At 45.8% G+C, this 144,179-nt stretch overlaps 1 protein-coding gene and 1 long non-coding RNA gene across 6 annotated transcripts; both read left to right on the forward strand.

Moving 5' to 3' along the window:
- Positions 1–36,632: 36,632 nt before the first annotated feature.
- LOC136572916 (centromere-associated protein E-like) lies at positions 36,633–115,254 on the forward strand. 5 transcript variants are annotated; one of them, XM_066573939.1, is made up of 50 exons: positions 36,633–36,816; positions 39,638–39,723; positions 42,369–42,458; positions 42,553–42,671; positions 43,778–43,897; positions 44,969–45,050; positions 46,311–46,378; positions 46,466–46,540; positions 46,666–46,805; positions 53,068–53,197; positions 55,198–55,317; positions 55,442–55,597; positions 55,711–55,870; positions 55,975–56,131; positions 57,922–58,393; positions 61,047–61,106; positions 61,546–61,713; positions 63,865–63,939; positions 65,572–65,691; positions 65,771–65,905; positions 67,443–67,620; positions 70,632–70,786; positions 71,650–71,937; positions 72,528–72,710; positions 72,805–72,909; positions 78,355–78,501; positions 79,066–79,371; positions 79,824–80,087; positions 80,800–81,087; positions 81,890–82,390; positions 83,197–83,697; positions 86,553–86,735; positions 86,833–86,937; positions 87,035–87,286; positions 87,813–87,917; positions 88,028–88,300; positions 89,447–89,761; positions 91,187–91,351; positions 91,539–91,703; positions 91,814–92,029; positions 100,123–100,347; positions 100,431–100,640; positions 102,950–103,150; positions 105,152–105,355; positions 107,401–107,513; positions 108,608–108,705; positions 108,793–108,949; positions 110,004–110,509; positions 111,282–111,326; positions 114,803–115,253. In XM_066573939.1, exons 1-50 carry the CDS (start codon positions 36,761–36,763, stop codon positions 114,904–114,906), a joined length of 9,147 nt encoding a protein of 3,048 aa, XP_066430036.1. In that variant the 5' UTR covers positions 36,633–36,760; the 3' UTR covers positions 114,907–115,253. The 5 variants fall into 5 exon arrangements, with proteins under 5 accessions (XP_066430036.1, XP_066430032.1, XP_066430033.1 ...); XM_066573935.1 differs by having other exon boundaries at positions 36,713–36,816; positions 79,066–79,353; XM_066573936.1 differs by lacking the exon at positions 111,282–111,326 and having other exon boundaries at positions 36,713–36,816.
- Positions 115,255–124,035: 8,781 nt separating this feature from the next.
- Positions 124,036–126,895, forward strand: LOC136572927 (uncharacterized). Its single transcript, XR_010785828.1, has 3 exons — positions 124,036–124,117; positions 125,930–126,006; positions 126,814–126,895. It is a non-coding gene; the product is annotated as an uncharacterized lncRNA (long non-coding RNA).
- Positions 126,896–144,179: the final 17,284 nt, after the last annotated feature.

A 144,179-nucleotide genomic window follows, 5' to 3' on the forward strand; every position in this document is an offset into this window, starting at 1 on the left:
TCATGTTCATTGAATATACGCAGTGCTGCCTTTTGGTGGGAAAAAACTGAAAACAAATCTATTTGTCCAGCCTCTGTCCGTCCTAACGCCTGTGGACACGTGTGAGCTGCGTGAAATACATTGCTAAATCATACGCACCCAGCTACGCTTTACTGCTGGCTTCGCCATTTGCTTTCCTTAATTGGGAAAAAAAATACCTGCTCTGCCAGAGTTATAATAACTCTGCTACCCTCACGTTCTGTGACACATTAGCAGGGACACAGCACAGTTATTAAACTGAGATTATTCATTCACTAGAGGCAGTGGGGCCTTTCGTTTTCCAAAAAGGGCAAAAATTATATTTGGCCTGCAGTCTTGCGCCAATTTATTTCCTGCCTGTGAAATCAAATCACTGGTAATACAGCATGCTGAGGGGTAGGGGTAGGCCTAGAGGACGTGGACGCGGCCGAGGACGCGGAGGGCCAAGTCAGGATGTGGGCACAGGCCGAGCTCCGGATCCCGGTGTGTCGCAGCCGACTGCTGCGCGATTAGGAGAGAGGCACGTTTCTGGCGTCCCCACATTCATCGCCCAATTAATGGGTCCACGCGGGAGACGGTTATTAGAAAATGAGCAGTGTGAGCAGGTCCTGTCCTGGATGGCAGAAAGTGCTTCGAGCAACCTATCGTCAACACGCAGTTCTGCGCCGTCCACTGCTGCAAATCCGAATCCTCTGTCTGCTGCTCCTCCTTCCTCCCAGCCTCCTCACTCCACTACAATGACACCTGCTCAGGAGCGGGAACACTCCCAGGAACTGTTCTCGGGCCCCTGCTCAGATTGGGCAGCAGCGGTTCCTCTCCCACCAGAGGAGTTTATAGTCACTGATGCCCAACCATTCGAAAGTTCCCGGGGTCCGGGGGATGAGGCTGGGGACTTCCGCCAACTGTCTCAACAACTTTCTGTGGGTGAGGAGGACGATGACGATCAGACACAGTTGTCTTGCAGTGAGGTAGTAGTAAGGGCAGTAAGTCCGAGGGAGCAGCGCACAGAGGATTCGGAGGAAGAGCAGCAGGACGATGAGGTGACTGACCCCACCTGGTGTGCAACGCTTACTCAGGAGGACAGGTCTTCAGAGGGGGAGTCAAGGGCATCAGCAGGGCAGGTTGCAAGAGGCAGTGCGGTGGCCAGGGGTAGAGGCAGGGCCAGACCGAATAATCCACCAAGTGTTTCCCAAAGCGCCCCCTCGCGCCATGCCACCCTGCAGAGGCCGAGGTGCTCTAAGGTCTGGCAGTTTTTCACAGAGACGCCTGACGACCGACGAACTGTGGTGTGCAACCTTTGTCGCGCAAAGCTCAGCCGGGGAGCCAACACCAACAGCCTCACCACCACCACCATGCGCAGGCATATGATGGCCAAGCACCCCACAAGGTGGGACGAAGGCCGTTCACCGCCTCCGGTTTGCACCCCTGCCTCTCCCCCTGTGCCCCAACCTGCCACTGAGATGCAACCCCCCTCTCAGGACACAGGCACGACCGTCTCATGGCCTGCACCCACACCCTCACCTCCGCTGTCCTCGGCCCCATCCTCCAATGTCTCGCACCGCACAGTCCAGCCGTCGCTAGCGCAACTGTTGGAGCGCAAGCGCAAGTACGCCGCCACGCACCCGCACGCTCAAACGTTAACCGTCCGCATAGCAAAATTCATCAGCCTTGAGATGCTGCCGTATAGGGTTGTGGAAACGGAGTCCTTCAAAAGTATCATGGAGGCGGCGGCCCCGCGCTACTCAGTTCCCAGTCGCCACTACTTTTCCCGATGTGCCGTCCCAGCCCTGCACGACCACGTCTCCCGCAACATTGTACGCGCCCTCACCAACGCGGTTACTGCCACGGTCCACTTAACTATGGACACGTGGACAAGCACAGGCGGGCAGGGCCACTACATCTCCCTGACGGCACATTGGGTGAATTTAGTGGAGGCTGGGACCGAGTCAGAGCCTGGGACCGCTCACGTCCTACCCACCCCCAGAATTGCGGGCCCCAGCTCGGTGCTGGTATCTGCGGAGGTGTATGCTTCCTCCACTAAAGCACCCTCCTCCTCCTCCTCCTCCTCCTCCTCTGTCTCGCAATCAAGATGTGTTAGCAGCAGCATGTCGCCAGCAGTCGGTGTCGCGCGGTGTGGCAGCACAGCGGTGGGCAAGCGTCAGCAGGCCGTGCTGAAACTACTCAGCTTAGGCGATAAGAGGCACACGGCCCACGAACTGCTGCAGGGTCTGACACAGCAGACCGACCGCTGGCTTGCGCCGCTGAGCCTCCAACCGGGCATGGTCGTGTGTGACAACGGCCGTAACCTGGTGGCGGCTCTGCAGCTCGGCAGCCTCACGCACGTGCCATGCCTGGCCCACGTCTTTAATTTGGTGGTTCAGCGCTTTCTGAAAAGCTACCCACGCTTGTCAGACCTGCTCGTAAAGGCGCGCCGGCTCTGCGCACATTTCCGCAAGTCCCACACGGACGCTGCCACCCTGCGCACCCTGCAACATCACTTTAAGCTGCCAGTGCACCGACTGCTGTGCGACGTGCCCACACGGTGGAACTCTACGCTCCACATGTTGGCCAGGCTCTATGAACAACGGAGAGCTATAGTCGAATACCAACTCCAACATGGGCGGCGCAGTGGGAGTCAGCCTCCTCAATTCCTTTCAGAAGAGTGGGCCTGGTTGGCAGACATCTGCCATGTCCTTGGTAATTTTGAGGAGTCTACCCAGGTGGTGAGCGGCGATGCTACAATCATTAGCGTCACCATTCCTCTGCTATGCATCTTGAGAAATTCCCTGCAAACCATAAAGGCAGCTGCTTTGCGCTCGGAAACGGGGGCGGGGGAAGACAGTATGCCGCTGGATAGTCAGGGCACCCTCCTGTCTATTTCTCAGCGCGTACAGGAGGAGGAGGAGGAGCATGAGGAGGAGGGGGAAGAGACAGCTTGGGCCGCTGCTGACGGTACACCGGCTGATTGCCTGTCATCCTTTCAGCGTGTATGGCCTGAGGAGGAGGAGGAGGAGGAGGATCCTGAAAGTGATCTTCCTAGTGAGGACAGCCATGTGTTGCGTACAGGTACCCTGGCACACATGGCTGACTTCATGTTAGGATGCCTTTCTCGTGACCCTCGCGTTGCACGCATTCTGGCCACGACGGATTACTGGGTGTACACACTGCTCGATCCACGGTATAAGGAGAACCTGCCCACTCTGATTCCCGAAGAGGAAAGGGGTTCGAGAGTGTTGCTATACCACAGGACCCTTGCGGACAAGCTGATGGTAAAATTCCCAGCCGACAGCGCTAGTGGCAGAAGGCGCAGTACCGAGGGCAAGGTAGCAGGGGATGTGCGTAGATCGAGCAGCATGTACATCCCAGGCAGTGCAACAGTCTTTAAGGGCCTGGCCAGCTTTATGGCTCCCCACCAAGACTGTGTCACCGCTCCCCAGTCACGGCTGAGTCGGCGGGAGCACTGTAAAAGGATGGTGAGGGAGTACGTAGCGGATCGCACGACCATCCTTGGTGACGCCTCTGCCCCCTACAACTACTGGGTGTCGAAGCTGGACACGTGGCCTGAACTCGCGCTGTATGCCCTGGAGGTGCTTGCTTGTCCTGCGGCTAGCGTCTTGTCGGAAAGGGTGTTTAGTGCGGCTGGGGGAATCATCACAGATAAGCGTAGCCGCTTGTCAACCGACAGTGCCGACAGGCTAACACTCATCAAGATGAACAAAGGCTGGATTTCCCCAGACTTCTGTTCTCCACCAGCGGACAGCAGCGATACGTAAGCAATACGTAGGCTGCACCCGCGGATGGAAGCTACGTTCTCTCTCACCATCCAAAACGGGGACATTTCTGCTTCATCAATCTGTGTCTAATATTCCTCCTCCTCCTCCTCCTGCTCCTCCTCCTGAAACCTCACGTAATCACGCTGAACGGGCAATTTTTCTTAGGGCCACAAGGCTCAGTCAAATAATTTTTCAGAACAATTTTTAAAAGTTTCAATGCGCTTAAAAGCATTGGAACTTTAACTTGAACCAATTTTTCGTTACACTGGGCTGCCTCCAGGCCTAGTTACCACTTAAGCCACATTAACCAAAGCGATTAATGTGTTTCACCTGCCCTCTTGGCTGGCCATGGCCAATTTTTGGGATGTACATTAGTACTGTTGATACAGCAATTTTTGTGGGTCCTCGCCTACAGTGTAATCAAATTAATTTTTAGCCCACCTGCATTACAGCTGACGTAACCTCAGCTGTGTTGGGCAATGCAATGGGATATTTTTATGTACCGCCGGTGGGTTCCAGGGAGCCACCCATGCTGTAGGTGCACACGGAGTTTTTAATACATCTGTACACTTCTAAAGAACCCCAGTCTGACTGGGGCATGCAGTGTGGGCCGAAGCCCACCTGTATTACGCACAACATTACTACCTCAGCTGTGTTGGGCAATGCAATGGGATATTTCTATGTACCGCCGGTGGCTTCCTGGCACCCACCCAGGCAGTGGGTCCACAGGGAGTTTAACCTACATGTGTCCACTTGTAAAGAACCCCAGTCTGACTGGGGCATGCAGTGTGGGCCGAAGCCCACCTGCATTAAGCACGACATTACTACCTCAGCTGTGTTGGGCAATGCAATGGGATATTTTTGTGTACCGCCGGTGGGTTCCAGGGAGCCACCCATGCTGTAGGTGCACACGGAGTTTTTAATACATCTGTACACTTCTAAAGAACCCCAGTCTGACTGGGGCATGCAGTGTGGGCCGAAGCCCACCTGTATTACGCACAACATTACTACCTCAGCTGTGTTGGGCAATGCAATGGGATATTTCTATGTACCGCCGGTGGCTTCCTGGCACCCACCCAGGCAGTGGGTCCACAGGGAATTATAAATGCATCTGTTTCCACTTATAAAGAAACCCAGTCTGACTGGGGCATGCAGTGTGGGCCGAAACCCACCTGCATTAACCCTTTCCAGTCCACTGTGTGACCTGTGAAGACATTAGGGTTTAAGGCTGTACAGCTCCGTTGTTGGTAGACGTCCGTCGGGGTTCTCTTACTGTATATTGCCAGCCTCTCTGCTGTCGGAGCCTATCCTACGTGTCAGCTCATGCAGTACTGGCTTTAGCCAGCATATAGCGCCGTTGTATAACGGCAGAAAAAGAGTAAGCCCCCTAGGAAAACCATATACAAATTGGATTGGAAAGGGTTAAGCACAACATTACTACCTCAGCTGTGTTGGGCAATGCAATGGGATATTTCTATGTACCGCCGGTGGCTTCCTGGCACCCACCCATGCTGTAGGTGCACACGGAGTTTTTACTACATCTGTACACTTATAAAGAACCCCAGTCAGACTGGGGCATGCAGTGTGGGCCGAAGCCCACCTGCATTAAGCACGACATTACTACCTCAGCTGTGTTGGGCAATGCAATGGGATATTTCTGTGTACCACCGGTGGGTTCCAGGGAGCCACCCATGCTGTGGGTCAACAGGGACTTCACAATAGGGAGTTGTACCTGCCTGTGTCTATGAATTAAAAAGCCCGGTCTGACTGGGGCATGCAGACACCTTGACAGAATGAATAGTGTGTGGCACATAGGTTCCCCATTGCTATGCCCACGTGTGCAGCTCCTGATGGCGGTGGCACAGGATTCTATTTCTCATTGCTTCTGTACAGCATTGTGGGCTATCGCTCCGCCACTTTTAAAGAGGGTCGCTGCCTAGCCGTGCCAACCTCTGCAGTGTGTGCCTGCGGTCCCTCGTCATGGCAGACGCAATTCTAAATAGACATGAGCGTGGTGTGGCATGAGGGCAGCTGAAGGCTGCCCTGGGACACTTTGGTGTGCGCTGTGGGGGGGAGGGGGGACGGTTGGTCAGCATGTAACCCAGGAGAAGTGTCAGTGGAGTGTCATGCAGGCAGTGATTGTGCTTTGTTGGAGGTAGTGTGGTGCTTAGCAAAGGTATGCCATGCTAATGAGGGCTTTTCAGAAGTAAAAGTTGTTGGGAGGGGGGGGGGGGCCCACTCTTGCCGCTATTGTGGCTTAATAGTGGGACCTGTGAACTTGAGATGCAGCCCAACATGTAGCCCCTCGCCTGCCCTATCCGTCACTGTGTCATTCCCATCACTTTCTTGAATTGCCCAGATTTTCACACATGAAAACCTTAGCGAGCATCGGCGAAATACAAAAATGTTCTGGTCGCCCATTGACTTCAATGGGGTTCGTTGTTCGAAATGAACCCTCGAGCATCACGGGAAGTTCGTTCCGAATAACGAACACCCGAACATTTTGGTGTTCGCTCATCTCTAGACAGAACCTATCAAACCACACCATGGCTTAATAAGCAATCTGCATTGGCAGTCTTGGGGGCTTTCTGAAAGCCCCCAGCTATCCATGGCAACTGAACCCCAAGGTCTCATCACGGAGATGGGGGGGGGGTTTGAGACGCACAAACTTCGATCACGGCATTAAAATGCTGCTGTCAGAGCTGACATCAGCATTTTAAGGGTTAACAGCCATGATCAGCGGAGTACTGATCACAGCTGTTGCAGTCGGGTGTCAGCTGTAAGAAACAGGCAGCACCCACATTGCATGGAGTAGGATCGACTCCTGGTCCCCCTCATACAAACCCCGAACCTCCATGACATAACTGTACATCATGATGAGTTAAGGGGTTAAAAACTATTTGAAGAATTAATTTAGACAACATTCACTACAGGCATATTACACACAGCATAAACTACACATAAACTATACAATGGCATGCCAAAAGTCATGAGACAGGAACTAATTTCCTGTAGAACCCCCTCTAGCTCAGCGAAGTGCAGCGACTTGACATTGCATCGATCCCACAAGTGGACAGACGATGTCTGGAGGGATGTTGAGCCATGTCAACTGGATAGCCACCCACAGCTCGGTGGGATTTGTAGGTGCAGGATCTCAGGTGCAAATGAACGTCCTCTCCATCACATTCCATAAATGTTCAATCTGGCTCATGTGAGGTGAATGTGCAGGCCACACCATTTGTAGGACTTCCCCAGAATGCTCCGTGAACCAATGATATGTTTAGGCAGACCCGTGGACCCAGCCCAAGCCATGAGAACACACCCTACACCAGCATGAAATCACCACCAGCCTGTAGAGTGTATTGTTGACAACTGAGGTCCATGACTTCATGCGGTCAGCACCACACATGAACCCTGCCATCAGCCTGAAAACATTGGTACCGTGACTTAACCCTTTCAAATCCAATTTCCCTTACAGACACACACTCCCCAGTTCTTATTTATTTCTGGGGAAAGAGCAGATTGTGGATTTCTTGGAATTACTCTACAGAAACTCACAAAAATGAACTGTCGTGATGATTTTATTAGCAATTTTTTTAAATTAACCCTTTCCAATCCATTGTTGGCTTTCTTACAACATTAAGATTTCTCTGCATAGTTCTAATGTTGGAGCGCTGTTACTAGAGATGAGCTAGCACCAAAATGCTCGGGTGCTCGTTACTCGGGACGAAATTATCGCGATGCTCGAGGGTTCGTTTCGAGTAACGAACCCCATTGAAGTCAATGGGCGACCCGAGCATTTTTGTATTTCGCCGATGCTCGCTAAGGTTTCCTTGTGTGAAAATCTGGGCAATTCAAGAAAGTGATGGGAACGACACAGCAACGGATAGGGCAGGCGAGGGGCTACATGTTGGGCTGCATCTCAAGTTCACAGGTCCCACTATTAAGCCACAATAGCGGCAAGAGTGGGCCCCCCCCCCTCCCAAAAACTTTTATTTCTGAAAAGGCCTCATTAGCATGGCATACCTTTGCTAAGCACCACACTACCTCCAACAAAGCACAATCACTGCCTGCATGACACTCCACTGCCACTTCTCCTGGGTTACATGCTGCCCAACCGCCCCCCCTCCCCCCCACAGCGCACACCAAAGTGTCCCTGCGCAGCCTTCAGCTGCCCTCATGCCACACCACACTCATGTCTATTTAGAAGTGCGTCTGCCATGAGGAGGAACCGCAGGCACACACTGCAGAGGGTTGGCACGGCTAGGCAGCGACCCTCTTTAAAAGGGGCGGGGCGATAGCCCACAATGCTGTACAGAAGCAATGAGAAATCCAATCCTGTGCCACCTCCATCTGGAGCTGCACACGTGGGCATAGCAATGGGGAACCTATGTGCCACACACTATTCATTCTGTCAAGGTGTCTCTGCATGCCCCAGTCAGACCGGGCTTTTTAATTCATAGACACAGGCATGTCCAACTCCCTATTGTGAAGTCCCTGTCGACCGACAGCATGGGTGGCTCCCTGGAACCCACCGGCGATACACAAAAATATCCCATTGCATTGCCCAACACAGCTGAGGTAGTAATGTCGTGCTTAATGCAGGTGGGCTTCGGCCCACACTGCATGCCCCAGTCAGACTGTGGTTCTTTACAAGTGGAAACAGATGCATTTATAATTCCCTGTGGACCCACAGCATGGGTGGCTCCCTGGAACCCACCGGCGGTACATAGAAATATCCCATTGCATTGCCCAACACAGCTGAGGTAGTAATGTCATGCTTAATGCAGGTGGGCTCCGGCCAACACTGCATGCCCCAGTCAGACTGGTAATATGTACCTTAACAGTAACCGCGTTGGTGGTAATGTGGTGGTGACTGCGGACCTAGTAGCGCGGTTTTATTTTGTTGGTTTTCGGAATGTGGCCAGGATTAAGTGGGCCGTGGCGGGGGATGTTTTGGAGGCACTACGTGTCCTCTCCACGTGTCCGTGGTTATATGCACCTTAACAGTAACAGCGTTGGTGGGAAATGGCCTCGCCGCCATCATGTCTTTGGGAAGCCTCTGTTTCCACACCCCAGAGACATACCATTAGCAGCGGTATAGGCAGAGCCCAGAATTAGTAACATTTCAGCCGTAGCATTAGCGACAGGCCCCACTAACATATCACTAGCAGCATTATAGGGGGAGCACAGTCTTAGTTCCATTTAAGTCATTGTAGCAGCCTACACAGGCCCACAGGAACAATTCCGAAGCAGCAGTATAGGAGGAGCATAGTCTTAGTTCCATTTAAGTCATTGTAGCAGCCTACACAGGCCCCAGGAACAATTCCGAAGCAGCAGTATAGGAGGAGCATAGTCTTAGTTCCATTTCAGTAGCTGCAGTATAGCCAAGGCCCAAGTTACATTTATGTAGCTAAAGTGTAGGCCAACCCCGCACACACTTCTGTACCATGAGTGCAGGCGAAGAACATACAAATTGCTATGATTACACTGTAGGTGAGGGCCCCAAAACATTGGTGTACCAACAGTACTAATGTACCTCAGTAAAAATTGGCCATGCCCAACCAAGATGGCAGGTGAAACCCATTAATCGCTTTGGTTAATGTGGCTTAAGTGGTAACTAGGCCTGGAGGCAGCCCAGTTTAACTAAAAATTGGTTCAAGTTAAAGTTTCAACGCTTTTAAGAGCATTGAAACATATAAAAATTGTTTAGACAAATTAGATGAGTGAGCCTTGTGGCCCTAAGAAAAATTGCCCGTTCAGCGTGATTACGTGAGGTTTCAGGAGGAGGAGCAGGAGGAGGAGGAATATTAGACACATATTGATGAAGCAGAAATGTCCCCGTTTTGGATGGTGAGAGAGAACGTAGCTTCCATCCGCGGGTGCAGCCTACGTATTGGTTACGTATCGCTGCTGTCCTCTGGTGGAGAAGAGAAGTCTGGGGAAATCCAGGCTTTGTTCATCTTGATGAGTGTTAGCCTGTCGGCACTGTCGGTTGACAGGCGGGTACGCTTATCTGTGATGATTCCCCCAGCCGCACTAAACACCCTTTCCAACAAGACGCTAGCCGCAGGACAAGCAAGCACCTCCAGGGCATACAGCGCTAGTTCAGGCCACGTGTCCAGCTTCGACACCCAGTAGTTGTAGGTGGCAGAGGCGTCACGGAGGACGGTCGTGCGATCGGCTACGTACTCCCTCACCATCCTTTTACAGTGCTCCCGCCGACTCAGCCTTGACTGGGGAGCGGTGACACAGTCTTGCTGGGGAGCCATAAAGCTGTCCAGGCCCTTAAAGACTGTTTCACTGCCTGGGCTGTACATGCTGCTCGATCTCCGCACCTCCCCTGCTACCTGGCCCTCGGAACTGCGCCTTCTGCCACTAGCGCTGTCGGATGGGAATTTTACCATCAGCTTGTCCGCCAGGGTCCTGTGGTATAGCAACACTCTCGAACCCCTTTCCTCTTCGGGAATGAGAGTGGGAAGGTTCTCCTTATAGCGTGGGTCGAGCAGTGTGTACACCCAGTAATCCGTAGTGGCCAGAATGCGTGTAACGCGAGGGTCACGAGAAAGGCATCCTAACATGAAGTCAGCCATGTGTGCCAGGGTACCTGTACGCAACACATGGCTGTCCGCACTAGGAAGATCACTTTCAGGATCCTCCTCCTCCTCCTCCTCCTCAGGCCATAAACGCTGAAATGATGACAGGCAAGCAGCATGGGTACCGTCAGCAGTGGGCCAAGCTGTCTCTTCCCCCTCCTCCTCATCCTCCTCATGCTCCTCCTCCTCCTCCTGAACGCGCTGAGATATAGACAGGAGGGTGCTCTGACTATCCAGCGACATACTGTCTTCCCCCGGCTCTGTTTCCGAGCGCAAAGCAGCTGCCTTTATGGTTTGCAGGGAACTTCTCAAGATGCATAGCAGAGGAATGGTGACGCTAATGATTGCAGCATCGCCGCTCACCACCTGGGTAGACTGCTCAAAGTTTCGAAGGACCTGGCAGATGTCTGCCAACCAGGCCCACTCTTCTGAAAATTATTGAGGAGGCTGACTCCCACTGCGCCGCCCATGTTGGAGTTGGTATTCCACTATAGCTCTACGCTGCTCATAGAGCCTAGCCAACATGTGGAGCGTAGAGTTCCACCGTGTGGGCACGTCGCACAGCAGTCGGTGCACTGGCAGATTAAACCGATGTTGCAGGGTGCGCAGGGTGGCAGCGTCCGTGTGGGACTTGCGGAAATGTGCGCAGAGCCGGCGCACCTTTACGAGCAGGTCTGACAAGCATGGGTAGCTTTTCAGAAAGCGCTGAACCACCAAATTAAAGACGTGGGCCAGGCATGGCACGTGCGTGAGGCTGCCGAGCTGCAGAGCCGCCACCAGGTTACAGCCGTTGTCACACACGACCATGCCCGGTTGGAGGCTCAGCGGCGCAAGCCAACGGTCGGTCTGCTCTGTCAGACCCTGCAGCAGTTCGTGGGCCGTGTGCCTCCTATCTCCTAAGCTGAGTAGTTTCAGCACGGCCTGCTGACGCTTGCCCACCGCTGTGCTGCCACGCCGCGCGACACCGACTGCTGGCGACGTCCTGCTGCTGCTGACACATCTAGATTGCGAGACAAAGGTTGAGGAGGAGGAGCAGGAGGAGGGTGCTTTAGTGGAGGAAGCATACACCGCCGAACATACCACCACCGAGCTGGGGCCCGCAATTCTGGGGGTGGGTAGGACGTGAGCGGTCCCAGGCTCTGACTCTGTCCCAGCCTCCACTAAATTCACCCAATGTGCCGTCAGGGAGATGTAGTGGCCCTGCCCGCGTGTGCTTGTCCACGTGTCCGTAGTTAAGTGGACCTTGCCACTAACCGCATTGGTGAGGGCGCGTACAATGTTGCGGGAGACGTGGTCGTGCTGGGCTGGGACGGCACATCGGGAAAAGTAGTGGCGACTGGGAACTGAGTAGCGCGGGGCCGCCGCCGCCATCATAGCTTTGAAAGCCTCCGTTTCCACAACCATATACGGCAGCATCTCAAGGCTGATAAATTTGGCTATGTTGACGGTTAACGATTGAGCGTGCGGGTGCGTGGCAGCGTACTTGCGCTTGCGCTCCAACACTTGCGCTAGCGACGGCTGGACTGTGCGGTGCGAGACATTGCTGGATGGGGCCGAGGACAGCGGAGGTGAGGGTGTGGGTGCAGGCCAGGAGACGGTAGTGCCTGTGTCCTGAGAGGGGGGTTGGATCTCAGTGGCAGGTTGGGGCACAGGGGGAGAGGCAGCGGTGCAAACCGGAGGCAGTGAACGGCCTTCGTCCCACCTTGTGGGGTGCTTGGCCATCATATGTCTGCGCATGCTGGTGGTGGTGAGGCTGTTCGTGGTGGCTCCCCGGCTGATCTTGGCGCGACAAAGGTTGCACACCACTGTTCGTCGGTCGTCAGGCGTCTCTGTGAAAAACTGCCAGACCTTAGAGCACCTCGGCCTCTGCAGGGTGGCATGGCGCGAGGGTGCGCTTTGGGAAACAGTTGGTGGATTATTCGGTCTGGCCCTGCCTCTACCCCTGGACACCGCACTGCCTCTTGCAACCTGCCCTGCTGCTGCCCTTGCCTCCCCCTCTGAAGACCTGTCCTGAGTAGGCGTTGCACACCAGGTGGGGTCAGTCACCTCATCGTCCTGCTGCTCTTCCTCCGAATCCTCTGTGCGCTCCTCCCTCGCACTTACTGCCCTTACTACTACCTCACTGCAAGACAACTGTGTCTCATCGTGATCGTCCTCCTCACCCACTGAAAGGTCTTGAGACAGTTGCCGGAAGTCCCCAGCCTCATCCCCCGGACCCCGGGAACTTTCCAATGGTTGGGCATCAGTGACGATAAACTCCTCTGGTGGGAGAGGAACCACTGCTGCCCAATCTGAGCAGGGGCCCGAGAACAGTTCCTGGGAGTGTTCCCGCTCCTGAGCATGTGTCATTGTAGTAGAGTGAGGAGGCTGAGAGGAAGGAGGAGCAGCAGACAGAGAATTCGGATTTGCAGCACTGGACGGCGCAGAACTCTGGGTGGATGATAGCTTGCTCGAAGCACTTTCTGACATCCACGACAGGACCTGCTCACACTGCTCATTTTCTAATAAAGGTCTCCCGCGTGGACCCATTAATTGGGCAATGAATGTGGGGACGCCAGAAACGTGCCTCTCTCCTAATCGCGCAGCAGTCGGCTGCGACACACCTGGATCAGGAGCTCGGCCTGTGCCCACACCCTCACTTGGGCCTACGCGTCCTCGACCGCGTCCACGTCCTCTAGGCCTACCCCTACCCCTCAGCATGCTGTATTACCAGTGATTTCCAAGCCAGGAAAGAAATTGGCGCAAGCCTGCAGCCAAAATAGAATTTTTTCCCTTGTTTTTCAAAAGGACAAGCCACACTGCGTGTATTCAATGAATACAACTAAGTGTAATAACTGTGTTGTGGCCCTGCAAATGTGTCAGAGAACTGCAGTGATGCAAAGTTATTCGCTCCAGCAGATCAGGGATTTCCCATGCAGGAAAAAAATTGGCGCAAGCCTGCAGTAAAACGTAGCTGGCTGCGTCTGATTTTTTTAAACGTTCTGCACGCAGCACACACGTACCCAGAGCCCTGAGGACTGTCAGAGGCAGGCGAAATAGAATTTTTTCCCTTGTTTTTCAAAGGAAAAGCCACACTGCGTGTATTCAATGAATACTATTAAGTTTAATAACTGTGTTGTGGCCCTGCAAATGTGTCAGAGAACTGCAGTGATGCAAAGTTATTCGCTCCAGCAGATCAGGGATTTCCCATGCAGGAAAAAAATTGGCGCAAGCCTGCAGTAAAACGTAGCTGGCTGCGTCTGATTTTCTTTAACGTTCTGCACGCAGCACACACGTACCCAGAGCCCTGAGGACTGTCAGAGGCAGGCGAAATAGAATTTTTTCCCTTGTTTTTCAAAGGACAAGCCACACTGCGTGTATTCAATGAATACTACTAAGTTTAATAACTGTGTTGTGGCCCTGCAAATGTGTCAGAGAACTGCAGTGATGCAAAGTTATTCGCTCCAGCAGATCAGGGATTTCCCATGCAGGAAAAAAATTGGCGCAAGCCTGCAGTAAAACGTAGCTGGCTGCGTCTGATTTTTTTTAACGTTCTGCACGCAGCACACACGTACCCAGAGCCCTGAGGACTGTCAGAGGCAGGCGAAATAGAATTTTTTCCCTTGTTTTTCAAAGGAAAAGCCACACTGCGTCTATTCAATGAATAATGTATGTCTTCTGGCCCTGCCTACACAATTCTATCCCTGTAGTATTAATGCCGGGTGCAATGGTCTGCACAGCCGGTTTTGAGAAAAAAAAAAAAAAATGCAACACTGCTAACAGCAGCCTGGACAGTACTGCACACGGATAGATGTGGCCCTAGAAAGGACCGTTGGTGTTCTTGAAGCCTACACTCACTGCTAACACTCTCCCTGCCTAACCACCACTTCTGTCCCTATTGCAGGGCGCAATGCTCTGCAGATCCAATTTTGAAAAAAAAAATAATAATACAGTGCTAACACAGTACTGCACACTATTAGATGTGGCCCTGAGAAGGACCGTTGGGGTTCTTGAAGCCTACACTAACTCCTAACGCTCTCCCTACAGCAGCACCAGCACGATACCACTGTCCCTCAGCTAACTCACAAGGCATCTGAGCCGAGCCGCGGGAGGGGCCGATTTTTATACTCGGGTGACATCTGATCGCCCCAGCCACTCACAGCAGGGGGGTGGTATAGGGCTTGAACGTCACAGGGGGAAGTTGTAATGCCTTCCCTGTCTTTCAATTGGCCAGAAAAGCGCGCTAACGTCTCAGAGAGGAAACTTAAAGTAACCGGAACACCGTTTGATTTTTGTACGTTCTCCACGCAGCACACACGTACACGGAGACCTTAGGACTGACACAGGCAGGCCAAATATAATTTTTTCTCAAATTTGCAAAGGGAGGGCCCCACTGCGGATATTCAATGAACAATAACTGTGTTGTGGCCCTGCCTACACAATTCTGTCCCTGTAGTATCAATGGAGGGTGCAATGCTCTGCACAGACGATTTTTTGAAAAAAAAAAATATGCAACACTGCTAACAGCAGCCAGCACAGTACTGCACACGGTTAAATTTGGCCCTAGAAAGGACCGTTGAGGTTCTTGAAGGCTACACTCACTCCTAACACTCTCCCTGCCTAAGCACCACTTCTGTCCCTAATACCGGGTGCAATGCTCTGCACTGCCGATTTTGAGAAAGAAAAAAAATTTTTTTCCACTGCTAACAGCAGCCTGCACACACGTAGATGTGGCCCTAAGAAGGACCGTTGGGGTTCTTGAAGCCTACACTCGCTACAAACACTCTCCCTACAGCAACTCCAATAGAACAGCACTTTCCCTCACTAACTCACACGGCATCTGAGCCGAGCCGCGGAAGGGGCCGACTTTTATACTCGGGTGACATCTGATCGCCCCAGCCACTCACTGCAGGGGGGTGGTATAGGGCTTGAACGTCACAGGGGGAAGTAGTAATGCCTTCCCTGTCTTTCAATTGGCCAGAAAAGCGCGCTAACGTCTCAGAGAGGAAACTGAAAGTAACCAGAACACCGCGTGGTACTCGTTACGAGTAATGAGCATCCCGAACACCCTAATATTCGCACGAATATCAAGCTCGGACGAGTACGTTCGCTCATCTCTAGCTGTTACGTATACTGTAAAATACATATACAGAACAGCTTCCGACATTGGAACGCTGTCCTGCATACTGTAATGTATATTTGCAGAACAAACTCTACTATCAGAGCTCTGTCCTGCATACTGTTAGAAGCATGTGTCTGCCCTCATCCGGCATCAGAGCTTTGTAGGGAAATCTTAATGTCAGATGCGGGCCAACACTGGATTGGAAAGTGTTAACCGACCATGCAATATTGCCAGTCCTTTAGGGTCCAGTTAGTAACCTTACAAGCCCAGGTGAGACGCTGTGTCCAGTGTCATGACAGTAACAGAAGCACTCTGGTGGGTCTTCTGCTCCAGTATCCAATGACAGTAAAAGAACACAGCATGATGAGCCTCCTGAATTGAATATGGGTGTAATTTCTGCCAAAAGCAATTGTCTGTTCACATGGACAAACCAAGCCAGACATTGCAATCATGGTTGCAATCATTAAGCACCTGTGGGCAACCATTCTGCTGCCCATACTGCCTGGTAATGTCTTCTATGATGTATTCTCGGTACACACGTTACACTGTGAACCAAAGAATATTAAATACCCGCACAACTTCGGAAAAGCAATGTCCTACCCGTCTGGCATTCATTATTATACTTCATTCGAACTCCAATAATTCATGTCACCTTGCCATGAGCACGCTGGCCGGTGTTCAACTTCACAACTTATATGGGTGTGGGCATTCCCAAGCCGTCAGCTGAGGGAACAACAATTCATAACTAATTTATATACTGCTATTCCATGACATTTCCCATGTACGTGTTTACAAACACTGCATGCTACACACAGCATGCCCTGCAGACACACTACTTATGCACGCACACCACAATCCTCTGCAGTACTTTGGTGCAGGACCTTGACCATGTGATTGTGATGTCACTAACTGTGCTGCACCTCTCCTAGTCAGATAAAAAAGGTAGGGACTGGCAAGATATTGTACAGCAGCACAGAAAAGAAGACCGTTAACCTGGCCATCACTATCCCTGACAGTCTGCCCTCTGCAGCTAGCTAACATGCTGAGTGCTAACATAGTAATGCCCTTATCATGGAAGATTGATATGCCCCATACATTTGACCCCGTTTAATAAAAAAAAAAAAGTTTTGGCACAGTGTTAGCCAGTAGAGCAAAATGTGATTGTTCTCAGTAATAAAAACCAAAATGATCAAAAATGATGTTATAGCAAGCTTTCCAATCTACTTAGGATCCTTGCTCAGGCCAAAAGCTCGCTATAACATCATGTAGTTTTGTTATTCAGCGGCAGTGATGTGTGTGTGCAATGTCAGGAGACCCGGCTGTCAGAAGTCCCGGGGGGAGGGGGGTGCTGTTAGTGTACTTGTGTGTGGGCACTGTAAAGGGGGACTCTGTGGGGGAGGTCACGGGGGGGGCACTGTATAGGGACGCTGTGGATGGGGGGCATGTGGAGGGGGGCTACTTTGGAGTGCAGTGGGGGGGACTCTGGGGGGGGTGGCATGTGTAGGGGGGGTACTGCGGAGGGCACTGTGGGGGGGAATACTGGGGGGGGCACTGTTGAGGGGGGACTGTGGAGAATGCTGTGGTTGGGGGGAATGAGGGGGGCTACTTTGGAGGGCACTGTAGGGGTGACACTGGGGGGCATGTGTAGGGGGTACTGTAGAGGGCACTGTTTGTGGCACTGTGGGGGATCATTAGGGGGGCACTGTGGAAGAGTGCACTGTAGGGGGGGGGGTCATTGTGAGGGGGGGTCGCTGTGGGAGGGGCACTATGAGGGCATGTGAGTGTGGGGAAATGTTTTGTTTTACTTTAGCAGGGTGGGGGGCAGTAGGTAGCTTTGCAGTGGGGGGCTGCAGGAGAGTTCTCTCTGGGCTCTCCCCTGCCCCTCTCCATTCACTATGCACAGTAATGCTGTTTACAGTCATGGCAGGATTTTATCCTGACATGAGTGTATACTGCAGTCTCCCCTGGCCACACCCCCTCTGATTATAGTATGCAGCAGGGGGCGGGGCGAGACTGTAGAGCAGTTCAGTAGAGGTGGGCGTGTCATGGGCGGGGCTAGGACGTGAGCTGAGGGAAATCCTGCCTTTTCATGTCTCTTACTACCATCGGGAGCGCGCACACAGAAGAGGGAGAGCGCAGAGAGGCGCCATCTTTGAAAGCTGCAGTGAAGATCAGAATCTAAGGTAAGAAACTGACATTGCAGCTGATCTGCTGGCCGGTTTGAGCCCCTGTATGCTGTCTGTTACTATCCTTACTGAAAGGAAAGCAGCAGCATTATAAAAATTTTTACCCTGTGTGGCCGGACAACCCCTTTAAGTTTCTCTTGCTGAGAACAACTACATGTTACCCCGTTAGGGCTTTTTCCCACGAGCGTATATCGGCCGGCATTTTCACGCTACCATCTGGGGCATAGAAGCTCGTGAATGGGTGCACAATTCTAACGTTTGTGTGCGCGTTCACACGGCATGGGCCCCGGCTCATATGCACCGAGGTCACCATGCTGTCGCCCCTTTCCTACCCTCCCCATCAAAGGCTCACCTCTGCTCTCCTCCCTGCTCGTTCTTTGCAATGGGATGGGCCGGGGGCAGAGCTAAGCGTCGGCCCATCCAGCCTCCTCCCAATAATGACTATGGACAAGGGGCAGGGATAGGGCAGGAGCCTAGCTCTGCCCACATTCCGCCCCTTGTCCTCAGCCAGTAATGGGGGAAGGCCGGACGGGGCAGCGCTTAGCACTGCCCCTGTCTTGCCCCCCCTCCCACTGCAAAGAGCCAGCAGGGAGGAGAGCAGAGGTGAGCCTGCATGGGGGAAGAAGAGCAGACGGAGGGAGTTTAGCAGCCACTGGCCTAAGGCCGGCTTCACACGAGCGTGACGGGCTCCGCCGCGGAATATTCCGCAGTGAAGCCCGTCACGGCGCCCCCCAGAGACCCCATACTTACCAGCGGAAGATAGCGTGAAGACGCTTCCCCGCCCACCGCCGTCGCGTCATGTGACACGCCCACCGCGTCACATGACGCGGCCGGCCGTGTCACGTGACGCGCTGGCCGCGTCATATGACGCGGCGGCGGTAGGCGGGAAAGCGTTTTCACGCTATCTTCCGCTGTGTTATAGCAGGAGATAGCGTGAACGGACGGCTTCCATTGACTGCAATGGAAGCCGTCAGCGTGTACACCCGCGGCAAATAGAGCATGCCGCGGGTGAGGGCGGGTGATTTCACGGTGCGAAATTCTGCGGTGGAATTCCGCACCGTGAGCATTGTGCTATTAGGTTCAATAGAACCTAATAGCAGGGGGCAACGCAGCGGATTTTTGTCGCGAATTTACGCGGCGTAAATCCGTTCGTGGGAAGGAGGACTAAGGGTAACCAAGACATTTACTGATGTGCCTTCTCAGCACTATAGCTCTCAACAAGCTCAATTCAGTCCTTCCTGGCTGCAAATACTCTTGAGACAGTATATACCAAAGGGTGTTAAAAAACTGGTTAAAAGGCGCAATCTGTGGACATATACAAGCCTACTAGTAGAATTATTGCTTAACTTCTCTATTGATCTTAAAACCAGCACATATACATGTGTTGAGGCTATAAGAGTCTCTTCCTCAGTATTTGCTAGGGGCACATTAGACATGAAACAATTTGGTGGAAAGTAACAGATGTTTTGTAGGTAGTAGGTAAGATATAGACGAATAAGGACAGGATTCAATTAATACCTGGTGCACAACAACTTTCAAAATCAAATAACCGAAGAATAAATAAAAATGAAATCGAACATATTCTTCTGTTGCATATGTATAATTTTTGCGGCGCGGCGGTGGGTTAATTGAATCAAGTCAAGCAGGGGATGTTTAAATGGTTTTGCATATATATATAATTTCGTATTAACTGATTAAAAAAAAAATTATTATATGTGCATTTTAAAAAATTAAAATACTGTATATACTCAAGTATAAGCCTAGTTTTTCAGCACATTTTTTTGTGCTGAAAAAGCCCCCCTCGGCTTATACTCGAGTCAGGGAAGGTTTAAAAAAAAAAAAAAAAACCTCCATACTCACCTCTCAGACGGCGCCTGTGTCTCTGGCGGCGGTGTGGCAGGCTGCTTGAATCCTCTCCGCTGTCATCCCCCACCATCCTCTTTGCTCGGCTGCGTCATCCCCAGCCGTCAGCGCTGTGTAAGCAAGAGCTGTGACTGGATCGAGCGTCAGCCAATCACAGCTGGTGATCGATTATTTACAGCCAATCAAGCTGCTATAGAATTTCCCCCGCTCACATCTCCCTGCTCGGCTTTCAAATCCCCCGCTGTCAGTGCTGTGTAAGTAAGCTCTGTGATTGGATCGAGCGCCAGCTGTGATTGGCTGGCGCTCAATCCAATCACGGCGCTTACTTACACAGCACTGACAGAGCCAAGCAGAGAGGACAGGGGGGGGATAACAGCGTGGAGAATTCAAGCAGCATGTCGCACAGACACAGACACCGGCTGGGAGGTGAGTATGGAGGTTTTTATTTTACCTAGTATATACTCGAGTATAGCTCGGCTTATACTTGAGTTAATAAGTTTTTCCTGTTTTTTGTGGTTAACTCTTATTGTCTCGGCTTATACTTGGGTCAGCTAATACTCGAATATATACGGTAATAATACACTGATCTTGCACAGGAGGGGAGACGGTGGAGAATGGATGGGGTACTTATTGTGCCTGTCATCTTTTCTACCACAGGGGTTGGACCACATACACTACATAAAAGTCTACAAACTTTATATCTACATAAAAAAGTATTCATGTTGCTGCAGAAAGCAGCCGTACTAAATCCATGTCACCTCATCAGGAAGTTCCTAGACCCGGACACACACACAAACACACAGGTTTACATTTTTGCTTTGCTCTAGTCGCTCTGCCTTGACCGGTGTCCGGCTTAGCACTTAATACCGAATTAAACATTTAACACACTATAATAATGAAGAAAGGTACGGAGTATGTGTGTACATATCTGATAACTTTTCTATTACCCTTCCAGATGTAAGGGGTATTAATTAAAAAATAGCAACAAGGCTGATCACATAATATGTTTCTAAAACCCCTCAATATTCAGCATAAAATAATATTTATGAATAAATAGATAAATTGCTATATATTAAAAAATTATCTTTAGCAGCTAATGCTAAGCCATATATTTTCAAAACCACTAGGTAAGAATATTAAATCCATCCCTGCTTCACTTCATTCAATTAACCCACAGCCGCTCTGCAAAAACTATACATATGCAACCGAAGAATATGTTTGATTTCATTTTTATCTATGTATTGTTCGGTTATTTGATTTTGAATGTTATTATGCACCAGGTATTAATTAAATACTGTTCTATTTTTCTATTCTGAACCTATTCCTCTATATCTTACCTACTACCGTACCTACAACACATCTGTTACTTTCCACCATATTGTTTTATGTCTAGTGTATCCCCAGCAAATACTGAGGAAGAGACTTTTTTAGCCCCAAAACGTGTAGATGTGCTGGTTTTAAAATAATTAGTAATTGTTAGGAAATCATAGTACCAGTGTTTCTGGTGGCGCCACACAGCTCTGCTACATGCACATCACACACACAGCACTGCTACATATATTGTTCATCCCATACAATGGGGATCAGAAGCACCACAGCACTGGCAGCAGCGGCGGCCGCATTGAAAGCAATGGGATAGCATCGCGATTCTTTGCCACAGCTGTGACAGGTGATTCCTTCATTCCCGTGGGGAGTCCCCTCATCAATGAACACTGTGACAGCACTGTCAGTGTTCAGAGATGAGGGGACTGTGCGCAGGGATGAAGGAATCACCTGTCACAGCTGTGGCAGAGGATCGCAATCTTCTCCCTATGTTTTCAACAACAAAGTGAAATCCTTGGATGTGACAGCATCCAGGGGTTTCAAATCCAAGGAATCCCCTGCTGCAGCTGTCACAGCCGCAGCAGGGGATAGCGATGGCACCACACTTTGTGTGACTTTTGCAATCATGTGACCGTACACCAAGTGCGAATTTAAAAAGGCATCTCCTGCTTTGGTCGCGCAATTTTTATACATGCGTTTTGCAAAACATGCAGGAAAAAATGCTCGTCTGGCCGAGCCCTTAATGTATTTCTATTTTTTCATGTCATTAAAGGAATTTTCCAAGTTATTGATTTTATATAGTTTTGGACTTCTGTGCCCAACACTATATAAAACCAATGTACTCACCATGACACCGGACTACTACTTTGGCGCTCCGCTGCTGCAGCATCTGACAGGTGCGTTCCCCAGTTAGCAGGCCTGGTGACTTTCCGTAAACCTGTTATAAGTGGGCTTCTAATGTAGAAGTCCTGAGGCAGACTTACAGGATGTCACTGGTGACGTCCCTCCCGGCTTCCTATTGGCAACAGTCCTCATGTGGATAAATAACCCGAATGACCATTCCAGTCCAAGTAAATAGAGACTAGAGCAGCCAGCGGTGGCGAGGGAGCAGCGCGCAGCGAGAGGTGAAAGTTAGGGTTTGCGTTTTACAGGTAATGTGTCCCCCCAACTACCACCAATGTCAAACCCCTTTAACTAGCTAAGCTTAGCTTTGTGATAAAATAACATAAAGACAGTAGAAACAATTTGCATCATAACAAATGTTTACTACAATAAAAATGTTTGGAATGCACACAAACGCCCTTCATTTAAAGGGGTTGTCCCGCGATAGCAAGTGGGCTTATACACTTCTGTATGGCCATATTAATGCACTTTGTAATATACATTGTGCATTAAATATGAGCCATACAAAAGTTATTCACTTACCTGCTCCGTTGCTGGCGTCCCCGTCGCCATGGTGCCGTCTAATTTCAGTGTCTAATCGCCCGATTAGACGCGCTTGCGCAGAAGGGTCTGCCTTCGGCTCGGTCCGGCACGAGCTGCGTTCTGGCTCCGCCCCCTTCTACGCGTCATCGCGTAGCTCCGCCCTGTCACGTGTGCCGATTCCAGCCAATCAGGAGGTTAGACGCTGAAATTAGACGGCACCATGGCGACGGGGACGCCAGCAACGGAGCAGGTAAGTGAATAACTTCTGTATGGCTCATATTTAATGCACGATGTATATTACAAAGTGCATTAATATGGCCATACAGAAGTGTATAACCCCACTTGCTATCGCGGGACAACCCCCTTTAAGTCAGCAATAGGATTGTAAAATCACAGACCACTACTACCGTGTTTCCCCAAAAATAAGACACTGTCTTATATTAATTTTTGCCTCAAAAGAGGCACTGTGTCTTATTTTCGGGGGTGTCTCATAATACTTACATAGCAGCCGGCGTTCGCGGCTCTCGCATTGGTTTCCGACTTCCGTGTCCTCCTGCATGCTGACAGAGCAGTTCTTCCTGATAGCAGGGCTTGATTACCCCGCCTCCAGCAAGCTAATGCTCTGACTGGTTAATCGAGCACCACGTCAGCCAATGAGAGCCGGCGCTCGATTAACCAATCACAGCCATTCAATGATGTCATTCAATGAATGGCTGCGATTGATTATTCGAGCGCCGGCTTTCATTGGCTAACGCAGACTTGATTAACCAATCAGAGCATTAGCTTGCTGGAGGTGGGGTATTTAAACCCTGCTATCAGGAAGAATTGCTCTGTTGGCTTGCGGGAGGACACGGAAGCCTGCAGCAGCGCCGCAGCCCAGACGAAGGGAAGCAAACCCTGGCTGCTAGGAGAGTATTATTGTTTTTTTTTTTACATGTAGTGTAGTTAGGGCTTATTTTCGGGGGAAGGCTTATGTTTTAAGCTCCCACCCCACCCTCCCCCCGAAAATCACAGTAGGGCCTATTATTAGGGAAACAAGCCATGATAGACTGTCGGAATTGCAAGCCACATTTAATGGAGATGCTTGCGATCATGCAATTTTCCTCAATATAGCATAAAATTCTGATTGTGAGGGAGCTGAAAACATTTCCTTGTATAATCCAGAGTTATGTCTTATAGACGTTCATGTCTCACAAAGTATCCTCTAAAATGGTATTTTATATGCTGGCCATTCTCTGGTAATGCTCCACTGCCAGAGGATATAATCACAGTAGTTACAGCAGTGAACAGAGACGGTCTGGCTTATTCTGTTCTGGGATTCTGTGTCCTGAACGTCCTTCAGAAAACATTGAGGAACACAGAACTTTCTTCATCATATATAATATGTACACCATATTGATCGGAGTTCCTAAACTTCTTAAAAACCTCTAAACGTATTAGCTGAATATATCATAACAATCTATGCAGCAATAATTGTTACTTAGGCCTCTATCACACGGGTGACTGATATCGCTGATACAAAAATCGCATCGATATCGCAGCTTTGTTCCTGTGATTTTGTAGGGTCAGCGATGTTTTTCTGGAGAATAATCTTGCATCGCATGCAATAAAATTGGGAAATTTTTTTATTGCGAAAGTCAATAGGAGTTTCTAATATTAAAATCGCATCCCATGAAAATTGCAAGTTTTGTGCGATGCGATAAACAAGGAGGCTCCAAAGGGAAACATAAAAGGTTGGGGTCCTCTGCCCTAAGCTATAAAGAAAAACAGGATGCTTTATGTGGTTAATAGAGATGAGCGAACGTACTCGTTAAGGGCGATTTCGCAATAGAGCATCGCTATTTTCGAGTACCTGACTACTCGGGTGGAAAGATTCGGGGGGCGGCGGGGGTGAGCGAGCAGGGGGTTGCAGAGGGGAGTGGGGGGGAGAGAGAGAAAGAGCTCCTCCCTGTTCCCCACTGCTACCCCCCGCTCCACCACACCGCCCCCCTGCCCCCCCCGAATCTTTTCACCCAAATGGCCAGGTACTCGAAAATAGCGATGCTCAATTGCGAAATCGCCCTTAATGAGTATGTTTGCTCATCTCTAGTGGTTAACCCTTTCCAATCCAGTGTCAGACCTCGTCCTACATTGAGATTCCCCTGCAAGGCGAGGTCCAACATATGTTTCTAACACTACGCAAATAATGAAAAGTAAAATGTTCATATTTGCTGTATTGTGTTGTTAATGGGGAACACAATAACGCTGTTATAGTAGCACTAGAGGGGCAAATACAGGATTTTGGAAGTGAACCTCAATAGCCTCAATCGTCTTCTTTCCCCTACTTTTATCTACCAAGCTGTGAAGTCTAAGATGAGAGGACAGGGATGCACAGCGCCAAAGTTTGCCGTACTCAGTTTTCTCAGGCTCTCTCTCTGCTGCAGTTCGCATTGGCGTGCTCGTCTTCTCTTCAGGCTTCAATGACTGCCCGCACCTCTGCTGTGGCATGCTTCTCATAGACAGAAAATCTAGAGGAATGCTTTTTTCTTTCAATGGATCAGTGGTATCATACACACTATAAGGGTGCATTCAGACGACCGTATATTGGCAGGGTTTTCACACCCAGCCGATATACGGTGTCCCTCTCTGCAGGGGGAGGAGGCTGCAAGAGCCGGGAGCAGTGCTCTGAGCTCCCACCCCCTCTCTGCCTCTTCTCCACCCCCCTGCACTATTTTCAATGAGGAGAGGCGGGGCGGGGCTAATTCCTGGAACTTAGCCCCGCCTCCTTTCATTGCAAATAGTGCAGAGAGCGGAGAGGGGGCGGGAGCTCAGTTCCTGCTCCTGGCTCTTCCAGCCTCCTGCCCCTGCAGAGAGAGACGCCGCATATCGGCTGGCGTGAATACATGACCGATATACGGTCGTCTAAATGCACCCTGAGCCTCAGAAGCATTAAACATAGGATGGGGGCAGCAGAGGCAAAATACCCCAGAACAGACCCCAAAATATATTCAGAGCTCAGTGCACACTCCTAATTAACCCCTTTAGGATGCAGCCTTTTTTTTTTTCTTTCAACTTTTCCTCCCCACTTTTGAAAAATCATAACTCTTTTATTTATCCATTAACATAGCGGTCTAAGGGCTCCTTCACACTGGCGAGAAGATCATGCGGTTTTCTGGCGATGCGAGAGCAAGTGAAAACGCATGACTATGAAGCCAATAATTTTCAATGGCTTCATTCTCATTTGCGAAGTTTTCACTCCTGCGATGCAGTGTGGAAGAAAAAAAAAAAACACAACATCTATCTTTTTGTGATATCGCCATTGTTTTCAATGGGACCAGTAGCAGCGCCAACCCCATTAAAAACAGTAGAAGAACATTGCAATCTCCTGCCGCAGCTGTGATGGATGCAGTAGGGGATTTCTATCCTTGCAATCTAAAAAGTAATAAATTGAATTTTATTAATCAACCAGTCTAAGGGCTTATTCCCATGTCCGTATATGGGCGAGGTTTTCACGTCCGGCCAATATACGGTGTCCCTTTCTGCGGGGGAAGGAGGTGGGCCGGGCCAGGAACAGTGCACTGATCTCCTGTCCCCTTGCCACTATTTGCAATGGGAGGAGGCAGGATGGGGCGGGACATAGCTCTGCCCCGTCCCTCCCATTGCAAACAGTGGCGAGGGGTGGGAGCTCAGTGCACTGCTCCCGGCCCGCCTCCTCCCCCTGCAAAAAGGGACACTGTATATCGGCCGGGCGTGAAAACCTGGCCAATATATGGACGTGTGAATTAACCCCAATTGCACTATTTTTTTGTGGATTTTAGGCTGTCCATGAATTGTTGAAAAATGACTTGTTAAATTTAGTTTGCCAGTCAGCACAATTACTGCCATTACTAACATTTTTTCCTGTTATACTGCTGTAAAAAAAATGCTTTAAATGAAAATCTTTTAACCCCCAAAACTTATTTTTGCACTGATGGAGCTGTGTCAGGGTGTTGTTTTGGGGAGCGAGCTATAGCTTCTATTGGTACCATTTTAGGGCAAGTACGACTTTTGATATCTTTTTTTGTTAAGTGTGTTATATTTGAAATTGGGTAACAAAATATATGAGGAAATCCATGGCAGGATGGAAACCGTCCCGCGATCTCAGTGCGGTCTTGAATCGACTGACATGTCAAATGAACCTCGATATTGTGGATTGTAACGTGATACAAAATTTTAACAGATTTAAATACATTTAAATAAAAACTTACTTGATTGTCTATAGTAAAGTTATGGGCTATAAATTGTGTATTGTACAGCCCATGCACGGGGTAACATTTGCAATATGTCATTTACATGTTCTCTTTTTTTTTTTTTTAATTCAATAAAATATTTGTTGAAGAAAATGTAAACAATATTCCTGCAACACTAATGAGTACCAGATTTTTCTTCACTGTAAGGCTGGATTCACACGAACGTATATCGGCTCGGTTTTCACGCTGAGCCGATATACGTCGTACTCATCTGCAGGAGGGGGGGGGGGTGGAAGAGCCAGGAGCAGGAACTGAGCTCCCGCCCCCTCTCCGCCCCTCTGCACTATTTGCAATGAAAGGAGGCGGGGATGGGGGTGGGGCTAAGTTCCATTGCAAATAGTGCAGAGGGGCAGAGAGGAGGCAGAGAGGGGCGGGAGCTCAGAGCACTGCTCCTGGCTCTTCCAGCCTCCACCCTGCAGAGAGAGAGGACTTATATCGGCTCGCGTGAAAAGCAAGCCAATATACGTTCGTGTGAATCCAGCATTAGCCCGTTAGGGCATACAACAAGTACCTGTGCATATCTCTATGCACAGCCTGACTATGTTGGCATGCAGAAGTATGCCAGCAGAGAGTTAGTTAAAAGAATATATGCTTAACATTCTGATATGCTACCCAAAAAATGCTTGTATAAAAAGAAATGCATAAAACTTTTTTTAATTAAAAAAAAAAAACACTTTGGTGTGACCTGATGGCAGAGTGAAAGGAGGAAGTCAACTTCAGGAGACAGTCTCAAACAGGTGAATGACCTTATGAATGAGGCGGAGGAGAGAGTCAGCACTGTGGAAGACCAAATGCATGCAGTTAAGCATGACCTCAAGAAAGCAATCGGCGTTTCCCTCCTTATAAATAAATTGGATGATCTTGAAAACACTCTGACTGATGGGGCACCTGAACAAGCCAAAAAACGTAATCTGGTGGAATTATTTGAACTCTTGTTGCAAACCAAATTTGAGATAGCAACATTATCTCCAGGAAGTTGCCGCAGGGTGCAATTCCACTCTCCACCACCGGGAGCCCCTCCAAGACCAGTGCTGATTAGAATTCCCTATTTGAAAGAAAGTTGTACCATTCTAAGAAAAGTAAGGGATCTTGTTGATATTCCTATTGAAGTGCCTGGTTCAACTAACTTCTGAAAATAAGATACATTTAAAGGGGTTGTCCCGCGAAAGCAAGTGGGGTTATACACTTCTGTATGGCCATATTAATGCACTTTGTAATATACATCGTGCATTAATTATGAGCCATACAGAAGTTATTCACTTACCTGTTCCGTTGCTAGCGTCTTCGTCTCCATGGTGCCGTCTAATTTCAGCGTCTAATCGCCCGATTAGACGCGCTTGCGCAGTCCGGTCTTCTCCCTGGTGAATGGGGCCGCTCGTGCCGGAGAGCTGGTCCTCGTAGCTCTGCCCCGTCACGTGTGCTGATTCCAGCCAATCAGGAGGCTGGAATCGGCAATGGACCGCACAGAGCCCACGGTGCACCATGGGAGAAGACCCGCGGTGCATCGTGGGTGAAGATCTCGGCGGCCATCTTGCTAAGGTAAGGAAGAAGTCGCCGCAGCGCGGGGATTCGGGTAAGTACTAAACGTTTGTTTTTTTTAACACATGCATTGGGTTTGTCTCGCGCCGAACGGGGGGCCTATTGAAAAAAAAAAAAAAAAAAACGTTTCAGCACGGGACAACCCCTTTAATTTTCATCACCTGTGGTTCAAAATGCAGGATTAGTCCTCTGAATTAAAAGTTTATGGGGCTGAGAAATCCAGGGAGCTACAGAAATGTTTAAGAACATACAGTATAGTTTTATTCGCTCCAGGGTACAAATGTAAAAATGGCTTTTCCTCCTCACTAGGAGGGATGTTCTGTGCTATTCTTGTTTTCCGGTTTGTTGGGGAATTGGTTAGAGTCAGTACATTTTATACATTACTAAAGGTATGATGACCAAAGGCTGTATTCTCGCAGGCAATTTTCACGCACATGTTCCGAGATGGACAGAACTCTCATGGAGAAAAACCCCATTCATTTCTATAGGTTAATTCACACATGTAATTTTTTTAACTCAGACCCATAGTACGAATTTGAAAAATTGCAGCAATCCTATTTTTATGTAATTTTTGTTCAAGAATCACCATTATTTTCTATGAGAGGATTAAAGGAGATGTCCCGCGCCGAAACGGGTTTTTTTTTTTTTAAACCCCCCCCCCCGTTCGGCGCGAGACAACCCCGATGCAGGGGTTAAAAAACCCACCCGCACAGCGCTTACCTGAATCCCGGCGGTCCGGCGTCTTCATACTCACCTGCTGAAGATGGCCGCCGGGATCCTCTGTCTTCGTGGACCGCAGCTCTTCTGTGCGGTCCACTGCCGATTCCAGCCTCCTGATTGGCTGGAATCGGCACGTGACGGGGCGGAGCTACACGGAGCCGCTCTCTGGCACGAGCGGCTCCATAGAAGACTACAGAAGACCCGGACTGCGCAAGCGCGGCTAATTTGGCCATCGGAGGGCGAAAATTAGTCGGCACCATGGAGACGAGGACGCTAGCAACGGAGCAGGTAAGTATAAAACTTTTTATAACTTCTGTATGGCTCATAATTAATGCACAATGTATATTACAAAGTGCATTATTATGGCCATACAGAAGTGTATAACCCCACTTGCTGCCTCGGGACATCTCCTTTAAAGAAAAAAAACAGATCACACTCACAGGCCATGCAACTGCGACCCGTTTTTAATGCATGTTACTATGGGGGAAACATGAAAAAGGGTACAAAAGCCTCAAAAGAAGGATTACATTTTATTGAATAGAATCATATTAAAATATCACATAACAGAAGAGATGACTTCCCAAACAAAAAGAAATAATGCATCAAAAAAGGAAGGCATATAGTAGGTCATGTTAGTAGAGAAATGTCTATACAGGAGATATCCAATACTATCACAGTCATGTTACCACTGATAACTATAATAAAACAAACATATTGAACACTACATATGTAGCCCTTTGGGGAAGCTTTAGCAAAACGCACGTCGGAACGCAGATTATAAGGTTGGCACTATTGCCAAGTCCGTTGCTAATTGTGAAATGTGGCAAAATCTGTACTAAGCATGTCTGATAATTTCCTTCCCCCCTCCTCTTGCTAAACTGTTACATCATAAACACCCCCCATGAGAATGACCGATCAGCACACCAAATGTTATAATGTATCTGAATGTCCCACCTTCCTTTGTTTGAATACTATATAAACCTTTTCCCACCAAAAGTAAAGGCAGATGTCCTGTAGTATACACTGTATAATGCGTGTCTTTCATTGGCTTCTTTGAGCTCATATTTTCCTGTTTAACCCCTTGAGGACATGGCCTATTTTGGCATTGAGGACGCAACGATTTTGGGGGGACTTTTACCTCCACTTTTCAAAAGCCATAACTTTTTAATTTTTCCGTCGCTATGGCTGTATGAGGGCGTGGCAAACTGTAGTCTTTATAGGTGACGTTTTTGAATACATAAACTATATTGTAAAATGTTCATTTTTTTAATGATAGCAGGGAGAAAAAGCACATCAATTCTGCATTGCTTTTTTTTTTTTACAATATCAATCATGCAGCATAAATGACAATTAATTTTCCATGGACGGAGTTCTGTTAGGGCTTGTTTTTTGCGTGACGAGCTGTAGTTTTTATGGGTACCATTTTGGGATACATATGGCTTTTATGTTCACTTTTATTGTGTTTTTTGGGAGGCAAAATGAAAAAAATAAGCATTTTGCCTTAGTTTTTTTAAATACTTTTTGCCATGCAGGATAAAAAGTGTGTTCAATTTGTTGTAGGAGTCGTTACGGATACGACGATACCAAATATGTGTGATTTTTTTTAAAACTATTAAGGGGAAAAGCACAAAAAAGGGGTTTTAAACATTTTTTTCTACGCTATTTTTACGCTTTTCATATCCCTGTTGGGGATTTATACCATAGCTGCTTTGATCGCTATGATAAAGCATTGCAAGACTTCTGTCCTGCAATGCCTTATTGCTTGTATTAGCGATCACAGGCAATGGCAAAGCAGGATGCCTGTAGCTGGCGTCCTATTGCCATGGCAACCCATCGGCCCTCCGCGATTTCATCGTGAGAGCCCAATGACATCACAGAGGGAGTGCGCTTCCTCTGTGAACACTTTACATGCCGCAATCTACATGGATCGCAGCGTGTAAGGGGTTAACAGAGGGGGTCGCTGTCCCGATGCACCCCTGCTGTTGCAGCAGGAGGCTATCTATCGGTGACAGCCGGCTCCCGCTGCCAGATAGCACAGGATGTCTTCTGATCTCGCACTATCCCCAGGGTATAAGTGTATATCCTGTTGCGTTAAGTACACCGCAGCAAGTACATTTACGTCCTGTGGCGTTAAGGGGTTAAAACAATTTGGTTACCTGAGGCAGATCATAAAAGTGTTTTCACTCACAAGTGACATGGAGCATGCTGGTATAACCTGGGTATCTTCTGTTTATAATTATATATGTATAGCTGCATTAAGCTATACATCCTGTATGTAGTAATATGGACCATGCTGGTGTGAACTGGTATATCACTATACACAGGATGCATAGGTTATACCAGCTGTACATATATTATATTCAGGAGATACCCAGGTTAGGAATCCCTGCGGCTCAGTCTCTGGACAAAACCGAACAGACCCCATGGACTATAATGGGGTCCGTCGGCTTTCCATCCATATTTTGGAGGAAAAAAAGGCGCTGCATTCAATACTTTTTCTTCCAGTATTTTTAGCCACATCTGTAATGGACCCTCCAAACTTACACCAGCATTGTCAATATCACTGCATACAGAAGATTTATATGCATCTCCCTGTATATAATTATATGGACCATACTGGTATAACATGGGTATCTCCTGGATATAATGATATATGTACAGATGGTGTAAGTTATACATCTCCTGTATATAGTGATATGGAATATACTGGTATAACTTGGGTATCTCCTGTATATAATGATATATGTACAGTTGGTATAATTTATACATCTCCTGTATATAGTGATATGGACCATGTATCTCCTGTATATGATTGCACACTTTCCACAAAATTAAAAATTGCATCAAAACCCTGCATGCGGTTAAAAAAAACAAAACAAAAAACATGTATGTATTGTTTAAATCTACACGCGGTTTTTAATAGTGTATGCAATTTCATAAATATGCAACAAAAAACATGACCACAGCCCAATGCCGGATTCACATGGCTGTAAGCGTAAAATGCTGTATTAGTCATGTAGCGTTTTACAACTGTGGAGCTGCTGGTGACCCGGCCTATCGCAGTGTATGAGAGCAAAATTGTACTGCACATGACAGCGTATTGCACATACGCTTCACCTGTTTTGTTTTTTTGGGGGTGGGGGTGTGTGATATTTCCTGCACCATCGCTTCGCAATGGCGCATATATACGCCTCACATATGCAATGTAATTGGATAGGGGCGGCGTTGATTACATACCCATAGAGAACAATGGGCTCTCTCACGCGTAACATGCTGCCAAGCAGGACACGCTGCGTTATTTTCTTGTTCTCGCGCATTACACAATTCTTACTTGCAAATGTGAGTGGGACTGCGTATGGCAATGTATATGATTGCCTGTAAATTACTAATAGATCATAGACTGAACATGAGTCAACAATGTGATGCAGCAGCCAAAAAGGCAAACAGAATTCTGGGACATATTAAAGGGGTTGTCCCGCGCCGAAACGTTTTTTTTTTTTTCAATGGCCCCCCCGTTCGGCGCGAGACAAACCCGATGCAGGGATTTAAAAAAAAAAACAGATAGTACTTACCCGAATCCCCGCGGTCCGGCGTCTTCATACTTACCTTGTGAAGATGGCTGCCGGGATCTTCACCCTCGGTGGACCGCAGGGCTTCTGTGCGGTCCATTGCCGATTCCAGCCTCCTGATTGGCTGGAATCGGCACACGTGACGGGGCGGAGCTACGAGGAGCCGCTCTCCGGCACGAGCGGCCCCATTCAACAAAGGAGAAGACCGGACTGCGCAAGCGCGTCTAATTGGGCGATTAGACGCTGAAGATTAGACGGCACCATGGAGACGAGGACGCTAGCAACGGAACAGGTAAGTGAATAACTTCTGTATGGCTCATAATTAATGCACAATGTATATTACAAAGTGCATTAATATGGCCATACAGAAGTGCTTACCCCCACTTTGTTTCACGGGACAACCCCTTTAAGAGAAGCATATAGTCTAAATCATGTGAGGTAATTATCCCCCTCTACTCTTCCTTAGTCAGACCTCATCTGGAATACTGTGTCCAGTTCTGGGCACCCCACTTTAAAAAAGACATAGACAAACTGGAGCAAGTTTAGAGAAGAGTTACCAAGATGGTGAGAGGTCTGCAAATCATGTCCTATGAAGAACAGCTAAAGGATCTGGGAATGTTTAGCTTACAAATATCTGAAGGGCTGTCACACTGCAGAGGGATCAGCCCTATTCTCATTTGCACAAGGAAAGACTAGAAACAATGGGATGAAACTGAAAGGGAGGAGACACAGATTAGATATTAGAAAACACTTTCTGACAGTGAGGGTGATCAATGAGTGGTACAGGTTACCACAGGAGGTGGCGAGTTCTCCTTCAATGGAAGTGTTCAAACAAAGTCTGGACAGGTATCTGTGTGGAATGATTTAGTAAATCCTGCATTAAGCAGGGGGTTGGACCAGATGACCCTGGAGGTCCCCTACAACTCTACATTTCTATGATTTTACCACATATCACACGCACGTATAGCACATATGTAATACGTGGTAACTGCCGCATCCCAGAGGCCACCTAGACACAAGGCCCACACTGAGGAGCTCACGGGGTAAAGTTGGCACTTGTCAAGGTTGCTCTACCAGACTCCTCCTCAGAGGGCTGCACGCAACCTCGGCCAAGACACCGCTGGGCCTCTTCCAGCAACGCTGAGACAGCGATTACCTGTATACGTGTGGTGGACTGTAGATTTGTCACACGTGACGCCACCGCTCCTTCTCACTGTAGCTTGTACCCGGCGGTTAAATGAAGAGAGTCCACACAGACAGTTGAAACTTGATAATTGAGTCACTGGGAACGGGCAATGACCAATGAACTTTACTGGAAGCTTGTCAGAGTACAACATTACACATGCCAGTGCAGGAAAGACAGAGAATGTAAGGTCAGGGAGGAGACAGGATGAAACCGGACCTACAGTCCATGTTATCTGTATGGTACCGCTCCTGGAAGGGGGTAGGAACACTCCACAGTCACTCACTTAGTATTTGCAAGCAGCACTGCACAGCGGACTCCTCACTTCAGTCGCTCCTCAGAGGTGGTTCCTGGCATGGAAGGCCTCAGGATACCTCTCCTCTTCCTCCATCGCTTCACCACATGAGGGTTGAAGGTACCCCCATGTGGCAGGCCGGTACTCTACTCCACAATCAACCGTAGAAGATGATCAAAGACCCTTTCCCGCTCTCAGACACTCACATTTAGGCCGCCTGCAGACGAGCGGGTCGGATCCGGCGGCGAGAATTCTCGCCGCGGGACCCGACCCGAGCGCCTGCAGAGACGAGCGCGTACTCACCCGCGCCCGGCGGCCCCCGGCTCTTTCATGTGCCGGCTGCTGGGCAGCCGGCGCATGCGCAGACCGGAGCCGGCGGCTGCGTGAGTGACGTTTCTATGCGAGGCTCTGCGAGCCCCACACAAAAATAGGACATGCCGCGGTTTGTTTGCCGCGCGAGATTTCGCGCGGCCAAACCGCGGCCGTCTGCATAAGAGTGCGTATTGTAATGCACTCCTATGCAGGCTTTGAGCGGCGGAAATCCCGCGGGAAATCCCGCCGTGGGATTTCCACCCATGTGCAGGGCGGCCTTAGGGTCTAACATACCACATGACAGGACATAAATTGATACTTTTCCAAACATGTCCATGCCACTTTCAGACATTAACCTCTCACTTGCTGCAGCTGTGCAATACACATAACAAGAGACTAGACAGTTTGCACAGTGCATCAACACAAAAGACATGACATGTATGACAATTATGGAGGGGCCAGAAATATAGACTTCGGGCCACTACAGTAACCATACGCTCATGTTAGCCCGTCTTAAGGGGCTACAAACAAATTTTTACGCAAAAGGTTGAAAGGGGAAGAGGGGGGGGGGGGGTCCTGAGCTGAACTTTTGCACCTGGGCTCCTAAACTTTTAGTTTTGCCCTTAATTACAATACCAAAGTTTTACTATAGCTTTTGTTTTTGTTGTCATATTGTGAGAATCATCACTTCTTTTTCTGTAGACTGTTGGGAGAACACAAGCCCCCGCACGTGCTCCCATGCACCCCCACATGGTTAACTAGCATTCTACCATTAACTCCATTACACTTCTACAATATCCAATGTGCCTCTCGAATCCCTCTCCCCCAGCTCCCCATTTGTCTCCTGCTCCCCACCCTAGACACGCGCCGCCACACAGTGCTAACAAGCATTTCACCATTCAGTGCACCTCCACATAACATCTTAATAGCTGCACCAACACACCGTACGCCCCCTGTGGACTCCATAGGCATCCCACAGCCTCCATTTGCAGTTATGGCGCTCCTGCGACGGGTCCCGAGACGTCCGAGATGTACTTTTTAGACTTACCGGCTCCCCATTCCGGCACCTGTGGAGGTCGGTGCAGTTGGACTCATCTCTGCAGCCTGTGTGCACACTCCACTGTGTGCGAGAGCACAACCTGCCGAGATGGGTGCTGCGTTGTCCCTGCGACTTCCAAGGAATGAGGGGCAATAAAAATGACATCTCTGGACTCCTCGAAACCTGCCCTACAAGCACCATAACTTAACTTATGGTGCTCATAAGTGTTGACACGATCACTATGTGCTGCCCCCCCATAAGCATCTCATTCACCCACGTACATTTAATTCACACGTCACTATTTGCCTCCTGTGGCCCCCACGAGCATCACACAGCCCTACGTGTATTTAAAGGGGGATTCTGGGCTTTTACAACCAATGACCTATTCTCTCGGTAGTTCATCAGTAGTTGATTGGTGGAGATCCAATGCTTGGGATCCCCTGCGATCATCCGGCCTGTGCAGCGGAGCCGGATGTGGGTATCAGGGGTTAAGGGGGTATGTGTACAAGCCCATTACAATAAGCGCGAGCACCAGAGGGCTAGTCCTGACAAGCAGGAAGTGTAAGGCCACTCTCACACAGCCTGCTTCTTACCGTGATTAGTGCGTGTTTCAGGCGCCGTGCTGGACACAGTGCAACACCTTTCTAACGACACGATTTTTGAGCGCTGCTTATTTTCAGGCGTTTTAGCGCTTTTTAACGCACCTCAGCACAATGCATGGGTGCGTTACAAAACGCTGTCAGACACAGTAGAATGCGTTCAAAACTATGTGCAAAAAGCACTGTAAACCGCTGCGATTCCGAATGCGGTGTTTTGGCAACGCAGTGTGAGAGTGGCCCAATAGGGGTGCAGTGCGATGAGAGTGATGCTGGCTAGTACACTTACCCCCCTGACCCCTAGACGTCCGGCCCCGCTGCACTGATAGGGGGATGATCAGCTGATCAATGGGTATCCTGAGTGGCAGACCCCTGACAATCTACCAAAGGATAGGTCATCGGCTGTACATGCCTGGAATCCCCCCTGTAGTATCACACAGCTCCCCCTTCACCTCCAGATACTCATCATATGCCCCATAACCCCTACGATATGCATCTGCTGGAAAGCCCAGCGCTGCTAGTCATGTGACTGCAGAAAAGTCACCTGACCTTCTGACGTCAGCAGGTCCTTACGGAATATATGATGGAGCCGTTACTGCTTTTCAATATGGTCGTAACGTTGACCGCTTCGTCCTCCTCACACACTACTTCCGTTGCCCTCCTTCCCCTCTTGATCCCTCTGCAACAGCAGCTTATAATAGGATCTTTCTCTTCTTTCCCTTCCATAGAACGGAATTCGTATTAAGCTCCTCCCCTCTAGTCCGGCCATGTGACCTCAAGACCACGTGACGGTTACGTCGTCAGATCTTTCTTCAAAAATCAGGAGCCAATCCATCCTCGCCTCTACGTGACGTCACTAGGAGGTTGACCAATCTGCGTGTTGGACGAGGGAAATTCAAATTTGTAGCTGAAGCCGGTGGACAGAGAAGCAGGCGGAGGAGAGTCGGCAGGGACATGGCGGAGGGAGACGCCGTCAAAGTGTGTGTGCGGGTCCGCCCGCTCATCCACAGGTAATGTCTCCGGCACAGAGACGTGTGTAATATACTGCGAGGCTCCAACGGTGATTGCGGCTCCCACTACAGGGCCCCCAGTAGTAATGGTACAGCAGGGCACTAGAGCCTCTATGCCCGCCCGTATCACATCTTGTATCCAAGCTAGAGGTGGTACAACAGGGTACTAGAGCCTCCATACCTGCCTGTATCACATCTTGTATCCAAGCTAGAGGCGGTACAACAAGGTACTGGAGCCTCCATGCCCACCTGTATCACATCTTGTATCCAAGCTAGAGGTGGTACAACAGGGTACTGGAGCCTCCATGCCCACCTGTATCACATCTTGTATCCAAGCTAGAGGTGGTACAACAGGGTACTGGAGCCTCCATGCCCACCCGTATCACATCTTGTATCCAAGCTAGAGGTGGTACAACAGGGTACTGGAGCCTCCATGCCCACCTGTATCACATCTTGTATCCAAGCTAGAGGTGGTACAACAGGGTACTGGAGCCTCCATGCCCACCTGTATCACATCTTGTATACAAGCTAGAGGTGGTACAACAGGGTACTGGAGCCTCCATGCCCGCCCGTATCACATCTTGTATCCAAGCTAGAGGTGGTACAACAGGGTACTAGAGCATCCATGCCCGCCCGTATCACATCTTGTATCCCAAGCTAGAGGTGGTACAACAGGGTACTGGAGCCTCCATGCCCGCCCGTATCACATCTTGTATCCAAGCTAGAGGTGGTACAACAGGGTACTAGAGCATCCATGCCCGCCCGTATCACATCTTGTATCCCAAGCTAGAGGTGGTACAACAGGGTACTGGAGCCTCCATGCCCGCCCGTATCACATCTTGTATCCAAGCTAGAGGTGGTACAACAGGGTACTAGAGCATCCATGCCCGCCCGTATCACATCTTGTATCCCAAGCTAGAGGTGGTACAACAGGGTACTAGAGCCTCCATGCCAGCCTGTATCACATCTTGTATCCAGGATAAAGGCAGCCCAACAGGGTTTGCTGGGACGTAAGCTTACATTATGGGGTGCGAGGGAAGTGAAGTCCTCTTACTCTGGCGGGTCACCAGGCACAAGTGTCCCTACGAATGCCCGTTCACCTGAACACCGGGCTGTGGAATAGGAGGACTGGTCAGCCGACTAACCAACGCTCATTCGTTGGCTGATTTTGTCATTTGGGTGAGTATGAAGATTCTGGCTGCTCGGCTGTGTATCCCCCTATGTAAATGAACGGGATGATGACAGCTGGATGGGGTCTAATAGTGGGTGGTCCTCCGATCAGTGCCAGTGCTGGCCGACATGCCTGTCAGTCAGTGGTCTTCAGCACAGACAGGTTATAATCTAGGTGGTCACGGCGTATGCATGGGACTTGGGTGACTGGTGTGGGAGATCTCCTCCACCTCAGGGATGGGGTGGCTGGATGTGGCAGGGACTTCTGAATGCTTTTACTTCACCCACTGATTGAGGCTTATTTGGCTGCTGGTGAATATTTGTCGCTGCGTCTTTTATGTTTAATAGAAAAAAATCTAGAGAGAATTTTGAATAATTAACCCTTTCCAATCCACTGTCTGACGTCTGAAGACATTCTGATTGAAGGCTGTACAGCTCCGATGTCGAAAGACGTCCGGCAGGGTATTCTTACTGTAGATTACTGGCCCCTCTGTTGTCAGCTGTCTCTCCAGCATGTCCAATACCGCAGTACTGGCTCTATCCAGCAGATGGCGTCATTCTGTAATGGCAAAAAGAGAAAGCCTAGGAAACTCTGAATCCAAAATTGGATTGTAAAGGGTTAACATTTTAAACTACATTTTCTGTTTTTAAGACAGTTGTATCACAAAAAGTCAATAAGTAACATTTTACCCTGTGTGTACTTTGTTAGTAGTTCTTGTTGTTGTTTTTTTGTTTGTTTCCTTTAAAGACGTTTGAAAACTAATAAGTTGAGCAGCAGTTCTACAAATCTTGAAGAAAACTTCCATAATTCACTTTAATAGGAACCAGCTTTGTCGTGGCTTTCAAAGGAACCTGTACCTCCCAAGGGCACCATAAACTAAGCTATGCTGCCGTTGGGGGAGCTGACTGAGTCCGGTGATGGACTGTTTAATCTTAAAGGGGTTGTCCCGCGCCTAAACAGTTTTTTTTTTTGCATAGGCCCCCCGTTCAGCGCAGGACAAACCCAAGGGATGTGTTGAAATTAAAAAAAAAAAATTTTTTTACTTACCCGAATCCCCTCTCTGCAACTTCTTCCTTCTTTTCCTCCAAGATGGCCACCGGGATCTTCACCCACGATGCACCGTGGGTCTTCTTCCATGGTGCATCGTGGGCTCTGTGCGGTCCATTGCCGATTCCAGCCTCCTGATTGGCTGGAATCGGCACACGTGATGGGGTGGAGCTACGCGATGACGCGTAGAAGGGGGCGGAGCCAGAACACCGCTCGTGCCCGTACCGACCAGAAGGGAGAAGACCCTTCTGCGCAAGCGTGTCCAATCGGGCGATTAGACGCTGAAATTAGCCGGCACCATGGAGACGGGGACGCCAGCGCAGGGAAGGTGAGTGAATAACTTCTGTATGGCACATATTTAATGCACGATGTACATTACAAAGTGCATTAATATGGCCATACAGAAGTGCTGAACCCCACTTGCTTTCGCGGGACAACCCCTTTAACCCCCTGACTCCTGCGCGGTCACCTGCTGAAGATTGCACGGCAGCCGGAAAGCTGACTTTTTTTTTTCTGCTGTCCACAAGCGCTCTCATAGACTTGAAAAATAGTATTTAAGAAGTAAAATCTGTCTTCACTAACGCCGACTCCTCTAACCTGCAGGGAACAAGGAGAACAAGTAAATGTCTTGTGGCAGGCCAACAATAACGTTATATCTCAAGTTGACGGCTCAAGATCTTTCACTTTCGGTAAGCATTCATAACTCCTTACATCTGGTTACTTGGTGCTTCCGAGGCGGCTGTACGCGTGCAGATAGATCGCAGCGGGTGAACGCGGTCGGCCCTCCGACTCAGTTTGTGCCACTGTTGGAGCAAAGCGGGTCAAATCTTTAATATTGAGTCGCTGCAACAAGATGTCAGCTACATGGTTATGTATTGGGGACTCTTTATTCTTCTTGAGCTGACCGTATAAGGCATGGATGGGCCGTGTTCTACCATAGTCTTGGTAACCGGATGGCACCTTGTAATCTCATCGCTGGGGGTTCAGGACCCCCGAACAACAATGTGTGCATTTAGATGCTGCCATCAGAATTGACGGTTGTATTTAGAGCTTTAACAGCCGTGGCGACATCAGCGCTGATCGCAGGTGTTGTGGACGGTGTCCATTGCTATCAGCCAGCACCTGCCTTCTGTGGAGTCTGATTTGGCTTATGATCCCACGCCACATAAACCCCACACAACCAGGATGTAACTGGGGGTCCGATGGTGTTATGGGTTAATAATCACTGTGTACGACCCACATAAGTGATGCTGTCAGATGAGAAGCGAAGCTCTATAATATGTTTATAACACACTAGGTCATGTATCCGTGCAGCTGTTATACGATACTAGGGGATATAACTGTGTGTAATATGTTATTAAGGGATATATCTGTGTTATATGATACTAGGGGATAAATCTGTGCTTTATGATACTAGGGGGTATATCAGTGCGTTGTTTTATGATACTAGGGGGTATATCAGTGCGTTGTTTTATGATACTAGGGGGTATATCTCGGTGCGTTGTTTTATGATACTAGGGGATATATCTCGGCGCGTTGTTTTATGATACTAGGGGGTATATCTCGGCGCGTTGTTTTATGATACTAGGGGGTATATCTCGGCGCGTTGTTTTATGATACTAGGGGGTATATCTCGGCGCGTTGTTTTATGATACTAGGGGGTATATCTCGGCGCGTTTTTATGATACTAGGGGGTATATCTCGGCGCGTTGTTTTATGATACTAGGGGGTATATCTCGGCGCGTTGTTTTATGATACTAGGGGGTATATCTCGGCGCGTTGTTTTATGATACTAGGGGGTATATCTCGGCGCGTTGTTTTATGATACTAGGGGGTATATCTCGGCGCGTTGTTTTATGATACTAGGGGGTATATCTCGGCGCGTTGTTTTATGATACTAGGGGGTATATCTCGGCGCGTTGTTTTATGATACTAGGGGGTATATCTCGGCGCGTTGTTTTATGATACTAGGGGGTATATCTCGGCGCGTTGTTTTATGATACTAGGGGGTATATCTCGGCGCGTTGTTTTATGATACTAGGGGGTATATCTCGGCGCGTTGTTTTATGATACTAGGGGGTATATCTCGGCGCGTTGTTTTATGATACTAGGGGGTATATCTCGGCGCGTTGTTTTATGATACTAGGGGGTATATCTCGGCGCGTTGTTTTATGATACTAGGGGGTATATCTCGGCGCGTTGTTTTATGATACTAGGGGGTATATCTCGGCGCGTTGTTTTATGATACTAGGGGGTATATCTCGGCGCGTTGTTTTATGATACTAGGGGGTATATCTCGGCGCGTTGTTTTATGATACTAGGGGGTATATCTCGGCGCGTTGTTTTATGATACTAGGGGGTATATCTCGGCGCGGCTGTTGGGTGATACTAGGGGGTATATCTCGGCGCGGCTGTTGAGTGATACTAGGGGGTATATCTCGGCGCGGCTGTTGGGTGATACTAGGGGGTATATCTCGGCGCGGCTGTTGGGTGATACTAGGGGTATATCTCGGCACGGCTGTTGGGTGATACCAGGGGTTAGATCTGTGCAATTTTGTGATTAGCAGTCCTGGAATCTACAAAGTGGGCTACAAAAATGAGCCCAGCACCGCACTGTTAGGAAAGATGTCCAAAAGAGAATCTGTGTTGCCCATAGCAACCAATCACAGCACAGCCTTCATGGTACCTCAGCTGTGTAAGAAATGAAAGCTGCGCTGTGATTGGTTGCTATTGGTAATAAAATTACCAAAAGTCTGAGGGTTTTTTTTTTTTTTTTTTTTTTTTTTATTCTGCCAGTATTCATTGCCTGGTGCTGGAGAACGCTCATGCAAAATTTTACTCAAATCGGACCAGAACTAAGGATTTGTGTACAACACAGGTTTCACGTTTTCCATATAAGATTAAGGACTGGTTTTGGACGGGCCCACTTTATACCCTAATGACCGTCTCATTCCAGGAGCCAGAACTTTTAAACATGTTTCTGTTGACATGGCGTATGGGGGCTCGTTGTTGTTTTTCCCTGGATGAGTTGTATCTCTTAATGGCATCATTTTGGGGCGCATTTAATGTATTGTAATGGAGGCTCAGTACAGCGGTTTTAGCTGGCGATCTAAACGCTCTAGAAACCGCCTGTGAGAGCGGCCTTAGGGGTACTGCCGCTGGCTAGGCAGGAAAATGACACAATGGCCCCTACGTACAGCTGCCGGAGCAGCGGGAATCGGCAGTAGGTGAGTTACAGGCTGTTTTGTGCGGTTTTTCTACATGGCCAGCTGGTTTAAAACTTGTATTAACTTTTTAAAGTTTCTTCCTTTTTATTTGTACCTGTCTTTTATAGATCGTGTCTTTCCGTTGCATGAAACAACGGCTGAAGTTTACCGAGATGCAGCCGTTCCCATCATTCGTTCTGTTCTCCAGGGGTACAACGGTGAGGGTCTTGGGAATTCGCCAGCAATGAGTTAACTTTCAGTAACTTTCAGTATGTTGGAACTTTGTGTTTGAGGCTTTATTTTCACCATTAGGCACAATCTTTGCATACGGGCAGACGTCATCTGGGAAAACCTTCACTATGATGGGTACGAAAGACAACCCGGGAATCATTTCTCTAGCAATTCAGGAGGTGTTCAGAATCATTCAGGAGGTAGGTTTATGTACCTGCTATGTTATACACTCTGGCCAATACAGGGGCATCCAAAGAGCAGTCACATCTATTACCTCCATATTCCCCACGTCCCTCTTCCCACACGGACTTCAAATCCCATGCTGGATATTGATTCAAACTAATAGCTTGCTTGAAGGTTTTGGAATCTATTGAGTTCACCGTGAGAATATACCCTCAGGCTGCATGCACTTTGTGGTGTGTTTAAAGTTGTACCCGAGAGGCTTGGGTGCAGCTCTCATTAGACACCGCACGGATAAAAGCCCACGTGCTGTTCGATGATCGTAGAGGCAACTCATTGATGTACATTGGCATGTCCTATTTCACGTCCATAGTACAGACAGGAATAGGACCTGCCATGAGGGTTTTTAAAAGAAAACAAAAATCCACCTATGTCATTGGGGACATGGCTGAGGACCATGTGTACAGCTACTGCTACTAGAGGTGGACACTAAGCAAAAGTGTTGGCTCCTCCTACCAGCTATACTTCTCCTGCAAACACCGAGCTAATTGATTTTTAGGTTGGTGTCTGTGGGAGGCGGATCTCTTCCTTCGTCGGTTTTTAACTGGCGCTTTTTTTCTGGATTGGCAATGCAGGTCTGGCAAGAGACCCTCTCAAAACCAGAAAAAGTCCAACACTTGTTACAATAAAGAGGAGTTGTGACGATTCTATAAAAGTATGACAGTTCCCATCAGCACAGTAAGATGCCATTGCATTTCAAAGCGACTAAAGTGTTCTTAATCACAAGCCATAAATAAAGGCACCCTCTCAGGCTATCATGTCTGCCCAGGACTGGGGAGGGGCTTCTCTTCCTCCCCTCCAATCAGGGCCTTGAGCACCTTATCGCTGCGGTCCTCCACCTTACCTCCCTGTTCCTTTTCGTTCCTGTGCTCGCCCTATGCCGTGCCCACCTCCAGTTGAGGTGTATGTCCTGGTAGGCATATAATTGGTTGTGTGCTGTCTGGATTGGAGGGCTCCAAGGTCTCCTGCACAAATATGCTAGTGTGCAGAGGGCCTTAGAGAGCGCAGAGTGTAGCGCATTGATGACTTTATGTATGTAACATTATATAATCTTTACTTTCTTAAGGACCCTACTAGAGAGTTCTTGTTGCGTGTCTCTTATATGGAAATTTACAATGAAACGGTCACAGATCTTCTGTGTGATGACCGACGAAGGAAACCTTTGGACGTAAGAGAAGATATTAATGTAAGTGGAAACTTAAAATCTTTTGCCTACCCTTCTAGAAGCTAAACTTTTGGATGTATTTAACTCCTTAGGGACATGGCCTATTTTGACTGTTTTTTGGCGGGGGATTTTCATCTCCGCTTTTCAAAAGCCATTATTTTTTTATTTTTCTGTCGATATGGCCGTATATAAGGGCTTGTTTTTTTGCATGGCAAACTATAGTTTTTATTGGTAGCATTTTTGGGTGCATATAATGTATTATAAAAAGTGCGAGAAAACATTAATTATGCCATTATGTTTTTTATTTCTACTTTTCTCTACAGCCGCAATCGCACAGCATAAATGACACTACATTTTTTTTTTCTGCGGGTCAGTACGATTGCGATACTAAAAATATAATTTCTTTTAGGTTTCTCCACTTTTGCCCAATAAAACTTTTTTTTTGGAAACTATAATTATTATTACATCGTTCCATTCAAAGTTGCATGCCTTTTTCTTTTTTTTTTCCTCTTTTGGGTCACGAGCTGTAAGAATTTCACCTTTTTTTGCATAGTTTGTTGTGCAGGATTTTCTTAGATTTGGAAAAAAAATTCATACAAATATGGGAAAATTAGCAAAAGTTTTTTTTCTAAACGTGTTTTTTACACTTTTTTTTTTCTTGTTTCTTACACTCTGTCTCTGTAGGGGAATTGATGCTTAACCACTATGATCGTTCTAGTAAGGCATTGCAGGACTTCTGTACTGTAATGCCTTATCGCTTGTAATAGCAATCATGGGCAATGGGAAAGCAGGACGCCAGTATCTCACGCCCTGTTACCATGACAGCCCATATGTGTTCCACGATTACATCGCAGAGGTTCGATGACAACACAGTGGGAGTGCCCTCCCTATGTGAATCCTTTACATACCGTGATCTACATAGTCATTGTCCTTGTGTACCCCTGCTGTTGTAGCGGGAGGCCAGCTATCTGTAACTCCTGATCCCGCACCATCCATAGGCTTACGTCCTGTTGCGTTAAGGGGTTAAAACCAGTCTACTTAGTGTTGTGTCCATAAAATTGCTAAAACCTTTTTTTTTTGTTTTCTTTGCAGCGTAATGTATACGTCGCCGACTTGACTGACGAACTCGTCATGACTCCAGAGCATGTTATGCAATGGATCAAAAGAGGCGAGAGTAAGTCTTTCATTGCTTGTTAGTATTGCGGTGCATGGCACCATGGGTATAGAGCCTTCCACAATGAGGCTGACACTGGGTAGAGAAGCGGTTTGCCCCTTGTATGCAGGTTTATATCCCCCCTACAGGACCAGGCTAGTTGGCTTTTATCTCTTACTTGGTGCATCTTAACCAAACACTGAACGTCATGTTGTACGTGGGCTTTTAAAGGGAGTTTGTCATCTACTTTTAGCCCTATAAGCTAAGTTTATGGACTTAAAGTTGGTCAGCCGTGGGGTCCGGGGATGTAAGTTTTAGACCTTACTCCCTGGCTGTGAGTGCTGAATGTATTACATTGCTAAGTAGTCCGCCCATCTTTAAAGGGGTTGTCCCGCAGCAGCAAGTGGGTCTATACACTTCTGTATGGCCATAATAATGCACTTTGTAATGTACATTGTGCATTAATTATGAGCCATACAGAAGTTATCAAAAGTTTTATACTTACCTGCTCCGTTGCTGGCGTCCTCGTCTCCATGGTGCCGACTAATTTTCGGCCTCCGATGGCCAAATTAGCCGCGCTTGCGCAGTCCGGGTCTTCTGCTGTCTTCAATGGGGCCGCTTGTGCAGAATGCCGGCTCCGTGTAGCTCCGCCCCGTCACGTGCCGATTCCAGCCAATCAGGAGGCTGGAATCGGCAATGGACCGCACAGAAGCCCTGCGGTCCACAGAGAGACAGGATCCCGGCGGCCATCTTCAGCAGGTGAGTATGAAGACGCCGGGATTCGGGTAAGTACTACCCGGTGTGTTTTTTTAACCCCTGCATCGGGGTTGTCTCGCGCCGAACGGGGGGGGGGGGGGGGGGGGGGTTAAAAAAAAAAAAAAAAAAAAACCGTTTCGGCGCGGGACAACCCCTTTAAGTTAAAGCGCACTGCTCAATGCATTCAGCGGTGGCTTTCAGTGCTCACACCGGGGAAGATAAAACTTTACATCCCCAGACTCAACGGGTCAGTTACTTCAGGCCCATAAACTAAACTTATAGGGCTAATACTAGGGAACACTCCCTTTTTAAATGACCATTGCATATTAAGAACTGGGAACACCAGTGATACCCTCATAAACACACGGGGATACAAATCACATGGTCCTGTCTGTGGGCAGTAGAACACTGCAGACTTTGAATTTACCATGAAGAGTAGTAGAATATTCTATGTTAACCATATTCATCACTTTCCAAGCAGTTCGGTAGGTTTCAAAATATTCACTGTTCCCTTCTATGTTGCAGAAAACCGGCATTACGGAGAGACAAAAATGAATGATCGCAGCAGCCGCTCTCATGCTATATTCAGAATGGTAAGTGATTTTGTATTTTTATTTTTTTTTTGGTGGGGGCGGGGTCGTTCTTTTTTTAGTGTGTCTTAACAACATTTGTCTGAGTAGATTATTGAAAGCCGTGAGAGGATTGAATCAGGAAATGCAGAGAACTGTGATGGAGCCGTTATGGTATCTCATCTGGTAAGTAATATCCCCATTTTTAAACCTAATATGATAAGGATGTTTCTGGAAAGTCTAAAATCTAATCTGTTTTTAGACACATTTAAAATGTTTTATTTCGTTTTTCTTGCCTCTCCCCTCTTCAGAATCTTGTTGATTTGGCTGGCAGTGAAAGAGCAAGCCAGACCGCCGCAGAGGGTGTGAGACTTAAAGAAGGATGTAATATCAACCGCAGTTTGTTTGTCCTTGGCCAAGTTATTAAAAAACTTAGTGATGGCCAAGTTGGGTAAGTGTGTATTAGCTTAAAATATTTTCTTTTTCGTTGTTTATTTTGAGTTCTTTAACCCCTTAAAACTGCAGGCTGTACAGTTGCATCCTGCAGGTTCGGTATGGAGGGGAATCGTGGGTTGTTCCCGCTCCATACAACATGTGTGCCTGCTGTTTCTTACAGCCGACACCCACCAGCAACAGCTCCGATAAGCCGCACTGCTCATCGGAGCTGTTAAGCTTCTAAATGCTGCCGTCAATTCTGAGAGCGGCATTTAAATGCTATGATCAACGTTGGGGAAGGATGGGGGGGGATTCTCACACTGCCCCCTGCAATAAGATCGCAGGTTTCTGTGCAGTTGCCATGGCAACTGGGGACCTTCTAAAAGGCAGATTGCCTATCAAGCCATGCCCCCCCCCTCCCAACTGTCGACGTATACGCCGGGAATACGGTGTTCAAAAAAAAAAAAAATACGCCCCTCCCGCGGTGCTGCTGCAGGCTGTCGCTCCCTCCTCCGCGCCGCCACAGCATTGCTTTCGGGATGCGGGGCTTGAATGAAAGCCAGCGCTGCGTTAGCCAATCAGTCATTCAATGATGTCACTAAAAATCCTGTTATGGCTGTCAGAAGATAGCGGAAGAAAGTTTAAAAAAAACTAAATTTCTCGTCTGTTACCGTTGGGGGACACAGCAAAGACCTTGGGTATAGCTTCTGCCACTAGGAGGCGACACTAAGCATGAAAGTGTTAACTCCTTCCACTAGCCCAACCCCCCACCCCCCCACCCCCCGCAAGCATCGTGCTAGCTCAGTTTTTTGCTTAGTGTCCAGGAGGCAGGACTGTCTCTCCTACAGAGACTAATACCAGGGAATAACGGAGAGGCAGGACTCTCCCCGTTAACCCCCCGAGGACAGCAAACAGAGGTGAACCCAACCCTCTGTTGTCGGCCGGGTCCCTGAGAAGACAAAGAGGCACACTGTGACCCGCCAGCCATAGAGCCCCCCCCCCCCCCCCCCCCCCCCCCCCCACTCTTTCTAATGGTCCGGCATCCCCTGCCCCATCAAAGGCAGGCGATGGTGGGGAGAAGCTCTGCTGGAGCCGGGAAGCGACCCTATCTTGGTCAAGAGGTAAGTATGTGAGTTTATTTTGTTAGTCTGCCGCTGTGCAGACCATAATGGTTGTCGCCAGGCTTGTTTTTGCCAACCCCTCCGCTGCTAGTTGTGCCGCCTGCAGTGCTGCTTCGCCTGCTGCGATTTGTTACTGCCCCCGTGGCGCTGCTGGGTCGGCTCTAACTGATAGGCCGGCCGCGGCTTGTGTACTTGCTGCCCGGGGCGGGTTAATGCCGCCCGTGGCTGATTTGTGTTGCCGCAGTGTGCGCGCCTAGTTCTGCCATGCATCTACTGCCGAAGCCTGTGGCTCGTTTTGAGGCCCGCGATGGGGCTGCCTCGGCTGGTCACCTGGAGACAGCTTGCCCTCGGCAGGGCATGCGAACAAGTGCTGCCGTGCGGGCACTGTGATTTTCCCGCCGTGCGGGCACTGTGATTTTCCCGCCGTGCGGGCACTGTGATTTTCCCGCCGTGCGGGCACTGTGATTTTCCCGCCGTGCGGGCACTGTGATTTTCCCGCCGTGCGGGCACTGTGATTTTCCCGCCGTGCGGGCACTGTGATTTTCCCGCCGTGCGGGCACTGTGATTTTCCCGCCGTGCGGGCACTGTGATTTTCCCGCCGTGCGGGCACTGTGATTTTCCCGCCGTGCGGGCACTGTGATTTTCCCGCCGTGCGGGCACTGTGATTTTCCCGCCGTGCGGGCACTGTGATTTTCCCGCCGTGCGGGCACTGTGATTTTCCCGCCGTGCGGGCACTGTGATTTTCCCGCCGTGCGGGCACTGTGATTTTCCCGCCGTGCGGGCACTGTGATTTTCCCGCCGTGCGGGCACTGTGATTTATTGCTTCGCTGCTGCGCGGGCAGCACGATCACATGCTTCACGAACTCCCTCCCTTTTCCTTGAAGACGCCCCGGCCATGTAAAATTGCGGCCACGGGTGTTTGCAGGGAGATGCAGTTCCTCTTGCTGCAAGCACTGAATGTTGCTGCCATGCGACCATTGATTGACCAGTGCACGGCTACGTGTCATGGGTGCGGTCGCAGTTAGAAGGCGCCCGCAGTTTTCTATCGTTACGCGGCTACAGTCTCTGGTGGTGCAGCTGGCCAGCGTGCAGATCACACCGGGTACTCAGCTATACTGTGCTCCAGACCGGCTTGAGCCTTGCTTGGTAGCTCCCCTATTGCTCTCCTGCAGTTCCCTGCAGCCAAGCGGACCGCAACGTCTCTGCCCAGGATGACACGGGGACGACCAGAGCCACTGCCAAGTGTGCTCTCGCTGCAGTACAACATACTTCCAGCAAAGGATAATCTCGTCTTACTGACAACAGCGTTCAAACCGATTATCAGCATTTCCCAGGCATGTTGAGTCCTGTAGCACCTTCCATACCCAAGGAGTGCTCATACAGGGAGTCCCTGGACTCATGGCTCCTCTTGTCTGCCCCGCCTGGGTTGAACATTGGCTGCCTACTAGCCCCCCGGTTATTGCAGCCTACAACAGTGTCCGCATCCAGGATGACATGCGGACGGATCTGTCAGGGCCACATATTATATGCACTCTCGCTACAGCACGAGAGTACAGCCAACAGACAAAATCTCGTCCTACTGACAGCAGTATTCAAACTGGTTGTCAGCACTATCCCGGGCGTGCTGAGTCCTGTAGTACCTTCAATACAGAAGGAGCACTTACACAGGGACTCGCTGGACGCAGCGCCCCTGCCTGTCCGCCCCACACCGGGTTGAGTCTTCACTAACTGTAGTTCCCCGGTGCTCCTCCTGCAATCCAGGATGACACGCAGACAGGACCGGCCAGAGCTACGTACGAGATTACACCCAGTCGTACAATATCTCATCTGCGACAACAGTGCCAAACTCTTGTCAGCATTATTCCGGGCTCCTGAGACCTGTGGTACCTCTCTGCGGAAGGAATACTGTGATCAGGGAATTATCCGAACTCGTCGCTCCTCGTGTATGTGCTTGGTTGAGCCATCCCTATTGTCAGGCTCTCCAGGTGCCCCCTGCAGTTCCCTGCAGCCAGACGTGCCGCGGTGTCTGAGTCCAGGGGCGTCCAGAGCCACGTTCCATGTGCGCTCTTGCTACATTACGAGAGTCCCATTCAGCCGGAGGATATATCGTCCTATGAAGGGCTCGAACTGATAGTCAGCATGCTCCAGGCTTGCTGACACATGTGGTACCTTCCATCTGAAAGGAGCTCTCCTACTCAGGGATCCTCCGGACACATCCCCTCATGTCTGGTCCGGACCCGGTCGAGACCTCCCTAGCGGCAGCTCTCTGCACCCTCCTGCACTCCCCTGCAGGCAACATATTGCAGTATCCGTGACCAGGATGACACGTGGACAGGGGGTGACCAGAGTCACTGGCTATGTGTGCGGTCCCTGCAATTCGAGTTTTACCTCCAGCGGAAAATATCTTGCTCACAGGCAATGACTCTATTTGACGGTCAGCTGTATTCTGACCTCGATGGGACCTGGGGTACCTTCCTTATGGAAGAAGTACCGGCACGGGAATACCCTGCAGGCATCACTCATCATGCCGGTCCGGGATGGGCCGGTCCTAACGGCTAGCTACCCGGTTGTTGCCGCCGGCGGTTTCCTGCAGCACAGCCAAGTATTATGGGCGCTCACTACAGTGGGGAGACGCCCAGAATACGTCCTATGAACAAGGTCAACGGCCTGTTGGCGTCCTCCAACCTGCTGAGACCGGCGGTACCTTCCAGATGGAAAGAGTACTATTCATAGGAACTCGTCAAACGCATTGCGCCTCCTCTTTGCCCTGCAGCCAGTGAGCCTTTGTGATTCAGCCGCGTACGTTCGGACGTGGATAGCCTACAGCCATGATACCCTGCTGCCCCCTGATGGGTGCAGAACAGCCCACGTTTCCCCTATATTGTGACTGGGCAGATGCGGGACATAAGGTGAACTGTAAGTCAGAGTAGTCTCTAATTTAGCTGCTCGAGCATTCACCACAGATCGCATAAGGAGGTTAACACGTCCAACGGAGTTAAGTTGGACGGATCCAGGAGCAAGCTGTGACCCAACCGCGCCCTGCCTGCATTATTGCTTTGCAGGAAACCGTGTGACATTCTATACTTGTACTGTTGGCAACCCCTGGGGATCGTCCCTTTACACTTAGGTTACCTCCCTTTACTTAGGTTACCTCAAAAGGGACCAGCGAGATTTCCGTACCAGTGTGCCAGTACTGTATTTCCAACGTCCTGTGTCTACTGGTTTCATGCGGTGGCACGGATATGTCGGTACAGGACCAGCCCTAGTTAACCAATCCGTCAGTCCCTGTCCAAAGCTACACTTTTTCGGGAGCTCAAGATCACATGCTAAGGAGAATGCTGCGGCCATTCACAGGATATGGGGTTAAAGGATCTTTGGACACAAGTCCTTCTCAATCTACAGCTAACCAGGTTTCTAACAACATGGATGGGCCGTAGGGATATGCAGCATTAGAGCAATGCTGCGCTTCAGCTATGCGGCCTGGGACCAGAGTTCAGCCCTGGGCTCCTTGGGTCTCCCACATTCGGTGGCAGTCAGCTGCAAAGATGACTCCTTCAGATACTTAAAAGGTAACCGGGAACCTTCCGTCACAAGCTTCTTCGACCAGTAGCGGTTAGGGACTACAAGGGATCACGCCCTCGCAGCGGGACTGGCAAGGTGATATTGACAACCTGACGTTATGGAAGCTGATGTACAACTAGGTCGGATGTTGGAAGGCATGCAACTCCCCGGAGTGTCGACACAGATGGCTCCGCAGTCTTGTTTTGGACGCTGTACCAAAGGTCATCATCAGGAGACGGTTGTTATTGACCTGTCGAATATTCTCCCGCTGCAGTTGGTATGGGGATCCACTTCAGTGAAGTATCCAGTGGGCACCCTTCTCGGTAGTGCCTCTGCCAAGGAGCGCTCCGGTGGCAAGTGGGCGCGGTCTGACTACACAAGAGTACCTCTCTCAGGTAGCATCTTTATCGCGCGGGCACGCTGATGGTAGTTTCGGCAAATCCGAGGGGACTTCTTGCACGGACTCTGCCTCACTGCAGTACACGGTGACAGTACCAGGCAGTTATATTCTCAGGCCGGGTTACGGCTCACAGTACTTGGACAACGGGTACCTGGTTGAAAGCTTCTTATCAGGAGTTTTTTTTTCTCCAAAAGATGGTTGTGGCCGTCACTTAGGCTCTTTACACTCCGTTCGGAGTATGCTGGGTAACTAGTCATCCATTAAGGTTAAAGAGAAGATTTGCCTCCTTACTCATGCAACTTCTTATTTTTTCCTGCCCCCTTGGGTACTGCTGTAGAACGTCCCAAGGTCTTTGCTGTCCCCCAATGATACAGACGAGAAAACTAGATTTTGTAAGAACTTACCGTAAAATCTCTTTCTCGTCTTGTTCATTGGGGGACACAGCACCCACCCAGTCTGGTATTGGGTCTGTAACATATCCTGAGTGGGAGGATTCTCGGTGCAGTCGCACACGGGTTGGAATGAGTTACAGTTCGTGAGTATGGTTTTGTACTATGTATTATTGTCGTATCCTACTGGCTGCTCCTGCTAGCTGTTTGTATGCAAGCAGTATGATGCTTGCAGGGGAAGTATAGCTAGTGGGAGGAGTTAACACTTTTATGCTTAGTGTCGCCTCCTAGTGGCAGAAGCTATACCCAAAGTCAGAGCTGTGTCCCCCAATGAACAAGACGAGAAAGAGATTTTATGGTAACTTCTTACAAAATCTAGTTATTTTTAGAAAAAATAAAGGTAATACAGCAAAAAAATTTTTTTATAAATTTGGGATTGTAGTAATTGTGCTGACCCATGGAATAAAGTTAGGTCATTTTTGCAGTATGTGCACCATACCAACAAGATGCACCCAAAGATGGCGGAATTCTGTTTTTGTTATTTCTTCCATTTCACTCCACTTAGAATTTTTTACGCTTTTCAGTATATTATATACTACCAATAAAAAAGACAACTCGTCCTGCAAAAAAACAGGCCCTCATACGACTAGGTTGATGCGTTTTTTTTTAAAGGAGAGGGGCGGGGGAAGGGCCGCGTCCATAAGGGGGTAATGTAAACCCTTCTGTTCTGTTTAAAACCCTCATGAAAGTATTGCTATAGCTTATGTTTCAGCAGTTAACCTTTATCTTATTTATTTCTTTAAACAGCGGCTTTATAAACTATCGTGATAGTAAGCTCACCCGGATTCTGCAAAATTCATTTGGTGGCAATACAAAGACTGTAGTAATTTGTACTGTGACACCCGTTTCATTGGATGAGACCCTCAGTACTCTGCAGGTAATTAGTAGTAGCCTCTTTATCCTTTTTTCGTTGTCCTAGTCTTACAAAATGTGACTACTACATGTGCTGCCAAACTTCTAACATGATTGCAAGTTGCTATACTGTACCTGCTAGGGGTGGTTTATAGGGCCAGAAGTAGGTGACGGTCTGTTAGTACTGAAACTTACAGATTGGGTCACTGCAAACGTAATGCACAGCACAAAACTTACTAGAACACTTGGCTCATTCACATAACCGTATTTTCATGGCGTAATATACGTTCGTGTGATGCGCAGTGAATAGAGTCAATGTAATGAAGTAAATGGATTTTTGTCGATCCATTCTCCTTAGCATGTAAACATAGTGTGTAGATACATGCGAGATGATCGCAACATCCTCTTTCTCCGCATACCACGCAGCGTGAGCCCTATTCTGTTCTGTGGGCAGCGTATGCAACGATGTCCGTGTGTAATACATGGCCTATAGGAGGCGATGCATACGCCACCCCGCTATGATTTTCCCAATTTGAAACCCTCCTAACTCCTGTTTTAATGACCATCTAATATATAAACTTGATATTAATGGAAACAATCTCACAATGTTCCTTTAGCGAGGCTGTCTTTGCCCATAGCAACCAATTACAGCACAGCTTTTATTTTACCTCAACAGCTAGAGAAATGAAAGCTGCGCTGTGATTGGCTGCTATGGGTAACAAGGATGATCTTATGTTAGACAGTTATGCTAAGTGAGGCTCAAAAACCTATTCTGTCATCGTCGCTAGAGGAATACAAGACCGCTTTTTGTCCTTGCTTTTCACGTCTACCAGTCTGTTAGTGCGCAATGTCATTTTCGAACAGTTTGGTGATGATCCACCCAGCGGATGTGCAATTTTGTAAGTGGTGACCCAATCTTAAGGAGAAAAGTCTGTAAGTGAAAATCATCTGGTCGTCCACCAGTAGGCGTGGAAACAGCGGCGCATCTGTGCAAGTTTCGTACAAAGTGCTCATAAATCCACCGTCGCAGCAAGCGGAGAATTGGAAGCCCTGCCGATTGTCTGACTGTGCGGAAGATTCTGCGCAAACGTTTGCAATGTTATTCCTACCAACTGCAATTGTTACGCTAAAACCAAAGGAGAAAGGTAGGCGACGTTCTGTCTGCGAGAGGATGCAAACTAATGGAAACTGATGATTTTTAGTGATGAAGCCGCCTTCCAGCTTTCAATTGGTTAACAAATATGTCAGAATCTGGGGTGGTGGGGGAGCCCACCTGTTTACATGGAGCGTATGTGTGACTCCCCAAGGTGAATGTGTTCTGCACTATAACCTGTAGAAGAGCATATGGCTGCTTCTTAATCCATGAGGAAACAGTCCCGGGTATTTTGTACCTGGACGCTACAGATATAGCTTCTACCGCAGCCGGAACAGGGAATCCCAGGTTTCGTCTTCCAATAGGATCGGCATCCCTTCAGCAAAACTGCACCCAAATAGGAATGGTTTTGCAGTTGGTGCCCAGACAATCTCTTATCTTTCCTAACTAATTCTTTTCTAATCTTACTGGTATCCTTGTCACTGTTGGTAGCATGAGTCTAATCAGGTAGTCCTGGTCCTCCATAGTGGCATATCCATGCGTGCCGTCTTGAGTTTGCTGTATCTCCCAGCACAGTCTCCAGAACGTGGAGCAGATATCGGGATGCGGGCTGTTAAACAATGAGAGTTAGACAGAAGTGTGTCAGGACTGGTATCTGCTCCTTTGTGCCAGAAGGAACAGGAAGAGCACTGCCAGAGCTCTACAAAATAATCTCCAGTGGATTACTGGTCTGCGTGTTTCTGACCAAGCTGCCAGAAAGATTCCCTGAGGGCCCAGCGTCCTATAGTGGAACCAATGCTCACAGCCCAGCGCCAGGCAGGTCTACCATTAGCGCCTCGCTCACTTCAGATGAGAGCAGGTTCACACTACGCACATGTGGAAGAGTCCATTTAAATCTTTTGTTCATCTTTATTTTTTTTTTTTCTCCCCAGTTTGCAAGTACAGCGAAGCACGTCCGAAACACTCCGCATGTTAATGAAGTGTTGGATGACCAAGCTCTACTTAAGAGATATCAGAAGCAAATCCTCGACTTGAAGAAGCAGGTTGAAAACGTAAGAGGATTTCCCTGTATAGTTGTTCCCTTGGTTCTTGGTTGCAGAATGTACATTTATGTTTATATCTCTAAATACTGTAGTAGAGCACTTCTTCTTTCTCCCTCCCTCCCCTCTTATAAAGGCATCCTCTGAGATAAGAGCCCAGGCCATGGCTAAAGAAGAACACTCCCAATTGCTAGCAGAAATTAAACAACTTCTAAAAGAAAAGGAAGACCGGATCTGGAATTTAAGCAACGTAGTTATTGGATCTTCACAACAGGCCCGTGAAGACCAAAGGGTAGCATTTCCTTTTTTCCTCTTTTTTTTTTTTTATTGAATTTCAACACGGTTTTCAAGATTTCGTTGAACTATATATAACATGACACTCTTTCTGCAATTCTTATTTTAAAGGTTAAATTGAAAAGGAGGGTTACATGGGCTCCTGGAAAGATCCAAGCTAGCTTGTGTTCTGCTGGGGATTCATCGTTTCAGATGGGATCTACATTAACCATGAGCTTTGCAAAGCGACCCAAGATGTCTGAACCTTTATCGATCCCGGAGATTGACGATTGTATGTGTACACTGTAATCTAGCAGTAAGGTCTTCATGCTCCTTTTTGAAAGGGATTTATTGAGCATATTTAATGTGTGGGATTTTTTTTTCCTCTTCACTCAGCTATTTGTGCAGAGACTTCAGTCTTTGAAGGTGCTGGCTGCGCACTCGATAACTCCGCTCAAGACCCAACCTGGAATTTTGAAAGCGGAGTCACTAGCAGGGAGAAGATGACGGCTCTGTCTCATTCCATGATCGACTTCTCATCCGAAAGTACCAGGTCTGTTATTTAGTGTGTGTTTTGCAGTGCTCAAAAGTCCTGCCTAATGATAGATTTTGAAGGTTTTATTGCTTTTAAACCAAATGTAAGTTGGGAAAATAAAAACTTGGCAGCAATATTATATACAATTAAAAAAATTTAAGTGAACCAATCATGACCTTTTTTGTGCCCCATAAACTACATTATGGTGCTCAAAGGTCAGACAACGGGGAGCTGTGTTTGATACTCATTGGCACTCTGTGAAGTTGCGTGAATACTTGGGTTATAACTTTATTTTTGTTTTTTGTTTTTTTGTATACAGCCTCGCATTCCTGTATTCTAATTTCACGCACTTTTGCCTAAAAAACAAGAATTAAATTTTTTTGTGTATGTATAATGTATATATATAGTGTGTGTGTGTGTGTGTGTGCGCATATATAATAATTTCTTCTTTTCCAAAAAAAAAAAAAAAAAAGTCACCCCAAAATCATGTCACTGGATATATGGATGTCTAGAGACTTCCGTGTATATAATTATTTGATTTCAGAAGATACTGTGCTCCCCTTAACCTCTGAAGTCTTTGCACTCTTGGCGCATCCTTCACTACTCGGAGGCCTCTAGTGAGTGCAGTGCCACTGTTCAGGTGATGCAAAGTGACTAGCACTGCGCTCACTAGCGGCCTCCAGGTGTCCGCTGAAAGAAGCACGCGGTACCTTCAGAAATCTGCTACGGAAGTCCCGTGGATGTTGACTGTTTTTGATGCAGAAATACTGTAGAATTTGATGTGCAAATTCTACAGCATTTCTGCTACCTGTGAACGTACACTAAGGGAAATGATTTTTTTTCATTTAGAGCATTTCATAAGTCTGAAGTGTGCTGTGAAGGAGAGCTGATAGGGGCAAAGTACCTGCCAAAGAAATATTTGGTGCTTTTTGTTCTAATTGGCCATAATAAGCAGCGTCTAATTGTTTACATTTCATCTTATTCCTACAGACTAGATGTGTTTTTGTTTAGTTGGTTTTTGTAACTATTGGCTTTTAAAAGCTATTAAGTAAAAGCCTGAAATCTACATGTAAGTACAAATAAAACAATAAACTATAAAATATACTGTACTTATTAAGAAGACTTTGTTAAAAGGGGTTGTGTGGTTTCAAATTTTAAAACTTATTTTTATATGGGCATGGGCTAAAATTAAAAAAAAAACTCATCTGTGATCATGCGTGTTTTTTTTTTGTTTTTTTTTTTATTATTTTTCTTTCATATTCCCCAAGAATAGGCTCCACCGCTGGAAGTCAGTTGACCACCAATTGGAGGCTGCAACATCACCTTCCAAAACTCCTGAAATGGTGACTAGGATGTGAGTGCTGATGCCAAGGATTCAGTAGTGGTCATCTGACTTCCAATGGAGACAAAGCATTGGAGCCAGTTAATGGTGTCCTGGGGGGATGAAGACAGGTGAATATACTTTTTATTTTAACCCATGTGCAGCTGGTAATTATTTTTAATTTGAAACCACACAATCCCTTTTATACATTAAATATCAACACTTTTTTGTAACTGACAGCAGTGTTTTTATAAAAAATATATGTATAACTTTTTTTTTTTTTTGCACTGCAGATTTCAAATCTGCTTTTGGAAAATGTGTATGAGCTGCAGCACGGCTTCCCGTTGTACTCAATGGGTTGGTAATGACGTGGCTCTCTACACTGAATTCTTGCAAGAAAGTGCGAGAACAGCGTCTTGTACGGAATTTATTTACTCTCTGAAGCTCTTCTGTTTCCAGTAAAATGATGATTCTCCTTTTTGTATAGTGCTCTGACAAAAGACTCTTCCCTTCAAAAATGTAAAGAGCTGGAGCAGAAAGTGGCGGAGTTAGAAGAGGAGTTAAAGAGACGGAATGAGGAATATGAAGCAGTAGTTCGGAAAAGAGATTGTCTTGTAAATGTGACTGCAGATTTGGAAGAGAAACTTCACTCAGAAGATAAAGATGAGCTGCAAATAACCAGTTTAAGTGACCGGAGTGAATCTGTGCCTGATGGTAACGAACAAAATCCTATGCCAGAAGGAAGCTTGGAGATGCCTGGAAAACTGTCCCCTCTGAAAACTGATGAACAAGAGCTGGAAAAACTGAACGATTCCCCTCTCAGCAATCGGACAGATGGTGTGGACCAGGATCCAGTTCTAGGACTACTTGCAAGCCCCATTCATGATCTCTGCCGGGAACAAATCCAAATGCTGGAACAAAAAATAGCAGATTTGGAAGGAAATGAGAGTCCAGTAAATGTGAGGGTCAACACATTGTCTTTTTTTTTCTAGTTATTTAACCGCTTTTACCTGTAAAATAAGTCCTTGAGAGACACGTCCTCCTGTGTCTCTCCAAACTCTTAGAAAGCTGGCTGACCACTGATGTGGGCTCGGAAGAGCTGCAATGGAGGTGGTTGACAACTGGCTTGTGGCTTGATTTTGCAGTACGACAGCATGGAATGTACCTTTTGCATAATTGGTCACAAACTTTAAGCCACTTCCTCAGACTGTATTCAAACGGCCTAGAGCAAGTTGCACCCGAAGATCTCAGGCGCAACTTGCAGAGCACACAGACCCCCTTTCCGTGTGCTGTCTGAGGTGTGTTGTGCTGCACATTACATGTGCTAACGTCGTCCGAGAATCAGAACACAATAGAACATGCAGCAACTTTTCAAACTCTGACTGAGTGAAAAATTGCTGTGTAAGTGATGTCCAAATCTTGTCACACAGACATATTTGTAGGTCAAAAGCAGGAGTACAGAAACGTGAACAGAAAAGGTATAATGGTAAGATTTGTGCCTCTTCTGGGTTTTAAATTTAAAAAAAAATCTTCTTATTTGTATAGCGGCAACTTATTCTGCAGCGTTTTCAAGTAATTTATTTATTACCCCTACCAAGCTGGATACTCATTTTCGACCTTGGTTGGCTGAGTTGACCTTGAGCCGGCTACCTGAATCATGCAGGATTGAACTCGCAACCTTCAGGTCATGAGTGAGAGCTGAGGACTGCATTTCTTTTACTTGCACTCCTGGTTATGGCTTACAAATGCTGAACTTTGTACACTTGTGTAAAAGTTGCGGAAACGCTGCTGATAAACCGCAGCAGAATCCTTTATTAAAGTGACTGGGATTAAAACAAATCCTGTTGACATGTAGAGGTGGTTAAAAAAAAGCTGTAGATTTTCTGCTATGTACTGTAACCTGCATAAATGTGTAAACTCGCTTTAAAGGAGTTTTCTGGTCCATAACTATTGATCTGGCGATCCACGAAAGAGCAGCTGGCCAAAAGGCTCAAAACTCTACATTTTCTGCAGCGGCCTGGTAAAGCCATCTTCAAAGTAACTAAATTTTAAAGGGGTTCTGTCATTTAAAAAAAAAAAAAATACTTGCCTATTCCCCTATTCCTCCCCAGGCAGTCGTCTTACAGCATTTTCTCCTGGCTGATCTTATTCGGTCCCTCGGGTTACCTCACCGCAAGCCAGCCAGATGCGCTTATTATGGAGTGTCCATTCCTGGTATTCTTCTTCCGGCAGGTCAGTGTAGGTTACATCACTAGTGACGTAACTTTCATTGCCTAGGCATTCCTTTCTATCTATTGCTGAGACTGCGCATGCGTGCTGGCTCTCCGCGCAGAGCTCATATACTGTTGCAGAGCAAACATGCGCAGTCTCTACAATAACCTGGCAGGGAGAAGATCTGGTAAGAAGACTGATGGGGGAGGAATAAACAAGTATAGAATTCTTGTTTTCTATTGTCAGAACCCCTTTTAATGCAAACATCAAAGGAAAAAAAATTGCTACGGTTCATTAGAGGAGTTGGTAATCTAGTCAAAGAAAAGACATCTGTCTACAAGATGCAGCTGACGGATGTATGAAATTAGGTTAAACAGTAATGCTGCTAAAGCACCAAATGAGGAAGAAATGGCCAAACCCTAAGGAGGGGAATAAAGTTGTATTTGGGTGTTTTAGTGACAAGAAAAACTGTGCGATTGCAAAAATTAAAAATGTGGTTAACGATAAACGGAGATAAGGCTGTCACTGACCACTTGAATGGCTACTTTAGTTGTGTTGTCAGAAGAAAATGATTGGGCCTGGTATTAACGCTAGTTGCAGGCGCTCTGAAACATGGTTTTTGGATACTGGGAACTTGAAGGCCTCATATCCACTAGAAAAATACAATCCGCCCAGAATCTGCTGCAGATTTCCACAGCAGATTCCGCGCGGATTTGCTTTAAATGGTTTTTTTTTTTTTTCATGTGGATATCCGCACCCATTGCTAGCAATGTGGCCGATCCGCGTGGAATCCGCGGTAAAATGGAGCATGCCACGTTTTTCCTCCTGCACGGAAAAAAACGCAAATCTATTAAAATGTTATCCGCAGGTGCAAAATTTAATTAAATTGACTGCGGATGGCCAATGATTCCCTATGGGCAAAATTGAATGCGGATTCCGCAGTGGAATCCGCAATTCAATTTTGCTAGTGGACATGAGGCCTAACTGATGGGCCATGTGGTCATTTTCTAGGTTTCTAGAGTAGTGCAGCTCTTTTTCATTCACTTCAGTGGGAGAAAGCTGCGCTATCATACTGGGCCGCTGCAGAATGGTCAAAAGTCCGAGCCAGCCTGTCGCTACTTCACTTTGGTTGATCAGTGGGCATCCAGGGTGGCAAACCCCTGCTGATTTGGCTATTTATGACTATCCTGGAGATGGGTTGTATATAGATGTGGACCAGAAATCGCCCTTTATGCGTTTTGTTTAAAGTTGGATTTGACATCTATTGCTAACCTGGTGATGCTTGGCCTTATTGTTTGAGTGGTATCGTGGTGTTACAAAGTATATGGCTGTTAGGGAGCCTGTGGATTCTAGTGGAAAGGAGGCTTTCATCTGTAACAACTGTAAATGATTTATTTGCAGAATGACCAAACCTACTTAATGGAAAGTCTTCAGATATGTGACGCCCTAATGGCAGAGAAGGTAAGTAGTTGTTTAGTCTTTTGTGTGTGCCATGTAAAAATCAGTTATTTTTATCTTTCAGATGTCAGTAGTTTAAAAAATAAATAAAAAAAAAAAAAAAAGCCAAATGCGCAGCTCCACAGATGTATATAAACATATGATAAAATCATATCCTCTTAACCGTACCCTCACGCCACCCCCTATACAGCTAAACGTTCCCATAGGAAACCATTAGTTCTAATAGCCACAAATGTTTTTTTTTTGTTTTTTTTTTTTCACGCGTGATTTTTGCACACATAGGCCCCCATGTGAAAGAGGTCTTGGAGTAATGAGCATTCCAAATTTTCTAACTTCTATTATTCCCATTTACCTTTTTTATTCTTGAATTTTCTATTAAAAAATAAATAAAATTTGCTTCATGTAATACTATTCTAAATGTAATCTTGTCACCATTTTCTAGCTAAACGCTCATGAGGAGTTGGCTGATATGCAGAATAACTTTGATCATCTAGTAAATGAGAATGAAAGCCTGAAAAGAGAGATGGCTGATCTGGAAAAACGTCTTCAGGAGAAACAGGAGACTAATGAATTTGAAATGCTGGAGAAAGAAACTCGAGAAGAGCATGAGGTGAGGCCAACTAATTCTAAGAGCACAATGAAGTGTGAAACATTGGCGCAGTCTAATTTTATGGGTCTTGGGATTACATTCCCACCTATTAGTCATGATCTAAATCGCTTTGTAATATTACCCTTAGTTCTTATGTGTATCGTGCGGTTCCTTGGACGCAGACAGGAGAGTAAGAAGGGGGCGTCTTTCATTCTGCTTGTCCTGGCCACATCCAAAGACCTAATCGATAGTATTATCAAGTATATGTATGAGTGATTCATTTGTTTACAGATGTTCGTCAACCGGATGTAGATATCAAACAGTAACCTACTATTAGAAATTACTTTTATTGTGCCACCTTAAAGTAATGTGATTGTCGCACTAGTTCTGCTCGGCACAGACAAGTTCTGTAACTTTTCGACATACTGTAATACTTCAATTAGATGTAGGTGCTATGTTTGTTATCACCAGTGTGAGTATGACACATGTAGGTGGACTATATGAAGGCCCTGCGTATCACGGATGAACACAAAGATGCAGATCTGATACCCTGTTCCCTGAAAATAAGACATCCCCTGAAAATAAGACACAGCATGATTTTCCAGAATTTTTGAGGATGCAAAATGATTTTTCAGCATTTTTGAGGATGCTTGAAATATAATCCCTACTCCAAAATTAAGCCTTGCTAACAGTTAATTAAAAAAGTCAATTTAAATAGTGTCCAGGCAGCTATACATGTAAAAAAGTTAAACCTTTTTGAACAAAAATTAATATAAGACACTGTCTTATTTTCAGGGAAACAGCAGTACCTTTTTAAAAATAATCCTTTTATGGAACCTTGTTAAAATTCTCAAGCTTGTCATAATGACATTTTAACTTATTAGTCACTAGAGATGAGCGAGTAGTGCCTTAGCCGAGTATCTCCCCGCTCGTCTCTAAAGATTCGGGGGCCGGCGCGGGTGACAGGTAAGTTGTGAGGGGGAGGGAGAGTGAGATCTCCCCGCTCTCCCCCGCCAGCCCCCAATTCTTTAGAGACGAGCGGGGAGATACTCGGCTAAGGCACTATTCGCTCGAGTAATGTGCCTTAGTGAGTATACTCGCTCATCTCTATTAGTCACCTGATCGTCTGCCTGACCCATCGCCGGTACTATTAGACACCCCATCCATAATGTGCTTCTGTAATTATGGTTGGTTTGGTTTTGTTCATCTCCCAATGACACTACAGTACTTGACTATTGGCACACAGCTACTTCTCAGATTTCAGACACTACGTCTTTGTCTTTAGCATCAGTGGGTCCCAGCATTCAGAAGCCCACTAATCCAGGCATGTCAAATTCAATGGGCCATGAAAAAAGACGTGATAGAAAAAAATAAAAAAAAACATGCCCACTTTTCCCATACTTGCAGTCTTTATTTTTAAATATACTTAACGAGATTGTCAAACACAATCCTGTCTAATACAGAAGTAAGACACCCAAACTGCCTAGAACTGTGTATTTAAGTGTCTACAACTAAATCTCGTTTTAGCTCTAATAACAAAATTGGCTTTTTTTTTTTCTCTCATCATGAAGCAAGTGGATAGTGTTAGACTGGTGGCTGAATTCATGGGATGCCGTTTTAATCTCCCTGAGGGTGGTTTCACACGGGTGAGAAGATCACGCTATTTTTTTCTGTTGTGAGAGTCGGTAGAAAAGCAGATTAAGGAACCCATGCTTTTCAATGGTTTCCTTCCCATTACCGATGTTTTCACTGATGCGATGTTGAGAGAACAAATAAATCGCGGCCTGCTCTTTCTGTAATGTGTGATTGTTATTTATTTTCCTCTGTCCCATGTTACCCTATGGAGCCTTCTTTTTATCGCAACGCAACAAACGTGTGATGCGAATATTTTTTTTTTATTTTTTTTTTTTCATTAGAAAGTCCTATTGACCCTTGTGATGAAAAAAAATGCTCATTACAAGAAAAAGCATTGCTGATGCTCAAGCACAAAGACGTGACTTTGCCATCGTTTTCTTGTGGCAAAATCATGATCGCCCGTGTGGAACTACCCTTCCTCTCTTCTAAATGAAGCTTGTGTGATTTTTTTTTTTTTTTAACTTTCTTGGGGTGATGGCTGTCTAATCAACAAAGTGCTCGCTAATGCTTCCTGCCATATTGCTAATTGCTTTCCAGGCACAACTAATCCATGAAATTTCCAATATAAAGAAGCTAATGCAGAATGCAGAGGTGATCAATCAAGAACTGGAGGTGAGGTTTCCTAGAATCGGCAATTAAAGCCAGAATGCCACTGATTCCCAGCTTTTCTGCACCATAAGGAAAATGATTTTTAAGGGCTCATGTCCACAGGTGTTTGTTCACCGCGTATTGCGTGTAATACGCGGTGGATGGAGTCATTGAAGGTCAATGGACTTTCACTGATACATGTGCGTGTAGATTCGCATAAGAAATGGATCGCAGCATGCTCTTTCTCGGTGTACCACGCAGCGCGAGCTACATGCCATTGTATAGGCAGCGAATGCAATACAGTGCATACGTGATCTCTGCCGGCAAACCACATATTTACAAACGCTGGTAAAATGCTGCGGGAACACCCACAGTTCACCGATATGGACATACAGTATTACATTACAATATTCTGGGATTTTCTGTGGGATTACTCAGATCTTATCCATGGTCTTGCAGAAACAGTGGTGATCCAAAATACAGCTAGGTAATCAAACCATAAGTGGTCAGAACAGGAAGGGAATGCTCATTGAATCTTGCTTCAGAATCTGCACCAACTCCGCATCTCATTACTGTCAATGAAATCTATACTGATACTGCGGAATGTCTTTCTGCACACATCTCCTATTCACATACCTGCCAAAAAGCCATGTTTTAGGCAAATTTAGATTGACCTTTTAACTATACAGTAAAGTAGCAGGCATATGCTTCAAGCAAAAAGTCAGATCTGCACCAAAAATCACTTTTGGAGTTCAGTAATGTTCTGTTGTGCAATATGAGAAGGGCACTAAATCTAGTAAGAGAGGTTTTATACAGTAAATGCCTAATTGGGGTATGTTCACACCTGAGTACGTTGCAGATTCCACCTCTGAAAACACCTGAGTGCAGATGAACCTTCTCCCTGAGGTAGGTGTGTGATGCTATTGTGCATGTGCTGCCTGGCTTGCCAAAGCATTAAAGGGAGGGTACTATTTGGGCAGGGCTTGTTCTCCTGCGGTCGTAACAGGGCATGAAATGTGAAAACCATAATGCTGATGCATAACCAAGCCTTCTCCTCTGGCTCCAGGCCCCTGCCTGTTATGGTCATCAGAGGTGGAGACCTTCTGTTCGATCTGGTAGACCGTGCTTTTGGTACTGCTGTCCTTTCTTTGCCCACCTCGGGTACTGTTTTGGGTCTTCCAGTGGCTACTGTGTAAACAAGCTAAAGAGAGAATTTTGGCACTTAATGTAAATCCTTTCCTCATAAAGTTCATCTGGGGCCACGGTAACAAATGGTGTGTAGGCTTCTGCCACTAGGCAGTGGACGCTAGGCAAAATATTGCTGTAGCTGCTTGCAGGGAGTGAGCTACTGTTCAGGAATGGCAGTAGGACGAGTGGCTAAGGAGGCAAAAGTTAGCTCAAAAGCTTAAACACAATCATGAAAAATGGCAAAACCGTAGCTAAGGCCAATAGAGTAATGTGGTGGCGTGGTTTTTTTTTGTTGTTTGTTTTGTTTTTTTTTTTCCTCATTAATTTAATTGTGGAACAGATACTACTGCAAGTACAAATACCTGATTTTCTCCCCCTCAATCTTGCCCACTCAATTCACAAAACAATTATAAAGGTACCACAAAAAATGCTGTCGTGAAAATATGACTTTTGTTTTAATGTTTTCAGAATGAATTGGACACCAAATCTAAAGTTCTGAAAGAACAAGAACAAATAATGGCCCAATTGAAGAGAGAAAATGAAATGCTCCAGAAGAAAGTGAGATCTATGGATCTCTTGGCATCCATGGTATGGAGTTTTATACTTGCCGCCATAAAACACGAGGTCTTGTGTAGGCATCTATGTACATAATGGTTGTGGTTTGCAGGAGGACTGTGACAAGCTGTGTGATGAAGTGCTCCAGCTGAAGCAGTCTCTTAGTGATGCCGAAGCAGTGACTCGTGATGCTCAGAGAGAAGCCGCCTTCCTGAGGAGTGAGAATCTGGAGCTGAAAGAGAAGATGGTAAGGGCAGAGCTTTTATATGGATGGCTGCGCAAATGGTGGAATGACATGCTAAACGCAACAAATGAAGCTTTAGAAGAAATAAAATGAGACCTTTCCGTTTTAAAATTAAGTCTGTGGCTAAAAAAAAGAAAAGATTCTTGAAGGGGAAAAAAAACGTCTTTAGGAACAGCCATATTTAAAGGGGTTTTCCAGGGAGAATATTACTGATGACCTATCCTCAAGATGGGTAATGAATAGTTGATCGGCTGGGGTCTGTTGCTCAGGACCCCGACCGATCAGCTGAGCGGGCGCATGCGGTCAGCGCCGCAAATACAGAGGTCGGAGCGGAAGTCTCTGCACCGACCTCTGTGTAGTGGCCGGCGCTTGTAACTGCAGGCATGGCTCGCATTGATTTCAATGAGAAGGTCTGAAAAGGTCTGTGGTGGGAAGGGGTTAAAACGAAGATATCAGATGGTTCAAATAAGGAAAAGTTTGCTTACTACTTGACTTGCAGCATACTCTTGTTTAATAAGGTCATGCCATATGGCCATACTTACTGGTATATCCTTAAAAAAAAAATACAAGGGTGGATCTAGACCCCACATCCCTCAGCATGCAGACAGCCACTTTGCAATACGGAGGAGCATGGCATAGGTTCAAAATACTGCTGAACAGGGGAGCGGGTTAGGATTATACCTACACATAGATAAGGCATGCAAAGGGTACCAGACCAACTTATGCGTGTAGCACACCATGCAGACTTTCAATCTATTGACGCCACATACGATTCAATCTGGCGGCTTGCCCTGCACCTCAGAAGTGAACCACACTGGCATTGCCACACTGGGCTCTCCTGCATGTAAAGCCAGGCTGCTTGCTGCAGAAATAACATATACTGATAAATGAGTTATTAGTTTAAAATTTTCATCCAAATATAGAAGCCTGCAACCCAACATCAAGGGTTTTTGTCCTCTTGCGGGTTCTTTTTAACTGATATATCCTTTTTCTGTGGTGTTTGTAAGGTCATGCCATACCCCAGTATACTACTTGTATCTCAGAGATCTCCCCGCCCCCCGCCGGCACCCGAATCTTTTCTTCAGAGCGGGCAGGTACTCACTAAGGACAATGCTCGCTCGAGTAATTGCCCTTAGAGAGTATGCTCGCTCATCTCTACTCCTTAGTCATAACTAATGACTTATGGATAAGGATGTTTCATCCAAAACTGACATGTAAAGTCTGACATTCCATTTATGGACCATTTATTACAGAATTCTGCAGAGCATCCAGTATATCAATCTTTCAGTATGCGGCATTGTTCATCATGCTTACACTAATGGCATTATCAGAGAAATGGTGTAGAAAACAGAAGTTTCCTAATGTTTTTGTTGTGAAAGTAATGACCATTATTGAATTAAAACCTGGTTGCCTTCAACTTGATGCATGCAGATAGACTCCAATGAATGAAAAATGATGCTTTTACTGGATATGTCCTCTAGACTCTCGCCCACAAACACCTTGAACAAACGGTATTTCTGAGTACATGTGTTTTGCGTAGGATGAGCTCGTAATCCACTGTGAAAAACGGGAGAAAGACGCCTCGGGTTATGAAAAGCAACTGGAGAGTGAGAAGTCTAACGCTAAAAGGATGCAGGCTGACTTACAGAAGGAACTGCAGTATGCCTTTAATGAGCTCAATAAGCTCAACGGCCTCCTGGCTGGGAAAGTCCCCAAAGGTTGGTCAACTCGTATATCATATATGCATCTCATTTACATACCCTTCCATTTAATTGATGAGGTTTATTTTGAAAATGTATGTAAAACCGATTTATGGGCACTGTTCTGATGAACAGAATATGGGACATTTAAGGGACTGTGAAACTAGAAACTCGTGACTGCTTACTCCTAGAAACTGCGCCACTTGTTTGTGTGCGGTGTTGCAACTTGGTCAAGTGAATGTAAGTGAGCTGCAGTACCACACACGAACCATGGGCAGGCATGGCGCTGTTTTTGGAAGAGAGCAGCCACGTGTCTTTAATTTCACTTCTGCTGAATGCCATTATCGGGATCACTTAATTTGAAGACATTGGTGTGTGTGTGTGTGTGTGTGTGTGTTATAATATAATATATACTGTAATAAGCTTCAAATTAGTAGTGGTTTTCTTGACCACTAATAATGTGAAGCTTATTAACATTAAAGCATTCATGTAGTGAATGAGTATACTAATTCATGTATTAACTGCTTAAAGGGGTTGTCCCGCGCCGAAACGGGTTTTTTTTTTTTTTTAACACCCCCCCCCCCCCCCCCCCCCGTTCGGCGCGAGACAACCCCCGATGCAGGGGTTAAAAAAACACACCGGGTAGTACTTACCCGAATCCCGGCGGTCCGGCGTCTTCATACTCACCTGCTGAAGATGGCCGCCGGGATCCTGTCTCTCTGTGGACCGCAGGGCTTCTGTGCGGTCCATTGCCGATTCCAGCCTCCTGATTGGCTGGAATCGGCACGTGACGGGGCGGAGCTACACGGAGCCGGCATTCTGCACGAGCGGCCCCATTGAAGACGGCAGAAGACCCGGACTGCGCAAGCGCGACTAATTTAGCCATCGGAGGCCGAAAATTAGTCGGCACCATGGAGACGAGGACGCCAGCAACGGAGCAGGTAAGTATAAAACTTTTGATAACTTCTGTATGGCTCATAATTAATGCACAATGTACATTACAAAGTGCATTAATATGGCCATACAGAAGTGTATAGACCCACTTGCTGCCGCTGGACAACCCCTTTAAGGACATGGTCTATTTTGGCCGTAAGGACACAGATTTTTCTTTTTGGGACTTTCATCTCTTTTTCAAAAGCTGTAACATTTTTTTATTTTTTTCCGTCGACAGTCATATGGCAGCTTGTTTTTTGTATGTCAAACAGGGTTGTTTGTTTTTCTTTTTATTGGTACAGTTTTTAGGTACACAATATATTGTAAAACTTTTATTTTTTGAGAGCAGGGAGAAAATGCATCAATCATGCCACAGTTTTTTAACAGTGTTAATTAGGCAGCATACATGACATGATGATATTTTTTCTGTGTGTTGGTACGATTAGGACTATACTATACTAAGAGTTGTAGTTTGTATTGGTACCATTTTGGGGTACATATGGCTTTTTAGATTAATGACAATGCGGTTTTAACACTTGATTCGTTTGCTAGTCGTGTCGACTTGGATATAGTGGTGGGGCTCTGCAGATAAATTCAGCCTTCCCATGAGACCCATTTGGAAAAAAGAATGGGTAGAACACATGTGAAATGGTTTTGTTTATTTAAAAAAAAAAAAGTATAAAACGCCATCAACATATTTAAATTCATTCATAAAAGTGTTAGAGAATATTCTTGTCTGTACTAAAGGCGCTTGCTTTGTAATTTCTTGGTGGAAATGGTCAAAGAATGAAAAAGACCAAGATTCCCTTAATGCCCACCCCAACAGTTTAGGACAAGCTCAGTTCTGCAAGATAAAATTACTGGTTTGGGGCAAACGGATCTTGTTTTACTTCAGAAGGCTTTAGGTCCCGTTCTCAGAGCTATTGACATGCTTTTGGACGTATTTTAAGGCTGGATTCAGACGAACGTATATCGGCTCGGTTTTCACGCCCAGCTGATATACGTCGTCTCTCTCTGCAGGGGGTGGGGAGCCTGGAAGAGTCAGGAGCAGTGCTCTGAGCTCCCGCCCCCCTCTGCTTCCTCTCCGCCCCTCTGCACTATTTGCAATCGGGAGAGGCGGGGCTAATTCTCGGAACCTAGCCCCGCCCCCATCATGCCTCCTTTCATTGCAAATAGTGCAGAGGGCCGGAGAGGAGGCAGAGAGGGGGCGGGAGCTCAGTTCCTGCTCCTGGCTCTTCCATTCCCCCCTCCTGCAGATGAGGACACCGTATATCGGCTCTGCGTTAAAATCGAGCCGATATATGGTCGTCTGAATCTACCCTAAAGCTGAGATTCTTTGCTCTGAAATGACACGACGCATGTTAGTAAAAGATTTTTTTTTTTTTTTTTTTTGCTGCTGCTGCTTCTCTGTTCACTTTGAAACTGATAAAATCTATCTTGGTAGACGAGACCGAATAACAGCACACTGACATGTCAGATTACCTGCAGTCCGTAGAAGCCTATAAAGAAGGGAGGAAGACCCAAGTGAGAATTAGCTATGCTGTTATGTATGGCAGCTTCCGAATTCACAGCTACACTGCTCAGTACTTCTCAGCAATGTCTTCTATGGCTGCTGCTGCTTCTTTGTATATGAGAGCTGAATGAAGAACATGATCTTCTCTTCTGTGGGCAACCTATGAGAGGCAACATAGCAGCTAGTCTCCACCCACGAGCTCAAGGAAAACTGAGAAATGAAGATGGAATTTGCAGAGAGGAAAACAGTTGATAACTGCAGGATACAAGTTTTATAAGGATTTCACCATCATCACGATACGTCTGCTTGTTCTGTAAAGGTTAAGTATGTGTTAAGCACCAAACTAGGCCATGTCCTTACAGGGTTACATCAGGGTTACATATTTGATTGTAAGTGCAAATCTATAATCCACAATTGATCCCTTATTGATGATGACTAATGCTCCTATCTGCACATGTAAATGAGCCTTTTAATCTCCCGAAAGAATGTTGGGGTGCTGAGTGCAATCTTCTCTGCCACAAGACATCCTTTCTCATAATGTTCCAGAATTGGATGTACTAGTCCTTCTTTGTATTGTTTGCAGAACTCCTATCTCATGTTGAGCTTGATAAGAAGGTTGCAGATTATTCAAAGCAGTTGAACGAACTTTTGGAGGAAAAGAAAACCATGGAGCAGGAAATTGCCAGCTTGTTGGAATACAAATCTTTACCTGGTGAAATAGAAAACCTTAAAGATCAGGTGACTTTTACAACTTATGGTTTATATTTTATTTTGTGGATGAACAGTGTTAAAAAGGTACCTTTTTAGCTTTAGCTGTTTAAACCATAAAGGTGCACGTGCAAAGGGGTTTATATTGAGGACAACTCCTGTCTATACTCCCCTTTTAAGGACCTACAGATGATGCAAGGGGGAAATGACACAATTTAGGACTCCTTCTCATGAGCCAGAAATGAACGCTGCTCTGTAAGAATGACTCCTCCTTGGGCGGGAACAGCTGCCGTGTAATGGCACATTCCCTTTACAGTGGCTGAAATGTCCGTCTGGCTGCAGCTTCCCACTGCAGAATTAGTTTGCCGGGAGTTGCACGCATGGCTCCACTCTGGCGGAGGTTGTCTAATGTAATGTTGGGTGCGTTCAGATAAGAAACTAGAACAGAATTTACAAGTTATTAAAGGGATTTACCAAGATGGCCATCGCCTATCCATAGGATAGGTGATAAGTCTGATCGTGGTGGTCTCGCCGCTGAGACGTTCACTGATCCCGAGAATTTGTTATAGCATGTCTTATGAATAGAGATGAGCGAGCGTACTCGCTAAGGCAAACTACTCGAGCTGCTCACCACCCCCCGGCCAGCACTCGAATCTTTAGAGACGATCGGGCAGGTACTCGCATAAGACACTACTCGCTCGTAGTTTGCCTTGGCGAGTACGCTCGCTCATCTCTACTTATGAATATGCAATAAATGCTTTGCCTCAGCATAAAGATGTGAGAATATCTTTAGAATGGCTTCATGTGGAACCCCTTGCAGTCAGACTTCTTTTTTCAATCCGCAATAAAGAGTTGCTGTCATTATAATTACGACACAACTGTCATTCATACAGCTTTTCCGCTTACAAGAAGAGGCGCTTCAGAATGCGACTGTACATGAGGAACTCCTTCAGAAGACGGAAGAACTTGAACAGGGACAGATTAGTCAGAAAGAGGAGATAAGTAATCTAATGAAGACTGTGATGGAAGCTGAGTCTACGCTGGAGTCATGGCAAAATGAAAAGCGAGAAACTGAGCAACTTCTTACTACTCTGCAGCAGCAAATGGATGAGATTACTGGAGAGCGAGATGAACTCAGGGCCACAAAGGAAAGCTTGACCTTGGAAATGGCGTCTCTTAAAGTAAGTGTGTTCAAATATTGTATAATGGATGTAAATGGCCGTATCACAAATGGAATTTTTTTTAATTTTTTTAAGGAAATGTTCGTCTTCCTATAATTGATTCATTAGTTCGTGCTCCAGACCCCCAAGTAATGTGGTGTTTTTTAAATGGTTGCTTAGAAATGCCATGTGACATCGGATTCCTATGTAGGTTCAATGGTGTCGCTTACTGTGAGGGAAAGGAAACTGTCAGAATGCATGGCATATTTATTATGGAGATAAGTGGGTGTTTGTATACAAATGGGTCACTGTCATTTGCTGAAACACTTTGGATTTTTTAAGAATCTAAAACTAAAAAAAAAAAAAACAAGCAGCACCGCTTCTTGCTTTCTGAACCACCATGAGTCCTAGCTCATGGATTCCAACTATTGTTGATCTTCAAATTAAATTGAAGGTGGAATACCTCCCTGAGTTATAAAGACGGGCAACATTCCGACTGTGTATATAGCTTGTTACTGAAATAACCATTTTGCTGTTGAACATGGATACTTGAGAATGAAGAGCCTATGCAAACCCAACTCATGTGGAATGATGTGTTTGATAACTTGCAGGACGTGGAAGCAGAGCTCCTCTCCTTGCGGAATGAGAAATTAAACCTTGAGGAGAAGCTTTTCAGTCTACAGCAACACATTGATATGATGACAAGTGAAAGAGATGAGCTGAAGGCTACACTTCAGAGCCTAGTGTCAGAAAGAGACCAGCTGAAGGAAGACCTTAGAGAGAACGTAGAGATGGTAAGTATGAAATCCGTGGGTTTTCTTTTGCTGCAAGTTCCCCAACAGAATTTATAAATTGTTTCTGAATATTCTTGTTTCTTCCCCCTTATAGTCTATTGAAACTCAAGATGACCTTAGACAGGCACTACATGACCTTCAGCAGCAGAGACAGAGGGTAGAAGAGCTAACATCTCAGATTGCATCTCTAGAACAAAAGGTATGGTACATTGCACAATTGATACTGCATTTGTATCTTGAACCATCCATAGTGCACGGATCTTATTTGTGGTTTTTCACTGAAGAATATTTATGGAGATGGTCATAATTCGTAAAGCTTAAATGGATAGTTTACAAAACTAACATAATGGCTGTTATCTGCAGCCTGTAAGAAACCAACCCTAGAATATAACTAGGATGGATTGATGAGAGCGAAGAAGGGGCAGGGGTGTTTGGTGTGGAGCTGCAGAGGTAGAACCTAAGACCACACTCTTCCTTCAACTCCAACCCCTCTTCTTCTCTCAACAACCTATACTGGTTAAATTCTAGGATGTGATTCTTAGTTTGCAGATGGTGGCCATTTTGTTCATTTGGGAGACTATTTTAACGTCTGTCACGATGAACAAAACTGGAACATAACCGTGCCCCAGAAATGAGTCCCTCTCTACAAGCTGAAAGCAAGGCCTTAACAACATTTGAAACCTTAATATAGGTGAGGAACTATAACGATTGGTAGTGTTAGACACAGCCTCTCCTGTCAAGAAGCTGGTGTGTGTGTTTCTTTCCCCGCCTCCCCAAGTTTCTCCTATCTGATCTCTTTAAAAGTTATGGAAACCTTTCTCCTCTGTTGCCTTAGGGAACATTGCTTAGACTGTGAGTATAGCTACTGCCACTAGTAGATGGACACTAAACAAATAGTGTTGGCTCCTCCTATTAGCTATACCTTTCCTGCAGGCACCAAGCTAATCAGTTTTAGCTTAGTGTTTGTAGGAGGCAGACTTCTGTTACCTGTCTTCAATGCTTATCTTTCTGGATTTGGGAGTACAAGGCTGGCACTGGACTCTCCCTTTTAACCCAACAAAGCAGGCGAACAGACTGGAATTAACTAGTCTGTTGTCAGCCTGACCCTCAGACAAGGTGGCACAGCATGGTCAACCCGTCACTTGCAGTGACTACCTATTGGAGGACTCCTTTCCTACCCATAGCCAGGCAAGCACAGGGGTGTGCACTGCTGGAGTATCAGAGCTGTTCGGTGGAAAGGTGCTTCTTTTCTACTCTGGAAAGTGGGAGGCTTGGCAGTGTAGCTTGCCAACAGCACTTGGGAGGTGGCTGGGACTGTTTAACCTGGGTCTGTCACCCATGCGCTGGTATTTCTTGTGGGGCCTGTGGGTGCCAGCTCACCCACACAGCACCACTGGTCTGCACTTCTGGAGTGGGACTTGTTGCACGCTACAGGAAGCCGTGCACATGTCTTCCTGCACATGCCACTGCTTTTCACACTTGTACGGCCTTCGTCGCTAATTGAGGCTTTGGCCTAGCTTAGCTGCAGCACTTTCGGTAACGTGAGCCATGATATTGCTGTGGTCCACTCACAGCTTGCTCTGGTAGGAGGAGGGCTTTCTGCTTTCCCTTCTATCCTCCTCCAGCGTGCCCAGTATCGGACTTCCTATTGGCTCCCACCTCTTCTGACACAGCCCACCTGCCTGCTGAGACCAGTGGTGCCTCGGGCGTGCTCCTCGCACATCTAGCGACTGGCAGTTCAGGAACCAGGTAAGCTCTGCCTGGTGGCTAGCTCATTTTCCGGATTGCTCCTCCTGCAGTGCCCTTAGCAGTACACCATTTACGGGTTGCTCGGACTACTGTCTGCAAACCCGATTCCAGACAAGGCCTAGCGTGAGCCACACATTTTGATCGCGCTGCAGTACCAAATCCATAGACTTTGCTCCTGTCCAGCCCTCATCAACTGCTAAACCGAAATGGGCACGCTCTCTTTTGAGCGGTGCCAGACCTTACTAAAGCGCTCATAGACGGGCTGGAGCGTACTATTTGTCAAGTGTGTTTGATGAAGAATTTGCCACTCAATGTCTCTTATAGTAGGTCACAGAAATGGGCTAGGCCTCCTTGCTCGAGGCAAACTTCTAGCTCCCCCACATCGCTATCTTCTCAAATCACTGCGGCAATGTGTTCGAATCTCACTCCCAGTGACAATTCAATCTGAAGGCAAGCTTTTAGTATCTCTCTGATTGTGACTTGGAGGAGGAACAGGCATCTAGGCTCTCTCTCTCTGGTTGCTAGCCTTCATCCGTGGAAGCCTTTTCTTTTATATGCCTGAAGCATCTTCCAAAGGTCTTTCCCGCTCATTCAGAATTTTGAGGTGGTGTTTGGTTTGAAGCATTAGTCAAAGAATGGAACCTTCCTGACAGTTTTTAAACATGTAACCTTTTATAGAAGACTTAGTTAAGTGGTCATGTTCCCCAGTAGTGGATGTCCTTTTAAGCATCTCTTGCCATTGTGACTCTTCAATAGGGGCCTATGTCTCCTTCCCATTTTCTTTCATGAGTAAAGCTTGTCTAGCTCCATAACTCTCATGTTGTTCCAAATAGGTGTATACTGTGTATTGTCTTTTATCTCCACTATATCCCTAATCTTCCAAACAGTGTCCACCTTGGCGTCCCCGAAACGGTCCTCCAAGTCCACCTCTACTAAATCCTTCGCATCAAGGGTGGCTCCCTACCCAAACCATGCGGGGTGGTGGTTTGGGAGGGGGGGGGGGGGAGCAGAGTTTATCTTTCCCTATTAAAGAAAGCCTGGATCACCCACACCTCAGACTCCGGGGTTCAAGAACCCCCTGAATCACTGCTTCAGAATTCCGCTGTCTTTCAAAGACCAATTCTTTGGCTCGCGATTCACACTTTGTCAATCCAGAGTGTAATAGGCCCTTTTTAACCGTTGCAAAATCTGGACTTTCTGGGTCTTTTCTTTGACACAGCACATACTTGGGTCCTACAGGAATTACATCTCCTTGGGGGACAGGTATGCTCCCTGCAATCTCAGACTCTTGTGACCATCCGTCACTGGATAAGAATTCTGTGCCATGATGGTAGTCTTTATCGAGGCGATACTGTTCAGCCAGTTTCATACCTGGGCCATTCTCTCAGTGGGACAAATCTGTGGACTGTCTGGATCGTTGGGTCCGCCTGACTCGCCAACTTCAGCACTCCCTTCTCTGGTGGTTGGACTCTCTACAAGTCAGCCTGGGGTGCTTTTTTCAGACTCTCTGCTGGCAGGTACTCTTCATGAACGCCAGACTTCTCGACTGGGCGGGGGGAGGGTACACTGCAGAAGCTCACAGTCCAAGACACTTGGACAGTAAGGGAACTGACTTTTCGGATAAATGTTCGAACTATGGGAAACTCTTCTGTTACTTCAGCACTTTGCTCCCTAGCTAATGGGTCTCCTCAATTGGGTCCAAACTAAGAATTTGACATAAATCTTCAAGACTGGACCCGCAGCTCAGCAGTCATGGCAGAGGGGCAGCGAAAATCCTTTCATAGGCTGTAGATCACCTCCCAGCGCTCTTGGCAGTCCACATTTCAGGCATGGACAATTGGATAGCTGATTTTTTAAACAGGAAGACAGTTGACCTGGGAGAATGGGAGTTATATCCCCAAGTGCTCCAAACAGACTTCCGTATGACTCCTCTTTTGGACAATCCCATGGCGTCCAGAATGAACCACAAACTCCCAAACTTTGTATCCAGGACTCGGGATCCTCAGGCCCGAGCCATGGTTGCTCTTGTAATTTTCTGTCTCATTCCTTGACTTCTCAAGAAGCTCAAGATGGAATGCCTCCCTGTGATTCTCATCGCTCCAGACTGGTCTCACCTGGCAAGGTTTGCAGAACTTGTTGACAATCCATGGCACCTTTCCCTTTGATAAGGTCTTCTCTTACAGGAACCCCTCTTCCAGCTGAGTCTGTCCATGCTTTGTTTAATGGTGTGGCTGTTAAAGCAGCGGTCCTGAGAGCTTGTGGGTTTGCGGAACATGTCATTCAGACCATGATGAAGGCTAGGAAGCCCTCCTCTTCCAGGGTTTACCATCCAATGCTTTTCACTAACTCTCCTCCTGTCCTCTTCTGCAGCAAGGTCTGGACATGGGGTTGGGCCTCAGCTCTCTTAAGGGTCAGGTGTCTACGTTGTTCATTCTGTTTAAATGCCTCATGCCTGCTAAGCTCGCCATCCGTAGTTTTTTTTTGTTTGTTTGTTTTTTACAGCCTTCCACATTACCAAAGACATCGCACTCATTATGGCTCTTAACCCCCCATTCAAGTCCATGCACTATCCACAAATTGGATTTGGTTCGAGCCTTGAAAACATGCCTCTCCTGGACGTTTTCCTTCAGACAATCTGAATGTTTGTGATCCCTGATGGTCCGCAGCATGGCCTGAAGGCTTCCAATGCCGTTATTTCTTGCTGAATCAGATCAGCAGTAGCAGAGGCTTACTGTTAGAAGGGCCAGTAGCCTTCCTTCCGGATTACTGCTCATTTGACTTGCAGTGGCTACTGTTTGGGCGACTTGCCACAGTGCTCCTGCGCTTCAAGTGTGAGGCCGCCATTTGGTCCTCTACACAACTTCTCCAAAATCTATCGGGTGCACACTTATGCATCTGCAGATGCTTCTCTCGTTTGAAGAGTATTGCATGCGGCCAACAACTCACCGCATGGTTACTATATACCTTTCCCCAGCAGAAAGTATGGACTGTCCCCTGGTCTAAGTAGTGTCCCCCCAGTGCAACGGGCGCAAAAAAAAAAATTTTTGGTACTCGCCATAAAACTATTTCTGATCATGTTCATTGGGGTACACCGCACCCGCACACTTTGATGCTGAAGTTTTCATGATTTTTATTCTCCCTGTTGGGATTCTTTCTGGAGTTCACATGGTTCTGGCTGTGCTTGCGGTATTAAATGTTTTTAACATATATTATTTACTTTGTTTTCTCTCATATCCTACTTGGCTGTTCCTACTGCTTGCATGCAAGCTGATTAGCTTGGTGCCTGCAGGATGAGTATAGCTTGTAGGACGAGCTAAAACATTTATTATTGTCCGCCTCCTATTAGCAGTAGCTATACCCACGGTCTAAGCAGTGCCTCACAATGAATGTGATTTTTATAGCAAGTAGCAAAATCTTGTTTTGTGCATGAAAAAAATCAGTACATACCATGTGAAGTCCCTGCAGGGGAAAAGTGTCTGTGTCTGTGTCATGCATTTTAGCCTAATACATGCTTTGCAGGCTTTCCTACATGCAAGGTTTAGCTTCGGGGGCATTCGTGCACTGATTTTAGCTGATCTTTCTCTTGAACATGCACAAGCTCACCTCTCCCTCCCTTCTTTCATAGGCTGTGTATCATAACGGTGCCCCTTCATAGCTGTAAAGCACTGAATTGCTACAGCCCTAGTCGTTTCAGGGGTGTTGTCAGACGGCACCACATTAGCAGTTAGTCTGTCTCTCTTTTTGCAGCGCTGCGTCAGAATGCTTAGTTTGACTGCATACCTGCCTACATGTATTGGATGATTAGAACGGTCTCCCTACAAAAAGTAAAACTAAGGTTGTACTTGCACCTGGCAATATTTTTTGCTTTCATTCACCTTTTTTTCCCCAATTTTAGTCTTCCAGAATGCAGGAAGAGCTACAGAGATGTCAAGAGGAATTACAACAGCAGATCATTTTGGTTAATAATCTCAGAATGGAAGATTCCATCACTAGCTCTAAAGAAAAGGAAGCAACTGACTTTATACCATCACTTGAAGAAAAGGTTAGTCTTTTTTTTTTTTTTATATGCCATTGATTCAAGGACATTAAAAAAAACAATGGCTAAGGGCCCTTTTACACAAAATGACTGTGGGGCGCAGAAGCGCCTGACAGGCATCCTAGCAATAATGGCTCCTGTGCTTCCACACGATCGATCAGGGCTCAGTGAATGGAGGCTGAGCGAGCCGGCGATTCTTTCGTCCTGCTTCAATTCACCGTAAACGGGAAGTCGTTCTTAGATAAATGACTGCTTGTCATTCGGATCATTCAGGTATAATTCATTTGTTCAGATCATCCAGACCTTTACACGGACAACGATCGTTCAGATTGCCACCATCCAGCGAGAATCTGAATGATAGTCGTTCAGTGTAAAATGGCCCTAAGTGAGTGACTGGTACAAAAGGAGAGAGGGCCCCACCCACGAGGGCTTGCAAACTGCATATGACCAGCTTTACTTAGTTGCTGCAATAAGATTTTGTAGCTTTTTATATCTTTTGTTTTAGTGTGCTGCTTTTTCAGTGAATGCAATATACTGACTGTTTAGAAAATGGTCTCTCTACTCTTGTAGGTTCTCAGCTTACAAGACAAGTTCCTGGAGACCAACGCTGAGTATGAACAACTTGCTCAAAACAAAGAAAAACTTGAGCAGGAAAAGAACCTTTTAAGCTGTCAAATTGAAGGCCTTACGAAGGATATGAAGGAAACGCAGTCAAGCCTTGAGTCCTTACTAAATGAAAAACTTGAAGCGCAAAGGCAACTTCTTGATCTTCAACAGCAAATGGAAACCCTGCAAGAGCAGAATCATCTGAAAGACGCACAGCAAAAAAGCATCTCCGCAATAGACCAAGGAAGTCAGGTAGAAAATAATGACCAGGTATTTGAATTTCAGCAGGAAATGTGTACTTTAGCAACTCCCTCCACCCCCTCCCCCCTTCTCAATTGTTCCAATACACTTTAAAATACACTTCATGAGTAGTCTTTAGAGATGAGCGAGTATACTCGCTAAGGCACATTATTCGAGCGAGTAGTGCCTTAGCCGAGTATCTCCCCGCTCGTCTCTAAAGATTAGGGGGGGGGGGGAGAGCGGGGAGGAACCGAGTAATGTGCCTTAGCGAGTATACTCGCTCATCTCTATTACTCTTCTTTCTAAAAAAAAAAAAATTATTTTCAGTGTGTTATTTTCAAGATATCTACTTGCAAATTTGCTTGACTTCTATATATGTATGAAGCAATAGAGAAATGTCTTAAGTCCACATAATCCTATTGTGCAGATATTTGCTCAAAACCTCAAGTATATTTATAACTTTTTTTTTTCTTAATACGTAGGCTTCCCACTTTGAAAATTACCTTGAGCAAAAAACTATTAAATGTTCTTGCAAGGACCTTGTACAGTCCAACCTTACCATAAATGATGATTTAGAACTAGAGAGCATGAATTTGAACAACAGTGAGGCAGATGATGAGAAGAAGATAAATCAACTTGGAGTGGAACTTGTCACTGAAGAGTTGAAAAATCTGAAGGCGGCACAACAGCTGCTTGAATCAGAAAGGGACCAACTCAAAGAACAGCTGGAGAAGAATATTGAGAAGGTAAAGTATCTTTGAGGTTGCTTTACATATACTTTGCTAACAGCTGAAGGCATTGTATAATGAAGACCACTTCTGTCTGTTTCTTTTGGGACATATGGACATTGTAAGGAGGGGGGACTGAATTTGGGGCCCCTTTCATGACCAAAGCAGAGAACTGCATTGTAAGAGCGATTCCCGCTTGGGCAGGAACTGCGAGCGTGTAATGCTACATTTCCCCTGCAGCGGTTGCAATGTGTGGCTGCAGGTTTCCTGAGAGCTACACCCATGGCTCTACTCTAAGGGGTGTTATGGAACGTTCCATGTAATGTTGGACATGGTTTTTAATCAAAAACTATAAAATTGAATGGGTTAATAACCTTAGGAAATGGATATAGAAGCCTTACGTTGAATTAGAAGGGCTCACACTTGCTCAGCTGTTTACGTAACACCCATACACCATAATGGACTGAGCTGTGCTCATCACCAGCCAGCTCTATTCTTGCATGCACCGCTGGTCATGGGACCTTTTCTTTCTGAGTACCGTTTCACTTCTGCGATCTGTCCGTTTATCATTTATAATATGAATATGCCATAAATACCTGTCATCATCATAAAGATGTGAGAATATCTTCATAATGGCTTCATCCAGAGACCTTTGCTGTAAGATGCAGTTTTAAATCTGCAATAAAAGTTGCTGTCATATTCGCCATTCACACAACTGTCATTCATACAGCTTTCCCGCTTACAAGAAGAGGGGCTTCAGAATGCGAATGTACATGAGGAGCTCCTTCAGAAGACGGAAGAACTTGAACAGGGACAGATTAGTCAGAAAGAGGAGATAAGTAATCTGATGAAGACTGTGATGGAAGCTGAGTCTACGCTGGAGTCCTTGCAAAATGAAAAACGAGAAACTGAGCAACTTCTTACTACTCTGCAGCAGCAAATGAATGAGATTACTGGAGAGCGAGATGAACTCAGGGCCACAAAGGAAAGCTTAATTTTGGATATGGCGTCTCTTACGGTAAGTGGCTTTGTATAATTACACGTGCAACCCATGTAGATGGTTATACAATTTAATTTGAGGTAATCTAATAGAAAGGCAGGTGTACATGTGGCTTGTAGTTTCATTTATTAATAGTGTGTAAATGAATGGCTTTACCTCAAATAGATGTACTTTTAAATTAAAAGTTTCTATGGTAATTATTCATTAGTGCATGCTTCAGACCTTCAAGTATTTAACCCTTTCCAATCCACTGTCTGACGTCTAAAGACATTATGATTTAAGGCTGTGCAGCTCCGATGTTGGAAGACGTCCGTCGGGGTTCTCTTACTGTATATTACCAGCCTCTCTGCTGTCAGAGCCTGGACAGCGTGTCACCTCATGCAGTACTGGCTTTAGCCAGCAGATAGTGCCAGGATACACATTGGATTGGAAAGGGTTAACTTTGTTTTATACTTTTAAATAGTTGCTTAGGAATAGCATGTGACCTCAGATTTCTATGCAAGTTCAATGGCGTTACTGAAGGAAAGGAGATGGTGTCCAAGTGGATAGGAGGGGGGGGGGGTTAATATGGGGATAATAAGGGGTATGTTAGGATAGAAATGGACCACTGTATCTGCTAAAACACCTCTTCAGGGTTTGATGTCTTTAAATGTCCAAATAAGCAGAACTCCTTGCTTTGTGAATAAGTGAATCGTAGCTCATGGATGCCAATGCTTTATCATAAGATAAATTTTAGGTGGAACCCCACCTCGAGCTAAAAGTACGGACACTGGTATAGCTTGTGTTGCAAATTTATTTTATTTTTTTTGCAATTTTTAAGAATATGCAAACGAATCGGCAAAGGATACCTGAAAATGAAGACTCTATGCAGGCCCAACCCATGTGTAGTCATATGTTACACGGCAACTTTCAGGACGTGGAAGCAGAGCTCCTCTCCTTGCGGAATGAGAAATTAAACCTTGAGGAGAAGCTCTTCAGTCTACAGCAACACACTGACATGATGACAAGCGAAAGAGATGAGATGAAGGCTACACTTTCCCGCTTACAAGAAGAGGCGCTTCAGAATGCGAATGTACATCAGGAACTCCTTCAGAAGACGGAAGAACTTGAACAGGGACAGATTAGTCAGAAAGAGGAGATAAGTAATCTGATGAAGACTGTGATGGAAGCTGAGTCTACGCTGGAGTCCTTGCAAAATGAAAAGCGAGAAACTGAGCAACTTCTTACTACTCTGCAACAGCAAATGGATGAGATTACTGGAGAGCGAGATGAACTCAGGGCCACAAAGGAAAGCTTAACTTTGGAAATGGTGTCTCTTAAGGTAAGTGGCTTTGTATAATTACACGTGCAACCCATGTAGATAGTTATACAATTTAATTTGAGGTAATCTAATAGAAAGGCAGGTGTACATGTGGCTTGTAGGTTTATTTATTAATAGTGTGTAAATGAATGGCTTTACCTCAAATAGATGTACTTTTAAATTAAAAGTTTTTATGGTAATTATTCATTAGTGCATGCTTCAGACCTTCAAGTATTTAACCCTTTCCAATCCACTGTCTGACGTCTAAAGACATTATGATTTAAGGCTGTGCAGCTCCGATGTTGGAAGACGTCCGTCGGGGTTCTCTTACTGTATATTACCAGCCTCTCTGCTGTCAGAGCCTAGACAGCGTGTCACCTCATGTAGTACTGGCTTTAGCCAGCAGATAGTGCCAGGATACACATTGGATTGGAAAGGGTTAACTTTGTTTTATACTTTTAAATAGTTGCTTAGGAATAGCATGTGACATCAGATTTCTATGCAAGTTCAATGGCGTTACTGAGGGAAAGGAGATGGTGTCCAAGTGGATAGGAGGGGGAGGGGGGGTTAATATGGGGATAATAAGGGGGTGTTAGGATAGAAATGGACCACTATCTGCTACAACACCTCTTCGGGGTTTGATGTCTTTAAATGTCCAAATAAGCAGAACTCCTTGCTTTGTGAATAAGTGAATCGTAGCTCATGGATGCCAATGCTTTATCATAAGATAAGTTTTAGGTGAAACCCCATCCCGAGCTATAAGGACAGACAACATTCCCACTGGTATAGCTTGTGTTGCAAATTTATTTTATTTTTTGCATTTTAAGAATATGGAAACGAATCAGCAAAGGATACCTGAAAATGAAGACTCTATGCAGGCCCAACCCATGTGTAGTCACATGTTAGATGAGAACTGTCAGGACGTGGAAGCAGAGCTCCTCTCCTTGCGGAATGAGAAATTAAACCTTGAGGAGAAGCTCTTCAGTCTACAGCAACACACTGACATGATGACAAGCGAAAGAGATGAGCTGAAGGCTACACTTTCCCACTTACAAGAAGAGGCGCTTCAGAATGCGACCGTACATCAGGAACTCCTTCAGAAGAATGAAGAACTTGAACAGGGACAGATTAGTCAGAAAGAGGAGATAAGTAATCTGATGAAGACTGTGATGGAAGCTGAGTCTACGCTGGAGTCCTTGCAAAATAAAAAACGAGAAACTGAGCAACTTCTTACTACTCTGCAACAGCAAATGGATGAGATTACTGGAGAGCGAGATGAACTCAAGGCCACAAAGGAAAGCTTGACCTTGGAAATGGCGTCTCTTAAGGTAAGTGTGTGCGTATGTGTGTTCAAATATTGTATAATGGATGTGATTGGCCGTATCACAAATGGAAAGTGTGTTTTTTTTTTTTTGTTTGTTTTTTTTTGTTTGTTTTTTAACCCCTTAGTGATCATCCCATAGTGTTTTTATGTCCTAGCAAAGTTGGCTTTAATCCCTGACGACGTGAAAACATGCTTCCTGCAGGGATTAAAGCCACATGGGCTATGAATGTGACAGCTCCATGCTGTCTGTGCCTGCAGGTAGCAGACAGCCTGGAGCTGTCATCCCGGGCTGCAGAGAGTCCTTCCTGACAATGCGATCGGCGCTATCCAATGGATAATGCATTAAAGTGCAAAAAAGTTTTTAAAAAATTAAAGATTCAGCTGCCCTCATTTATCAGATCCATGGGGGCAGCTGAGATTACTCACCCCCGTCCTCCGCGCTGTACCCTGCTGATCTGGTCCTCCAGACGAATGACGTCACGCGCATGCGCAGAAGCCCAGGAGCCTCGGCAAATTTAAAATCTGGCTCCCCACTCCTGAAGGTAGCCGGGAACGAGGAGATGTCAATGGGGACCGCGGTGAGCAGTCCCCGGGCTCGTGATCGCCGCTATCCAATGGATAGCGGCGATCACAAAAAAGTTTTTAAAAGTGCAAGTTTCACCTTCCCTCATCAATTCCATGGGGGGAGGTGAAAATACTCACCCCGGGTCCTCCGCGATGTCCCAGTCTTCCAGGACCTGAACTCCCCTTCTGCGCATGCGCACCCAATGTCATTCATCGGGCGCGTGCACAGAGGGGCTTGCACCCCAGGAAATTTAAAATCCCTCTGCTCCTGGCTACCATGTGTAACCAGGAGCAGAGGGATGTCACCAGGGACATGATCACTGTTATCCAATGAATAACAGTGATCATTTAAAGTAAAAAAAAAAAGTGTAAAAAAAAAAAGCCAGGCGAAAAAAAAGTTTAAAAAGCTTACATTTCATCTCCCCTCATGGATCATATCCGCGAGGGAGGATGAAATGACGTACCTAAGGCCCCTGGATTTTTCTGCGGACCTTACCCCAGCTTCTGCGCGCACACCCTTCACCAAAATGGCAGACTCATGCGCAAAATCCGTGGATTGCCAGGGTAATTTAAATTTTCCCTACTCCTGGCTAGAAAGCTTAGCCAAGAGCCTGGAGATTTCACGGGGGGCCGCGGTAAGCGGTTCCTGATCACGTGTTCACCGTTATCCAATGGATAACGGCAATCACTTAAAAGTAAAAAAAAAAATTTGAAATTTCAGCTCCCCTCACCAATGCGATCGGTGAGAGGAGATGAAACTTTTTACTGGAGGCCTCCGTATTTGATCCCCGACATGATCCTCCTCCGTGAACCTTCCTAGATTCCTTTAAAAACTGTGGGATCAAAATACGCAGTACACCCCAAGATAAATTCGTTAAGGAGTCTAGTTTTCAAAATGGGGTAATTTTGTGGGGGTTCTCTATGGTTTTGGCCGCTCAAGAGCTCTGCAAGTGTGCTATGGAGCCTAAAAGGTCTTCAAGCAAAATTTCTGTTCTGAAAGACACAGACTACTCCTTTCATGTTCGGCACCCGACATAAGATTAGGGCCATAATGGGTATGTTTCTGAACACAGGACAAACAAGAGTATCCATTTTGGGGTGTAAATCCTCATTTTCATGTGCCCTATAGAAAAAAAAAATGTCTTTTAAATTGACATATTTGCAAAAATATGAAATTTTACTTTTTCCTCTCTAAATTGAATTAATTCCTGAAAAAAAACCTGTGGCGTTAATACTCCCGACCCCCCCCCCCCCTTCCTCAGTGAATACATTAAGGGCGTGTAGTTTTTAAAATCAGGTCATTTGTGGGGGTATCTATCATTCTGACACCTATGAGCCTTTACAATCTTGGCTTGGTGTAGGAAAACAAAGTTTTCCTCAAAATGCTGAAAAGTAATGTTACATTTGTACGTCTCCTAAATGGTTAAAAAAAACACACGTTTTTCAAATGTGCATTCAGAATAAAGTAAACCGATGGAAATATATAACTTAGCAAAAATCTGTACAGCATGTTTGCACATATTTGATATATTACAATTGAATGTGAAAAAAATATTTTTTTTCAAAATTTTCCCAATATTGGCACTTTTCATAAATATACACAAATTCTATCAGACTATTTTCACCACCTAAATGAAGTACAATATGTGGCGAAAAAACAATGTCAGAATCACTTGGATATACAAAACCTTTACAGAGTTATGATAGGTTAAGTGACACATGTCAGATTTCCAAAATTTGGCCTGGTCATTAAGGCGCAAACAGGCTTGGTCACTAAGGGGTTAAACAGAAATTTTAAATTCTTCCTATAATTGATTCATTAGTTCGTGCTCTAGACCCCCAAGTAATGTGTTTTTTAAATGGTTACTTAGGAATCTGATGTCACATGCCATTTCTATGTAGGTTTAAAGCTGTCGCTTTCTTTGAGGGAAAGGAAACTGTCAGACCGTATGGCATATTTATTATAGATGTACAAATGGGTCACTGTCATTTGCTAAAACACTTTTTTGAGTTTTGGCTTTTTTAAAAAATCCAAACTAGCATCACCGCTTCTTGCTTTCTGAACCACCATGAGTCCTAGCTCATGGATTCCAACTAGAGTTCATCTTCAAATTAAATTGAAGGTGGAATCCCTTCCTGAGTTATAAAGACGGGCAACATTCCCACTGTATATAGCTTGTTACTGAAATAACTATTTTGTTGTAGAACATGGAGGAGAATCGTCAAAGGATACTTGAGAATGAAGAGACTACGCAAACCCAACTCATGTGTAATGATGTGTTTGATAACTTGCAGGACATGGAAGCAGAGCTTTGCTCCTTGTGTCATGAGAAATTAAACCTTGAGGAGAAGCTTTTCAGCCTACAACAACACATTGACAAGATGACAAGTGAAAGCGATGAGCTGAAGACTACACTTCAGAGCCTAGTGTCAGAAAGGGACCAGATGAAGGAAGACCTTAGAGAGAACGTAGAGATGGTAACTAGGAAATCCTTAGGTTTTCTTCTTTTGGAAGTTACCGCATGGAATTATAAACAGTTTTTGAATGAATGTTCTTAATTCTTCCTCTTTGTAGTCTATTGAAACTCAAGATCACCTTAGAGAGGCACAACATGACCTTCAGCAGCAGAAACTGAGCATAGAAGAGTTAACATGTCAGATTGCATCTTTAGAACAAAAAGTATGTTATTTTGGACGATCAATGTTGCATTTTATCTTGAACCATCCAAATTCCACAGATCTTATGTTTATTTTTTTTTTCTTTTCCCTTCAACCAGTCGTCTATACTAAATCACGAATTGCAGGAAACTATTGCAGTTTTGAAGGAATCCAACAATGAGCGAGATCTTCTTGAGCAGATGAAGCAGAAACTGGTATTAGAACTAGAACATCTTCATAATGATATTAAGAACAAAGAACTGACCATAGGAGAATCTGAAAAAGAGCGGACTGAAGCTGAACAAAAAGTCCTTGCCCTGACTGTACAGCTGAAGTCTATGTCAGAGGAGAGGGAAGAGTTGCAGAAGCAGGTAACTCAGGAGGAACTTGGTAAAGGTTTTATAGCTACAGGTCATAGATCTATATTCTTTTACAGATTCATGTAAAAGTACTTGACAGGAGTCCATCATGTTTGGTTAAGAAAAAAAGTAACCTTTTTCTACATATCATCAGAACTAAACAAACCAAAACTCCATCCAGTTGCCAGTAAACATGTCAGGGTTGAGAAATGTCCTGAATGAGTGTGTAACTGGTCATCTTCTTGCTCTTTTAGTAGAAGGAAAAAACCATCCCTAAATGTGATTGTTCTATGATCCATCACATGGGTGGTGATAACATGACGTCATGTTCCTGTAGTCTCTGGAGACTGTACAAGGGGAGAGATGAATTGCCACCTGTGATCTTTCTTTTTGATGTTACGTTCAACTTACACCTTCACACAATATTGGCTGGAAAACTCTACATACTCTTTAGGGATCAGATTGGTTTTGACTTGATTTAAGAAGTTGTTTAAGTTTCCATTAGTCTATTGGTAATGCCACTTTTATCGCACACTAGTCTGCTGAAACTGAAGAGGAGCTTAAAAGGACTCAAGAAGAACTTGATCAGCAGAAGCAGGGGGTTGAAAAGCTGGCAAATGAAATTTCTTTGCTTGAAGAAAAGGTATACATTTAGCTATATTGATAACTCTATGATCTATCATTCCCCGTATGGAATATAGAGAACTGTCCAGGGATGTGCTCACTCTTGTTTGTTTTTTTTCCTTCAAAAAGTCCTCCGAGCTAGAAAGAGAGTTGCAAGAAAAGAGTCACATCCTGAACAAAGCTGTTGAAGACAGACACATTTTTGACCAGTCTAAACAAGGTCTCGTCTCTGAAATGGAACAGGTTATGGAGGACTTAAAGAACAAGGACTCTGACTTGAAACAAGCGGAGAAGGAAAAAGAAGCAGTGTCTCAGAAAATACTTGAACTTACCAACAAAATGCAAAGTATTGCACAAGAAAGGGATGACCTGGTGCATTCCAAGAAGAAGCTGGAAGAAGAGGTACATTATATTGTGGACAGAAGAAAACTACTTCCTTTACCGTAACTGTCCGGTTTAAACCGTTACCCTGAGTACTGCACTCTGTCAATCTCCCTTATGTGGGGTCACTATGGAGCAAAGGGCGTCTGAGGACTGCCTCACACTTAGCAATGCTATGGCCACAGCCTTGTAACCTTGAGGTGCTCTTCTCAGGCAGTTACTATAAAATCAGTGTGATTCTGGAATTAAAAAAAAGACCACCCCAAAGTTGCATTGGTTATAGACCTCTTAATGCTGTTGAACAGTTGGGTTTCCCAATAGATGAATCCTCTGTTTCACTTGTAAGCCATAAAAGTTTTACAAGCATCTTTTTCTACTAATTCCTGTTTTTGTTAGTAGGGCACTTAGTTGTACCAATTGGCTTCCAATAGTTTGAATCTGTGAAATTTGCCATATTTATCGCTGAGTATTCTGCAAACACCCAAGATGCAGCAGCTTGACTTTACTAGGATTCAGAACTTTTATATGACTTTTGTCTCTTATGTTTTTTTTTGTTTTTTTTTTAAGGGTAAATTTGTTGTATTTTAAATAGAGATGAGCGAACGTACTCGGATAGGCACTACTCGTCCGAGTAATGTGCCTTATCCAAGTACCTCCCCGCTCGTGCTGAAAGATTCGGGACGCGCTGCGGAGCGGGGAGCTGCAGGGGAGAGCGGGGAGGAACGGAGGGGAGATCTTTCTCTCCTTCTCTCCCGCCCGCTCTGCCCTGCTCCCCGCCGCAACTCACCTGTCAGCAGCGGAGCGCCCCGAATCTTTCAGCACGAGTAGAGCGGTACTCGGATAAGGCACATTACTCGGACGAGTAGTGCCTATCCGAGTACGTTCGCTCATCTCTAATTTTAAACAAATGTTATGTACCTTATCACGAGAGTCACATCAGTTGTGCTCAACTTCTGTAAGGTCATAGAAACCTATCAGAGGTTGTGGTCTGTAGGGGACCTAGGCATTAAGATCTCGTCGGTGGCTAATATAACTTGGTTGTGGCACTTGAGTTGCAGTCTCCTTTAACTCTTCTGTGTTATCCTTTGGTGGTTCTTTAATGTAAAAATTTAGTTACATTTTTTTCCTGACCGCTAACCCATTTCTTTTCCCTGTTTTTTAAATCAGGCGGAGAAATTAAGGGAGGAATTTCAGCAGCTAAAGCATGAGCATAACCTCTTAGCCGACCAACAAACTAGGAAGACTAGCCAAATAGATGAACTAGAAACCGAGCTCCAACAAATGCAAGAGAAGATGCGCCTCAGTGACACTTCCATTAAACAACTGGGGAACGAGAAAGTTGCTCTACAAAAGCAGCTGCAACAATGTGAGCTGAAGGTGGCGTCCCTTCACCAAGAACAGGAGCAGATGCAGCAGCTGCTCGAGAGAGTGCGAAGCGAGAAACAAACTATATATGCCAGTCTGCAAGACCAAGAGAAAGCGGTAGGTATACCATAGATCTATATAGTAGTGCCGTGTGGGAGAAAATAGATTGTGCAGTCCCACTGGCAGGCTGGTGATTGCCAAGACTCACGCGGACTTAGAAAAGTGCCTCTAACAGAGAAAAAATTGCAATACTTGGATTACCTTTTATATTTTCCCAAGATCTTAGAGTGATTTTCAGCTTTTTCAACAATTCAGTGTTCAGCTTACATAACTTAAAGGGGTATTCTGGTTGGGAAGCGAAGTTTAAAAAATTCCAGATATGAATAGTGTTGGCGCCATGTTTATGTACAACTGGTTATGGGTATAAATTGTGCAGCCTTTCCCAGCTTAGCCTGTCCTCTGCGGTTTTTCGGCTATTTTCCAAGGTGGCCGCCACATCCCTGTCGATATGCAGCTTGAAAGTACATTTTTCACAGTTCCCAGCTCTGTACTCCCTTTGTGTATGTATACCCCCACTAAGCGCTGCCCTTTAGTGGTCAGCAAATCCAATCTTGAGAGCTGCAGAGAAAGTCAGCCCGGTCATTCCTGCTGAGCAACCTCGACCTGTAGCTCTCGAATACTTACAGGTCGTATCCAAGGTAACCTGGGAATAAACACTTCTGGAGAGCCGGGAGAAGGTGAGGGTTTATAGATCTACCGACACAAAATCCAGAACAGAAGCACATTGCAAACTTTAATGGTTTAGCATTCATTTGAGAGCAGTTTTGTGCAACAGGAATATCCCTCTAGGTTTGTGCAGGGTTTTTTGGATCATTTTGTCTTGATATACATAAATTTTGAAAATTGTGCTAGTCACACTTAGAAACTGACTGTAAAGTGGAGTCAAACTCCTCCTGCACTGCCTCCTGGTGGAAGCAAACCAGCGCTCCTCATATGTCCCCAACTCCAGTCCTCAGGGACCACCAACAGGTCATGTTTTTAGGATCTCTTATGGTAAGAACATCTGTGGCAATGCCTGAGGCACCGGCAATTACATCACCTGTGCAAACTGAGGAAATCCTGGAAACATGACCTGTTGGTGGTCCCTGAGTACTGGAATTGGAACACTGGTCTAGTGGATTTGGTTATGTAATTGCTGCCTCTTGAGAACCCCATTCCAATGTGCCCAAATATAAAAGGAAAACACATGTTACAAGCCAGGTAAAGGAGCATCACATGGGGAGTTAAAGGTGTGTGGGTGCTAACCATTTCTGGGTCACAGTGGAGGTGGTTGGTACCCGTAGCAACAAGGGGTAAAAAACGTGAAAGAACACTACAGCTTTTCAAGAAAAGGAGGCTTTTTTTTTTTGAAACTTGCATTTAATGGGTGAGTGCTTTATTTTCACATTGGAAGCGCATTGGATTGGGGTTCCTGAGATGAGACTACTACTTAATACTTAGCAGTTGTAGTAAATGCCCTGAGTTGTCTGGTTGTTTTACTAGGTTGCTCAGCTACAAGACGAACTGATCACTTCTCAGACAAAACTTGAGACTGTGAAAGAGGAGTGTAATGAGAGAAACGCCCAACTAGCTGAGAAAGTTAATGAAGTAACGGAACTGTTAAAGGAGAAGGCTTCTGTGGAAGAGGAGAACGAACAATGGGTGGTGGTAAGTCTGTTAGCCATGCAGATCGGCCACCATGTGATATTTAACTTCTATGTATCTCTTGCATTTGTGCTTGCATATAAACCTAGGTTTTCAGAATACAAATTCCTAAACTACTGGGATTTGTTTCTGTGAGGGGAATAGATTGCCTCTCTTGTGCTGAACATGGATGTTGGTGCATTTATTCCAGAAAGTGTCAGATGAAATGGTGAAGAACTGGAAACTGGAGGAAAAGATCTCTTTTCTGGAAAGTTTGGTTACTCTTTTGCGCTCAACACGGAATGAAACTTCTGAAGAAGTAGATCAACTAGCAGTATGTACTGAATCTTTAGAAAGAAAGAATCAAGAATGGAAGGTAATATTGATGTTTACAGTTGTAGAACAGGATTTCCTATTGGCTGGCTAAATGAAATATGACAATCTCTAAGAAATGTCCTTCTTTTTTTTTTTTTTTTCTTTTTATAGGATCTTGTGGAAAATGTTTCCACCATTTATACAAATCATCACAGTTTGCTGAAAAACCTCTCTAGGGATCTCAAAAGAGAAACTGAAGCTCAAAAACAATCGATGAGTGCGATAAAAGAAGGTCTTTCATCAACACTCTCCAAGACTTTTGGAAATCTGGAAACTGAACATACCAAGCTAAATTCTCAAATCGAAAATCTGCTGCATAAGTTTAAGGTATAATTCTGGTCTGGGTGACATAAAGGGGTTGCACCAGAATTATCACCTACTCGTAGGGTAGGTGATAAGTTTGATCGGTGGGAGTCTCACTGCTGAGGCCTCCACCAAGATGGGAAATGCATCTCTTCTGGTCACTGTTGGCTCATTGCACCCACCCTCGGTGATGTGGATCTTCAATGGAATAACAACCACTCTTGTACGCCACTCATTTCAATGGGGCTGGCGTAGATGGCCAAGCACTTTGTACTCTGCCATCTCCCGAAGTGTCATGAAAAATGAAAGGGTGGTACAGCACATGCGCTACTGTCTCCCCATTCAATCTCCATATCACTGTAATGGGTGCAGTGAGCCTGCGGAAAGGAGAAGGGGAGCACAGGACCTCCATTCTCAGGATCAGTGGGGGTCTCGGCAGTGAGACTCCCACTAATCAGACCTATCGTTTGGATAAGTGATTGATTAAGTCAATTGCCGTGCCAACCCCCCCAAATATATGATATATATATTATACTATACTAAAGGTTATGTAATCCAGGTGTCAGAAGGTACTAATCATCCCTGCAGAGATCTAGCAGGTTCAAAGTGGTGAAGGTAATGCTTCCAGGTAAAAAAAAACAACTCCTTTTTACAGGCAATTCAAATATTCAGTTCAGGGTCTACATTGTTGACGTCCAGTTTTTTCTTGCCTGTATCATTGAAAGACACAGCTGAAGACCTTGGATATAGCTACTGGCAGGCAGACACTAAGCAGAAAGTGTTCTCTCCTCCCACTAGCTACACCCCTTCTGTGGGCACCGCTCCTAGTTTTAGCTTAAGCCCCATTTAGACACACAGATTATTGCTTGAAATTCATTATAATGATAAAAGTGAGCAATGGTTTTGCTTTTAAAGACGGACATTTTTTCCCTAATTAAAAAGTCGTTTCAGTCGTTTTATTATCGTTGTGTGATGTTTGCATTGAAAAGTCCTGTAAAATCACTGAATGACGTCATTTTGACCAAACGAAAAGCAAACGGCCGAACGATGGATTTTTTTTTTTTAATCATTAAATTTTTTTATTATATAAATGTAAATACAGTTTACAATGGGAGAACATAACATGTTCTGAAGTATGCACAACACATATTAATACAAGCAGTAGAGTAATGTGTATTTTTAAAGAACTTGAGGCGAAAATTACCGCTTCCCCATTGCCTCTGTGCAAATCAGCTTTGTAATTCAAAGAGGGGAGGGGGAAAGAACATTAACTATGGGTGAAAAGAAAACCAATAAACAGACTAGACTCTGATAAAAACACTTGGTAAAACAGTTATGGTGACTCCCTCCAGCAACTCCACATCTCCTCATGCTTCGCTAGCGTATTTTCCCTGAACGCCAACCATCTTTCAAATAGCTTCTGCTCCGCCATCTTATTTTTAAATTCGTTGAAGTGTGGGGAATCCGGGCCTCTCCAATGTTGCGCTATGAGAGCTTTTGCCGTCATCAAGGCATGGCAGGTTAGGTGTCTAGCTGGCGGATGGAGATTTTCTAAGCCCACCAGTAGTATAGCATGTTTTGCTCCCCTTGGAACCCGGGTGCCCAGCATACCCTCTACATAATCAAGCACACTCTTCCAATAGGAGTCTAGTTTGGGGCAGACGTAAAAAATGTGCGAGAGGGAACCTCTCTGACCGCAATTTCTCCAGCACAAACCATCGCCCCTCCCAAATCTGCTATGCAGCAAGGCAGGAGAATAGTACCATCTAGTGAAGATCTTCGTTTGAACTTCTAAGATACCCAGTCCTTTGGTTGATTTCCCCGAAAGACCAAAGGCGTTCTTCCAGGATTCTAAGGAAATAACCGTCTCCAACTCTCTCTCCCAGTTCAACATATGGATTTTTTTGGAGAGGGTGACATTGCCCGTCAACATGTCATAAAAATATCTGGTTTCTGATTTCTTAAGATTAGGTGGGGAGGTGATTATATTTGCCGCAGAGAGTGGGATCTTAGTCGTATGTAATTTAGACCTAGACAAAAAGTAATTGACTCTAGAGAATTTGTATATATCCTGAGGGATCAGGTTATATCGAAAACGGAGCTCATTAAACTTTTTTAAAACTCCCCCTAATTCTAGGTCTGACACTGACCGTAGACCCTTCTCTACCCACCCTCTCACATCCAGGTCGGGGATGAAGGCTGACAAGACTTCCAGGGGGATTTCAGGAGCCACCAGCCTGTCATGTTGAGCGGCTTTTTTTGTAAAATCTCCCCAGGCTGCAAGAGCTGCTAGTGTGGCAGGGGCCAGAGGGTCAGATATTATTTTTATGTTCGCTTTCGTATCTTCCACATTTAACATTATTTCGAGTGATGATGCTAATAGTAAATTACCGCCCGTGGAGAATCTAGCGAAGCCTCTCTCCATATTTGCCCAGCACACCGCCTCATCTTTCTGGATCAAATATCTCGCCTGGTTCAGAAGAGAAGCTTTGTAATACTTTTCTATGTCAGGTAGATCCGCTCCGCCTTTAAGTCTGCGCATAGCCAGGATGGATAGGGTCAGACGGGATCTCTTGCCGCCCCACACAAAGAGGGACACCTGCCTTTGGAGTTTACTTAGTGTAGTTTTAGAAAGGGGAATTGGCAGAACTCTAAAAACATATAGGATCTTAGGTAAGATTTTCATTTTGTATGACATGATTCTGCCATACCATGACAGATTGAGACGAGTCATTCGGTCTAATTCGCTCTGTATGTCCTCCAGTAGTGGGGGGAAATTTGTTTTCTCTAAGTCTTTTTCGTTAGGCGTTAAGTAAACGCCCAGGTACGGTAGGTCTGTATCCCTCCATTCATACGGAAACTCCTTTTTTATCGCGTTCTTTAACTCTGCAGGGGTGTTAATCCCCAAGACTAGTGATTTGTTTGTGTTGAGTTTGTAGTACGTCACACTACCAAATACCTGTAGAATTTGCTGGGTTGCCCTCAGAGAGTTGAGAGGATTCGTCAGGGTGAGAATGACATCATCCGCAAACAACCCAACCTTATATTGTCGAAAATTTAGTGGGATGCCTCCAACCTCAGGAGAAGATCTAATGGCCTCAGCCAGAGGTTCTATAGCTAACACATATAGTATTGGGGATAGGGGGCAGCCCTGTCTCGTTCCATTGGATATTCTAAACGAATCGGACAGCGTACCATCCACCAGTATCCTCGCCGACGGGACGGAGTACAGGGCCCGGATGGCACTCCGCAGCCCCCCCCCAAATCCAAACCTAGCCAACGTCTGGAAAGCGTAGTCCCAGTGGACCCGGTCAAAAGCTTTTTCAGCATCGAGGGCCAACATGACCGCCGGGGTGCGGGAAGCTTTTAGAGAATGTAGAAGGTTCAGAACTTTACGGGTGCCATCCGGGGCCTGCCTCCCCCTCACAAATCCCACCTGGTCCGAATGTATAATCCCGGGCAAGACTCCAAGCAGCCGATTCGCCAGCGTTTTGGAGTAAATCTTTATGTCCGTATTTAACAGCGATATTGGACGGAAATTCGATGGATCGTCGGGAGGCTTGCCCGCTTTGGGCAGGACTACAATGATAGCTTGTAAGGCTTCATCTGGGAAGGAGCCTCTATTCATGGCGGAATTAAAGTATTTAACTAAATATGGGGACAAAAGGGGCGAAAATAATTTATAGTACTCAGAAGAATACCCGTCAGGGCCGGGGGCTTTACCGTTTTTCATATTTAAAATTGTCTCGGAGATTTCAAGACCAGATATTTCTTTGTCTAATTCTTTCGCTTGTGCGTTGGAAATGCTAGGGAGATTTAAATTATTTAAGAAATTTCCTATCACTGTTTTGTTCGGTTGAGTCGTGGACAAGTCGTCCTTCAGGTTGTATAGGTCTCTGTAGTAGGAGCAAAATTTGTCTGCAATCTGTTTTGGGTGTGTTATTTTGAATTCTTTACGTTTCGAGTCCCACAGGAATGGGATCGAGGCTTTAACTGACTGTTTTTTGATTAATTTGGCCATCCATCTGGAGGGTTTATTCAGCGAGGAGTAGACATTAGCTTTCCGGTTTCTGGTTTCCCTGTCAAAGTCGCAGTGTAATGTTTTGCGTAGCTCCAGTCTCAGTTTAAATAGGTCGTCATGGGAAACCGAGGGGGAGCTCTTTTGCAATTCTTCTTCTAGTCGCTGAATTTCCCGTACCAGCGAGTCGTTTTTTTCTAATTTTTTCCTTTTAAATCTAGCACCTAATTTGATAAGCACCCCTCTTATAAACGCTTTGTGAGCGTTCCACAGAGTGCCAGGGTCTATATCTGGGGAATCGTTAGTAGCGAAAAATTCTTTTATGTTATTAGAGATTTCGGTTCTATATTCAGGAATTTTCATAAGGTAAGCGTTATTTCTCCACAGCCTGGCGGGATTTCTAGGTCTGCCCAAGGCTAATGATGTTATTATTGGCGCGTGATCAGACCACGTGGCCGTGCCCACCTCCGCACTCGTCACCATTGTTATGAGCTGCTTGTCCGCCAGACACAGGTCTATACGCGAAAATGATTTGTGACGGGGGGAATAGAACGTAAATTCCCTAGACGTGGCATTTAGGCAACGAAAAGTGTCATAGAGCGAGTAGCTGCGCAGCCAGCGGTTCAGACCCTTGCCTATTGTATGCTTTGAGTGTTGGGAGGAATCAATAGATTTCTCGGGGCACAAATTAAAGTCTCCGCATAGGAGCAATGGTCCTATCGCTATTTTTTTAATTTTCCTCATAAGTTTGTTTAGAAAGTTTATTTGTTTGCAATTCGGGACATAGGCGTTTACTAAGGTGATTGGGGAACCATTTAGCTCCCCTACCAGAACTATATAACGACCATCTGGATCACATACTTGTAGCGTAGGCGTGTATGAGACAGAATCACGGAAAGCAACCATGACTCCGGCCTGTTTTTTTAAGGCACAGGCAAACACGGTGTGGGGGAATTTCCTATGCGACATGCGGTGTGTGTCTGTGGCTAGTAGGTGCGACTCCTGAATACATACAATATCGCTGTTGTAGTGAAGGGCCTCCTTCCAAGCGAAGCTTCGTTTTTGTGGGAGGTTGAGCCCGTTAGCGTTCAGCGACATAACTCTCACAGCCATATCAAAGAGGCGAGCATTCTGGAGCTAGGAGGCAGGGGTCCCAGGAAGGTGATGTAGCCTAGAAACACACAACTAAGCAAAAAACAACAACAGGTTGATTTGCAGAAAATTAAGCAATTATGGATTGCTAAGGCGGGTAGCAAACCACATAGCGTACAACAAGAAAGCAGTAGAAAGAAGAGTGGCAAGCTAGAGCTTGCTGAAACATTTGGGGGTGTGGAAAAGTTCGTGGTGGTGACAGGCCGGACTCTCAAGTATGGCCAATCTTGTTTCGGTGAACCTTGTTGAGCGAATAAAACAAGGGGAAGAGTGAGAAAAAGAAAGACTCACTTTTAAGTCCTTAAGAAAATTTCGGGAGCGGTCTTCTCTCCTGGGGGCCACCAGACGCTTCTCCTGGGCGACCAGAGGGGGGATCCACAGTTTTTAGCCCCCACGCAGATAGGGAGGTCCTAGCAGACGCCGGATCCAAGAACACGTGTGGAGTATTATCTTTGAAAACAATAATCTTCGTGGGAAATCCCCATCTGTATGGAATATTTGCCTCTCTCAAGGCAGAGGTGACGCCCGCGAAGTTGCGCCTTGCTAACATCGTGGCCTGAGAGAGGTCGATATACAGGCGAATGTCTGTGTAGGGGCTCGGCAGAGCCTTCGAATTTCTCGCTGCTGCCATGAGGGCCTCTTTCGTGCTATAGTAGTGAAGCCTCACAATGATATCCCTGGGGGTGCCATCTTTCAAAAATTTCGGAAGGGGGAGTCGATGCGCTCTGTCGATCTTCCCCTCGTGATCGGGGAGATTTGGGAGGATTTTCTGGATCAGACCCGTAACATAGTCGAAAATTTCCGCGTTGGATATCTTTTCAGGGACACCTCGGATCTTGACATTATTACGCCTATTTCTGTCCTCCATATCGACTATCTTTTTTTGTAGCGCAATAACGGTCCCTTCTAGGTCGTAATGGGCATCAATAAGCTCATTATGTGATTTTACGATCTCCTCCACTTTATTTTCTGTGGTGTTTAGCCTGTTGGTGATTTCTGAAATTGATGCGTCCACCTGTTGGGACAGACCCCTCAGGTCAGCTTGTATGGTGTTACTTAGAGCTAACATTGCCTCCTTGATATAAGATTCTGAGGCTGGTCTATCAGACGCAGCCAAGTTGTATATTTCCCCCTCTGATATTGATTGGGAGCTGGATGTCTCAGTGAGTACTTCCTCTGCTGCCTCTGACATTTTCTGCTTGTGTTTAGCAGGACTATTTGATGCGGAGCCTGCTCCCTGCGCCGCCGCCGCCGCCATCTTGTTTTTTGTAATCCGGTTTGTGGGGACCCCGGGTTTCTGTTTATTCCCCGCTGCAACTCCTTTCTCTATCAGTCCCGATCTCGCTGTCTCTTCCCCACATCTATCCTCTTCCTCTCTGCTAGTGGGTCTCGGAGCTAGGGATTTGCGAGAGTCTCTTACCGGGGTTCCCGCTGCTGTCTCCGGAACTCCCTCCGCCGCCATTTTAGGAGGAGAGCCGCGCGGAGCGAAAAACTCTTCTAGGCGCGCCGGGACCGCTTTGGAAGCCTTCCTTTTTGCCGCTGCCATGGTCCCACCACGTTCCCCTGGCAGAAGGTGAGGTTTTTACAGTCCACCGATTGCTGTGTTAGTCGCTACGAGTCCCTGACGAGCGGAGCCTACACAAGTGCTGCCGTCTCGGGATCACTCCAGGCCACGCCCCCCGAACGATGGATTTTAAGCGGACTGAAAGACAACGATAAGCGAATCTTTAACGATAACTGCACGACGGGCGCAAGATAGACGCAATGATTATCGCCTAAATGTTGGCTTTTGAGAGAATTTTGAGCGATAATCGTTGTCTAAATGGGCCTTTAGCGTCTGTAAGGGGCAGATATTGTTCTTGCTGGACTCCAACTAGCTCTTGGGTTCAGGGAATACAGGCATGCAGGACTTTCCCTGTTGACCCATCAAGGAGGAATAACCATGGAGTTAACTGTGCAGTTGTCTGTCATAACCTTGAAAGAAAAAGGGGTACATCAAAGTCCTTTTCAGGGGAGTTATGAGCTTCTCTTCCCTGGCAGCGGCTCCTGTAACTCTTGACCCGCTAGGTCCTTTTTTTTCCTTTTATTGGTGCAGAAAGTCAGAAGCTGCGTGTGTGAAGCTGTAAATTGTGCCCGATGACGTAGCTCTGTGCAATGGGCGGATTCGTTTGCGCCGCGCTTTGCCGCTGGCTACTACTTTCATCACTGGTTCTTCACTACCAACATCAAAAATTTAGGTCCCAGGTTCAGGCCTAGGCAGGGCACTCTAAGGGTGTGTTCGCCGTGGTAGGTGGTGAGGACTTGCTATGCAGGCAGCAGTTTCTCTTCTCACAAGAAGCTACAACTCTCACAGCAAGGAATCCTGGGATCATTATCCCACACCTCTGCTCTGCCTGGTGGCTAGCTGTCCTGTGCTTCTGTCTCTTCTGCAGTACATCTTGCAATTGTCTATAATACAGTAAATTGTATAATTGCTGCTTTAGCGCCATGTCCGACTCCAGACAAGGGCCATCCAGAGCTTTGTTCTAACTGCGTTCCATTGCGACAAGCAGATGTAGAACAAATTACCGCCACCATTTTGCCCAGCCTATACAAATACACAAATCGATACCCAAAATATTGATACCAATAAAAACCTACATTCGGAAGCACAAAAATCAAGTCCTCATATGGTCATGTTGACGGAAAAATAAAGTTATGGCTTTGAGAAGTAGAGATGGAGATAAAAAAATATTCCTTCCCCTCCCCCCCCCCCCCCCCCCCCCCCCTAAAATTTTTTCCTTATTGCCAAAAATGGTCATGTCTTTAAAGGGTTTAGGAGCCATGGCCCCTTCACTGCTTACACAGGCGCATTGGCTCATCCATATAGATATCTGTCTATTATTGCAGCTCTGAATCTTGACCATATTTTAATGTCCTAACGATGGTTCTAAAAATTGTTTTGTAGGTTATCGATAGGTCTTCAGCAGTGAAAGATAAAAATTACGAGTTGGTCCAGGACTATGAGAGTGAATTATGTGAGGTGCAAAAGAAAAACCAGGAGTTGCTGCTTCAGTGTCGGTCTCTTGAACAGCATGGCACGAGATGGTCTAAGGAGGCAGCAAAGGAGCTTAAGAGCCGTCAAGCTGAATATATGAATCAACTGATAATTAAAAAAACGGATATGATGACGGTATGTATGCCACGTGACCCCACACTACTAATAAAGTAAGGTTTGTCACTGGAGGATTTTAACGTAATTTTTCTTATGTGTAGCTTGTTGTAGATGACCTGTCTGAGGCCCAAGTGGAGCTAAATGGTATAGAAACTGATCTGAAAAAAGAAATGCAATGCAAAAAAGAATTCACGGTGTGGCTGGAAGAGTTTAAAGACCTGCACTGTGATACCACAAGGCTGAGCGACCGAGTACTTGGGGAAAACAGGCGCATTGCTGGACTCATCGAACATCTAACAAGGAGACTGAAGGTAAATAAAATGGACTGTGGGTTCCCGAATTGTTTTTGGTGATAAAGTAGCTTAGTAAATTGCACACAGAAAAGCGAATTATAAGCTTTTATGATTGTATATAAAATAAAATAATGCATTTCTGTAGGTTATACAGTGGGGCAAAAAAGTATTTAGTCAGATACCAATTGTACAAGTTCTCCCACTTAAAAAGATGAGGCCTGTAATTGACATCATAGGTAGACCTCAACTATGAGAGACAACATGAGAAAACACATCCAGAGAATCACATTGTCTGATTTTTAACAAATTTATTTGCAAGTTATGGTGGAAAATAGGTATTTTGTCACCTACAAACAAGCAAGATTTCTGGGTCTCACCTGTGGGTAGGCCACATGCTTTTTGTGGCTGCGTGTTCTCTTCTTTCAGAGTGGTGTTCACGGCATCCGTGGGTGCAGATCGCCACTGGGTATTGTCAGGGATGGCCGCTGACAGTGGTATATTCCGGGCCTCAAGCCTTACTTTAGTCCCTGGCTTTGGTGTAGCACACGTGGTGGGTGGGCTTGGACAGGGGAGGGCTCTTTCTCCTGGCCTCCACTCAGTTTACTGTGGCCAGGGGCGGGCTTCCTTTACTTGGTTCCTTCTCATCTAATCACCTTCATGATGCCTGCATTTCAGTGAAAAACTTGCGCCCCCCCCCCCCCCCCCACAAGGGTGTCTATATTTATTTATTTTTGACTGGTTATTGACTGATATGTATGCCAGTCTTGAGCGGCAGATAGTTGATATTATGACCACCCATGCTCTGCTAATGTGCCCACAACCTCTAACAGCAGAGAGCGTCAACATCGCTGAACGTTTCCTTTTAAAGGCTTGAGTGCTGCCATCAACACTGATTACATCATGCATAATGTATGAGTTTTATTGTGCAAACGTTTTAGGCAGGTGTGGGAAAAAAAGTAACTAAAAACGTTCTATTTTTAAAAACCCTCTAACAAAAACTAATGTTGCAGAGTCAATTAGCACAGTGGGTGAAGAGAGAATTCTAAATCAAAGCAATATTTGGTGTGACTATCCTTTTGCGTTCAGAACAGTATCAATTCTTTGTATGCTTGCACACAGTTTTTGAAGGAACGTGGCAGGGAGTTTGGTCCTAACACCTCCCAATAATCTGGTCAGAACGGCCCGGGTGACAGGTAATTTGTCCATATAGCCATCCTGCTTCTTACTACTGGTGCCTACGCCTCAGATCATCTTATTTCAAAAGGACCCCTCTTCCATCCCAGTATGTCCATACTTTAGTCAACGGCATGGCTGTTGAGGCTGTCATGTTAAGAACTTGTGGCTTCTTGGAACAAGTCATTCAGACTGTTAGCCAAGAAATCTTCCTCATGTATATACCACAGTGTCTGGAAGTCTTTCTTCTACTGGTGCGAACGGAAGAAATTTCACCCTTTGCTTTAGTTCGCAGAGACAAAATTATATTCCTTAATGCCAAAAGTCGAGCCATCCTCAAAGAGTTCAAATACATATGGAAACAATCGTGGTTGCTTGGTTGTTTCCATGTCTCACGTTCATGGTGAGTGTTTGGTCAGACCACCACAGATAAATTTTTTTATGGTAGATCTAGTTGTTTTAAAAAAAAACCTTAATCCGTTTCATGCACGACATCTACTTTTCAGAAAAGGACTAGTAATTAGGAAATTATAGTACCAGTGTTCCTGGTGGCGCAATGCACTACACAGCTGTGCTACATGGTACATCCATTATGATCACACAACACACAAACAGCTCTACTACATCCATCTTGTCTCTCACGCAAGACAGTTTGGCTCCTCCCACAGCAGTGACATCACTGCAGGTCATTCAGGCCCCTGGATCTCTGGGTGGGGGGGCAGTAGGTCGGTGTCTCCTGTCAGGACCGCTGAGTTGTCTGAGATAACATCAGAGTTGTATTCTCATTTGTAGTTTTTGTCATCACCTTTAAGAGCCCTAACTGTGTTGTTCTTCTTCTGTCGGTCAGACTCTGTGTTTTATATATGTTGTAGGACCTTCGATGATGGAGGGCGGAGCATGAAAAAGCACTCGCATACATACCTACTGACAAGTTGTCGTTAGTAGTTTGATAGAACAAGCTGATGTAATTTCTTTCTGGCCATATTGTTCCAGTGAGCTCCACCTTCTGCTGAGCACTTCTAAAGGGTGTCATTAAATGTTGATGCACCAACAAATATTTGTTAAAGCATATGACTGAAAACATTTAGTTTCTGTTTTGATACCTTTTTAACACTTGGAAGATATCATGGAAATTCTGTAATGTTTGTTCACAGATAATCTTTCAGCCTAAAATAAAGCGAGACACGGTGACGTATCTCAAGAGTTTAGATGCCGACTTGGAAAAGAAGAAAAAAGAAAATAAGGAACTGCTGCAAAAGATACAACAAATTGCACCATCTGTCAATTCTGACATCTTAGAAGAAGAAAATGTACGATTGCGTGAAACTCTGAAAGATGTCCAGGCGGAATTAAAGGTATAGTAGTTCAACATGCATTAAGAATCTGTTTCTATGCTTTTACTGGACTGTGCTAGGGTCAGATAGGTCATCGATGTTGACCTAAATTATACAATCCTCCGGACTCTTACGTAGTCCTTGCCTGCACCACTTAAGGCTTAAAGGGGTTGTCCCGCAAAAGCAAGTGGGTCTATACACTTCTGTATGGCCATATTAATGCACTTTGTAATGTACATTGTGCATTAGTTATGAGCCATACAGAAGTTATTCACTTACCTGTTCCGTTGCTAGCGTCCTCGTCTCCATGGTGCCGTCTAATTTTCAGCGTCTAATCGCCCAATTAGACGCGCTTGCGCAGTCCGGTCTTCTTCTTTTCTGAATGGGGCCGCTCGTGCCGGAGAACGGCTCCTCGTAGCTCCGCCCCGTCACGTGCCGATTCCAGCCAATCAGGAGGCTGGAATCGGTCATGGACCGCACAGAAGACCTGCGGTCCACTGAGGGAGAAGATGCCGGCGGCCATCTTCACAAGGTAAGTAAGAAGTCACCGGAGCGCGGGGATTCAGGTAAGCACTGTCCGTTTTTTGTTTTTTTTAAACCCCTGCATCGGGTTTGTCTCGCGCCGAACGGGGGGGCTATTGGGAAAAAAAAACGTTTCGGCGTGGGACAACCCCTTTAATCAGGTGCAGCTGAAATATTATTGCTACTTGATTTATGTAATGGGGAGTTGCTGCATGTCGGGACTTTTTTTTTTTTTTAAGCCAACACAAGTAACTTTTCATTTGCTTAGAACTTTTTATGAAGCCATACCATACAAATAAAGGGTAGGAATATAGATTTTGTGGCTTGACCTTGATATACTTTTTACCTCGGTAAAAGTACCGTATTTTCCGCTTTATAAGACGCACCGGTCTATATCACAGCGGTGCGTCTTTGACGCAGGAGGAAGGAAGGAAGCCGTTTGGTGGTGAGCGCCGGCGGGTACTACTGCTGCTCCCCGCCTCCACCAATCACAGGTATGTATGGGCGGCAGTGGGGAGGAGACTGGTCGCACAATTGTTCGTGTGATCGCGAGTTTCACACAATCGCGCGAACTAAATCGCGTTCGCGCGGTAAATTCGCGAATGCGCTAAAATGGCGATCGGAACGAAGTTTTTGGCATATTTACTTTATAAGACGCAGCAACTCTGCCCCCCCCCCCCCCCCCCCCCTGCTTTGGAGGGGGAAAAGGTGCATCTTATAAAGTGAAAAATACGTACGGTATGCGGTTCAAGGGAGTAGTAACTTTATACACCTGAGCATCTTCCTAGTTGTGGGCAGAAGCCTCTTGTCCACTCCCAAATGTAATGGGAAATCATCAATCTCCATATGTGTAACATACATATTTCACCCCTCTGCATTGTAAGGGCTGAAATGAATTGATGTGCTGCAGAGTTGAGAAATCCAAATAGTCAATTTGTGTGTTCAAATCTCATAAACGGAGCTGCTGTTGTATCCTCTGGGGATGTTCCATGTGGACTTGTGCACAAACACAAGGATTCACTCTGATATGCTGTTGTCCTATCTGGCTTATTTGTTTTGCTCTGACATGCAGGGTCTACTTTTTTACACATGGCAAAACTAATCGTATAAATTCAGTATCTATTACACTGTTTCCTAAAAAAAAAAAAAAAAAAGTTCTCTACTGCCACTTATATAATGTGCCTTAGTTGAAAGTTCAAAGTTCATGATTTCTCATTTGCTTTTTTTATCATTCAGAAGTAGAAGCTGTATTCAAATGATCTTACAGCTGAGCTGCTCTAATCTAGCGGACTATTGTTTTGTAGCCCTGCAGTTATTGTTGGACGGCTTCCTAGTCTTTCCTCCCCTCACTTGGCAGTTTTGAAGTAATCTTGGGAGCTTTACAATGCTAACTGTTCTGTGCCAGTGTATAGTCTATGCAAGCCTAGCAGAAGGCATCCTTTCAACCAATTACATGCATTAATGTCCTAGAGATGACTCGTGTCTACTGGTGTTTTGCAGGAAAAGCAGCATCTGGTCCAGAGTCTGGAAAATGAGCTGAGCTCTGCCAAAGCAGATGCCAAAGAAAAAGCGGAGAAGGCATTACTGCTGGAAGAGCAGCTGCGCTCCAACACCGCAGAGTCCGCGCTTTCTGAGATGGAGGTTAAGATGAATGAAAAGGAAAAGCATTTCCAGGCAGCGCTGGAGGAAATACAGGTTCTCCAGGTAAAATAGGCAATGCCAAAATACACTGCTCTACTAACCATTTAGCTGTAGGCGCTCCCTGCATGAAACTTGGCCGGCACTTTGCACTTGCACTTTGCATCTTGGTAGTGGTAAAGTAAGGAGGGCCAGGTAGAAGTTTGTGTAAGGAGAGGAGGAGGCAGGGCTTTTCATGGTAGAAAGTAATCCAGGTTTGTTTCCAGGTAGCAACAGATTTTTTTCTCCACCTCTCTAGAGGTAATCTGTTGGGGAACATTCACGTAGGCATCTTTTTTCCATCTGTGAGCTGTCCATGGACCCATTAAAGACTATCTGTTTGTGCAAGATCGCTTGACTGAAAAATCGCAGCATGTCCTCCTGAGTACTACAGTAGTGCTCCAGAGCGCTATATAGTCCTCTGTCCACTTCTTGCACTCGTGAGTACAGAAAACAAATGGGAAGCGGAATCCTCATCGTTCACCCTTCTATTCCAGCCAAGATAACGATGGGACCTAGAGAGGGGGATATCCTACTGGACCTCGGGGATGTAGCATTAGCCTTTCGACTGCTCTCTCTCAGATCTCTGTACTCTTGGAATCGATGGTAGTGGTAGATAAAGGAGTGAAGCAGCTGATTTTTGTACAGGTTAGGTTATATTTAGAGATGAGCGAGTATACTCGCTAAGGCACATTACTCGAGCGAGTAGTGCCTTAGCCGAGTATCTCCCCGCTCATCTCTAAAGATTCGGAGGCTGGCGGCGGAGAGCGGGGAGGAACAGAGGGGAGATCTCTCTCTCGCCCCCCCACCCCCCCCCCCCCCACCCCCTCCCGGTCCTTCCTGCTCCCCGCCGCAACTCACCTGTCACCCGCGCCAGCCCCCGAATCTTTAGAGACGAGCGGGGAGATACTCGGCTAAGGCACTACTCGCTCGAGTAATGTGCCTTAGCGAGTATACTCTCTCATCTCTAGTTATATTCTTTTAATATGGGTCGATTCTCAGCCCCATGTTATGATTATCGATCTTCAAGCATTGACCAGATCAACACTGTTTTACTTTCCTTATTACATGATCCGGCTATAGATGTCTCAGTTCACACGGGGAGTTATGTGGCTGACCAGCAAACCTTTTTATGAAGAGCAACGATCAGCTGACAAATGAGCGTTCACTAGTTCGTCGGCAGATTTTGTCTGTGCCTTTTTATACTGCCCAAGCAAAGAACGTTATGTGCAACAAGCAGGCCGTGTAAAAGGGCATTAAAGGAGATGTCCCGAGGCAGCAAGTGGGTCTATACACTTCTGTATGGCCATAATAATGCACTTTGTAATATACATTGTGCATTAATTATGAGCCATACAGAAGTTATAAAAAGTTTTTTACTTACCTGCTCCGTTGCTGGCGTCCTCGTCTCCATGGTGCCGACTAATTTTTGGCCTCCGATGGCCAAATTAGCCGCGCTTGTGCAGTCCGGGTCTTCAGCAGTCTTCTATGGAGCCGCTCGTGCCAGAGAGCGGCTCCGTGTAGCTCCGCCCCGTCACGTGCCGATTCCAGCCAATCAGGAGGCTGGAATCGGCAGTGGACCGCACAGAAGAGCTGCGGTCCACGAAGACAGAGGATCCCGGCGGCCATCTTCAGCAGGTGAGTATGAAGACGCCGGACCGCCGGGATTCAGGTAAGCGCTGTGCGGGTGGTTTTTTTAACCCCTGCATCGGGGTTGTCTCGCGCCGAACGGGGGGGGGGTTGAAAAAAAAAAAAACCCGTTTCGGCGCGGGACATCTCCTTTAAGACAATGCATCTCTATGAATGTTATTCCATGAGTCGTCTAACGGATTCAGTGCTGCCTTTTATGGGTTAATGGCTACTTTGCTGTTTACTCCTAAGACTGCTATATGTAAGTATTCAGATGATTGGGAAGTCTTCCCCTCTGTACATGTAGTCTTGTGTATGGTAATATTTGCGCACTATTTGTTGTAGGGCTCGTTGTAGGTCCTTAAACACTTTCAGCTGTTTTCACAAATCTGATAAAACTTGGTTTTGACTTTGGGGCTTAACTTTTTTCTTTCTTAAACAAGGAAAAGGTTTCCAAAGGTGCAGCACCCTACAAGAATGAAATAGAGCGCCTCAGAGATCAAGTCGTGAAGGGCGAGATGGACAGAATGAAGCTGACCAAATCTACAGAGCAGCAGTAAGTATGTCCGGTTTAGCTGTGTGTGATATAAAAAATATGCATCATGAATAAAATCCACTTCATCAATCCCCCGAAAAGCCCCTTTACACTCGTTGATCTGCTTTTCCTTAAACTAAATGGTACAATGATGGTGTTTAAATCGATTCTTTAAAATTCCATCTGTCATAACATACAAAAGAGTTAACCTCTAACTACAGCCCTTTTTAGGGCTCAGACATCCGCAGTACAGACTTATGTATTCTTTTAAAATCCGCAGCCCGTCTGCAGTGTCAGCTGTGGGTGGGCCGCAAATCGGACAGCTTCCATTGACTTCAATGGAAGCCGTCCTTGCGGGAACCACACTGAAATGGAGCATGCTGTGATTTGTTTTCCGGACCAAAAGATCTGCAAAGCAAATCCGCAAGCTTTACTTCCATTGCGGACGCCCATGCTTCCCTATGGGCGGCTTGAATTTCGGATCCTCTGCAATTCAAATCCACCCGTGGACATTGGGCCTTAGGGAACCTCTTCCCCACACATATGATGTGATGAAGAATGCTATAATGGACTGCCTATAGGGAAGAAAAGTAAAGGTGCATTAGTGCCAACAAGCTCGCTGCACAATGGCAGAACCCAGTATATGGCTTGTGCTGGGGAATGCACGATCTAGGAAGTCCAGCATGGTAAAGCAGTAGGGAACCAGTTTAACAATCTGTCCTCGTCCACACAAAACCGGGGAAAAAACAAAGTGAGGGGGGGGGGGGGGGAGAGGCATCCTTTCTAAAGGGTCAGGGGGCTGTAGTTGGATGGAATTTTAATGAAACCAGTTAAAACCCCATCTTAATAGTATACAGGGAGAATTAACCCTCCTCATTGTGCTGCTATGTAGACTGTAAGGGGAAATATAGTAAGCTGGATCTGGAAGGAAATAAAAATTCACATGTCTGCAGAGATTTTGCAGCCCTCCAGGCAATTCAGCAGCTCTAGAGCCCTTGGGAGATGCTTTTTTTTTTTTTTGTAGGACCACAGAACGTTGTGACTAGTCACTGGAGGGGATTTTTCTTGATACTCTCAATAAGCCACACTAAAATGTATTTCTTCATGCTCCCTAGAATTTCATCCTTGAAAGCTTGTGTAGAGGACAAAGAACAACGCTTACGAAAATTAAGAGAGCAGCTCAGAAGATCACAAAAAGACCTAGATGATACAGGCATGTAAATGAGGCTTCAATCCTTAGAGGAGGGTGTTCCTTGATCATATCAGAAAAAGTAAAAATATTTCTTATGTTTTTCCTTAGTTGGTCCTGGAAGCTCCAGCGCCCCAGCGTACCCTCTGACTTGCGGCGGTGGTAGTGGCATCGTGCAGAGCACGGCTATGCTTGTGCTACAGTCAAAGAATGCTGAGCTGAAAAGGGAAATTGCACAGTACAAGAGAAAATGCCATCAGCTGTCAAGGTATGGCTGCCATCTCTCCTGCCTTAGCTTCTCTAAACTATGCGGTAAGAGTAGGGCATTTCTAGGAAGTGTTATAAAGCACTTGGGGATGACAAACTCCACCTCTTACCATACGTCAGAGAAAAGGGGGGTCTTAAATGCAAAAAAGCTTCTCCTTCTATACAGCTCACAAATGGCCTCTTATGGTATATGCTGCATACTGCAGCAGAGCCACATTTCAGGCTCCTTCCCACAGGGGTGGATCACAGCATTTTACCACCGTGGGAGACGGCGGTGAGCGGTCTAGGGATGCAATAGTGTATTATGTTTTTTGTTTAGTTTTTCTATGGTGGTGAGGGAATGCCAAACCTTATGCTACATTTGAAAAAAAGAAACACCATGGACCAAAATGTCTTTGTTAAACTACAAGTAATGTCCAACTGCAGCAGGACCCCTGCTGAACGGGGCAATGGTAAGTACATGTGACCAGCGCTCTATTCATTGTGTACAGATAGCTGAGTGATACATTGTTACCTCAGTTGGTCCTATAGAAGTGAATGGCGCAGCAGTCACACATGCACACTACCACTCCGTTCAGTAGGGGGGCTTCAAATGCACCATTCTCGTGATCACTGGGAGTTTATCCTGAGGATGTCCTGAATGGCTTTTGGTTGGAAACCCCCTTCTAACTTGTCCATCTTCTAATGATGGGATGATTTTCTGACCATATATTTATTTTAAGCCTTTGCAATCCAATTTTGGATTCAGGGTTTCCTAGGGGGCTTTCTCTTTCTGCCATTATCCAATGGCGCCATCTGCTGGCTAAAGCCAGTACTGCGGTATGGGACATGCTGGAGAGGCCCCTGACAACAGAGCAGCCAGTAATCTACAGTAAGAATACCCTGCCAGATATCTTTTTGACATTGACGTCTGAAGACATTCTGATTGAAGGCTGTACAGCTCCAGACTGGATTGGAAAGGGTTAAATGTTGATCAGCGGCATTGTGGTTTTCCTAGGAAATACAACCTGTTACTGTTTTGACTTTTTTTCTCTCCTCCTCTCTGCTTTTCCTAGTAACATATCCTCTTATGAAGAAGAGCTTAAACAGCTGAAGAAACAGTCTCCTAAGACCCCTACTACACTCCTTAGTTCATTGCATGATGACATGATGTCTCATAGCAATACAGACCTTTGCAGCGCCACAGAGGTTTCTCCAAGGAAGTCCGAGATGTCGTCTTGCTATATAACTTCACCGGGCAAAACTGGGCTACAGAGAAAGCGGGACTTGTCTCAAAGTAAGACCGTAACTCACAAACCTCCACCAATGTCCCCAAATAGGGAGCGACACAGCGTTCCTGCTAGCTCTCCAGGAAATACTGATCATTACAGAAAGCGTCCAGCTTCTCCACACAAGACAGATGGGCCTTTGTTCAGCACTTTAACTGCATCACCTTGCAAAAAGCAAAAGTTGCCAGTGAAAACCGATTCGCCTAAAGAGAAATTCTTTGACGTGAGATCGAAATCTTTACCTTACTGGCCGGACAAGTTTTTTGATAACTCCAACCTTTGCACTTTATCAGGTAATTAAAATGTGTATTTCTGTATCACAGGGTTGTATGGGCAGTAGACCGTTGTGGAATGTCCTATGTATTCTCTCCAGAGACGTTGAGTTAGATCCTAAATCGTTGCCAGCATGGAGGCAGAGCAGCTCGGGGAGCGGTCTACACGGCTTTTAAGCTTTTGGCTTTTGAGCGATCATTTTGCATGTGAGCCGCTGGGAACTGTATTCAGGGAGCAGACCACCCGCTGTTCTCTGACTAAGTTCCCTTTGTTCTGCTGCGGGGCTGACAGCTGAGACACTGTAATCCGCGCTCCCCAGGCAGAACACAGCGTGCAGTCTTTATCAGCTGTTCTGCTGAATGATGGATTTTATGCCGAACTGAAAATCCTCTTTTGGCAGAAAAGTGAAAGATGGGCACATTTACCTGCAACTATTATCGCTCAAAAGATGGCTTTTGAGCGAAAATCGTTGTGTCTAAATGGGCCTTTAGTGTTAGGTAAACTAGGGAAACGCATGGAAAAGACTAGTTGTTTGACAGTCTAGTTGCTATAGACACACTGCCTGACGGCTATTTAGGCTAAAAGCGAGATTGTCACAAAAACTTTTGGAGCTTGTTGACAGGTAGGTACAATAGTGTGTCCACGACTGAACTGGAAGAGTCTGCTGTGGTGTATTTTACTAGGGTTTCAGCGGGAGGCCAGGATTATACAATACACAGAGGTGCTTAAAAGCAATTTGATCAAGGGGTATGGGATATTTTATTCAACATGTATTCACTATATCATTGACAGATCTAAGTACAGAACCTGCCGATGGGAATCCTAGAGGAGAATTGGGTAACCGTCAGATGTTTTGTTTTGCACCCTTTATGACAAGACCTCCTATACATTAAACCACTTGTGTCCCCGTCCCGTCCGTCTCCCCCCCCCCCCCCCCCTCCCCCGTCTGCAATGCCAGCGTGAAGGGCACAGAGATGCAGGAGCACAACTTGCTTCCCAATACTGATTGGTAAAATGATGTGCTTTTTTGACCAAAAGTGAATTCCCTGTAAATATGTAACTAGCATATTGCAATACCTTATTTGAATGAGTCTGTTATGTGTGTTTGCTTTGGAAGGTTTGGTCTTGACATAAAGAATGTGATCACTTTGCACATTTGGGGTGTGAAATACAGTTGGAGTGGGTTATATTACACTCTTGATGCACGCTATGCCTCTTCACACTCCCTGCAGTTCACCTGATTGCAGTACATGCCGGACTACACTTTTTACCATAAATGCTTGCTGAAGGGAACTCCTTCAGTAGAGCTCTACACAAGGCCACAGTCACACAGTTCAAGAGGCCAGGGCAGCAGATCATCACCCATAGGGTCCACGGGTCAATATTGGGCTTGCTAAACCCACTTCCAGTTTTCGCAGTCTGTCATACTCCAATAACTGCCAGTAGCAAAGTTCAGTCTACATATACCTAATATAGGGGGTGGGAGGGGTTGCAGTTATGGTGGCACCATCAATTACCCTATAACATGAGTACGTGTAGAAGTGATTAATTTGGCCCAAGCATAGAAAGTCCTTTAGCCAAGTAGAGCAATCCAAAAAAATGCAGTTTTACCATCTTACATTTTATACTATTATTTTGGTGCAATATACGGGGTGATGCAAAAACAATGGTGCAAAAGTAAACCAATTTATTTTATTCCATACTTGAATTCGCATAACTGCTAGAATGGCATGAAAAGATAGAAAGGCTCTTCACATTGACGTACCTTACAGATGTTTGATGTAGGTGCCATTGGTGACATAGCAGATGTCAAGTTGATGGTCCTGGTCTGCCCAGATGTATCCTGGCGTATCTACTGTTGCTTTCACGTGGGCAAAATTTCTCTCCATTATGTGCCGCAACACAGAGATGATTCTGGTGCTGCAGAAAAACGTACCAAAACCCACAGGTATACCTGTAGATTCTGATGTGGAATACAAAATGGTTCAGTTCCGCTGCAATATCCACATGGCGGCATGCAGCTCTTGGCGCAGAATCTGCCATATGTAATGCAGCACATTTCTGTCGCTGTGAAAGCACCCGTATTGAATCCACTGCAGTCGAGATGCCTTGTTTTAGGTCGTCTAGTATTACAAATGACTGAGTTGTTGTCTTTTCATGTCTTTCTGGCTGTTGTGTCTGTTCGTGTATGACTAAATCTGCCTGACTTTTACACCATTCTTCTTGAATCGCCCTGCATATTGCAGTATAACTCCGAGAGGGTAAGACAAGTGCGCCATGTTTTGGATTATATAAACTGGCTTTGCTTTTGCACCATTGTTTTTGCATTACCCTGCGTTTATAGTTCTCTTTACAATGTAAACCCTGGAAACCCCATCTAGTTGGGCTCGCATAGAGATGTATGGAGCAGTTAGTCGCACTGAAAGCATCAGTTAGTACAAAATTACATGTGGATTTAAGTGTTCGAATCTCCTAGATGGTTCAGGGGACTTAATTTTCAACTAAGATATATATTCTGTTGAAATCACAAGAGTTTAGAAATGGAAACTGATAAATTGTCACTTCACATGTAACTACAAACTATTGGCTATTCTTGTATGTGGGATTTAGCTAAAAGGGAAGTGGTCACTTCCCCACAGCATCACATGTGGAGACGTGGCAGGTTACCTTTAAACAAGAGAAAACCATAAAAACTCCATGAAACCCGGCCCTGATACTCTGGCGCATTACAGTAATTACTTACTATTCGTTTAACCCCTTAGTGACAGCTCTATCGTAAAACTACGTCCTGCTGTTGCAGCACGTGTATGGAGGGAGGTAGCGGCGCTATCTCCCTCCATACAGCGCGGGCATCAGCTGTTTATTACAGCTGACACCCGCGGGCAATAGCTGCGCTCGGCCGTTCGGCCAGCGCGGCTATTAACCCTTTAAATGCCGCTGTCAATTCTGACAGCGGCATTTAAATCCCCCGAACGCTGTTCGGGGGTCCCGCCCGGCCCCCTTCCCCCGCGGTGAGATTGGGGAAGCCGTGCAGGTGTCATGGCAGCCGGGGGCCTAATGAATTGCCCCAGGGCTGCCTTAGCAGACTGCCTCCCAAGCCATCCACACAGGGTGGCTTGAAAGACTGCCTGTAAAAAAGCAGTATGACGTAATGCTATAGCATTACGTCATACTGCAGGAGCGATGAAAGCATCGCATGTTAAAGTCCCCCAGGGGGACTTCAAAGTAATGTAAAAAAAATATTCAAAGTTTTTTTTAATTGTTAAAAAAAAAAAAAAAAGATATAAAAGTTTAAATCACCCCCCTTTTGCCATATCCTTATTAAAAAATCAAAATCATAAAATAAAAATATGTACTTGATATCGCCGCGTCCGTAAAAGTCCGATCTATCAAAGTAGTGCATTATTTTTCCTGCACGGTGAACGTCGTCTGAAAAAAAAAAATAAAGAACGCCAGAAATACACTTTTTTAGTTACCCTGTCTCCCAGAAAAAAACCCAATAAAAAGCGATCAAAAAGTCGTATGTATTCCAAATTGATACTATCGGAAACTACAGGACATCCTGCAAAAAATGAGCCCTTTCTCAACTACGTCGACGAAAAAATAAAAAAGGTATTGCGCGCACAAACTGACCGCAGAAAATAATTGAAAAAAATTAAATATCTTAAAAAAATAAATAAATAAAAGTACTACAGCAAAAAAAATACTATACAAGTTTGGTATCGTAGCAATCGTACTGACCCATAGAATAAAAATATCAGGTCGTTTTTGTTGCAATTTGTGTGGTGTAGAAACGGGACGCACCGAAAGATGGTGGAATGTCGTTTTTTTTCCATTTCTCTCCGCTAAGAATTTTTTAAAAGTTTTTCAGTAAATAATATGGTACAATAAATAGTGCCATTGAAAAATACAACTCATCCCGCAAAAAACAAGCCCACATACAGCGACGTCGGTGGATAAATAAAGGAGCTACGATTTTTTTAAAAGGGAGTAGGAAAAAACAAAAATGGAAAAAAGCAAAAAAGCTCCGTCACTAAGGGGTTAAAGTTGCAATACCAAACGCTTCCCACAAATAACAGAAAAATAGATTGAATCTATTCAAACTTTATAGGAAAAGGCCATATGGAGGTACCTGGGCGCGTACAACCGCCTATTCCCAGCAGTGTGTGGAAAGGCAAAATACCCTACACATGCCACGAACATGATTGGTGCCGTCTCTGGTGAAACAACACCTGCATAACTTTTTTTTTTTTTTTTTTTTTTTTTCCGTCCTTGTAAATATTTGTGGGCTGACAAGTTTTTCTCTCTTGCAGATAAAGCTTTGCACGCTGGAGCAACAACCGAAACAACTAGTGATGTCAATAACTGGTGGGATAAAGCACCAACGGATAAACCCAATGAATGCAAAGCCTCCTGAGCTTCTCCATACACAATATACGAGGCTCCCTCATCTTAGTCTGTACAGTAAAAAAAATGCAATGTGAAAAGAAAAAATTTGAATTCTGCAAAGCCGGATATTGTTCCTTCCAGCTCCAAAAGATAATGATTTTTAGTTTACATTTTAGAATATATTTAATAAAGGGTAAAGTTTTAAGTTTCACGTTCCTTCAGTCAATCTACTAAACCAGTAACCATGTTAAATGTGGCGCTAGATAGTACGCCTATTTACATCATTTACCACTTATTCTAAATCGTCTTGTGTGTTTGTTTTCGAATTTGAGTTTGATGTCTTGATTAACTAAAGTCCAATATTTATTGCTGATACAATAAAAGAAGGTAGTTTATTTAAAAGGTATTGCCATCAGCATATTATTCCAAAGGGAAGTATGTACAGGAGCCATGAGTTGAGTGCTTAAACCCTCTATTCATGTTATTCAGGCTGCTGGGGATGGGATTTTTAAAAATCTACGTAATCCACTTGCTGTGCTTATTTTCAAGCTGCTGTATGTGCTTCCCCCTGGCATCTGTGTATTTTCTTCTCCATTGGCTTTAGTGGGCAGAAACGTTGAGTGGAAAAAGAAACCTGTCTGATGGGCTCAAAAAACTAATGTCAAATATGTCATAGATCCTTTAAAAAATTACACCAGTGAGAACAGGGCCTTCGCGTGGTTTTGGCCTATTGCTCTTTCTGGACATGCAGCACTTAGTGGGGGGGCCTTCAAAGCTTCCTAGGCATAGTATGCAAAATGGCGCTTCTCGGGAAAGAAGAAAACTTTCTTGCTAGTCTGAATTCTGCTTGCAGATTTTGCCCATTGATAGGGCTAAATCCACGCGTGGATCCACAACATTCACATGTGTGTGACATGTACCAAAATACACTCGATCGATGAAAAACGAACCAATCCAACAGTAAGCAGGTTCATATAGTTTTGGCAAAAAAAAAAAAAATCCCACACGTGGACTAAAAGGTTGCTAAATGCGTGACGTAATTGCACAGCTTTTCACTTTTGAAGTTTTACAAGAGATAGTACTTGGCATCTTACAGAAAATACTTATTAAGGGGGTGACTTTAAATAGCAGGCACAACAAGAGTTTCAGATAGGAAGAACTTTCCAAATGTACATTACTGAATGGGCTACTGTTTGCTTGTGAACTCTGGCACAAAGCTGTTCAAATACTGTGTCTCAAAACCTTGCATTCCCTGTCGTCCTCAGGCAGCACAAGAAGCAGGGTTGGGAAGGACAACCGCATAGAGTACATGGACCATGGTAATCTTCCAAAGATGATTCGAAAGTGCAGATGCAACACCCCAGAGGGGTGATCATGGGCACCTGGTTAACGTGAAGAGCTGGGAGGGATAAATGCTGACGTGTCACGCTGGCACTCACCATGCTCTGGTCCCGGAGGGATGACTCGTAACCAAGGCCAGTGTAGATTGCGAGCCTCGCTTTGACACTCCTTCGGCTAGGAGTTCCAAAAAGGCGGATGAGGGGCTTGTAGTAGATATCACTTGTGACGCCACCATTCCCACACACTGTTAAAGGGGTTGTCCCGCGCCAAAACGTTTTTTTTTTTTTTTTCAATAGCCCCCCCCCCGTTCGGCGTGAGACAAACCCGATGCAGGGGTTAAAGAAAACCGGATAGTGCTTACCTGAATCCCCGCGCTCCGGTGACTTCTTACTTACCTTGTGAAGATGGCCGCCGGGATCTTCACCCTCGGTGGACCACAGGTCTTCTGTGCGGTCCATTGCCAATTCCAGCCTCCTGATTGGCTGGAATCGGCACGGGGCGGAGCTACGAGGAGCCGCTCTCCGGCACGAGCGGCCCCATTCAGAAAAGAAGACCGGACTGCGCAAGCGCGTCTAATCCGGCGATTAGACGCTGAAAATTAGTCGGCACCATGGAGACGAGGACGCTAGCAACGGAACAGGTAAGTGAATAACTTCTGTATGGCTCATAATTAATGCACAATGTACATTACAAAGTGCATTAATATGGCCATACAGAAGTGTATACCCCCACTTTGTTTCGCGGGACAACCCCTTTAAGTCTCAGTGTTATTACTCTACCGCATAGATTGTGTGTAGTACCTCGGGTCCTCAGGAACGGTTAAGGCCCGGTAAAACTTTTACTTGAATAAAACTTTGTATAACAGGTTATTACAGGTATAGTTCACTTGCAGCAATGACAGGCAGGAGCTCAGAGGTAGGGAGGATACACAGGAACAATACAGCCCTGTAGTCCACGTTATCTATATGTCACTGGTCCTGGAATTGGGAGCACTTCAGAGGAGGAATGGGGGAAGGGGTCACTCCACAATCACTCGCAGACAAATTGCTCAGGAAGAAAGCTTAGCCTAAATGCACCCCGCACAGCATCCGCATGGGTGTCACAATTAAAGGGGTTGTCTCGCGCCGAAACGGGTTTTTTTTTTTTTTTTTTTCATAGGCCCCCCGTTCGGCGCGAGACAACCCCAATGAATGTGTTAAAAAAAAAAAAACATATTACTTACCCGAATCCCCGCTCTGCGACGTCTTCCTTCTTCCTACTTCTTCCTTCACCAAGATGGCCGCCGGGATCTTCACCCACGATGCACCGCGGGTCCTTTCCCATGGTGCATCGTGGGCTCTGTGCGGTCAATTGCTGATTCCAGCCTCCTGATTGGCTGGAATCGGCACACGTGACGGGGCGGAGCTACGATGACCAGCTCTTTGGCACGAGCGGCCCCATTCACCAGGAAGAAGACCGCACAGCGCAAGCGCGTCTAAAAACGCCAGAAGAAAGCGAAATTAGACGGATCCATGGTGACGGGAACGCTAGCAACGGAGCAGGTAAGTGAATAACTTCTGTATGGCTCATAATTAATGCACGTTGTACATTACAAAGTGCATTAATATGGCCATACAGAAGTGTATAACCCCACTTGCTTTCGTGAGACAACCCCTTTAAGTATCTCTGAGCGGTGATCCTAATGGCAGACTGACACACAGGAAAAACACCTGTGTTGTGCATAGGTACCTGTTTTTAGTTAAACTGAGGTTTGGTGTGCTCGCTTTCTGGAAGCGACTCTCTCCTCACATCCACTCTCCATGTGCTACAGGATGTTCTTCCTCCATCTTCACCTACATGGAAGCTGCTGGTTCTTCCATGCGGCTCTGTGTTAGCACGCTGCAGCAGGCCAGATGAAAGGCCTCCACTAACACAGATTAAACAAGACAGTCCTTTCCTGCTCTCTGACACTCACATTTATATCCTCACTTGTACCACATGACGCAGTAGAACAGATACATTCACATGCAGACAGAGCTGACAGGCAATGATTTTATCACGGTTAACTCTTCAGTCGCGTCAGCTGTGCAACACACATACAGAAAATGACATGACAGTTTTACACCGTGCTTCCACATAAGTCAGTTCAAGTTAGGACATTCAGACCGGGATGTCATGGGCACTGCCCAAGACACTCAACTGGAAACGTTCTGCTCGCTCTCCAGGCAAGGTTGTCTAGATAGACTTTTCATTAGCTGAGAGAAGCTTTTGCTGTGTTTCTCACCCCCAATTCCTCTTAAGGCTCATTTAGACTTAACGATGGTCATGCAAACGCACAAAATGCGTGATAATCGTTACGCCCAAACATGAGTCATCGTGCATTTTTTGATTGCTTTTTGTTTTGTTGCTGAGTTTCAGCCTACATAAAAATCGTCGACTCGTTGACTTCTCGTTGCAGTTAAACACTCCCCGCTCACTGTTTCATGTAGGAATGTGAAGCACTGAACAATTCTCAACGATCTGCCTGTCTAAACATTCTGCACGAACTAGCGGTGACATCACTTGCTCATTCAAATGAGATTCGGCTCACATAAAAGGGACATTATTATTCCCAGGGTCCTCTAGAAGATGAGGAACGATTAAGCGATCGTGTAGTCATCCTGTTCTGGCCACGAAGGAGATGGTTCCTGTTAGTCCTGGATTTGCGTCAGAGCCATTATTGGAGGCTTTCAGTAAAACAGGACTTTTTCATCCAAGGGGAAATATGCTTCCTAAACCTGGCGAAGCTACATCTGACAGTCGGGCTGTTGACCGGATAATCGGGGTCAAGCAAGGGTCTGGTCTGAAGGCATGGTCAACACCCTATTATCGAAGAGCCTCCACAATGAGGGCTTATAACGAAGTGTGGAAAAAGATTAAAATTTGGTGCAGCTAAAATATTGCCCTTATAGAAGTTTTAGCAGACCATTGGTTTCTCCAGAATGGGTTTCATTTGGCTTTGAACTTTAAGACTCTGAGTGCATTTCTCAGAATGAATGCTCTGTCAGAAGCCATATTCACCAACCGTTCCCTGAGCAGAAGACTTCTTTTTACCTCTCTGGTTTTGTAGTTCTGAACCGTGTGGTTTCTCCTTTTGAACCCTTCATTATCATGAAGCTCATAATCTGATGTGGCTAGGGAACAAATTGATCAAATGAATGGTGCCCCTTCCATTTAAACCACCTCTGCTAGTAACTCCCATAACCATTGCAGCTCAAAGAGGAAATAGTCATTCACTGCTCCACATATAAAACCATCTTTATTAATAACGAATGCATTTAAAATGTACTCACAGATGTCAAGATGACTAACGGCACAAATACCAAAGCCAGCCAAATGTGATAGTAATGCTACATCCAAACAGTAAAAATATCCTAATAAAGGCGACTACATCATAACCAATAAAAACATCAGTCCCTATGATGTAAGAAGATGCACTCTATCCAATGAAATATTAACTCTAAATAACTAATTGCAATGCTAATACTGCCACAAATATCCTAAAGTAATCATATTGGAGCTGCATATTAAAGTGCAGTATTAATAATAATCTTTGTATAGCGCCAACTTATTTTGCAGCGCTTTTAAGCATGGGAGAACACAGACAATATAACAATTACATAAAAAGAGGTCCGTTGCAGCATAAGTTTGTGCAAGTTAGTGAAATAACTTTATTCCTCCCTGCCAAGGGTATACAGCCATGTTTTGATCCTCAGGGTCTTTGTCAAGCTCAGAAATTAGTGAATTATGTGAACCATAAATGGTAAAAAGCAAACAGCAATAGACCAATCATGTTAAAATAACGTACCCTCTTTTTAAATAGATGCGACAGATGTGATCAGTTTACCAATTACGACTTAATACAGTACTAGAAATATACATACATATATATCGGAAAGGATCCCTCCATACGCCATCTCCATGGTGCACATGCCGGCGTCCTATAACCGTATAGCACATGCGCGGTATTTGTAGCCATAACTGCGATATAAAAAGTAAGAAAATCATACTCTGCGTCATATGTGCATGGGATCTGTAGCAGTCACCACAATATTTACCAAGTCCCATACAGAGTACCAAAATCGTGCATGTGCATTTATTCCATGTAGTGTCGCAATATTTCATCATCATCATCCACAAAATAGCCAATGCAAAATGTCAGAGACCGCGCAGGCACGCTAGTAGAGATGAGCGAACGTGCTCGTTTAGGACAACTACTCGCTTTTTTTCGAGTAACTGTCTACTCGAATAAAAAGATTTGAGGGGGGGGGGGAATGGGTGAGGTAACGGGGGAGCTCTCTCTCTCTTTCCCACCCCCGGCGCCCCCAAAATCTTTTCGCCCGATTAGGCAGTTACTCGAAAAAAGCGATGCTCGATTGAGTAATTTGCTCTAAACTAGCATGTTTGCTCATCTCTACATGCTAGATCAATGCAGCCTCGCAATTCATTTGCAGTGTCTGGGGTGTTACCCTAGAGACCAAAGAGCGTTCCAGGCTCACAGTGATATCAAAAGAGGTCTTGTATCTCTGTGTAAAGTATATAGCAATTGTGCTGGCAGCCATAATTGGCCATCCAACCGAAAAATTATGTCTATAACTCACCATATAGAGCGATACCAATTGTGGTGACCATTGAATTGTAAAACAGTATACACAGCTTTCCTACAGAGGGGATGCTAATAAATGAAACATCCCATTCACATTTCCACAGATACCATATGAGATGTTACTAGGTATAGCAACCATAGAAAGACCTCCATATGTATTAATGTGGTATATCCTCTTAAAAAAAAAAAACAGCCGACTGGAAAAACGGCAGGCTGATATACGCTCATGAGAAAGAGCACTAAAGTAGAGATGATGTATACTGTGTGCTTGTAAAAAGGGCAGCATGGGCAGGATCCAATCTAATTAACATGACAACAACCTAAAATAAGAGAGGAGACAAAAAAATAAGAGAAGAAAACATGAATACAATATAGAACACATCACAAACCTCCTAAACGAAATGCTAAGCCTTAAAGATGCATAACATATTAGAAATGGGGCATATAGTGATACTCAAGATTTAAACCACTGGGGGTCAGCATATCAAGCTCAAAGATCCACTTGAGTTCCTTCCTTCTTAATTGTAAGATACGCTCTTCGCCTCTCGGTAATACTCTAAATTTAAGTTGACTGATAGAGTGGTTATATTCAAGAAAGTGCTTAGACAATGGTAATTCTTAGATTTTTGTTCGTATCGTAGTCTTGTGCTTTACCATGTGTGTCCTAACGTCCATTGTGATTTCACCTACATAACCAAGGCTGCATGGGCACATAATCAAATACACAACATAGAAGAAGCACAAGTGTATCTTTCCCTGATGTTATATCTAGAGTTGAGCGAACTTACTCTGCCGAGCTTGATGCTCGTTCGAGTATCAGCGTACTCAATGGTGCTCGTTACTCGAACAAGCATCAAGCCGTGTTCGACCCCGCCCCAGTTTTTGGCTCCACCCCACTGTGACGTGCCTGTTTTGGCTCCTCCCTGCCTCGATGCAGGGCGCTTCATTGGCAAATTTTTTTGTCTGGCAAGCAGGGGAAAGAGAGGGGGGAAGCTCTGCACCCGGCGTCCCACATACAAAAATCCTCGAGTCTCCCATTGTAGTCCATGGGGTTCGTTACTCGAGTAGAGCTCTGAAAATTTTAGGAAAAACTTGACTCGAATAACGCAGACTCGAGCATTTGGGTGCTTGCTCATCTCTAATATTTACCCTAAGCTCCACCCTGACATTTTCTAAGGATGAAGTGCAATTCTTGGGTGTTATGGTGCCCAAAGATGGGGCTAAATTTAAGTCAGATTTATATACTAAGCCAACTGATAGAAATAGCCTCCTATTATATGATAGCTACCATCCTATGAAAATGATCTCTCCCTCGCTTCCAAAGTTCTAATTTTACACAAGAAGTCACTGGTCTCCCGTATAAAAGATTGCGACCCTTCTGCAAATACTCTCAATGTCCTGTTCAAAAAACGGGCACAGCTACTAAATAAAGAGCCACACCCTGAGACGATGGGCCTCCCAGAGGGGTTCTGTAGACTTTTATGGATCTTAGGTAGGGTAGAAGGTGTGGGGAGCCATGGGGGGGCAGGGGGACTAGGTCAGGAGATTTAGTATGCCTCCCTGAAGAGGTGCGTTTTTAAGGTGCATCTGAAATTTGGTGCCTCAGGGAATGTCTGGATGCCTTGGGGTAGAGCATTTCAGAGGATTGGTTCTGCTCTGGTGAAGTCCTGTAGGCGAGCATGTGAGGTTCTTATTAGAGCGGTGTTTAGTCTGAGTGTGTTAGTGGATCGGTGTGTGCGTGCTGGGTGGTGTACAAACAGGAGGGAAGTGATGTACGGTGGTGTGGCGCCATGGAGAGCTTTGTGGGTGAGGGTAAATTTAAATTTAGTTCTGCAGTGGATGGGCAGCCAATACAGGGATGGCATAGTGCGGGGGCATCTGAGAAACGGCTAGATAGAAAAATGAGCCTAGCCGCCACGTTTAATATGGATCAGAGAGGGGAGAGCCTGGTGCGAGGAAGGACAATGAACAGCGAGTTGCAGTAGTCGAGTCAAGAGTGCATGCGGGCGACAATGAGTGTCTTTAGCGAGTCCGTGGTGAGGAACAGACAGATTTTAGTAATATTTCTGAGGTGCAGGTGGCATGTTCAAGCCAGAGATTGGATATGGAGTGGGGGTGGGGGTAAAGGAGAGGTCACAGTCCATTGTGACCCCAAGGCAGTAGACATGCTGTCTGGGGGTTATAGTGGTGCCAGATATGGAAATGTTGGGGGGAGGTCAGTTTTTGATAGGTTAATTTTGAGAAAGAGGGAGGACTTGGTGTTACAGACAGCGGACAGACAGTTGGTGAGGTTTTAGAGGAATGGTGCTGGGATGTCAGGGGAAGAGGTGTCTAGCTGGATGTTGTAAGCATAGAGATGGTATTGGAGGCCGAATTTGCGGATGGTTTGTCCAATTGGGGCTGTGTAGATAGAGAAGAGAAGGGGACCAAGGACCGAGCCCTGACAGCGAGAGGAAGGGGAGAGGACATAGAGCCAGCAAAGGAGATGCTGAAAGAGAGGTAGGAGGAGAACTAGGGGAAAGCCATGTCCTTCAGGCCGATAGAGTGAAGCATAGTGAGAAGGAGGTGATGGTCAACAGTGTCAAATGCAGCAGAGCGGTCAAGGAGGATTAATAGGGAGTAGTCATCAGGTCATTTAATACTTTTGTGAGGGCAGTTTTGGTCGACTGTAATAAATAAATTACCTGAAAGCACTGCAGAATAAGTTGGTGCTATACAAATAACAAGTCCCTCCACCCCACCCCCCAACCATGAGGGGCCCACATCAAGTAGATGATTCATAATAACCTCTCTGCCTAATTATGTCTGATAGTTTGTCTAGAAATTTATAGTAAAATCTCAATTTTTACAGAAAACAAGCACATATTATTTATTTCCTTTAGACACTCAATCTGTAAATGTGAACCATGGGGATATCTTCTTGTGAAGTAAACCATTCTGTACCAGCCTCCATGTTAGCTTTTTTTATTATTTTGGCTTGTGTAGTAATACATTATTACAGTATTGTACCCTCCTGTCCCGTTGTACGCAGTTATTATACGTGCCATATAAAGACTGAGACCATCTCTACCTGCGAAAACAACGCACAAGCAGGCAGCTGCAGACTTTACAACTGTTTGTACTTCCATATATTCAACACTAGATGGCGCCCGGCTCCATGTGACCGCCTGTAACGAATGCTCTTATGCTAAATCAGCGGGAAGTGGTTCCTTTGTGCCACGTGACTGCTGACAGTCCAAAGCTCGCGCAGTGCAGCCCGGGGCCGTGAACACAGGTCGGTGCTCCGGTATCTAACCGATAGTCCGTAGTGCGGTACCAGCATACAGCAGATGCAAGCACTGGCACATGTGCGGGGTCTGTCGGGCACGGTGCCCCCTCAGCAGGGTTCAGTCTTTCATCATTGCTGTATGGAGTGGGTTGCAAATTGATCAAAGCCATTTAACCCCTTAAGGCCTATTTTTTTCCGAAGGTTTTTTAATTTTCACTTTTAAAAAGCCATAACTTTTAATTTTTCCGTCTGCGCGGCCGGGTGACGGCTTGGTTTTTGCGTGGCAAACTGCAGTTGTCATTGGTACCATTTTTGGGCGCACATGCTGTATTGTAAAAGTTTTCTGTTTTTGGACGGCAGAGAGAGGAAATGCATTGTCTTTTTTTTTGAACAATGTATGGCCGCCTGCAGACGGCCGGGTCAGACCCCACTGTGAGAATTCTCGCAGCGGACCTGAGCCCCTACCAGTGTGGCGCTCACCTGTCCCGCGGCTCTGGCTCTTTTATGTTCTGGCTGTCAGCGCAGAGCGCGGCCGGGAGTGACATTTCTGTGCCGGCCTCTGCACGACCCGCACGGAAATAGAACATGCCGCGATTAGTTTTCCGTGTGTGTTTTCACGCGGACAAATCGCAACCGTCTGCATAGGATTGCGTTTTGCAATGCACTCCTATGCAGGCATCCAGGGGCGGGAAATTTCCGCAGAATTTCCACCTGTGTGCAGGGGCATAATCATACAACATAAAGGACATGATGTTTGCTGCGGGTCGGTACGATTATGACGATACAAACTTTTTTTTTTTTTTTTTTCTTTTTTAAGGCTTTTCTTTTTTTTTTGGGGGGGGGGAAAATGTACCTGTTTTGACATTGGAGCATTCAAAGTCCCATGCGTTCTTTTATTTTCCCATGGATGGAGCTCTGTGAGGGCTTGTTTTTTTTGCGGGACGAGCTGTAGATTGCATTGGTGCCATTTAGAGGTAGATACAACTTTTTCATCACTTATACTGCATATTTTAGGAGGCAAAATAAGCATTTTGGGTCCGTTTTTTAGTTGTTTTTTTACGGTTTTGGCAATGCAGGATGAATGGCATATTCAATTTATTGTACAGGTCGTTATGGCTACAATTATACTAAATATGTGGGGGTTATTTTTTAATAAAAATTGGGGAAAGTTTTTTTTTTTTAACAGTATTTTTATCAAACTTTTTTTAGTTATGTCCCTGTAGGGGACTTGAACCATAAAAGCTATTATAATGCAATGCCCAGTCAATGTACATTGCGGCATTTAGGGGGTTAACAGCAGGGATTGCTGTTCTCATCGATCCCCATTGTTGCAGTGGCAGGCTGGCACTACTAGTCACAGCCAGCTCTCACTGGAGGATCGCATGGGCTCACTCCTGTGCCCCCGCCATTCGCAGGTTGTAAGTTTATGTCCTGTTGCATTAAGTACCATGCATTCAGGTACTTTAACCCCTTAACATCCTGTGGCGTTAAGGGGTTAAAGTTGTGCTATACGCTGTCACTTTAATAAATATGGCACGTAAACAGAGAAGGTGGGGTGGCTATATACGCAAGCGGGGCCTTACAGGGGTTTTCTGATGGACGGGGTCTACGGCTCAGGCTTCCGTCCATCATCTGGTGGCTCTGCTCACTGTTCAGTGCAGCGGGCCGGATGTTGTCATCAGTGAACAGGAAGGGGATGCTGAAGTTTACTAACAATTCTGGTAGTTATTGGACATGTATGATGTGGATCAGTAGCTGGAGACAATCTGTTGCTTTTATTACATATGTAATTAGATGTTTTCTGTTGATTTATTTCAGCTAGAATGGGTCGCTTGGATGGAAAAGTAATTTTGCTGTCAGCAGCAGCGCAAGGAATTGGACATTCTGCTGCCATTGTAAGTCCGTTGATTCACCCTGTTTAGTCAATATCACTGCTCTCCAGTTATTTAAATTGTGCAGTCACCTTATTGCGTTTCCCCGAAAATAAGACACTGTCTTATATTAATTTTGCCCCAAAAGAGGTACAGTGTCTTATTTTCAGGGTGTCTTATACTTGCCTAGACGAGGGCGTTCTGGTGCCTTGTGTTGGTCTGCGGAGCAGCGGCAGGCTGTTGTGTCCTCCGCGCTGACAGCATTCTCTTCCTGGTAACGGGGCTTTGAATACCCCTCCTCCAGCAAGCAAGTAGTGTGATTGGATCACGAGCGCCGCGGCTCAGCCAATCAGAGACGGCGCTCAAAAAACCCATCACAGCCATCGCCTTGGTTTATCGAGCACTGCACATTGATTGGCTCAACTGCACCGCTCAAAAAACAATCAATATAGCGCTTGAAGAACCAATCACAGCCATCGCATTGGTTCATCGAGCGCTGCATTGATTGGTTTAGCCGCAGCACTTGAGGACCAATCAGAGCCATCGCTTGCTAGAGGCGGAGTTTGCAAACCCCGTTACTACAAAGCGATCTCCTGTCGGCGGCTGAGGACTGCAAGCAAGCATGCCGGGACTCTGGAAACCAGCGGGAGGGACTCGGACGGCGCCTGCTAGGTAATGTATTGCTTTTTTTATGTAGTTTGGTTAGGGCTTATTTTGGGGGTAGGGCTTATATTTCAGGTTGGTTAGAAAATGAATTGTGTAAGATGGAAGTGTTTTTCTGCTAACGGTTGATAAATGGTTGTAGTAGTTCTATTGTTTTTCTGTCTTTAGGCATTTGCTAAAGAAGGAGCAACAGTGATTGCAACAGACATCAATGAGGAAAAGCTGAAAGCTCTGGAATCGTACAAAGGTAGTTCTCTCCACCTGGCTAGTGCTTGTTATTCCGGACAGATGTGTTCACACAGAGCCAATTTGCTGTTGACTTTCTGCATAAAATGTGCTGCATAGAGATGAGCGAGCGTACTCGGATAAGCACTACTCGCTCGAGTAATTTGCTTTATCTGAGTATCGCTGTGCTCGGGGCTAAAGATTCGGGTGCCGCCGCGGCTGACAGGTGAGTCGCAGGGGAGAGCGGGCGGGAGAGAAGGAGAGAAAGATCTTACCTCCGTTCCTCCCCGCTCTCCCCTGCAGCTCCCCGCTCCGTGCCGGCACCCGACTCTTTAGACCCGAGCACAGCGATACTCAGATAAAGCCAATTACTCGAGCGAGTAGTGCTTATCCATGTGTTGAGGCTATAAGAGTCTCTTCCTCAGTATTTGCTAGGGGCACATTAGACATGAAACAATTTGGTGGAAAGTAACAGATGTTTTGTAGGTAGTAGGTAAGATATAGACGAATAAGGACAGGATTCAATTAATACCTGGTGCACAACAACTTTCAAAATCAAATAACCGAAGAATAAATAAAAATGAAATCGAACATATTCTTCTGTTGCATATGTATAATTTTTGCGGCGCGGCGGTGGGTTAATTGAATCAAGTCAAGCAGGGGATGTTTAAATGGTTTTGCATATATATATAATTTCGTATTAACTGATTAAAAAAAAAATTATTATATGTGCATTTTAAAAAATTAAAATACTGTATATACTCAAGTATAAGCCTAGTTTTTCAGCACATTTTTTTGTGCTGAAAAAGCCCCCCTCGGCTTATACTCGAGTCAGGGAAGGTTTAAAAAAAAAAAAAAAAAACCTCCATACTCACCTCTCAGACGGCGCCTGTGTCTCTGGCGGCGGTGTGGCAGGCTGCTTGAATCCTCTCCGCTGTCATCCCCCACCATCCTCTTTGCTCGGCTGCGTCATCCCCAGCCGTCAGCGCTGTGTAAGCAAGAGCTGTGACTGGATCGAGCGTCAGCCAATCACAGCTGGTGATCGATTATTTACAGCCAATCAAGCTGCTATAGAATTTCCCCCGCTCACATCTCCCTGCTCGGCTTTCAAATCCCCCGCTGTCAGTGCTGTGTAAGTAAGCTCTGTGATTGGATCGAGCGCCAGCTGTGATTGGCTGGCGCTCAATCCAATCACGGCGCTTACTTACACAGCACTGACAGAGCCAAGCAGAGAGGACAGGGGGGGGATAACAGCGTGGAGAATTCAAGCAGCATGTCGCACAGACACAGACACCGGCTGGGAGGTGAGTATGGAGGTTTTTATTTTACCTAGTATATACTCGAGTATAGCTCGGCTTATACTTGAGTTAATAAGTTTTTCCTGTTTTTTGTGGTTAACTCTTATTGTCTCGGCTTATACTTGGGTCAGCTAATACTCGAATATATACGGTAATAATACACTGATCTTGCACAGGAGGGGAGACGGTGGAGAATGGATGGGGTACTTATTGTGCCTGTCATCTTTTCTACCACAGGGGTTGGACCACATACACTACATAAAAGTCTACAAACTTTATATCTACATAAAAAAGTATTCATGTTGCTGCAGAAAGCAGCCGTACTAAATCCATGTCACCTCATCAGGAAGTTCCTAGACCCGGACACACACACAAACACACAGGTTTACATTTTTGCTTTGCTCTAGTCGCTCTGCCTTGACCGGTGTCCGGCTTAGCACTTAATACCGAATTAAACATTTAACACACTATAATAATGAAGAAAGGTACGGAGTATGTGTGTACATATCTGATAACTTTTCTATTACCCTTCCAGATGTAAGGGGTATTAATTAAAAAATAGCAACAAGGCTGATCACATAATATGTTTCTAAAACCCCTCAATATTCAGCATAAAATAATATTTATGAATAAATAGATAAATTGCTATATATTAAAAAATTATCTTTAGCAGCTAATGCTAAGCCATATATTTTCAAAACCACTAGGTAAGAATATTAAATCCATCCCTGCTTCACTTCATTCAATTAACCCACAGCCGCTCTGCAAAAACTATACATATGCAACCGAAGAATATGTTTGATTTCATTTTTATCTATGTATTGTTCGGTTATTTGATTTTGAATGTTATTATGCACCAGGTATTAATTAAATACTGTTCTATTTTTCTATTCTGAACCTATTCCTCTATATCTTACCTACTACCGTACCTACAACACATCTGTTACTTTCCACCATATTGTTTTATGTCTAGTGTATCCCCAGCAAATACTGAGGAAGAGACTTTTTTAGCCCCAAAACGTGTAGATGTGCTGGTTTTAAAATAATTAGTAATTGTTAGGAAATCATAGTACAGTTAGTCCCCGACTTGCGAACAGGTTCCGTTCCAGGAGCCCGTTCGCAAGTCCGTTTTGTTCGCAAGTCGAACAAATGGTAGTATGGAGCGGGATCGCGGGTGGATCCCGCTCCATACAACGTCGGGTGCCGGCTGTTCTTACAGCGGGCACCCGGCGGCAGCAGTTCAGACGAGCCGCGCCGCTTGTCGGAACTGTTAACACTTTAAATACCGCTCTGACAGCGGTATTTAAAGTGTTAACAGTTCTGATGAGCGGCGCAGCTCGTCGGAACTGCTGCCGCCGGGTGCCCGCTGTAAGAAACAGCCTGCACCCGACGTTCAGGGGGCCCGTACAGCGTCTCATGATGAGATCGCGGGACGCTGTGTGGTTGCTAGGCAGCCGGGGACTCCTGAAAGGCCCCAGGGCTCCCTATGCAGAGTGCCCATAGAGCGCACGGCTTGCTAGGCGCTCTGCATAGACAGCCCTAGGGCCTTTCAGGAGGCCCCCGGCTGCCCAGCAACCGCGATCTGACCGGACAGGCTTCTATCAGGCTTGATAGAAGCCTGTCCGGTCCCTGCACAGTATGATGTAATGCCATAGCATGACATCATACTGTGCAGGACAGATAGTTCGTATCTAGCGAAATTCGTAAGTCGAATGTTCGCAAGTCGGGGACTATCTGTACCAGTGTTTCTGGTGGCGCCACACAGCTCTTCTACATGCACATCACACACACAGCACTGCTACATATATTGTTCATCCCATACAATGGGGATCAGAAGCACCACAGCACTGGCAGCAGCGGCGGCCGCATTGAAAGCAATGGGATAGCATCGCGATTCTTTGCCACAGCTGTGACAGGTGATTCCTTCATTCCCGTGGGGAGTCCCCTCATCAATGAACACTGTGACAGCACTGTCAGTGTTCAGAGATGAGGGGACTGCGCGCAGGGATGAAGGAATCACCTGTCACAGCTGTGGCAGAGGATCGCAATCTTCTCCCTATGTTTTCAACAACAAAGTGAAATCCTTGGATGTGACAGCATCCAGGGGTTTCAAATCCAAGGAATCCCCTGCTGCAGCTGTCACAGCCGCAGCAGGGGATAGCGATGGCACCACACTTTGTGTGACTTTTGCAATCATGTGACCGTACACCAAGTGCGAATTTAAAAAGGCATCTCCTGCTTTGGTCGCGCAATTTTTATACATGCGTTTTGCAAAACATGCAGGAAAAAATGCTCGTCTGGCCGAGCCCTTAATGTATTTCTATTTTTTCATGTCATTAAAGGAATTTTCCAAGTTATTGATTTTATATAGTTTTGGACTTCTGTGCCCAACACTATATAAAACCAATGTACTCACCATGACACCGGACTACTACTTTGGCGCTCCGCTGCTGCAGCATCTGACAGGTGCGTTCCCCAGTTAGCAGGCCTGGTGACTTTCCGTAAACCTGTTATAAGTGGGCTTCTAATGTAGAAGTCCTGAGGCAGACTTACAGGATGTCACTGGTGACGTCCCTCCCGGCTTCCTATTGGCAACAGTCCTCATGTGGATAAATAACCCGAATGACCATTCCAGTCCAAGTAAACAGAGACTAGAGCAGCCAGCGGTGGCGAGGGAGCAGCGCGCAGCGAGAGGTGAAAGTTAGGGTTTGCGTTTTACAGGTAATGTGTCCCCCCAACTACCACCAATGTCAAACCCCTTTAACTAGCTAAGCTTAGCTTTGTGATAAAATAACATAAAGACAGTAGAAACAATTTGCATCATAACAAATGTTTACTACAATAAAAATGTTTGGAATGCACACAAACGCCCTTCATTTAAAGGGGTTGTCCCGCGATAGCAAGTGGGCTTATACACTTCTGTATGGCCATATTAATGCACTTTGTAATATACATTGTGCATTAAATATGAGCCATACAAAAGTTATTCACTTACCTGCTCCGTTGCTGGCGTCCCCGTCGCCATGGTGCCGTCTAATTTCAGTGTCTAATCGCCCGATTAGACGCGCTTGCGCAGAAGGGTCTGCCTTCGGCTCGGTCCGGCACGAGCTGCGTTCTGGCTCCGCCCCCTTCTACGCGTCATCGCGTAGCTCCGCCCTGTCACGTGTGCCGATTCCAGCCAATCAGGAGGTTAGACGCTGAAATTAGACGGCACCATGGCGACGGGGACGCCAGCAACGGAGCAGGTAAGTGAATAACTTCTGTATGGCTCATATTTAATGCACGATGTATATTACAAAGTGCATTAATATGGCCATACAGAAGTGTATAACCCCACTTGCTATCGCGGGACAACCCCCTTTAAGTCAGCAATAGGATTGTAAAATCACAGACCACTACTACCGTGTTTCCCCAAAAATAAGACACTGTCTTATATTAATTTTTGCCTCAAAAGAGGCACTGTGTCTTATTTTCGGGGGTGTCTCATAATACTTACATAGCAGCCGGCGTTCGCGGCTCTCGCATTGGTTTCCGACTTCCGTGTCCTCCTGCATGCTGACAGAGCAGTTCTTCCTGATAGCAGGGCTTGATTACCCCGCCTCCAGCAAGCTAATGCTCTGACTGGTTAATCGAGCACCACGTCAGCCAATGAGAGCCGGCGCTCGATTAACCAATCACAGCCATTCAATGATGTCATTCAATGAATGGCTGCGATTGATTATTCGAGCGCCGGCTTTCATTGGCTAACGCAGACTTGATTAACCAATCAGAGCATTAGCTTGCTGGAGGTGGGGTATTTAAACCCTGCTATCAGGAAGAATTGCTCTGTCGGCTTGCGGGAGGACACGGAAGCCTGCAGCAGCGCCGCAGCCCAGACGAAGGGAAGCAAACCCTGGCTGCTAGGAGAGTATTATTGGTTTTTTTTTTACATGTAGTGTAGTTAGGGCTTATTTTCGGGGGAAGGCTTATGTTTTAAGCTCCCACCCCACCCTCCCCCCGAAAATCACAGTAGGGCCTATTATTAGGGAAACAAGCCATGATAGACTGTTGGAATTGCAAGCCACATTTAATGGAGATGCTTGCGATCATGCAATTTTCCTCAATATAGCATAAAATTCTGATTGTGAGGGAGCTGAAAACATTTCCTTGTATAATCCAGAGTTATGTCTTATAGACGTTCATGTCTCACAAAGTATCCTCTAAAATGGTATTTTATATGCTGGCCATTCTCTGGTAATGCTCCACTGCCAGAGGATATAATCACAGTAGTTACAGCAGTGAACAGAGACGGTCTGGCTTATTCTGTTCTGGGATTCTGTGTCCTGAACGTCCTTCAGAAAACATTGAGGAACACAGAACTTTCTTCATCATATATAATATGTACACCATATTGATCGGAGTTCCTAAACTTCTTAAAAACCTCTAAACGTATTAGCTGAATATATCATAACAATCTATGCAGCAATAATTGTTACTTAGGCCTCTATCACACGGGTGACTGATATCGCTGATACAAAAATCGCATCGATATCGCAGCTTTGTTCCTGTGATTTTGTAGGGTCAGCGATGTTTTTCTGGAGAATAATCTTGCATCGCATGCAATAAAATTGGGAAATTTTTTTATTGCGAAAGTCAATAGGAGTTTCTAATATTAAAATCGCATCCCATGAAAATTGCAAGTTTTGTGCGATGCGATAAACAAGGAGGCTCCAAAGGGAAACATAAAAGGTTGGGGTCCTCTGCCCTAAGCTATAAAGAAAAACAGGATGCTTTATGTGGTTAATAGAGATGAGCGAACGTACTCGTTAAGGGCGATTTCGCAATAGAGCATCGCTATTTTCGAGTACCTGACTACTCGGGTGGAAAGATTCGGGGGGCGGCGGGGGTGAGCGAGCGGGGGGTTGCAGAGGGGAGTGGGGGGGAGAGAGAGAAAGAGCTCCTCCCTGTTCCCCACTGCTACCCCCCGCTCCACCACACCGCCCCCCTGCCCCCCCCGAATCTTTTCACCCAAATGGCCAGGTACTCGAAAATAGCGATGCTCAATTGCGAAATCGCCCTTAATGAGTATGTTTGCTCATCTCTAGTGGTTAACCCTTTCCAATCCCGTGTCAGACCTCGTCCTACATTGAGATTCCCCTGCAAGGCGAGGTCCAACATATGTTTCTAACACTACGCAAATAATGAAAAGTAAAATGTTCATATTTGCTGTATTGTGTTGTTAATGGGGAACACAATAACGCTGTTATAGTAGCACTAGAGGGGCAAATACAGGATTTTGGAAGTGAACCTCAATAGCCTCAATCGTCTTCTTTCCCCTACTTTTATCTACCAAGCTGTGAAGTCTAAGATGAGAGGACAGGGATGCACAGCGCCAAAGTTTGCCGTACTCAGTTTTCTCAGGCTCTCTCTCTGCTGCAGTTCGCATTGGCGTGCTCGTCTTCTCTTCAGGCTTCAATGACTGCCCGCACCTCTGCTGTGGCATGCTTCTCATAGACAGAAAATCTAGAGGAATGCTTTTTTCTTTCAATGGATCAGTGGTATCATACACACTATAAGGATGCATTCAGACGACCGTATATTGGCAGGGTTTTCACACCCAGCCGATATACGGTGTCCCTCTCTGCAGGGGGAGGAGGCTGCAAGAGCCGGGAGCAGTGCTCTGAGCTCCCACCCCCTCTCTGCCTCTTCTCCACCCCCCTGCACTATTTTCAATGAGGAGAGGCGGGGCGGGGCTAATTCCTGGAACTTAGCCCCGCCTCCTTTCATTGCAAATAGTGCAGAGAGCGGAGAGGGGGCGGGAGCTCAGTTCCTGCTCCTGGCTCTTCCAGCCTCCTGCCCCTGCAGAGAGAGACGCCGCATATCGGCTGGCGTGAATACATGACCGATATACGGTCGTCTAAATGCACCCTGAGCCTCAGAAGCATTAAACATAGGATGGGGGCAGCAGAGGCAAAATACCCCAGAACAGACCCCAAAATATATTCAGAGCTCAGTGCACACTCCTAATTAACCCCTTTAGGATGCAGCCTTTTTTTTTTTCTTTCAACTTTTCCTCCCCACTTTTGAAAAATCATAACTCTTTTATTTATCCATTAACATAGCGGTCTAAGGGCTCCTTCACACTGGCGAGAAGATCATGCGGTTTTCTGGCGATGCGAGAGCAAGTGAAAACGCATGACTATGAAGCCAATAATTTTCAATGGCTTCATTCTCATTTGCGAAGTTTTCACTCCTGCGATGCAGTGTGGAAGAAAAAAAAAAAACACAACATCTATCTTTTTGTGATATCGCCATTGTTTTCAATGGGACCAGTAGCAGCGCCAACCCCATTAAAAACAGTAGAAGAACATTGCAATCTCCTGCCGCAGCTGTGATGGATGCAGTAGGGGATTTCTATCCTTGCAATCTAAAAAGTAATAAATTGAATTTTATTAATCAACCAGTCTAAGGGCTTATTCCCATGTCCGTATATGGGCGAGGTTTTCACGTCCGGCCAATATACGGTGTCCCTTTCTGCGGGGGAAGGAAGTGGGCCGGGCCAGGAACAGTGCACTGATCTCCTGTCCCCTTGCCACTATTTGCAATGGGAGGGGGCAGGATGGGGCGGGACATAGCTCTGCCCCGTCCCTCCCATTGCAAACAGTGGCGAGGGCTGGGAGCTCAGTGCACTGCTCCCGGCCCGCCTCCTCCCCCTGCAAAAAGGGACACTGTATATCGGCCGGGCGTGAAAACCTGGCCAATATATGGACGTGTGAATTAACCCCAATTGCACTATTTTTTTGTGGATTTTAGGCTGTCCATGAATTGTTGAAAAATGACTTGTTAAATTTAGTTTGCCAGTCAGCACAATTACTGCCATTACTAACATTTTTTCCTGTTATACTGCTGTAAAAAAAATGCTTTAAATGAAAATCTTTTAACCCCCAAAACTTATTTTTGCACTGATGGAGCTGTGTCAGGGTGTTGTTTTGGGGAGCGAGCTATAGCTTCTATTGGTACCATTTTAGGGCAAGTACGACTTTTGATATCTTTTTTTGTTAAGTGTGTTATATTTGAAATTGGGTAACAAAATATATGAGGAAATCCATGGCAGGATGGAAACCGTCCCGCGATCTCAGTGCGGTCTTGAATCGACTGACATGTCAAATGAACCTCGATATTGTGGATTGTAACGTGATACAAAATTTTAACAGATTTAAATACATTTAAATAAAAACTTACTTGATTGTCTATAGTAAAGTTATGGGCTATAAACTGTGTATTGTACAGCCCATGCACGGGGTAACATTTGCAATATGTCATTTACATGTTCTCTTTTTTTTTAAAAAATTCAATAAAATATTTGTTGAAGAAAATGTAAACAATATTCCTGCAACACTAATGAGTACCAGATTTTTCTTCACTGTAAGGCTGGATTCACACGAACGTATATCGGCTCGGTTTTCACGCTGAGCCGATATACGTCGTACTCATCTGCAGGAGGGGGGGGGGGGATGGAAGAGCCAGGAGCAGGAACTGAGCTCCCGCCCCCTCTCCGCCCCTCTGCACTATTTGCAATGAAAGGAGGCGGGGATGGGGGTGGGGCTAAGTTCCATTGCAAATAGTGCAGAGGGGCAGAGAGGAGGCAGAGAGGGGCGGGAGCTCAGAGCACTGCTCCTGGCTCTTCCAGCCTCCACCCTGCAGAGAGAGAGGACTTATATCGGCTCGCCGTGAAAAGCAAGCCAATATACGTTCGTGTGAATCCAGCATTAGCCCGTTAGGGCATACAACAAGTACCTGTGCATATCTCTATGCACAGCCTGACTATGTTGGCATGCAGAAGTATGCCAGCAGAGAGTTAGTTAAAAGAATATATGCTTAACATTCTGATATGCTACCCAAAAAATGCTTGTATAAAAAGAAATGCATAAAACTTTTTTTAATTAAAAAAAAAAAACACTTTGGTGTGACCTGATGGCAGAGTGAAAGGAGGAAGTCAACTTCAGGAGACAGTCTCAAACAGGTGAATGACCTTATGAATGAGGCGGAGGAGAGAGTCAGCACTGTGGAAGACCAAATGCATGCAGTTAAGCATGACCTCAAGAAAGCAATCGGCGTTTCCCTCCTTATAAATAAATTGGATGATCTTGAAAACACTCTGACTGATGGGGCACCTGAACAAGCCAAAAAACGTAATCTGGTGGAATTATTTGAACTCTTGTTGCAAACCAAATTTGAGATAGCAACATTATCTCCAGGAAGTTGCCGCAGGGTGCAATTCCACTCTCCACCACCGGGAGCCCCTCCAAGACCAGTGCTGATTAGAATTCCCTATTTGAAAGAAAGTTGTACCATTCTAAGAAAAGTAAGGGATCTTGTTGATATTCCTATTGAAGTGCCTGGTTCAACTAACTTCTGAAAATAAGATACATTTAAAGGGGTTGTCCTGCGAAAGCAAGTGGGGTTATACACTTCTGTATGGCCATATTAATGCACTTTGTAATATACATCGTGCATTAATTATGAGCCATACAGAAGTTATTCACTTACCTGCTCCGTTGCTAGCGTCTTCGTCTCCATGGTGCCGTCTAATTTCAGCGTCTAATCGCCCGATTAGACTCGCTTGCGCAGTCCGGTCTTCTCCCTGGTGAATGGGGCCGCTCGTGCCGGAGAGCTGGTCCTCGTAGCTCTGCCCCGTCACGTGTGCTGATTCCAGCCAATCAGGAGGCTGGAATCGGCAATGGACCGCACAGAGCCCACGGTGCACCATGGGAGAAGACCCGCGGTGCATCGTGGGTGAAGATCTCGGCGGCCATCTTGCTAAGGTAAGGAAGAAGTCGCCGCAGCGCGGGGATTCGGGTAAGTACTAAACGTTTGTTTTTTTTAACACATGCATTGGGTTTGTCTCGCGCCGAACGGGGGGCCTATTGAAAAAATAAAAAAAAAAAACGTTTCAGCACGGGACAACCCCTTTAATTTTCATCACCTGTGGTTCAAAATGCAGGATTAGTCCTCTGAATTAAAAGTTTATGGGGCTGAGAAATCCAGGGAGCTACAGAAATGTTTAAGAACATACAGTATAGTTTTATTCGCTCCAGGGTACAAATGTAAAAATGGCTTTTCCTCCTCACTAGGAGGGATGTTCTGTGCTATTCTTGTTTTCCGGTTTGTTGGGGAATTGGTTAGAGTCAGTACATTTTATACATTACTAAAGGTATGATGACCAAAGGCTGTATTCTCGCAGGCAATTTTCACGCACATGTTCCGAGATGGACAGAACTCTCATGGAGAAAAACCCCATTCATTTCTATAGGTTAATTCACACATGTAATTTTTTTAACTCAGACCCATAGTACGAATTTGAAAAATTGCAGCAATCCTATTTTTATGTAATTTTTGTTCAAGAATCACCATTATTTTCTATGAGAGGATTAAAGAAAAAAAACAGATCACACTCACAGGCCATGCAACTGCGACCCGTTTTTAATGCATGTTACTATGGGGGAAACATGAAAAAGGGTACAAAAGCCTCAAAAGAAGGATTACATTTTATTGAATAGAATCATATTAAAATATCACATAACAGAAGAGATGACTTCCCAAACAAAAAGAAATAATGCATCAAAAAAGGAAGGCATATAGTAGGTCATGTTAGTAGAGAAATGTCTATACAGGAGATATCCAATACTATCACAGTCATGTTACCACTGATAACTATAATAAAACAAACATATTGAACACTACATATGTAGCCCTTTGGGGAAGCTTTAGCAAAACGCACGTCGGAACGCAGATTATAAGGTTGGCACTATTGCCAAGTCCGTTGCTAATTGTGAAATGTGGCAAAATCTGTACTGAGCATGTCTGATAATTTCCTTCCCCCCTCCTCTTGCTAAACTGTTACATCATAAACACCCCCCATGAGAATGACCGATCAGCACACCAAATGTTATAATGTATCTGAATGTCCCACCTTCCTTTGTTTGAATACTATATAAACCTTTTCCCACCAAAAGTAAAGGCAGATGTCCTGTAGTATACACTGTATAATGCGTGTCTTTCATTGGCTTCTTTGAGCTCATATTTTCCTGTTTAACCCCTTGAGGACATGGCCTATTTTGGCATTGAGGACGCAACGATTTTGGGGGGACTTTTACCTCCACTTTTCAAAAGCCATAACTTTTTAATTTTTCCGTCGCTATGGCTGTATGAGGGCGTGGCAAACTGTAGTCTTTATAGGTGACGTTTTTGAATACATAAACTATATTGTAAAATGTTCATTTTTTTAATGATAGCAGGGAGAAAAAGCACATCAATTCTGCATTGCTTTTTTTTTTTTACAATATCAATCATGCAGCATAAATGACAATTAATTTTCCATGGACGGAGTTCTGTTAGGGCTTGTTTTTTGCGTGACGAGCTGTAGTTTTTATGAGTACCATTTTGGGATACATATGGCTTTTATGTTCACTTTTATTGTGTTTTTTGGGAGGCAAAATGAAAAAAATAAGCATTTTGCCTTAGTTTTTTTAAATACTTTTTGCCATGCAGGATAAAAAGTGTGTTCAATTTGTTGTAGGAGTCGTTACGGATACGACGATACCAAATATGTGTGATTTTTTTTAAAACTATTAAGGGGAAAAGCACAAAAAAGGGGTTTTAAACATTTTTTTCTACGCTATTTTTACGCTTTTCATATCCCTGTTGGGGATTTATACCATAGCTGCTTTGATCGCTATGATAAAGCATTGCAAGACTTCTGTCCTGCAATGCCTTATTGCTTGTATTAGCGATCACAGGCAATGGCAAAGCAGGATGCCTGTAGCTGGCGTCCTATTGCCATGGCAACCCATCGGCCCTCCGCGATTTCATCGTGAGAGCCCAATGACATCACAGAGGGAGTGCGCTTCCTCTGTGAACACTTTACATGCCGCAATCTACATGGATCGCAGCGTGTAAGGGGTTAACAGAGGGGGTCGCTGTCCCGATGCACCCCTGCTGTTGCAGCAGGAGGCTATCTATCGGTGACAGCCGGCTCCCGCTGCCAGATAGCACAGGATGTCTTCTGATCTCGCACTATCCCCAGGGTATAAGTGTATATCCTGTTGCGTTAAGTACACCGCAGCAAGTACATTTACGTCCTGTGGCGTTAAGGGGTTAAAACAATTTGGTTACCTGAGGCAGATCATAAAAGTGTTTTCACTCACAAGTGACATGGAGCATGCTGGTATAACCTGGGTATCTTCTGTTTATAATTATATATGTATAGCTGCATTAAGCTATACATCCTGTATGTAGTAATATGGACCATGCTGGTGTGAACTGGTATATCACTATACACAGGATGCATAGGTTATACCAGCTGTACATATATTATATTCAGGAGATACCCAGGTTAGGAATCCCTGCGGCTCAGTCTCTGGACAAAACCGAACAGACCCCATGGACTATAATGGGGTCCGTCGGCTTTCCATCCATATTTTGGAGGAAAAAAAGGCGCTGCATTCAATACTTTTTCTTCCAGTATTTTTAGCCACATCTGTAATGGACCCTCCAAACTTACACCAGCATTGTCAATATCACTGCATACAGAAGATTTATATGCATCTCCCTGTATATAATTATATGGACCATACTGGTATAACATGGGTATCTCCTGGATATAATGATATATGTACAGATGGTGTAAGTTATACATCTCCTGTATATAGTGATATGGAATATACTGGTATAACTTGGGTATCTCCTGTATATAATGATATATGTACAGTTGGTATAATTTATACATCTCCTGTATATAGTGATATGGACCATGTATCTCCTGTATATGATTGCACACTTTCCACAAAATTAAAAATTGCATCAAAACCCTGCATGCGGTTAAAAAAAACAAAACAAAAAACATGTATGTATTGTTTAAATCTACACGCGGTTTTTAATAGTGTATGCAATTTCATAAATATGCAACAAAAAACATGACCACAGCCCAATGCCGGATTCACATGGCTGTAAGCGTAAAATGCTGTATTAGTCATGTAGCGTTTTACAACTGTGGAGCTGCTGGTGACCCGGCCTATCGCAGTGTATGAGAGCAAAATTGTACTGCACATGACAGCGTATTGCACATACGCTTCACCTGTTTTGTTTTTTTGGGGGTGGGGGTGTGTGATATTTCCTGCACCATCGCTTCGCAATGGCGCATATATACGCCTCACATATGCAATGTAATTGGATAGGGGCGGCGTTGATTACATACCCATAGAGAACAATGGGCTCTCTCACGCGTAACATGCTGCCAAGCAGGACACGCTGCGTTATTTTCTTGTTCTCGCGCATTACACAATTCTTACTTGCAAATGTGAGTGGGACTGCGTATGGCAATGTATATGATTGCCTGTAAATTACTAATAGATCATAGACTGAACATGAGTCAACAATGTGATGCAGCAGCCAAAAAGGCAAACAGAATTCTGGGACATATTAAAGGGGTTGTCCCGCGCCGAAACGTTTTTTTTTTTTTCAATGGCCCCCCCGTTCGGCGCGAGACAAACCCGATGCAGGGATTTAAAAAAAAAAACAGATAGTACTTACCCGAATCCCCGCGGTCCGGCGTCTTCATACTTACCTTGTGAAGATGGCTGCCGGGATCTTCACCCTCGGTGGACCGCAGGGCTTCTGTGCGGTCCATTGCCGATTCCAGCCTCCTGATTGGCTGGAATCGGCACACGTGACGGGGCGGAGCTAGGAGGAGCCGCTCTCCGGCACGAGCGGCCCCATTCAACAAAGGAGAAGACCGGACTGCGCAAGCGCGTCTAATTGGGCGATTAGACGCTGAAGATTAGACGGCACCATGGAGACGAGGACGCTAGCAACGGAACAGGTAAGTGAATAACTTCTGTATGGCTCATAATTAATGCACAATGTATATTACAAAGTGCATTAATATGGCCATACAGAAGTGCTTACCCCCACTTTGTTTCACGGGACAACCCCTTTAAGAGAAGCATATAGTCTAAATCATGTGAGGTAATTATCCCCCTCTACTCTTCCTTGGTCAGACCTCATCTGGAATACTGTGTCCAGTTCTGGGCACCCCACTTTAAAAAAGACATAGACAAACTGGAGCAAGTTTAGAGAAGAGTTACCAAGATGGTGAGAGGTCTGCAAATCATGTCCTATGAAGAACAGCTAAAGGATCTGGGAATGTTTAGCTTACAAATATCTGAAGGGCTGTCACACTGCAGAGGGATCAGCCCTATTCTCATTTGCACAAGGAAAGACTAGAAACAATGGGATGAAACTGAAAGGGAGGAGACACAGATTAGATATTAGAAAACACTTTCTGACAGTGAGGGTGATCAATGAGTGGTACAGGTTACCACAGGAGGTGGCGAGTTCTCCTTCAATGGAAGTGTTCAAACAAAGTCTGGACAGGTATCTGTGTGGAATGATTTAGTAAATCCTGCATTAAGCAGGGGGTTGGACCAGATGACCCTGGAGGTCCCCTACAACTCTACATTTCTATGATTTTACCACATATCACACGCACGTATAGCACATATGTAATACGTGGTAACTGCCGCATCCCAGAGGCCACCTAGACACAAGGCCCACACTGAGGAGCTCACGGGGTAAAGTTGGCACTTGTCAAGGTTGCTCTACCAGACTCCTCCTCAGAGGGCTGCACGCAACCTCGGCCAAGACACCGCTGGGCCTCTTCCAGCAACGCTGAGACAGCGATTACCTGTATACGTGTGGTGGACTGTAGATTTGTCACACGTGACGCCACCGCTCCTTCTCACTGTAGCTTGTACCCGGCGGTTAAATGAAGAGAGTCCACACAGACAGTTGAAACTTGATAATTGAGTCACTGGGAACGGGCAATGACCAATGAACTTTACTGGAAGCTTGTCAGAGTACAACATTACACATGCCAGTGCAGGAAAGACAGAGAATGTAAGGTCAGGGAGGAGACAGGATGAAACCGGACCTACAGTCCATGTTATCTGTATGGTACCGCTCCTGGAAGGGGGTAGGAACACTCCACAGTCACTCACTTAGTATTTGCAAGCAGCACTGCACAGCGGACTCCTCACTTCAGTCGCTCCTCAGAGGTGGTTCCTGGCATGGAAGGCCTCAGGATACCTCTCCTCTTCCTCCATCGCTTCACCACATGAGGGTTGAAGGTACCCCCATGTGGCAGGCCGGTACTCTACTCCACAATCAACCGTAGAAGATGATCAAAGACCCTTTCCCGCTCTCAGACACTCACATTTAGGCCGCCTGCAGACGAGCGGGTCGGATTCGGCGGCGAGAATTCTCGCCGCGGGACCCGACCCGAGCGCCTGCAGAGACGAGCGCGTACTCACCCGCGCCCGGCGGCCCCCGGCTCTTTCATGTGCCGGCTGCTGGGCAGCCGGCGCATGCGCAGACCGGAGCCGGCGGCTGCGTGAGTGACGTTTCTATGCGAGGCTCTGCGAGCCCCACACAAAAATAGGACATGCCGCGGTTTGTTTGCCGCGCGAGATTTCGCGCGGCCAAACCGCGGCCGTCTGCATAAGAGTGCGTATTGTAATGCACTCCTATGCAGGCTTTGAGCGGCGGAAATCCCGCGGGAAATCCCGCCGTGGGATTTCCACCCATGTGCAGGGCGGCCTTAGGGTCTAACATACCACATGACAGGACATAAATTGATACTTTTCCAAACATGTCCATGCCACTTTCAGACATTAACCTCTCACTTGCTGCAGCTGTGCAATACACATAACAAGAGACTAGACAGTTTGCACAGTGCATCAACACAAAAGACATGACATGTATGACAATTATGGAGGGGCCAGAAATATAGACTTCGGGCCACTACAGTAACCATACGCTCATGTTAGCCCGTCTTAAGGGGCTACAAACAAATTTTTACGCAAAAGGTTGAAAGGGGAAGAGGGGGGGGGGGGGTCCTGAGCTGAACTTTTGCACCTGGGCTCCTAAACTTTTAGTTTTGCCCTTAATTACAATACCAAAGTTTTACTATAGCTTTTGTTTTTGTTGTCATATTGTGAGAATCATCACTTCTTTTTCTGTAGACTGTTGGGAGAACACAAGCCCCCGCACGTGCTCCCATGCACCCCCACATGGTTAACTAGCATTCTACCATTAACTCCATTACACTTCTACAATATCCAATGTGCCTCTCGAATCCCTCTCCCCCAGCTCCCCATTTGTCTCCTGCTCCCCACCCTAGACACGCGCCGCCACACAGTGCTAACAAGCATTTCACCATTCAGTGCACCTCCACATAACATCTTAATAGCTGCACCAACACACCGTACGCCCCCTGTGGACTCCATAGGCATCCCACAGCCTCCATTTGCAGTTATGGCGCTCCTGCGACGGGTCCCGAGACGTCCGAGATGTACTTTTTAGACTTACCGGCTCCCCATTCCGGCACCTGTGGAGGTCGGTGCAGTTGGACTCATCTCTGCAGCCTGTGTGCACACTCCACTGTGTGCGAGAGCACAACCTGCCGAGATGGGTGCTGCGTTGTCCCTGCGACTTCCAAGGAATGAGGGGCAATAAAAATGACATCTCTGGACTCCTCGAAACCTGCCCTACAAGCACCATAACTTAACTTATGGTGCTCATAAGTGTTGACACGATCACTATGTGCTGCCCCCCCATAAGCATCTCATTCACCCACGTACATTTAATTCACACGTCACTATTTGCCTCCTGTGGCCCCCACGAGCATCACACAGCCCTACGTGTATTTAAAGGGGGATTCTGGGCTTTTACAACCAATGACCTATTCTCTCGGTAGTTCATCAGTAGTTGATTGGTGGAGATCCAATGCTTGGGATCCCCTGCGATCATCCGGCCTGTGCAGCGGAGCCGGATGTGGGTATCAGGGGTTAAGGGGGTATGTGTACAAGCCCATTACAATAAGCGCGAGCACCAGAGGGCTAGTCCTGACAAGCAGAAAGTGTAAGGCCACTCTCACACAGCCTGCTTCTTACCGTGATTAGTGCGTGTTTCAGG

This window comes from Eleutherodactylus coqui, chromosome 7 (assembly GCF_035609145.1).
Source record: "Eleutherodactylus coqui strain aEleCoq1 chromosome 7, aEleCoq1.hap1, whole genome shotgun sequence".
NCBI lineage: Eukaryota > Metazoa > Chordata > Amphibia > Anura > Eleutherodactylidae > Eleutherodactylus > Eleutherodactylus coqui.

Coding starts and splice junctions, on each gene's coding strand:
- LOC136572916 (XM_066573939.1), top strand. CDS start 36,761: ATGGCGGAGGGAGACGCCGTCAAAGTGTGTGTGCGGGTCCGCCCGCTC. Junction 70,787..71,649: donor TAGAAAACCTTAAAGATCAG/GTGACTTTTACA, acceptor TCATTCATACAG/CTTTTCCGCTTACAAGAAGA. Junction 80,088..80,799: donor TGGAGAAGAATATTGAGAAG/GTAAAGTATCTT, acceptor TCATTCATACAG/CTTTCCCGCTTACAAGAAGA.